Raw genomic sequence first — 144,179 nt, 5'->3', positions numbered from 1 at the left:
TTCTTACTGCCCACTTTTCTGCATCCTTTTGGGGTAGTGGTCTCCTCTTCCCCTGTCAGTCCAAACAGGAGGTCCACCGGCAGACGGGGGTGGCGGCCATAGAGTAAGTAGAATGGTGAGTACCCTGTGGCTTCGTGTTTTGTGCAGTTATATGCATGGATTACCTGCGGCAAGTGCTCTCTCCATCTGCTTTTCTCTTTTTCTTTTAGGGTTCGAAGTAGCTGGAGGAGGGTCCTGTTAAACCTTTCGGCTGGGTTACCCTGGGGGTGATAGGGTGTGGTCCTAGAGTGTCCCACCCCTGAAAGCTGCTGCAGGGTCTTGAACAGGCTGTTTTCAAATTCACGACCCTGGTCATGATGGAGCTTCCCTGGGTAACCAAACCGAGGAATGAAGTCACTGAATAGTTTTTCCTCCGCTGTCCTCCCGGATTTATTCCGGGTAGGATAGGCTTGGGCAAACCTCGTGAAATGGTCGACCACCACCAAGATGTACTCATACCCCCCCACACTGCGCTCTAGATGCATATAATCAATAGACACGAGTTCAAGGGGTGTTGTGGTGGTGATGGACTGCATAGGAGCCCTTACATGAGACACAGGCTTTTTCTGTTTGATACACGGGCATTTTCTTGTCACATAAGTTTCAATGTCTTTCTTCATATAGGGCCAGTAGAATCTGTCTCGAGCCAAGGACAGGACCCTCTCTGTTCCTACGTGGCCCATCTCATCATGTAGATACTTCAATGCCATGTGTCTATACTTTTCAGGTAAGATGAGTTGACGTCTCTGTACTGTCTTCCTGTACAGCAGTCCATTCTCTAAGTGAAGCCTCCCCCACTCATGCAGGAGCCTTTTCACTGGCCCTTTAGCGACACTACTGTGATTGTTTGGTAACTTGGTGCATGTTTTCTTCAAAGTAATTACTTCACCGATCACTGCGTCTTGCTGCTGGGCTTGCTCAAGCTCTTTTCGAGTTATGGTGAACCCAGACCCAAGTGTGTGAAACTCTGAGCTGTCCCGTGACAAGTTTAAAGACGCCACATATGCTACCTCCCCCTCTCTGGCAGCTTCACTACCCTCCCAAGTTGCTTTAACTGTGTCCCTGGGAACTTCCTCGGTGCATGCAGCTACATACTCTGACATATCAAGGGGCAGTCTAGAGAGGGTGTCAGCATCTATGTTGACTCTGCCTGGCCTATATCTGATCTCAAAGTTGAAATCTGCCAGTTCCCCCACCCACCTATGCCCCACAGCATTCAGTTTGGCAGTGCTCATTACATAGGTCAGGGGGTTGTTGTCGGTGTACACTGTAAAATGAGGGGCATAAAAAAGATAATCGCGAAAATTTTCACACACCGCCCACTTTAACGCGAGGAACTCTAGTTTCCCTGAGTGCATGTGGTAATTCTTTTCTGCTGGTGATAGCGTTCTTGACCCATAGGCAATGACCCTCAACCTCCCCTCCTGTCGTTGGTATAACACTGCCCCGAGACCTTTTGCAGATGCATCTGTGTGTAACACAAATGGCAGGTTGAAGTGGGGGTAGGCTAGTACAGGTGGGCTGGACAAGGTGTTTATGAGCTGCGTGAGGACTCCCTGATGTTCCTGGGTCCACTGGATCGGAGCTCTTGAGGACAGTTGCCCTCCTTTCCCCTTGTTGCTCTTTAGCTGAGACGATGCCATGTGATTTCCTTTCAGCTGTAGTAGGTCATACAATGGCTTTGCAATTCTGGCGAAGTCCTGAGCATAGGCTCTGTAGTAGCTTAGAAACCCTAGCAGCTTTCTGACTTCTCCTACAGTTTGGGGTTTTTTCTCCCTCAGGGCTTGAACAGCTGCTATATCTTTGGGGTCGATCCGCACTCCATCGGCCGAGACCAGCCTCCCCACATAGCGCACCTCCTCCTTGAACAACTCACATTTGGTAGGCCTGAGTTTGATGCCATGTTGCTGCAGAGCCCTCAGAACCCGCCTCAATCCGTCCACGTGCTCCTCGAAGGATTTTGCGTAGCAGAGCACATCATCCAGGTAGGGGATACAGCATTCATCCCTCAAGGAGTCCAGCACCTCCTCCATGCATCTCTGGAATGCAGCTGGAGCATTTGAGAGGCCGAAAGGGATGCGGACCCACTCATAAAGGCCCCAAGGGGTGATGAATGCTGTCAGATGTCTGGACCCCTCTGAGATGTAACCCTGGTGGTATGCTTTCCCTTGATCCAAGATAGAGAACCAGCGATAGCCTCCAAGCGTGTCCACAAGATCCTGAATCCGCGGGAGTGGGTGTCTGTCTGGCACAGTTTTACGGTTTAAGAGCCTGTAGTCAACGCAGAGCCTTAAGGTCCCATCTTTTTTTCGCACACACACCACCGGAGCCGAATAGGGTGACTTAGATTTGACGATCCATTTTTTTGCAAGCAAGTCCTGAATGTATTCTTTCACTTCCTTAAAAAGTGGTTTAGGGATGGTTGCGTATGAACGCTGCACGGGGATGTCATCGGTTACAGTGATTGTCATTTGCAGGTTTGGAATGCGGCCAATATCATCACTGTCACGTGCAAAAGCATTGGACTCCTCATACAACAGCTGCTTCACTATCGCCTGCTCTTCGTCACTCAAATGGCTGATATCAACTGGTGGGTGCCACAGTGAAGGTGAGTTGGTTTTGTCATTCTCAGTTGTTGATTTAGATGTGCTAATTTCATCTATCTGCACACTGGTTCTTTCATCTGTTCCTATTATTTTGTCAATTGGCTGTATGCTGCCTAGAGCAGTGCAGTTAGCCAGAAACACATCATGCTTATTTGAGTTCCCTACAGGGATTTCAACAAAGGGCTTCTCAGTGTGGTTCACTTCTACAAGACCATCACCCATGTCTAACTGTTCTAGCCGTGGATCATCAGTGCTAAGTTCAAAAAGGGCCAGGGGGTGAGAAAAACTAGCAGGGATCGGGCATTTAATGTAGGCAATTTGGCCTGCATGAACAATAATGTTTTGACGGCCTACTTTCACTGTCACTGGCTCAACTATTGTTGTGCTTTTCTCTGCCTGGATGAAGCTAACTACAGCCTCAACTTTCTCTGGCTCAATCTGCATGGCCCCTTTTAGGAGGTGGCATATTGCTGGTAATGTATCCAGTTCACCTCCATGCCCCAGGATTATATCCTGAATAACATTGAATCCCAGCAGTGGCCTAAGGAGGTTAACTTGGCTAACCAGGAATGGGACTTTAATGGAATTGTTTGGGTTGTCATTGCCAGGTAAGTTGACTATTACTTCCACCCACCCATCATAAGGTATTGTTTCCCCATTAGCAGCACAAACACTGAGGTCATAGTCTCCCACTAACTCACTTAAAGGATGGATGTCTTCGTGTGGTAAGAATTTCTGTTTCCAGTTTCTGTCTATAAGACTAACCTGGGCACCAGTGTCAAATAGAGCAGTAACTGCATACCCATTCATGTGGCATTTCAATAGACATTTCTTTCCAATCAATTGTGCTACTCTTTCAGATGTGGTTTTACCGCTGACCGGAGAGTTGGACATGGCCGCAGGATGATGGCTGGTTGTGGTCTGCTCTAGGCTGTCACCATTCACCTGAGATGGGACATGGGTGCTGGTCACAGGTCGTCCCTCTGCTGTGACCACCGCTGGTTTCCCGTCGGCTTACGTCTCTTCAAACACCCAACTGCCCGATGTCCTTCTTCACCACATGCAAAACAGTGATTGCAGTTTGGCAGATTTTTTTCACTGCAAGAGGGACAGCCACGTACTCTCCCCTTTCTCTGTGGTGGTCTTGTTGAAGAGCTTACACAATGACAGTGCTGTTGGGAGGAGTGCTGGGGTTGGGTATCAGTCTGTGTCTTTGATTGTTTCAGTGACTCGATCATTTGTGTTAATGCTTGTACTTGTGCACTCAGTTTTTGTACCTCCTCATCCTTGTTTTTAGAGTGAGAATCACTTCTGTCGTCACATGACTTCTCGGAGTTCACCTGGCCACTCTGAGCATAGATGACCTTGGTGCGTGTATTACGGCCCAGACGACGTCTCCTTTCACTCTCCTCACTGGTTGTTTTGATGACCTGTCGCAGCAACGCTTCATCTGTAACAGATGGGTCAGACAGCAGTGACTTTAATTCTCTCCTAATGTCCTCATGTCTTTCACTCAGTCCCTGATAAACTGTGTGCATGAACACGTTCTGTACTGTCTGTGCCTCATACTTGATTTCTGTTTCAGTCCGCTTTGAGGTGAGAATAACCTTTTGTTTCAGTCCCACCATTCTGTACAGGAACTCTTGTGGTGTTTCATGCTCCAGTTGTTTGCCTGTTATCAATTCTTGAAAGAGCTCAGTTGTGCTCTTCTCCCCCATGTGAGACCAGAGGAAACTTTTCAGCTCGGCTACTGTCATCTCATCTTTGCTGATCAACATATCTTTGAAATGACCTGGCTTGGTGATCCGTAGCACTGCTCTAATGACTTCACTTTCTGTATGCTGTTCTTTTAGCCCCTCATCTATTTGTTTGCAGATGTTACTGTAACTGATGTCTGCTGTGGTGTCACCTATCTGCCCACCATAGATTTTGAACTCTCTTTTGTGAAGTAAGGCTAAATCTCTGAAAGCTACCAGGCTATCACCCACATGTGAAGGCTGGTGTGCAAAACTTGGGTGTGGTGACTCAGTGACATATGTGTTGCCGGGTTGCTTAGAACCACCTACAGTTGTCTGCTGGGCACCAACATCTGAGGTAAGTGGAACATAATGGTCACTACTGGGATGGTGCTCAGGTGTTGTAATTTTTGCAGTGGCCCCATACAACAGTGTGCTAATATCTCTGTCAATATTCCTTGTATCAGCTGGAGTGGTTTGAACATTTACACCTGAGTGAGTATGTGCTCCTGTAAACACTGCCTCATCATCAACCGTTTCAACATTAGCGGTAGGCATTGCAATAATTTCATCGATGAAATCTTTCAAACTAAGTAGCTGGGACAATCCCTGGTCCTCTAAGTCCATTAGAGATGTGGAGGACATGTAGGAGCATACGTAATCAAAACATTTTTCTTCATCCTGCATGTCCAACTTATCTGGATCCAGCTGTTGTTGTGGTGGGATGTTCTCTGCCACATGGATGATCTGCTCAGCAGAAAGGCAGAGTAGTCCTTTTTTTATAGACCAAACTAGGTCTTTTCTCTCGCTAGAAGCCATAGTCCACGCTTGTCCAACGCTGGGAATGCGGCGCTCCCACTCTGGCTACACACAGACGTCCTGGGCCCGTGAAGTCCCTCTGCTCCGACAGCGAAGTCCCTCTGCTCTGACAATGTGGTTTCTGGTGGTCCACCGGTTCAATAATCACTGGATTGATGGCCCCTGTCGCTCCGGTGCCGTCAATCCCAGACGAGCCCCCATAAATTGTTGCAGGTCCCACGCACAGGACCCATCTATTTAAAGAAAAACCAGGACCAGAACATGTCAGGTTGTTGCTCTGTTTATCTCCTGTCGCAGAGTAACACTTTATTAACAACTTTTCCAGTGTTACCTATCATGAAAATATGCAAGTGTACAGAACGCCAGTCTCTTGGTTTCCATTTTACATGAGGGAAGTCACACATACAAACTACAAGGCCCCCAATCTACTATCACGGGACAATTCACCGATAGATATTCTCAAATCACACTCAGACTTCATCATAATACAATAAAACACAATTTCACAACTCTTGTGTATGTGGTTTTGCACAATACTAACCTATTTAAAGAAAAACCAGGACCAGAACATGTCAGGTTGTTGCTCTGTTTATCTCCTGTCGCAGAGTAACCCGGAAGCCGACAAGAGCAACTAGGAAGGTCCCGAGTGGCTACATGTTGCTCTACTGCCTCCTACTGGCACTGTCTGGTCAAGCAGTGAATCTCCACTGACTAATTATAGTTCTTTATAAACTTGAACTTAATTTTACAGCATGAGCTGGATTACAGTGTTCTCCTGAACATATATAAACCACAAACATGTGACCACATATTTGTGTGTGTCACAAAAACATCTCTGTCACATGAATCCAACACTTCAATAATGGACGGGAACTGATGTCCCCCGTCCACTTTACGTTTTATCAGTTGCCCGAACACAGTCACTTCAGCGGCCTCCAAACGAAGTCCATAATGCCGACTCGGAGCGCGCAATGCATCCAGCTGGCAAAATGCAGGTGATGCAGGCAGCAGGGAGGAGGAAGCCTTCATTATTCCATAAGAGTCACTCTGAAAACGGTTGTTCAGTTCGACCAGCTGTCTGTCAAGGATCATAATCCACAAAGACTGCAAATCAGAATCACTCCTGATGGGTGCGCCCCTGCCCACTGTAGAGGCCACATGCGAGTCAGCAAACTTGGCAGGCAGCTTTCTGTTCCGTGCGCCTGCTACATCCCAGTTCTGAACATCGTTTTTCTTCATGATGTCATCAGTCAGCCTGATTATTCGCTCAAATTCCCCGTCTGAGTTACTCCTGAAAGTAGCATAAGTTTCTTTGAGGCCGTCAATCATGTGGATGCAGTCAGTCACTGACACAGATGGGGACTGTAGGCTTTTTGTAGCAAAATCACTTGCACTGAACAGCTTAGAAGACGCAACAAGAAGAAATATGAATCTTTTCGTCTGTAGTTGTTGCAGGAGAGACTGTGCGTCTATTTTAGTCTGGCCTGACCCATCCGCAAACTCACTCAGTGTTTCTAATATGACATCATACAACGTTAAAACTCTACTCACAGACTCTGATTTTGAACTCCACCTAATATCTGTGGAGCGCACAAGCTCCAGACGGGCTGCGTCGGGACGAAGTTCTTCTTGGATTTGTAGAAATCGTGCATGTCTGTTGGCTCCGGTCATGAAATGATGAAGTGAATTCACAACATCAAAAAAAGTGGCCACAGTAGGAGACGCTTTTGAAGCTGTCGAAAGCACCAGGTTCAGGCGGTGGGAGTGGCAGTGTACATACACTGCATGAGGAAAAGTTTTTTTGAGCTGCACCTGCACCCCGGATTTATCACCGGACATAACTGCCGCTCCGTCAAAACTGAAACCCACACACAATTCAGGATCCAGCTGCAGTGGTTCAAGTACTTCCAAAATCTTTTTGGTGATGCCAGATGATGTCATGTCATCTGTTGCGACAAATCCGACAGCTCTCTCTCTCAGGTTACCGTTATACACATACCTTACGCAGACAGCAACGAGCTCTTTCTTTGATAGGTCCTTATATTCGTCAGCTAAAATGGCATAGTACGTGTCTGTCTCTGCATGCAGCTCCGCTTTGATTTTTCGGAGGAGTAGTGATGCTGCAGTTTCAAGGAGATCGTTCTGAATGTCAGGGCTCATCATTTTTGCGTTATTTGGAAGCTCATCAAAGCGCTTTTTTATGTCAGGGTCATAATCACAAATCAGTGTGAACAACTCTAGAAAATTTCCTTTGTTTAGGCTTTCTGCGTCCTCCTTGTGACCACGCAGTGCAATGCCTTGTTTTGCGCAAAACAGCAAAATATCAATGACAACTTTCACGTGTGCCCGGTTTCTTTCAATAGAGTCTATTAAACGCTCTTGTTTGTCTTTTGTCACCTGATGTATAATGTCACAGTTTCCAGCTCGTTGTATCTCAATGTAACCTTTGTGTCGGGCCACAGCAGAAGCATGAGCTTTACTTGATTCATGCTTTACACAAAACTGACCCAGATGACCCCAGTCTCTCATTCCCGTTTTTCCGAATCTGTCCTCCTTTACTTCTGTACTGAAGTGGCGACAGGACTGGCAAAAAACTGCATCCAATTTAATGCTGTACTCCAACCAACTATATCGGGCATACCATTTAGCAGAAAAAGTCCTCCTCTTTCCACTGACAGCTTCCGTGGCTGGGAAAGCTTGCAGTTTAGGCTGGCATGCAGGCTCGTCCACTGTGGAAAGATCTGTGATCCCCGAGGCAGCTGTATTGGGGTCGTCTGGCACTGTAACGTTAGCTGCATCATTCCCCATGGTGTGTGTGGCCTCACTAGCCTGTGTCGGAGGCGTCCTGGGCCTGCTTGTAGATGGAGAGGGAGAAACATCCTCCTCAGTTGTCGAACTTGTGTCCTGCTGGACGTCAAGTCGCGGTTTTTTGAAATAATTTATCAGGGAACTCTGTTTCATCGCTGTAGCAGCAGTTAGCGCTCCCGCAGTGCTTGCTGGGCGAGGGGTTCACAGTCAGGTCAGTACGTTGCCAGGTGCAGGTGTCGCAACACATCGTCTGACGGCAATTTTTTTTGGGTGTGCCAGCTGCCTCTGTGGGTGGCACCGGCACACCCTAGCACACCCGTGGCTACGCCAGTGAGTTGGTTGTTTGTTTTAATCTGACATTGTTGATCAGAGAATTGGGGATCAATTAGCAGCCATTGACGTCAGTGTAGGTGCAGTGAAAGAGAGAGAGAGAGAGAGAGAGAGAGAGAGAGAGAGAGAGAGTATTTGTTTTGTTTCATTGATTCTTGATGCTTTGGCAACATAGTTCTTGTGACATTCATGCCATGTCAGATAAACGTGGGATTCTTGTCAGAAGGATGACAAGAATCGGCAACATATAACACATGCCAATAGAGATAATTTGAATTTGAGAGAGAGCGAGAGAGCGAGAGAGCGAGAGAGCGAGAGAGAGAGAGAGGGAGTGGTTGAGTGAATTAAGGTGCTGCACAGCTCTTACAATGAAATCATGTTTTATAAATTTAAATCAATTTTTTTAAAAGTTAATAACAAACCTGTGTGTGGTCGAGGAGCTCAGTGGTGTGGACGGTCCTTCAGTAGAGGGCGGTTCTGCTCTGGTTCTGTCCTACAGGTGGTGTCCCAGCACAGAGACAAGTGTCCTATCAGGTGAAGGTGGTGGAGGACGTGATGGAGCTGGAGTTTCTCATTTCAGTTATTTGTTGTTGTTTCTCTCTCGTCTTCTCCTCAGCTGTCAATGGACTGGAGCTGGTTGTTGTCAGACTTGGAGATGAAGTCACTCTGCCCTGTGGAAACATCAGTGATTATCAGGGTAAATGTAACGATACAAACTGGACCGTTGACTTAATGTCCTCATCTGTAGACCTGGTTGTACTGGGTCAGACTCAGTCAGACAGACTGAGAACCACAGAGAACTGTTCTCTGGTTCTGAAGAAAGTCTCATATGAGGACGTTGGCCGGTACGGCTGCATACAGGTCGACACATCAGGACGACAACAAGGTCTACTCTCTGTGGTTGATCTGGCTGTTGTCACCAGTGAGTATTTCAATCAAACTGTATGTTAGAACAAAACACTGAATCATCTCAGTCATTTTGATTATTACAGTGATGAAGCTCATTTCTCTCTCTTGTCTCCATCAGTGACTGAAGAGAAGGTCGATGAGAACGTGACATTAACCTGCTCTGTATCTGCATTGGGAGCCTGTAAAGTGAGGTGGCTGTTTGGAGGTAACCCTATTGGTAAAGATCACGAGGACTCGAAGACATCACAGTCTGGCTGCTCAGCCACTGTCAGCTTTTCAAAAACTCATTTCATATCAAACTCCTTCAATGACTTCCTGAAATGTGAAGTGATGAGCGGCTCCTCTAGGAACAAACACCAGTTCTCCTTCAGCCCTCGGTCGTCGGGTGAGAAACGGAGAGAACATGAAGATCTGTTCCTGATCTCACCAATTTATGTTGAACTCATGTGCAGCTTCATGTCTTTGATTGGTTCAGTTTGTTGTTGTTGATGTGAAGAACTGGTCTCTGCTCTCGTCTCCTCCACAGCTGCTTCAGGTGGTTCTGCTCTGACCTTCATCATGTTGCTGATGCGTGTGGCTGAACTCCTCCTCCTCACTGTGATCACTGTTCTCCTCATCAGAGCTGCAGGTGAGAACATCCACTCCCACACCAGTTCAGCCTCACTCACTCAAACTGGGAGTTTACTGCTGACCTGAGACTCTGTGCTCCATTTTCCAGTGAAGCAGAGAGCAGCTGAGAGAAGCCCAGCAGGGAGGCGTTCAGGTGCAGCAGCCACTCAGGTAAAGAGCAGATCAGACAGGAAGCCGTGGTGCCTTCAGGTTCAGCTGGGAGGGAATCTGGGAGTCTGTTTGGTCTCTGCTGTCAAACTCAGCTCCACTGTGTTGTGTTGTTGTTCACAGGTGCAACGTGTTGAAGAGGGAGATGAAGATGAAGGTCCAGTCGACTATGAAAACTCTGTCAGACTCCACTGAATGTTGAGTTTGTCTTTGAATGAGCTTCCAGCCTGAACAGAGACTCTGTATTAGAAGTGAAAACTGTATAATGTGCTGATCACACATAGTCTAGTACGAAGAGGGGGGTATCATGCACCCCCCGGAAATATACTTCTAACCAGTGTTTCTAGATTGGAAAAAATGTGTAGAAAATGATGAGCTATGTTAAAAAGTTGTCAGAATGTCCCATGTATCATTTTTATGCAAATTAGTGCCGCCATTATCGAAAAAACCTAATTTCACTATATCTCAGCCAATACTGCAGATATCTGAACAAATAAGGTGTCTAGACTAGGGGTGTCACGATTCTCCAAATCCTCGATTCGATTCGATTCTCGATTTTTTTTCTTTTTCTTACAGCACAGACGCCTATGCTATTTTCAGACTAGTCTAGTCTACGATCATTGGTTTTATTCATCAAATTTTGTACAGTAAATCTTATTTCAAAAGATGGGATACATATAGGCTAAGTGATGCAATTTCCATAATGTATCACATTAGGCACTAATGGTCACATTTAAATAATTTCTTTACAATATAAAAGTAACATGCCCCCAAAAATCATGATCCAGGGGCCAAAATTGCCCCCAAGGTTTTGAAACAAATATATTTATATCTGTACATTATCATAATTTTATTTTCATTAATTTACCGTCGTGTCTCATTATTCTCCTGATGTCGGCTTAATGTAATGTAAACGAGATTGCGCTGATACGCGAGAGTCATGTGACAGACAGCGGGGCAGAGCTGCAGCTGCAGCGCTGCGATGGTCCTGATCAGACTGGCGGTGGTCCACAGTCAATCAGTCCCGGAACCTCCACCGTCACAGATCCCCAGAAAGCCCCCGCAAATAATACATCGACAAAAAGTGGCAAGTTGCAGCTTTTCGTCGGCTTATTATTTGCGGGGGTTTTTTTTTTTTATCTTATAACGTCTCTGCAACATGCGGCTCTCAGTGCTGATCGGTGTTGTGTAGTTAGAGCTGTGTCTCCCTCCTGTTCCCCAGGTAGGAGGGGGGCAATAGCCCACCCAGGGCTGGGTGATAAAACGCTATAAATTGTGAAATAACTTTTCTTAGATAGAAATATGAGACGTGGTCGATAGATTTCATTCATCCATGTTTTGGCAAATAGCCAATGATATTGAGAGTTGCGCCGTGCCGAACCAATCACGTGGCTGGAATAGAGCCAGTCAACATGTGCATTTGTTTGGGTTCCTTTTTTTTTTTTTTTTTTCCTTTTTTTAGAATGATTGCACAACATTGTTGTTTTTAATGTCTGTTTGTTTCTTAGTGTTTTTATTGAGCCTGTCAAAGACGAATTTCTGTCACTCGTGACAGACAATAAAGTTTATCTATCTATCTATCTATCTATCTACAGGCGTGCACATCAGCTGACACCGCCGGTAAAAAAAAAAAAAAAAAGAGAGAGCGAGGGAGAGAGAGAGAGAGAGAGAGAGAGAATGAGTGAGTGTTGTCTCGAAATAAAAAGTAAAGGAAAACTCGGACCAGTGACTGACAAGACGCCGGTGCGCAATGGGGACAACAGGCAGTTGTAGCTTTGCGGACGGGGGGGGGGGGGGGGGGGATCGTCGATCCTCTCTTTGACTTCGATGCTCGAGATCGTGACGTCATTTCGATCGATTTCGATAAAAAATCGAAATCGTGACACCCCTAGTCTAGACCCATGTTTTGGGGGTCAGAGATCACAATAAAACTATTCATAAAGTGATCACATGTTGGTGGCATGCTTGTAAGCAAACCTACCCCTTTTACCAATTACAAGACGCCAATATTGGAGATACCAAATAAGGTGTCTAGACAGAGGTTGTTGTGTGTTTAACCAAGGTTTATTTGGATCAAACATCACAATAGAACTCTTCTTGATGTGACCACTCTTCTCTTCCCCATGCCAGATAAACAGTCAAGTAAATGGTTCTCCACTATGCATCACTCATCATCGTTTTCACTGAAATCATCAGAGTTAAACTCATCCTCTCCTTCCTCTTTCTCCTCCTCTTCCTGTTCATGCTCCCCAGTGTCATGGGGATCAACCAGTGAAGTTGGTAGGATAGGACCACAGGACCACACCGGTTTCAACACTCCTTCATCAGTCTTCATCCATCCCTGCCCCTCATCACAGGGTTTTGGTTTTTCCAGAATAGGTTCATCAGCTCGCTAGTACAAGGCGACACGGTAGTTCACACGTCAGGCATGTGGCTTCAGAGCAGAGTGGCATAGAGGAAGGTGAGCCAGGTCAACCTTAGACTTGCAACTGAGTTTCTTGTCCTCCCCCACCATGTTGCGTAGCAACTTGGCACGGACAACATCCACTGAAGACTCACAACTCTGTCCAGACATCAGACAGGTGAATTGCTCCAACTGCCTCAGCATCTCAGGCTTGACACTCTAGCAGTCACTGAGTTGACTGAATACGTGAAATTGGGGATTCTTCTTCAAGGGCCCCACCTTCGGGGGGACGACCGGGTCGTCGAGTGGCGCAGTGGGTTAAGCAGGCGCCCCATATATTGAGGCTATAGTCCTCGTGCAGGCGGCCCTGGTTTGAATCCCACATCGGAAGGCCCTTTCCTGCGTGTCATTCCCCCCCTCTCTGCCTCCCTATTTCCTGTCTCTCTCAACTGTACTGTCAAATAAAGGCATGAAAAAGCCAAAAATATATACATGGCACTGGTACAGTCTTCTCCACTGATATGAACACATAGAACCCAAGAAGAGTGGTGTGGTGGTCTTCTCCCAGGGATTCTGCAAGCTCACAGATGTTGAGAAGTTGTTGGTGTTGGGTTAAAGAAGCTTCCTGGATCTTCACACTGTAGGGGTCTGATGAAGTCAGCTTTAGCAGCCTTGCCCACAGCTTCTGCTCGTACTGTAACACGTCCATCTCAACATCAGTGGGGACAGATGCACCGGAAGCCAGGCAGTAGTAGTATTGCAGAATCCCTGGGAGAAGACTACCGCACCACTCTTCTTGGGTTCTATGTGTTCAGTGGAGAAGACTGTACCAGTGCCATCAAAGGGAGAAGGAAGGCGGGGCCCTTGAAGAAGAATCCCCGATTTCACGTATTCAGTCAACTCAGTGACTGCTAGAGTGTCAAGCCTGAGATGCTGAGGCAGTTGGAGCAATTCACCTGTCTGATGTCTGGACAGAGTTGTGAGTCTTCAGTGGATGTTGTCCGTGCCAAGTTGCTACGCAACATGGTGGGGGAGGACAAGAACTCAGTTGCAAGTCTAAGGTTGACCTGGTTGGCCTTCCTCCATGCCACTCTGCTCTGAAGCCACATGCCTGACGTGTGAACTACCGTGTCGCCTTGTACTAGCGAGCTGATGAACCTATTCTGGAAAAACCAAAACCCTGTGATGAGGGGCAGGGATGGATGAAGACTGATGAAGGAGTGTTGAAACCGGTGTGGTCCTGTGGTCCTATCCTACCACCTTCACTGGTTGATCCCCATGACACTGGAGAGCATGAACAGGAAGAGGAGGAGAAAGAGGAAGGAGAGGATGAGTTTAACTTTGAAGATTTCAGTGAAAACGATGATGAGTGATGCATAGTGGAGAACCATTTACTTGACTGTTTATCTGGCATGGGAAAGAGAAGAGTGGTCACATCAAGAAGAGTTCTATTATGATGTTTGATCCAAATAAACCTTGGTTAAACACACAACAACCTCTGTCTAGACACCTTATTTGGTATCTCCAATATTGGCGTCTTGTAATTGGTAAAAGGGGTAGGTTTGCTTACAAGCATGCCACCAACATGTGATCACTTTATGAATAGTTTTATTGTGATCTCTGACCCCCAAAACATGGGTCTAGACACCTTATTTGTTCAGATATCTGCAGTATTGGCTGAGATATAGTGAAATTAGGTTTTTTCGATAATGGCGGCACTAATTTGCATAAAAATGATACATGGGACATTCTGACAACTTTTTAACATAGCTCATAATTTTCTACACATTTTTTCCAATCTAGAAACACTGGTTAGAAGTATATTTCCGGGGGGTGCATGATACCCCCCTCTTCGTACTAGACTACTCTATGTTCTTGGTTTTTGGCGTTTGTGTTTCTTCGATTTGAGTCTTCTTATTTTTGTCTGTATTTTTAGTCAGAGACCATATATATATATATTTTTAATATATCTTTTGGGGCTTTTTTTTGCCTTTATGTGATAAAAAATGTATGTTTGTATGATAATGTTCTGTTGGACTGCCAGAGACCTTCTGTGTCATTGCTTTTTTTCATAATAAATTACTTTTGTTGCACATTTCCTGTGGTTTTTTGTATCTGTAACTGACTGTGACACTTTCATCATTTACTTTTTCTGTCTCCATCTCAAATTTATTGCTCAAATTCACTTTGTAGGAAGAAATTATTTTGGGGGAAATGAGGCGGAGTCCCTCAGGGCTGGATTCTGGGTACTCTTCTTTTCAAACTCCAGCTCCAAACCTCCAGAAACTCCCAGGAGTCCAGTCAGTAAAACACTGAGAGCTTTGCTGCTCCTGTTCACACACACATGTTGAAATACTTCCCCTTTAACTCTCTGAAGAAAATGAGCTGTAACCACAAAGCCACAATTTAGAAAAAAACAAACAAATCATCCTCATCTCTGTAGTTTCCCACCATCACTGTCCTGTAGCTTCAGCTGCAGGTGTCTCAGTCTGGTGGACGGCCTGTTTGACCCACTGCTGCATTTACATCACATGACAAACATTCACAACAAGTCTTCACTCAGTTGTGTTCAGGGACGATAACAGTTGCACAACTACATGTGCGACTCCTTTTCCTCACCTTGGTCTTTTTACTGTGATGTAAATGTGGTTGTGATGTTTTTGTGCAACTTTTTTTTTTTGGCGGGGAGGGGTTTTTAGCCTTCAGCAAGGACTGCAGCCGCTGCACATTGGGGCGCCTACTCCACCCAGTGACCTATACGGCGCCCCTGTGCAACTCTACTTTTAGTCTGTGGTCTTCTTGCCCTGACTCTGACCTTCGTTGCCATGTCAACCGTTTCTGTTTCTGATCGTCATGACGTCACTGTTCACACCTCCTCCTCCCTCCTCAGTTCTCAGGACACAAAGGAGGAACCAAAATGACCAAGTCGAACACGTGTTGCAAACTGACCGTGAGAATAGACAAAGTGTGAACCGCAGCTGTTGCCATAGTAACATCTGTGACATCAATCTCTTTAATCCGACTGATTCTGATGTTGTTGATCAGAAATTTGGGGATCATCAATGAGCGGCCGGTGCCTTCGGTGTCAGTCAGTGGAGTTTCTGTCGTCGACCCTTTTGGGTTCATTGATGAATCCACAGGTGAAGAGTTCAGTGGCTCCGCCCACATGATGACAAACACTCTTTAAGGAAGTGGCGAGAGAGAGAGAGAGACAGAGAGAATTAGGAAGTAATATACAACAACAGGAAGAGCTAACACAGCCTCACTCAGACTCTGAGAGGAGAAACTCAGACATGATGGCTGAACTCCGGTGGATTCAAACGTGTTTTTCTCTGATCCTGGGGCTTCAGGTCACAGGTAAGAAAACATGACATCACTACTTCACATCGCTGCTGCTACATCGTTACATCTGGTTAGTTTGGTGTCTCGGCTCCAGGCTCATCACTCTCTGAATAGGATTTCATCAGATGCACAGGGAAGTGATGAGGATGTAGCTTAACCCCCTGCAGCCTGCAGGTGGATGATGGGGAGGTGGGGGGCTGAGGTGACAGTAAGCAGGGCAGCAGGGTCACTGGCATCAAAGAGGAAGATGGGTAAACTCTGCAGTTTAAATAGTGCACCAGATTGAGAGTGTTTGTTTGACTGAGTGAAACTTGTCATGTGAGTAAAACAATATGTGACTCCTCTTCCTCACCTTCATCTTTTCAGTACATTGTAAACGTGGTTGTGAAGTTTTGTTTTTGTGCAACTGTATTTGTGGTCTGTGGTCTTCTTGTTCCCTCTCTGACACTCGTTGCCATGTCAACCTTTTTTTTTCTGATGGTCATGCGGTCACTGTTCACACCTCCTCCTCCTCAGTTCTCAGAAAACAGAGGAGGAACCAAAATGACCAAAGATCTGATCTGTGTCCTGATAAACTGTGTGAAGACAGGAAGAGCTGCATTGTCCAGTTTCAGTCAGATGAAGGCGAATACAAGCAGAAGAAAATCTGTTTCCGATCACATGATCTGGGTGTTTTAGTCGGATCTGGAGAAGTCCAGTCTCAGTCGGACAAACACGTTGCATGAACTTCAGTCATCCAGTTATAGACGGATTAAGGCCATAACTCATTTATTTCAACTGTCATGTCAATGTACTGTTGTGCTGTAAACAGTATTTCTTTCACTGTCCTGTTTTGCACTGTCTTGGAGGTTGGTGGAATAAACTGAACAGAAGCTGAGTTCTTCTGACTGGACCAACATTGTTGATGAAGTTGTGATGAAGAAACAACGACAACAAGCTAATTTTTTTCTCTCGTCTTCTTCACAGCAGTGACTGGACAACGTTTGTCCTTCTCCGTCATCACTGTCAGAGCTGGAGATGACGTAACTTTGTCCTGTGAAAACCTGATAGATGGTCAACATGAGTGTGACGGCACTGACTGGTTCTTTAGTGGTTCAAGATACACATACCTGGTTCAACGTGGGAAGATTGTTGAAGAAGACGACTCTACATCAGACAGACTGAGTGTCACAGAGAACTGTTCTCTGGTTCTAAAGAAGATCTCAGCTGGAGACGCCGGTCGCTTCGACTGTCTACAGATCAGATCAGGAACAGTTGATCACTCCACTCAGGTTCATCTGTCTGTTGTCACCAGTGAGTATTTACACTGAATCATCTCAGTCATTCTGATTATTACAGTGATGAAGCTCATTTCTCTCTCATTGTCTCCATCAGTGACTGAACAGAAGGTCGGTGAGAACGTGACATTAAACTGCTCTGTGTCTTCATATGGAGGCTGTAGAGACAAAGTGAGGTGGCTGTTTGGAGGTAACCCTATTGGTAAAGATCATGGAGGGTTGAAGACATCACAGTCTAACTGCTCAGCCACTGTCAGCTTTCTACAAACTCATTTCATATCAAATTACTTCAATGACTTCCTGAAATGTGAAGTGATGAGCGGCTCCTCTGAGAACAAACAGCGGTTCCCCTTCAGCCCTCGGTCGTCGGGTGAGAAACAGAGAGAACATGAAGATCTGTTGCTGATCTCACCAATTTATGTTGAACTCATGTGCAGCTTCCTGGTCTTTGATTGGTTCAGTTTGTTGTTGTTGATGTGAAGAACTGGTCTCTGCTCTCGTCTCCTCCACAGCTGCTTCAGGTGGTTCTGCTCTGACCTTCATCATGTTGCTGATGCGTGTGGCTGAACTCCTCCTCCTCACTGTGATCACTGTTCTCCTCATCAGAGCTGCAGGTGAGAACATCCACTCCCACACCAGTTCAGCCTCACTCACTCAAACTGGGAGTTTACTGCTGACCTGAGACTCTGTGCTCCATTTTCCAGTGAAGCAGAGAGCAGCTGAGAGAAGCCCAGCAGGGAGGCGTTCAGGTGCAGCAGCCACTCAGGTAAAGAGCAGATCAGACAGGAAGCCGTGGTGCCTTCAGGTTCAGCTGGGAGGGAATCTGGGAGTCTGTTTGGTCTCTGCTGTCAAACTCAGCTCCACTGTGTTGTGTTGTTGTTCACAGGTGCAGCGTGTTGAAGAGGAAGATGAAGATGAAGGTCCAGTCGACTATGAAAACTCTGTCAGACTCCACTGAATGTTGAGTTTGTCTTTGAATGAGCTTCCAGCCTGAACAGAGACTCTGTATTAGAAGTGAAAACTGTATAATGTGCTGATCACACAGTGTCTGGTCTCAGTGCACTGTGCATGTTTCAGTGGAGCTTCACTGTATTTGCTGTAGATGTTGATCTTCTTCTTTAAACTCTGTGAAACTGGATCAGTCAGGACACAGACACTGATGCTCTTCTTGTTTTACTCTGCAAACTTATAAACTCTCTGTCATATCTTCTGTTTGTTCTCCTGTTTAGTTTGAGTTTCTATCTTATTTTGAAAGTCACGTTGTCTTCTTCCTGCCCCGTTGTGTCTAGCTTTGTCTTTGTCTCCCACATCTGAGTCTTGTTTGTAATTCATTTCTGTCTTTTTACTCTGTGTCTTCCCTCCTGTCCCTCCCAGTTCACCTCTTGAACCTCCTGTCGTTCACCCTCTGTGTTCTTGGTTTTTGGCGTTTGTGTTTCTTCGATTTGAGTTTTCTTATTTTTGTCTGTATTTTTAGTCAGAGACCAAATCTTTATTATTTTTTTAAATATATTTTTTTTGGGGGGGGGGTTTGCCTTTATTTGATAAAAAATGTATGTTTGTATGATAATTTTCTGTTGGACTGCCAGAGACCTTCTGTGTCATTGCTTTTTTTCATAATAAATTACTTTTGTTGCACATTTCCTTTGGTTTTTTGTATCTGTAACTGACTGTGACACTTTCATCATTTACTTTTTCTGTCTCCATCTCAAATGTATTGCTCAAATTCACTTTGTAGGAAGGAATTATTTTGGGGAAAATGAGGCGGAGTCCCTCAGGGCTGGATTCTGGGTCCTCTTCTTTTCAAACTCCAGCTCCAAACCTCCAGAAACTCCCAGGAGTCCAGACAGTAAAACACTGAGCGCTTTGCTGCTCCTGTTCACACACACATGTTGAAATACTTCCCCTTTAATTCTCTGAACAAAATGAGCTGTAACCACAAAGCCACAATTTAGAAAAAAACAAACAAATCATCCTCATCTCTGTAGTTTTGTCCCTACGTCACCACATTCATGCACATCACTTAGCTGCACACACAGAGAGGACCGCCCCTTTATGCCGTTCTCTCTCCTCATTGGATAAAGGTTGTAGGATACAAGGAAAGTTTTCTCCTCGGCTTACAGCAGAGCAGAGTGACTGACAGACCCGTGTTTCAGACCAAACACTCTATAGAAGTGATTGCTGTCGGAAGATACAACTATTTAAGACAAACATTCCGCTTACTTCTGCTTTAATGCTCTGAGGTTGAGAGTTGCCTGCCCCACGATGGCCGCCGTGTGGCTACGCTGTGTCATTGGGCAGCAGCGGTGGGTGAGTCATCTAGTCTGAGAGGGGTCTGGCTGCAGACCTCCACTGACAGGGCGCTTCCTTGCAGACCTCCACTGTGAGGCCACCTGCACTGTGGGGACGAAAGTTGATTCGAAGCTTTTCAAAATAAAAGCGAATAAACCGGAAGCATGTATTTGTGAAGTTGTTGTTTTTTTGTGGTCAATAATGGACAAACGCAGGGCTTAATATATGAATAAAATTAAAACTAAATTGGCTATACCGTGTGTGTGTGTGTGTGTGTGTGTGTGTAACGGAGTTTTGACGGGTTCGACAATTCTCCGCTGTTTTCCTGCCTCCTCCCAGTCGTATGCGTTTGTTTCCAACCAAGCCTTTTTAATCGGTGGATCAATGGATGGACATGTTAGGATGGGTGTATTTGTGTAGTCTTATCTGTCATAAATAGGGCTGCAACTAACGATTATTTTGATAATCGATTAATCTGTCGATTATTTCTTCAATTAATCGATTAATCGGATAAAAAAAAGGCACAAATTTGATTTACATTGTAGGGAAGAGAAGAACGAGAGGAGGAGTTGTTTCTCAGTTTGATCCAGCATGTCACTGGTATCATTTCTTTCTTTCTCCCTAACTTTATTCAAAAACAGAATGTTTTTCCAAATGGACAATATTAGCGCAAAAGAATTGCACAAATACGTTTTTTTTAAAGTTAGTTGAACGGCCCAGAGCTGTTAAACTAATACTACATTTAAAAAAAATTATAGACCAAATTCATTAGGGCACTGCCTGATTTGCTTACAAGTGGAAGTCTGCAGCATGTTTACATCCAGAGGAAAATTCTGATCAACCCTGAAAGTTGATAATTCACCGGATCAACCGACAACAACCTGACGTTACTCTGACAGTTTTCAGTTTGGCTCACAGCCCGCTTCCCCGACCGGTCCACGTAATCACACCGTGATAAACATCAGTCACCGCGGGGGGACAGGCTGCACCCTCCGGCCGGTCACACACACACACAGCAGCGATCTGATGTAAACATCGGTATTAACTGTAATAGCGCCCATCACCATAAAATAAAACGGGTAAATGATCATCAAATCTCTAATCTGAGTCCTCCACACACCGAGCTCTGAGCATGGGAACAGCTGATCAAACCTCAAAGAAATATTTCTTACCTTTACTCCAGGTGTCCAAATCAGTCAGCAGCAGCAGTCATCAAACTCCAACAGTTTTATAATCCATATTATTCCCGTTTGCATCGCGTTCGTCGCGGCCATGCGTGCTTCATTCATTTGCAAAGTGTGAAAAAAAAGAAAAAAAGTTTTAGCTAACGTTAGCTTTAACGTTGAGCTAACTGGAGTAGTTTCCCGTTGTCGGAGGGTTTTAACAGCTGACGTCCTGATGTTAGCTTAGCTACCGTTAGCTGTTCCTGTCAGCTGAGCCACTGATGCTTTCTAGACACCGTGATTCCCCCAAACTGAATAAATACTACACATAGCAACACAAAACACACACACAGAAATAGTAATGTTTCTTCAATCATTTCAGATTTGTCTAAACGGTGATAGGGCGTGAAAAATATTATATAGGCTATAGCTAAACTCTCGTTCGTTACTATTGATCTCATTCAAATTAGCCTACGTGCTGGTTTTCTACCCGGAAGTAGAATGTAAACAACAAGGTGATTCGGTCAATTATTAACAAAAACATTCCGCTTACTTCTGCTTTAAAATTTAATCTAAATTCAACTGTGCTTTGGATAAAACAAAAACATAAACGTCATTAAAAAAAAAATCTCACCTGTGTGTTAAAGCAGAAGTAAGTGATATATTTGTGTTAATATAAGTCTTAAATAGTTTTATCTTCCGACAGCAATCACTTACATAGAGTGTTTGGACTGAAACACGGGTCTGTCAGTCACTCTGCTCTGCTCTGAGCCGAGGAGAAAACATTTATGTATCCTACAGTTTTTATCCAATGAGGAGAGAGAACGGCATGCAGGGCTGTGTGTGCAGCCAAGGGACGCCGTGAATGTGGCGACGTAGCGACGAGGACTGTTATGGTGTGTAGCATCCCCGGCTAAATGATGGTCGGACTCTCAAACTGATGGTTCACAATGTTTTATTCCTTGGACCGTATTCAATGTAAACACACCGTAAGAGCTATGAAAAGAAGAAAACAAAATACAGTTACCTTTACTCTTACTTGATATTACCTTTAACTGCCTTTATCACAAACAATCATGTAAGTTGACTCTCTTTTTATCTAATAAACTTATTGTAGACTCACAGGTTTTACTCCATGAATTTAAATATATATTTTAACTGCTACGATTAATATTACAGTCATGAGGGAAAATTCACATTTTAACTGAAAGACAACCTCCCATAGAGTGCAATATAAAACAATATTTGACATGGAATTAGCATTTTTAACCGTTCGTTTTTAACCCAATAAACAGTTTTTAACCTTAGCAGACCGCATATAAAACAGACAAAATACATCCTGTTGCATTACTAAAACAACCTACGAGTTAGCTTATAGCTTCATCTCACTTCAATACAGACCGACACGGCAGCTTCGCCGATGCTAATAGTAGCTACCGCTAACCACAATACGCTTTATGCATGAAAATATCCACGGCAACCAAACTCGAGCCGGACATAAATATAGCACGAAATGGTAACAAAACAAACCTTGTGCCCCTTATTAGCCAGGTGCTAGGGCGTTTCATGTGGGTTAGACACACTTTGCTTGCTTTTAGCATTGAAGACATTCCTTTAGCCTTGCAGACATACTTTTCCTTCTGCCGGTAAACTCCGAAGCACCGGATGTGTACGAGGTCTCAGCGAGACGCTTTCAAAATAAAAGCCCTGAATATCCGTCTGCTTAATATATAAAAAATAAAAGCCTGGCTTTAAAGAATGTTACTAAGTAAACATAAAAACACATTTATAAAAATACTATGCTCATATTAAAGGTCATTTACACTCCCACCAAATCATTACTGGTTTTTCATCCCCTTATTAGATGTAAAGCATGAATGATTTCTAAACCATGTGACCTTTAACCTTTAGTGCTTGAGTCAAAAATGTCCATAAACTCTTCATACTGTAAAGGATAGGTTGTGGAGTGAAGGGGTTGATTAAACAGTCTCTAGGAGCAGGATCAGCTTCTGCACTGGACGTTCAACGATGGATGGCTTGCCAGAACGCTGTCCCTCCTTTCCCATCTTCTGATCTCCAACACGAATCTTCACTCTCCTCACTAGTCCATCTTTATCAGTCACTGTCTTTACAACTTTAGCCAATTTCCACTCGTTGCGAGGTTGATCTTCTGTCTTTTCCATCACAATGTCACCGACTTTGAGGTTTCTCCTTGGGGTATGCCAGCGTTGTCTGGTGGCGATGTTGTACACATACTCTCTTCTCCACCGGCCCCAGAACTGCTCTGCAAGGTACTGAACACGGCGCCACCTCTTACGAGCATACATATCCTCTCTGATGAATCTGCCAGGAGGTGGTAAGGCTGCAGTGGGTTTCATGGTGAGTAGGTGATTGGGCGTTAGCGGCTCTGGACTATCTGGATCATTTAAGTTGTCAACAGTGAGTGGACGACTGTTCACAATAGCTGCTGCCTCATAAAAGAATGTCCGTAGAGAGGCATCGTCCAGCCTGCCTGATGAGGGTGAAAGAGTTAAACGAAGAACATTCCTCACCGTTCGGATCTGTCTCTCCCATACGCCTCCAGCATGGCTTGCATGCGGAGCGTTCATGCTGAAGTCACACTGTTTCTCAGCCAAAAACGTAGTCAGACGATCAGCATCCAATTGCTTGAGAGCTTCATTCAGTTCATTTTTAGCTCCAACGAAGTTCGTTCCTTGGTCACATTTTATGTCACGTACTGCTCCTCTTATTGCAATGAAACAACGAAGTCCATTTATGAAGGCATCTGTCGACATGTCGTCTAACATTTCAATGTGGATAGCTCGACAGCAAAGGCAGGTGAAAAGCAGTCCGTATCTCTTTTGTACCTTGCGTCCTTGTTTGGTGAAAAACGGACCGAAACAGTCCATTCCACAATAGGTGAAAGGTGGTGATGGATCCACACGCTCAGACGGCAAATCTGCCATTCGCTGCTCCTCTGTAAATCTTCTGAGTTTTCGACATGTAACACATTGATGCAGATGCGTTGCCACAGCTCTGTTGATTCCTGGAATCCAGAATCCATTTGATCTGATCTCATTAATAGTCAAACCTTTTCCTTGATGTTGGACTTTGTCGTGACAGTGAGCAATTATTGCCTTGGTGATGGGATGACTCTTTGGTATGATCACTGGATGCTTCAGTGAGGTAGGGAGTGATGCATTTTTCAGTCTTCCTCCCACCTTGAGGAGTCCATCCTGATCAAGAAAAGCATCCATCTGAAACAGTTTACTCTGAGAGGGAAGTTGAGTTACCTTACTGAGCAACTTTAACTCTTCTGGATACGCGTGTCTCTGTAAGTCTCTTATGATGATGCAGCGTGCGTCTTCTCGTTCTTGGACGGTGCTGTGGTCTGTTGACTTATCATGTCTGACACGACGAATGAGACGAGCGACAGCCTGAGTTGCTTTTGACCACGAAGAAAACTTTGACAGGCGGTCTGAGAGACTCAGCTGTTCCCGTGTCTGTGTGTTTAGAGTCTGAATCCTCTTGACTTCAGGATCTCCAATCTGTATTTCTGCGCTAACATCTGTAGCTAGAGGTATCTCTTTCTCCCATAGAAACTGAGGTCCTTTGAACCAGCTTGATGTGAGAATCTCACTTACGCTTGATCCCCTAGATGCGATGTCTGCGGGGTTATCAGGTTTTTTCGAGTGATACACTCCGTGGTGAGGAATGTACCACTTCTCTCCTTCCTTCCCTTGATCCTGAACTTCCTCTGCCTCACCCTTTTCAATGATTTCATTCATAAACTTCACATAATGTTCTTTGTACTTGTCATCCTTCGCCAGCTTTCTTTTAAGGTGACTGAGCCGTACCATCGCCAGTTGTTTGTTGTCAGGGAGATAGGGTCTCTCTTTAAAGGGGAGTGGCATCTCGTAATGTCCATGAATGTTCCTCTTGATCCCTTCCTTTAACACATGCAGGAAGCGGATGTCATCCTGAGACACAGTCTTTCCGTCCTTATTGGCATCTTTAAAGTCAGACTCGAGAACCCTGAGTGCCTCAGCTGGGGTCACTGGAGGAAGCTCTCTGACTGAAACTCTGTGACACATGTTGGTGATGCTTGGTGAGTTGTGGTGAGGTGAACAGCCTACGATACTCCACCCCAAATCCGTCTGAACTGCATATGGTTCGCTATCTCCTCCAAGGATTACCTGCCGTGGTGCCAGTGCCCTTGAGCAATTGTAGCCGATCAGCAGACCGACTTCACATTTCAGCTGTGGTGGGATTTCATCTGCTATTTTGATGAGATGATTCCAGTTCCGTGCCGTGTCACAGGTAGGAATGTGTGTTCGATTCACTGGTATACAGTCCTTGGTGTAAGCAGGGGGGAGATCAATGTGGATAGCAGAGCAGTAACCTCTCACTCTCAAACCTGACACTCTTTGACTATGCATTAATGCATCCTTTCCTGTCATGGTTGTTAGTTTCAGTCTTACAGGATGAGTTTCAGTCTGTAAACTATTGCTGACTTCTTGGTCAATGAAGACTGTATCGCTTTGGGTATCAAGCAGCGCATAAACAAGTCTTTCCATACCTGGATTGCTGACAGAAGAAACCCACACTGGCACTATCATTGAAGTGTTGGTAGATGGCTCCTTAGTTGCCACACTGAGAGCCAATGTGGTTGCTGTTTCCTCTGTGTTACTTTGATTTGAGACTGACGTGGGCTTGGCCTTGGTGTAGGTGTCATCATGGAGAAGCGTAGGATGTCTTGCTTTACATTTGTCGCATGAATGTCTATTGCGGCAGTCCTTGGCGTTATGGCCCGTCCTCAAGCAGCCATAGCAAAGCTTCTTTTCTTTCACATATTTCCGTCGTTCCTCCAGAGCTTTCCCTTTAAACTCAGGACAGCGATGAAGTTGATGTTTACTGTCTTGGCAAAACACACATGGTGGCTTTAAACCTGTTCTTAACTGTCCTTGTGTGTCATTCTCTGTAACTGTCTGTGTGTGATAAACACTGGATTTACATTTCTTTTCTTTCAGATGACGTGATGAGTTAGCCTCTGATGAGTGGAGAGCGTGGAATGAAGTAATAGGATTACATGCAATTTCTGCCTCCGTTACAATGAAGAAGACAAACTCCTGGAAGCTGGGAAACTCCTGGTCAACTCTCATGACTTGAGTGACCTTGCGGTTCCACTGTGATGCTGCCCAATCAGGTAGCTTTTGGACCAATTTCTGGTTTTCTTCACAATCGTTCAAAATGTTCAGACCTTTAACGTAAGGCATGGCTTCCAGACATGAGTGTAAGAAATCAGCGAATGCTCTAAGTCCCTCAGCATCTCTTGGATGGACCTTTGGCCAGTTTGTTAGTTTTTCCCTGAATGCTTTTTGTATAACAAACGGCTGACCATACCTGTGGTTGAGACGGTTCCATCCATCTTTGTAGGCTTCATCATCATTTCTATAAAATATGCCATCAAGTGTCTTTCGAGCTGGACCTCCTACATATTTTTTCAAATAATGTAATTTGTCAGCTGAAGCAATGTTCTTTTTGTCTATGAGGGATGTGAAGGAAGCCTTCCACTCAATGAACTGGATAGGGTCACCAGTAAATACAGACGGTTCTGGCATTGGGAGCCTGTTCAGAGCTATGCTATCTTGGACTGCCTGAGCCAGATAACTTACATCTGTCCTTGCAGGTGATGCTGTCATTGTGATATCAGTGGGCTGCTGTATGAGAGCTGAAGGAGGAGGATACACAAACTGATGTTCTCTCGTTCTCATCTGATCTACAGAATGAACACTTGCTTCCTGCATTACTTCTTGATCATAAGTTGTGAACCTAGCTCGTGCAGCTTTAATGTCCTTCTCTGCCTTTAATCTTTCCAACTCACGTTCTAAGACTTGCATCTTTTCTTTTTGTTTCTCCTCCTTCAATAACACTTCATACTCTGCTTCCTTTGCTGCTAATTCTGCTGCAGCGTCTGCTCTTTTTGCTGCTATGACAGAGTGTTGACTGGAACCTTTACTTGAGTGTTGACTTGGAGGTGAAGCTGTGGATCCGTAGATGGAGCGAGCGTAGTCTCTGTTAAGAAGCTCATGAAGACGTTGCCTTACAGCTTCACTATCAAATTCTCCATCTATGCCTGATATCCTTTCAAGAGCAATTTTAACAATGTCCCTTGTAACTGCCTCACAGGCATCAATACGACGTCTTGTCTCATTAGATGGAGTGAGGTGAGCTCTGATGTCTATGTACAGGTTTATAACACAGTTTTTTCCTTCTTCTAGTGTGTCTATGAGAGTTGCAATGTCACTTTCAGGAATGTTTAACTTTAACTGTTCTCTAGCCTTACGTGCCTGGATCTTCCATTGTTCATAAATGTGAGTCAACCTTTTCTCCTTTTTGTGGGCCACCTCCTCATGAAATGCAAGCATCTTTTCCGTGGGATTCCGTAGGCGACCAGAGCGACGGAGATCCTCCTCTTCAGTATCCTTATCCTTCATCTGTTCGGAGTCTCTGTCGTCTGGAGGCGTCTTTACTGATGCTTCCATGTTGTGAGCAGGTACCACAATCCTTGACCATCACATCAGGTCCCTCTACAGTTGTCCTTGGTCAGCGGCGTGATGTGACGGATGAGGTGAAGCTCTTACTGTAGCATCCCCGGCTAAATGATGGTCGGACTCTCAAACTGATGGTTCACAATGTTTTATTCCTTGGACCGTATTCAATGTAAACACACCGTAAGAGCTATGAAAAGAAGAAAACAAAATACAGTTACCTTTACTCTTACTTGATATTACCTTTAACTGCCTTTATCACAAACAATCATGTAAGTTGACTCTCTTTTTATCTAATAAACTTATTGTAGACTCACAGGTTTTACTCCATGAATTTAAATATATATTTTAACTGCTACGATTAATATTACAGTCATGAGGGAAAATTCACATTTTAACTGAAAGACAACCTCCCATAGAGTGCAATATAAAACAATATTTGACATGGAATTAGCATTTTTAACCGTTCGTTTTTAACCCAATAAACAGTTTTTAACCTTAGCAGACCGCATATAAAACAGACAAAATACATCCTGTTGCATTACTAAAACAACCTACGAGTTAGCTTATAGCTTCATCTCACTTCAATACAGACCGACACGGCAGCTTGGCCGATGCTAATAGTAGCTACCGCTAACCACAATACGCTTTATGCATGAAAATATCCACGGCAACCAAACTCGAGCCGGACATAAATATAGCACGAAATGGTAACAAAACAAACCTTGTGCCCCTTATTAGCCAGGTGCTAGGGCGTTTCATGTGGGTTAGACACACTTTGCTTGCTTTTAGCATTGAAGACATTCCTTTAGCCTTGCAGACATACTTTTCCTTCTGCCGGTAAACTCCGAAGCACCGGATGTGTACGAGGTCTCAGCGAGACGCTTTCAAAATAAAAGCCCTGAATATCCGTCTGCTTAATATATAAAAAATAAAAGCCTGGCTTTAAAGAATGTTACTAAGTAAACATAAAAACACATTTATAAAAATACTATGCTCATATTAAAGGTCATTTACATGGTGCGTTCAAGGAAACTCGTATTTTTCCGACCGTGAAGTCGTACCAGTTAGATCTGGTACGAGTTCACGGGTCAGAAGTTACGAGTGGCCGTTATAGTGACTTTCACCGGTAAAACAGGTCGGAAAAACACGAGTGGGTTGCCTGGAACGCTACAAAGTCGTAAGTTGTGACTTGAAGCTGTAATTTACGATTTCAAAAGCCTGCCTGGAACGCAGCATTAGCGAAAACGACCGGACCACTTACTTCTGCTTTAACTGAACTCCTGCAGACTGTAGTTCCTCCCCTCCACCAGGGGGCGCTGCTCGCTCTGTTTTGACCTTCTGAGCCTCCGTCCGTCTGGGTGAAAGGACACGAGCAGCAGCAGCAGCAGCAGTCAGGATGACAACACTACGACCGTTCACCTGCGATGATCTCTTTAAATTCAACAACATGTGAGTTAAATCTGTGTCCGTTCTCCCACCGAGGACTAGTTTAACGTATTTCTGCTGTTGTCTGCGCGGCGGAGGGATCTGCAGCCCGTCAGTTAGCAGCGCTGGCAAGCTGAGCCTCATCACAGCCCTGCCGAGCTCCACATGAACAACGTCTAGTTCTGCGATTTCACGCTTATTTATAAACAAAATAAAACTTTAACACACGATATTTTAATCAGATATGAACTGTAACATCTTCCGTCAAACATCGGCTCAGTTATAACCAGTTAAAAAGCCTGTTGTGTCCGCAGAAGGAGGAAAATGTTGGTTAGCTCGGCGGCTAGCTACAACAGGCTAACTCCAGGCTTCCGCCATTTAAACCTGTTATTAATGTGTAAATGTGTAATTTTATAGGGAAAGTAACGGGTTTTAATCCGTTACACGTGAGCCGAATTTACCCAGAATACATAACGAATGTAATTTATATAAAAAATAATCAATTTATATGAATCCTCATTAATAACTGTCACTTTAAAACAAAAAATCTCAAATTGTTGAGTTGAGTTTGGTCACAGGTTGTAACTAATCTCTGGTTTGACACAGCAGCTCACTGTGCAATAGAAATTACAACTCAACATAAACACAGCAGATAGACAAGACCCAAGAAAAGATGATAGAATAAAAAAATAAGAAAATCACAGAAAACAAATAAATAAAGAAGGTGTTGAATAGACATTAAGACCAAAAAGGTGTCGGCTGAAGCCACATTAGAGATTGGTACAGCATTTTTAGTGAGTTTATTGTTAGGATATTTTTATTTATTATATTTATATATTTAATTTATACAAAATTTTAGTGGTTTTTAATATTTTTTCGTTTAAAAAACTTAAATGTGGCTTCCAGCACAAGCTTGTGATCGATAACAACTCTGAGGAAGATGGGAACTATTTTATTAAGAAATATGCTGGTTTGAAATTATTAATTGCAAATAGATATAGTTAGTGGTTTGGCTATAGATAATATAATGTTTTTTATTCATATCAAATTGTTATAGTCAGCTGACTTTTTGTTCTCTCTCTTTTCCATTTATGAAACTAATGTGTGTCTCCTCTCTGTCCAACAGAAACCTGGACCCTCTGACAGAAACTGTATCCTTCAATCATGCTGGTTAATAATAATAAAAATAATATATGATGTGGTTTACGATTTACACTTATCAAAAAAAGTCAACAGTCAATCATTTCTCTCCTTAAATAAAACCAATTGCTGTTGAATTTTATATTAATGGAAAGCCTCGTTATGGGATTTTGGCACCTTTTTTGGGGGGCACTACCCACACGTTTAGCGGTGTTGCTCATTCCATGAATGCACGATCCTTACAAGTTGTAGCTCATTGTAAAGGCGACTAATCAGGCTTTCCAACGATGTAAAATACAACACCAATTGGTTTTATTAAAGGGGAGAAATGATTGACTGAAAAGATGTTTCTGAACTTTTTTTGAGGAGTGTACGTCTGCTTCATCACATTGCACCTGTCCTAGTCTGTCCTCCACCTCCATACATCATGTGATTCTGTTGTGTTGTTGCTTTTCTTTGACCTTTGACCCTCAGTATGGGATCCCCTTCTACCTGCAGTACCTGGCTCACTGGCCCGAGTACTTCATCGTTGCAGAGGCTCCAGGCGGTGAACTGATGGGCTACAGTGAGTTCCTCCCTCCGTCTGCTCTCGCTCTGGAAAACACAGTTATGAGATTAATTAAAAATCAAGTAAAATTTTTTTTTTTTTTCATATTTTAAAGTTTAACAGTTTGCATGTTGGTCAGAAACTTTGACATTGATGAAATTTCACTCAAATTAAAATTCTCTTTCATTGTTATAGATCACGACAATATAAAAAAAAGATGTAGAAAAAAAATTAAAAACAAGACATTATAAAAGCCAAATTAGTTGATACTTAAAGTGAAAATAAGTAAATCCAAATTTCTTCAGGGAACAACAGACATTAAAATTTTTTCATTTTTAAATGTTTACGTTTAAGTTTATTTCATGGACTTGAAAAGAAGAAAGTCAATGCAACCAAATACAGTAAAATATAACAAAACCTTGATTTATAGAAAAATAAATAACCCTTTTTATATTAATTAATCATTACGCAACATTAACTAGATGTGATACCATAAACTAAAATTAAAAGTAGGTTTATGGTAGAATGAATTAGTGTAGTGACTATAATAAAACATATTTACTACAGATTAACTGAAGCTCATTTCTCTGTTAATCTGGTCCTTGTCTCTCGTCAGCGCCACCTGGTGGTCGGTTGATACAACGGCGCCTGAACCAATCAGTCCACATCCTCTCCTCCAATCAGCGTTTCACATTTTAAACATCAAAAATCTATCAAAAATCTCTTATAAATGTGAGAATTTTATCACGAAGATAAAAAGAAAAACTCAGAATTTCAAATTAAAAGTTGCCTCCTGCTGTTCGTTCTTCCCCTGTTGTGGCGTAATAAAGTAGACCCTCCTGTGTGAATCTCACCTCTCAGCAGCCTCATCCGTTCTCTTGCAGTCATGGGGAAGGCGGAGGGATCCGTGGCCCGCGAGGAGTGGCACGGCCACGTCACCGCTCTGTCCGTCGCCCCCGAGTTCAGGAGACTCGGCCTCGCCGCCAAGCTGATGGAGATGCTGGAGGAGATCTCAGAGAGGTGGGCACATCACCCACACTAGAAAGAGTGCACACATCACACCGATTTTAGCAGAACTCCATCGGCTCCCAGTCCATTCTAGAATTCATTTTAACATTTTTTGTTCTTACTTTTAGGGCTTTACATGGCCAAGCCCCCTCTTACATTTCAGAGTTACTCAAATTTTATATCCCCACACGCTCCCTCAGATCCTCTGGGCAAAGCCTGCTTGTCATCACCCACACGCATTTTAAATCCAGAGGGGACAGGGCCTTCCAAGCTGTTGCCCCCAGACTTTGGAACGCCCCGGCCACTGTCCTTACGCACTTTAAAGGGATAGTATCATTTTTTTAAAGTGGGGTTGTATGATCTCCAAATAGCCCCTAAGTACTTTAATTGCAGTAGAAGACTCTCTGCACTCCTCCCGTTAGCAACGCCAGCCCATAATAGCCCTGCCCAGAGATTTACAACATACATTGTTGTGAACAGACCCAAAGAAACGGCCTATTTTCACGGCCTAAAAGAGGTTTTACCTGAAAAAAAAATACACAGTTCCATTGTTCGCTATAATTTGAGTTATACCGTTTTTATTTGGACCTAACCAACTCACGTATCCCTCCGCCCAGGGTTAGCGCCCGCCGATCAGCAGTTGGTTAGGTCCAAATAAAAACTGAGTTTTTCCTGCACTTTGAGGGGCTGGAAAAAATTATATTATAGTGAACAATGGAACTGTGTATTTTTTTTTCAGGTAAAACCTCTTTTAGGCCACGAAAATAGGCCGTTTCTTTGGGACTGTTCACAACACTGTATGTTGTAAATCTCTGGGCAGGGCTATTATGGGCTGGCGTTGCTAACGGGAGGAGTGCAGAGAGTCTTCTACTGCAATTAAAGTACTTAGGGGCTATTTGTAGATCATACAACCCCACTTTAAGAAAATGCTACTATCCCTTTAAACTCCATTGAGTCTTTTAAGAAGGATCCGAAAACTCTGCTGTTCCGACAAGCTTTTATGTAGGGGGTGGGTTTTCTGGGGTTTTGTCTTAATTTTTGTTTTATATTGTGAGGTTTCTATGTTTCTTTGCTCCTCTGTATTTTAAAGTATATTTTTGGGGCTTTTTCATGCCTTTTTTTATTATTAGATAGGACAGTTCAGAGTGTGACAGGAAATGGGAGGCAGGGGGGGGGGGGGTTCGCGGGTCTCGAACCGGGGCCGCCTGGAGCGAGGACTATAGCAGGGTTCCTACAGCTTAAGCCAAGTTAAATTTAAGACTTTTTAAGACTTTTTTTAAAGCCACTTGAAATGAAATTTAAGACCGACTTCACAATAAACACAAATGCAGAAAAAAGAAAAAAAAAACACCACATCAATTACACAGGGTTAGGGACAATTTTACCCACATTCCTATGTGATCCAAGGTAAAGTGACTGCTACATGAACATTGGATTGTGTCTCTTTCCAGCTGTCCTTTCAAAATAAATGCAGAAAAAGTCAGGAAAAAAAAAAAAAACACTGACTCGGGAGCTGATGGCGGTGAGAAATTTAGCATTGACGGCCGCCACTAACTTCTCTATGTTGGAATGTTACCAATTATTTTGAGATTTGAGACTAATTACAACCATAAAATACCACTTACCATGTGTTAACATTTTTAAGACCTTTGAAAAACTGATTTAAGACATCTTAATGTCAATTAAGGCCTTGTTTTTAGATTAATGAATTCAATGCCTTTAAAGACTTTTTAAGGATCCATGAACCCTGCTATAGCCTCTACACATGGGGCGGTGCTCTACCAACTGAGCTAAACACCGCCCCGCTCCTCCGTATTTTAATTGTGTATTCCTGTTTTACGAAAAGTGCTATACAAATAAAATTTACTTACTTACACACGTCCTCATCATCATCATTACCGGTCTCGTCCTGCAGGAAAGGCGGCTTCTTCGTGGACCTGTTCGTACGCGTGTCCAACCAGGTGGCGGTGAACATGTACAAGCGTCTGGGCTACAGCGTCTACAGGACGGTCATCGAGTATTACTCCGCCAGCAACGGAGAACCGGACGAAGACGCCTACGGTGAGCAACAGCTGCAACAACCAACACAACCGACACATTCATCACATCAGCAGCACGTTCACCACCTGTGTTTTCAGTTTAAAGCACTGATAAAGAAACAAACCTAACCATCATATCACATCGCAGCAGGAAGTGAATCACTCACTCTGAATAAATATTTAAAAAAAGCTTAAAACAGCTTTTTTTAAATGTATGATCAGCGATGAGAATAAAGGTGTTATAAATAAACAGCGCTACTTTTTTCAGTTACCAGTAATCAAAAGTTACCGTTTCCACCGGTTATAACGCTGTTACTTGACTCAAGAAGTCCCGACACAAAATAATAATAAAACACCTGTTAAAGTTTAGCTATGCTATATACACTTTTTTTTTTTTAGTCCATCATCTGTTCAGGAAAAAAAGAAGTTTATCTGGAACTAACCAACTCACTCAGTATCCCTCCACACTGACAGGATTTGAGCATTTTATAGAAAAGTATTACTATAGTTACTTTCCCTGGTGATTAGTTACTTATATAAAGTAGTAACTTGGATGCTTTTTAAGGGAAAAGCAACTGAAAACAGAAAAATACCTTTGTAAAAATAACGTGTCCAACACTGATTATGAGTATTTTACTCCACTGAACCCCACTTTACTCTCCCACAATGCACTGCACAAAGGAAGTGTAGGACATGTCCACAACTGGAAAACAAAACTTCACCACAATATCTGAAAAAATTATTAAAGTATTTACTTATTGGATGTAAATTTTGTTGTCTATATTTATTAAAATAGTTCTGCATTAAGATATGATGTTCATTTATTGGTAACTGTAATAAGAGTTGACAGGAAACAGTTCATTTGGAGGTGAAACTCATAAATGTGAACTTTCTTGTGTTGATAATTAACATCAACTTGGACATTGTTTCTGTTTCATTATTGAATATTTTAGTTTATTATTAAATGCCTCCTTCAGAAACAGAAGATATTTTAGTTTAATTTGCCCTTAAATCACATTTTTATTGTCTCGGCTGCTTTTTTCCAACAGGTTGTTTTTTTTTACTGTCGGCCTGAAGGTGGCGCTGTTCAGACAGAAACTGAATCTGAATCATCCATGTTTCACAGTTTGACATTTCCTCTGTTTTTCCTTTTTCTCTCATCAGACATGAGGAAAGCTCTGTCCAGAGACACGGAGAAGAAGTCCATCATCCCGCTGCCTCACCCCGTCAGACCCGAGGACATCGAATAACAGTAGACTGTGGCTCTCTGCCCCCCCGACCCCCTGCTGCCCGGTGATAATTACCTGTACATAACGGATTAAAACTGCTGCTTCGTCACAGTCAGAGAGCCACGGTCTGGATTTAAAGGGATAGTTCAACATTTTGGCAAGACAGACACGAGTTGTTTTAGAGGGAAATGCAGAGACTGTTGATGAAAAACTGTCCCTGAAGGCAACACGCATCAGCAATTTTGCATGAATTTCCCTCTAAAACAACTCTGTGTGGTAACGTTGTGTTATTATCTCATAGCGTGGTGAATGTGCAGGTCACAACTTGTCCACCAGAGCGTTGTGGAGTTGTTGGATTGTGCATTTGATGAGTTTGAAACCAAGAAATCCCATAATGAGCCTCCGTAGCGTAGCTCTGAGCAGCTCACGGCTCTGCTCCGCCGTTCTAAAAATATCTTGCACTGACAATTAAAGGTAACAAACCTACTGCTATGACTATAGGGATTATGGCAATGGGCCAATTTGCCGAAATGTTTAACTATCCCTTTAATAATAATAATCTCTCCCACCAGTTGAGATTCAGTTCCTGTAAATTCAGATAATTTATGGTGAAAAAAACGAACACAGAACACAACGAGTCGGTTTTGAATCGATGTGGAGTTGTAATAAATGGCACAGAAAACATGGTCGTACAATAATAAAGTCTGGTCGTCAACTTGCTCCTGTCGTTTTTCTTTATAAAAAAAAAAAACACAAAACAAAACAAAAAAAGGAAATAAACACAGTGTTCCTGAGAGTCTACTCTTTATCTTCTTCACTGCTCCTGCTCTCTTTCTCCTTTTTCTTCTCTCCATCTTCCTCCTTCTCCTTCTCCTTCTCCTCTTCCTCCTCGCTGTCGCTCTCGCTGCTGCTGCTCTCATCGTCATCTCGGTCGTCGTGCGTCTTCTCCTCCTTCTCCTGCTCAGTCTCTTTGTTTCTTTCCGACTCGTCCTCCGGCTGCTTTTCAGCTGCAGGTTGTTGCGAAGAAGAAGATGATGAGGAAGATGAAGATGATGCTGCAGCCTCTTCCTCCTCCTCTTCCCCCTCCTCTTCCTCGTTGTCCTGGCTCTTCTCGGCCTCCTCGTCCTCCTCGTCGTCGTCGACCTGCTGCTGCCTCTTCCACATCTTGGCCATGGCGAGCAGCTTGAGGTTGGGCTGGTTGGCCGCGTCCTCGGGGAAGATGTAGTCGTAGTATTCCTCCCAGCCGGCGTCCGACTGGCCGGAGTCACAGAGAGAACGTGATTAGCACAGCGCCACGGCAACAGCACTTTCATTAGCAGCTCACCGGTGGCTTTTTTCTCCCATTACAGTTCATTAATTAACTAAACTGAACATTTTGGTCCAAACATCAGCGACTCAATGTTTATCTTAAAAATAATTATCCAGACTGAGAAGAAAAACTTAAAAACTACATTAATTAGTGAAGCTAATTGGTGAATTTAACAACTAATCAGTATAATTTTGAAGTATTTTTGATCTGAGAAGCAGAAAATCCTGGAGAAAGTTTAAACATTTCTGCTTGATGAAAAACTAAAATGATCATAACGGTTGTTTAATTACCGTTGATTCTCAAATAAAAGCTCAGAGCTTTGGTTTGCTGCAACTGCCCAACATGGGACAAGCTTTTAATTGATTCTAAACAAATGTTTTTGCTCGGCAAAGATGAGAAAATACTATGAAATGACTGTTTAAAATACAAGAGTAGGATTAGAAGTCGGGTCGTGTTTTGATTTTCTGTCCGTTTGAGAAACTGTAGCAGGAATGAAGCAGCTTAGAAAGGGCTCAAACAGGCGATCGTTTTGTACATTCACAAGAACTTAAACAGAAAACAAAAAAACAGACCCGACTTCTAACTGAGACTCTGAGGCTTTTACGCAAGTATGGAAAGGTATAGAATTTGATTTTATACATTTCCAGGTCTGGAAAAGTATAGAAAATGGAAACTATTGTATGGAAATATATTTATCTTAATACTTATCTGGGTTATTCTGAAGTTATTTGGGTTAATTATTTTGTATGCGCTCTTGTACCGAGCTACAATCTCCTGGAAATTGCATAATGACATACACATTCAGAATAATGAAAACAAATGATTACTTTTTTATATAATGCACAACAATTTACTCAAATATTACAAATTATTTGATTTTTTTTTTAAATTAGGGTCCGGAGAAAGTATGGAATTTGGAAATTTCAAATGTGTAGGAAGCCTGTGAAACAACTATTTGAGTATTTACTGCATATTTACACCGACTGCAACCAGCTGATTGTATGGATGTTCTCCACTCTGCCCCTAAGTGGAGGCATTTTACCCCTAAAATCTGAGACAGTGCAAGTAAATTTAGCATCTACTTGCACACGTGCAACCAGTAAATTTGCTGTTTTATAGGTGAAACAGAGAAGAGACGACTCAAAGACTGTGTAATCTGTCATTTCATGTGTCATGAATGAAACGGAAATGTGAATATTGGCTTAGAAAGTCGATTTAGAGCTTTGTGACTGTGTGTTTTCTTGGTGAAATGTTATAATAATGTATAAATAACAGAAGATAATGAAGATAAAGAAGGAGGAGACGCTCTGCAGCAGTTCTTACCCCGTCCTCGGCCGTCAGCTTCCTCCTCTTCTTCACCTTCTCCGGCAGCAGCTTCCTGACTCTGTCCCTGCTGCTGTCGGAGCCAAACTCCTTCTCGTAGTCTCTCCAGGACTCGAGCAGCATCAGCCGCTCCTCCTTCTCCTCGCAGCTCCTCATGCCCTTGTTGGCCTCCTCGTAGATCTGACGGCACTTCTGCAGCCGCTCGGGGCTCTCGATGGACAGCTCGAACTTGGCGTAGCTGATCCAAACCTGCAGAGAAGACGGAGACGATGGTGATGATGATGATGAAACATGATAAATCTGCATGTTGTGGCTCTAAACGCCGGATTAAAGCAGCTTCTCACCTTGACGTGCTGCGTGCGCTGCAGCAGCCGCTTGTAAAGGTTCCTGGTGTTCCCAAACTCCTCCTGCTCGATCTCAAAGTCGATGTAGGACTTCCACAGAACCTGAAACACAGAGACACGGGTCGTTAAGGACCGTAAATCCTCCTCCAATAGCAGCTCAGCTCTGGGCTTTTATCTGCTTCTTTTATTTAGAGACAGGCTTCGTCTACATGGGAGAGGCTTTGATTTAATTTAGAACAAATCTTCTGCTCAGCAAAGATGAAACTGGTTCTGTTGTTCCCGTTTAACAGAGTCAGAGCAGAAGGAAAGAGTCAGATCCAGAGAAGCTTCATTTACTAGTTTAAACTATAATAAATGTGTGGCTCCGCCCACAGACTGTTTATAGGCTCCGCCCCTTTCCTTGGGTCAATCAGAGTCTCAACGGACCGAACAACGCGACCGGACGCACCGGGTTCAGGTTTAAAACATTTAGTAACTCATGTCGGGTCGGACCGCGGGCTACCTTTATTTCCTTCACTTTTTAAGTTGCTGTTGTTGTTTTTTTCTTTTAATTATTCTGTTAAAACGTCACAGAGATCAAAGTGTCTCATAAAAACTCCAAATATCGAGTTTACAATAGTTTCTGCTTGAAAACGACTAAAAAAAGGCAAAAACTTGATTTTCTTTTGATCAACTAATCAATGAATGTGACTTGTTCAGCTCTGTTTCACAGTTTATGGACGGCTAAAGAAGAAAATGTAGAGAAAACTGCAGCAGTTAATGAAACTTTTATGACTTCTAATTAACAATATATAAATAAATCGATTTAAAAAAAGAATTAACGCCTGTGAGTCTGAGAATTTATGGTACAAAAAGAATAAAAAAATGAAAGAAAACTTTGATTCTTCATGTTTGTACCGTCTTTAGAAAACAGAATTAGAAACAGAAACAGAAGAGCGGTCGTCACCTCTGGCATGTCGAGCCGTGGTTGTCCGATGGCGAGCTCGAAGATGGCGCGGGCTCGTTCCACGTCTCCCAGGATGGTCTCCAGCTCGGCGAACTTGATCCAGGTGGTGCAGTTCTCGGGGCTGAACTCCAGGTATTTCTCGTAGAGTTTCCTGCAGCGGTCGAACTCTCGCAGCTGCAGCTCCAGCTCGATGTAGCCCTTCAGCAGCTTGTTCTTCGGACATTTACCGATGGCCGAGCCCTGAAGAGGAGGAGGAGGAGAGACGCCAGCGTGGTGAGCGGAGCAGAGAGATGAAGAGGAACGATTGTTGTTGTTGTAGTTGTGTTACTTCTGTCTGAATCTCACCATGACCCTCCGAGCTCCCTGCAGATTCTTCTGTCGGATCTCAAACTGAGCGTAGAGCAGCCAGATCTTAGCGAACGTGAACTGAGACAGAAACATGACATAGGGTTAGTACAGTCTGGGAGCAGCAGCAGCATCAAACATTATTATCTTAAAGGGATAGTTCAACATTTTAGCAAATTGGCCCATTGCCATAATCCCTATAGTCATAGCAGTAGGTTCGTTACGTTTAATTGTCGGTGCAAGCTATTTTTAGAACAGCGGAGCAGAGCCGTGAGCTGCTCAGAGCTACGCTACGGAGGCTCATTATGGGATTTCTTGGTTTCCCTCATCAAACTCATCAAATACACAATCCAACAACTCCACAACGCTCTGGTGGACAAGTTGTGACCTGCACATTCACCACGCTATGAGATAATAACACAACGTTACCAGACAGAGTTGTTTTAGAGGGAAATACAATACATGTAAAACCACCGATGCGTGTTGCCTTCAGGGACAGTCTCTGTATTTACCTCTAAAACACAACTTGTCCACCAGAGCGTTGTGGAGTTGTTGGATTGTGTATTTGATGAGTTTGATGAGGGAAACCAAGAAATCCCATAATGAGCCTCCGTAGCGTAGCTCTGAGCAGCTCACGGCTCTGCTCCGCCGTTCTAAAAATAGCTTGCACGAACCTACTGCTATGACTATAGGGATTATGGCAATGGACCAATGTGCCAAAATGTTGATCTACCCCTTTAATAGATAAAAAATTGTATGATAGAATAAAAATAAATCACCTTTTTATGAGGGATGAGGTCCAGACAGGCCTGGTACACCTGCCTGGTTCTCTCAGGGTCCTGAAGAAGAAAGAAGAGGAACGTTTTTAACATTATGAGCTGGTTATTTATTTGTTTTTTTGTAACAAACCTTATTGTGAGCCAACCAACCCACTATTTATCTGTTTAAACATTTTAAAAATTCAAGAATTTAGTTGATTACACAAACCATGTACAAATAACAGATAGAAGCTAAGAGGAACATTACTATTTGACAAACCAAAGACTCACATTTAAAAAAAAACACAACCCAGGTTGACCAATGTGCTGTACAACACACAAGTAAAACATATAATAACAATAAAACTAAATAGGATACAGGTAATGTGCAGTAAAAACATGTAATAAAACAATGAAACAGAAGTCACTTTATATTAACCTAAACTAAAATGCCACGGGAAAAATATGTGTTTTTCATAAAGACTTAAAATGCAAAATGTTTGTGGAGTCTTAATCTGCAGAGGGAGGTTGATCCACAATTTTTCAGAACTCAAAATTTGAGTTAAACATCTGGAACAACTGTCCTGAAAATTTTAAATTATGCTGCACACCTGCTTTATAAAAAAAATATGTAATTTCTCAATATGGAAAATTAAGTTTATTGATCTTCTACAGTTAATTTTAGATTTTCCCGGTTTGCATTTTCTTTATTTTGTTGAGATGTAAGTTTACAGATACGATTAATTTCTATTTATTTATTTTTTTTGCTTTATTCTTTTTGCATTTTCAGTGTGTGAACCCACCTTGACCTCCAGCTCTTCGTACAGGCCGTAGTTGATCCACAGGTAGATGTATCTTCTCCAGTGCCTCTTCTCCTGGATGGGCGGCATGTTGGCGATGGCTCTCTCGTAAACCTCCCTCACCGTGTCGGGGTCGGCGTCGCTCTCCACCAGACGCAGGTAGTCGAACCAGGCGTCGTAGTTGTGTGGGTTGGCCTGAGGACCAACGGGGAAACATTAGTCACAGGGTTTATTATGCAGCATCTCCATATTTATATATTACACATATATTAGTATACCTTATCTTTATCTATTCATTTTTATTTTATTTTATTTTATTCCATTTATACGGAAGAGCATTAGGGCCAACAACTGAGTTTTTTTTTAAGATTCTGAGATTAAAAAGTCAGAATTTCTGGGAAAAAACTCATAATTTCGGAGGAAGAAGTCAGAATTTCTAAGTTTTTATCTCAGAAATTCTGACTTTTTATCTCATGAATTAGTAGGTTATAAGTTCTTATGAGCTCTTCTGTACATTTACCTATTTTATCTTTAGTTTTTATCCACTCTCTAGTGTGCAAAGTTGCAAAGTACAAATTGTCAAGTGTTAGACAGTATTTCTTGTGTGTATGTCTATGTGTGTAAATGTTTTAATTAATATTTCTATTTTTTTTTTATCATTAAAGCACTCTGAGCTTCTTCCTATATGAAAAGTGCTCTACAAATAAAGTTTGATTTGAATTAAAGTTTTGTTTGCTTTATTAAAGTAAAGATTTGAATTAAAGTTTGAATTGCACAGGAGTATTGCACATATCATTTCACTGCAATGATCTTGTATTATTGTATGTGACAAATAAATTCTCTTGATTCTCTTTTTTTTTTTTTTTTTACATTAAAGCACTCTGAGCTGCTTCCTGTATGAAAAATGCTCTACAAATAAAGTTTGATTGATGACGTTAGGAAGTAGAGGATTTAAATCGGTGCCACTCTGTTAGATTATTATCATCCAAGTCAAAAACACATCGTATAACAACATTAAATATGTAAATACGTAAGTTTACATTCACGTTTGCTGTGTAGTTTTTAATTTTTTTGGTGTTTATGTTACGTTTATACCTTGACTTCCTCCTCGTACTGGAACCTCCGTTTGCTGACGATCACGTCCTCGATTCCCCTCCGGTCTCCAAACTTCTTCTCGAACATGGTGTAGTTCTTGAACAGCTCCTGCGCCTGGTGTTTGGGGATTCTGTCCAGGGCGTATTTATAGATCACCCGCACGCGTTCAAACTGTAAAAAGAGGCGTAACAATCACAGTCAACGAGGTTTAATAGCTCTCTTATTCCTATTTTATATATTCACAGAAGAAAAGTAGTCTGTCACAAACCTCTTTCTGCGTCTCCTCAAACCGGGCGAAGGCCACAAACAGGTTCTCGTCGACATATTCCTCGCCGAAGAACTCCACCGCCCTCTCGTACACCTTCCTGCTCAGAGCTACGTAGCCGTGCTTCTCCTCGAAGCGAGCGTACTTGATCCAGTTCTTCACTTCAGGGTGGACGATGACGAGTGCAGCGGAGTTAAGGAGGTTTTAACATAAAACACACAAACAATCATCCAACGGCACTTTGATTTACACGTTTAGGCTGTTTGACGGCAGCAAAGTTTAGTTTGGTTTCCCCCTGTGCTCTGTATGAGAAAATGTTGTGAACGGTAAAAAGACACGATGTTTAGTTCTGTAATAGAAACATCTTAAACATTTTTTCTTGTCAGTTAGATAGATTATTATTTAAAGGGATAGTTCAACATTTTGACGAATTGGTAATCCCTATAGTTTTAGGAGTAGGTTTGTTACCTTTAATTGTCGGTGCAAGCTATTTTTAGAACGGTGGAGCAGAGCCGTGAGCTGCTCAGAGCTACGCTACGGAGGCTCATGGGATTTCTTGGTTTCCCTCATCAAACTCATCAAATACACAATCCAACAACTCCACAACGCTCTGGTGGACAAGTTGTGACCTGCACATTCACCACGCTATGAGATAATAACACAACGTTACCACACAGAGTTGTTTTAGAGGGAAATTCATGCAAAACCACTGATGCGTGTTGCCTTCGGGGACAGTTTTTCATCAACAGTCTCTGCATTTCCCTCTACAACAACTCTGTGTGGTAACGTTGTGTTATTATCTCATAGTAGGGCTGGGCGATATGGACCAAAAGTCATATCCCGATATATTTTGTCTGAATATCGATATACGATATATATCCCGATATTTTTCCGCAAAGTGAGAGCAAATGTTCAGTCAAAGTTAAAGCCAAATATGACAAGTCACAGGTAGTTTTATTGAAACCGGCTATTTCACTGAACAGTTGCAAAATCAAATGAATAAATAACAGGTTTCTTCATCTGGTTCATGAATAAATGTTCAGTTGCTCAAATAACAAAATATAAACATAAATACTGCCTGACAAGAGTACCTTTCTTGAAATCAAAGTAATGGAGTAATGGATTTTAGAAGGTGTGATTCCATAAGGCCTCTTCTAAGATCAATGTTAAAAGTTGGCTGGAAATTTGAAAATATTGTCATTATCATGTATAATTTAAGACATTTCTGTAACATAAACACCAGCTATAGCAGAGTCTTATAGAAAGGCACTCTTGAAATAAAAAAAAAACTATCAATTGTCTGCACTAAAAACTAACAACCAACAACTGCCTTGTGTCTCTGTTATTTCTCAGAGATTTTTTTTTTAACCTGGAGTCACGTGACGTGCCCCACGTCTTTTTCCGGTCAGTCGTCATGGAAACGTCACGTGACACTCACGGATCCACGGTTTGGACCAGAGTGAAAACAAATGTGTGTAAACCATGGATGTATTATATTATCATAGATCCATGGGGTAAACGCGAACCTTACGAGCTGTATCTGGTGACAGCACCGCGGCTCACAGAGGTCTGGAGCTCTGACGCTGCTGCAGGGGACGACGTGCTAATGGCTAACGGCTAATAACAGCTAACGGCTAACAGCGGTGCTACAGCAGCTGACTGAGCCTCTAGAGCCGCGGCTCGGCTCGTTAACGGCAACGAGGTCGACGTGGACTCGGTGCGTTCCTCTCGGTCAGCTGGTGAAGCAGCGGTCTGATAAGCATGAATAAAATAGTTAGAGGAGGGGCGGAGCGGAGCGCGGCGAGCAGTGCAGGGAGCTCCAGATCAGCAGCCTGAATGGAGCAAGGATCACAGCGCAAATTTGAACTATATCGATATATGCGATATGGTCAAATTCCATATCCCATTAAAAAATATATCGATATATTTTTTATATCGATATATCGCCCAGCCCTATCTCATAGCGTGGTGAATGTGCAGGTCACAACTTGTCCACCAGAGCGTTGTGGAGTTGTTGGATTGTGTATGTGATGAGGGAAACCAAGAAATCCCATGAGCCTCCGTAGCGTAGCTCTGAAAATAGCTTGAACCGACAATTTAAGGTAACAAACCTACTCCTGAAACTATAGGGATTATGTTGAAATGATGTTGAACTGTTGAAATATCCCTTAAAGGGCGCATATGAGTAAATCAGAGAATTGTACAGCTGTTGCGGTAGGTATAAATGATATTTTGTAGCGCTCCCTTGAAGAGCAGGGGAGTCTGTATATGTTACTGAATGTGCTCTTAAATCTGTCCAGTGTTTAATGAATGGGATGGGTGGTATTATCCATGATCCTATGGAATTGAGTTGAGTTCATGTTTGAAACAGATATTACATAATTCCCTGTTTTGGTCTAAAACTAAAACTTCGCCCTGGCTGCCTCAGCTCTTCTCTCTTCTCAACAACAACAAAAGGATATATTTCTCATAAATGGTGCGAGCTTTGTCGACCTCCTTGTAGCGCAGCTCAAAGTTGATGTAGGAGTGCCAGGCCTGCTCGTCGGGCTCCCACTCCATCCAGCGCTCGAACGCCTGCCTGCAGCCGGCCACGTTCCCCAGCATCTCCTCCATGTAGGTGTACTTGTACCTGAAGGAAGCACAGACGGACCGTCAGCCAATAAGAAACTAAACAGGATGATGAACTGTAGGAGAAAACCACAACCTGAGAGATCTGAACGGTCATGTCAACAGGCCAGACTCACACCGAGCTTCACAGAGCTTCAGCCATAGTGAATAAACTACAATATTCATCCTTCTGCATTTTCTAATGTAAACAGCTGATCACGCTTCCTAGCAACAGAGTCCAATAGAAAACACATGGGCTCTGTGTGTCTTACATATAATAACAATCAGGTGAATTAAAGGCAGTTTTTGTTACCAGAACTGGTTGACGCGGGGCAGGATGGTGATGGCTCTGTCCCAGATGTTGCGGGCGTGGTTCACCTGGCGGCTCTTCATCTCCATCTCGGCGTACTTCAGCCACAGCGTGATGTTCCGGTGGTCGACGTCCAGCGCTCGCTCGTAGATGGAGCGAGCCCTGAAACCAGAGGAAGCAGCGATGAGGGGAAAAATGTAGCAGAACCTCGTGTTAGCTTTACTAAAATTACCCAAAATATAAAAATATATGGACCTTAAACATGAGAAAGATCAGGATTTGAATAAACTAATGAAGTCATTTTTCACATCATCCTGTCCCATTCATGCTTTGGAGAAGTTGTACGGTAGTTTATTTTGAACATTCAACCAGTTTGTTTCTATATTTATTCTTTTCTCTCACCCCCAGAAGTCTGATTTAAAGATGTGCAATCTATGGTTCTAACTTATCTATGAAATAATCTCTTACATGCTTAGAAATTAAGACAAATGTATCAGAACAACGCAAAAACATGTTGTGGTTGTTTTTAAACCACACCTACAACAGCTTTCTTTTCCCGTTGGGCATATCTTTGAAAAAGAAATCCTTAGTGGGGTCTGAAAAAGTCAAATAGAGCTCTGGTAGCTGATGTCACCATGTGATTAACAACTTTCCAGGACAACGCAAGATTTTCCAGGATATTTGAACCTTTTTCTCAATTTCCATGTGTTTTCCATGACTGGATAATTGGTCAACCATTTTCTAGGTTTTCCAGGTTTTCCAGGACGCGTGGGAACCCTAAAAGAAGTAAAAACAAGTGGCACAGTACCTCTGGATCTCCTTCAGGCTTTCCTCCCATTGTGCGTATTTAATCCAGTTACTGATGACCGTTCGGTTTTTCCTGATGTTGTCCTCAAACCCCTGAAAGAACAGACAGACACACACAAGAGTTTCAGTCTCTGGTCGCAGCATGCAGACATTTCACCAGTTGTTACGCAGTTGCAGTGCACCACCACCACCACCACCACCACCACGTACCTTCCTCTTCTTGAGTTTGTAGTCGTTCAGCTCCTCCTGATCGGTGATCTTCTGCTTCGGCGGCGGTGGCAGAAGTTCAAGCTCCCTCTCTTTGGCTTCTCTCAGCAGCTGCTCAGCGGTGATCTGAACCTCTGCAGGAGCTTTGTTCTTCACCTGAGAGTAACACAAGACAAGACATTTTATTAATATGATGCTGCTCCGGCTGTGAGCATGACGACTTTATCACTTCTGGTCTGTCAAAACAAGCTGATTGGGAAGGACAACTGATTTTGTGTTGATGTTTTCAATTATTTTCTGGTCATTTAATTAATAATTCACTTAAGATGATGCAACTACTGCTAGTTTTGTACATGGTTAACCTTATTATCTGTTGTTTGCACACTTTAGTTTTTGTTGGCACTATTTTTTCTGTGTTTTTTCATTGTGCTGGCTGCAACTGGAACCAAAATTTCCCTATAAAGTTTCCATCCATCCATCCATCTATCTATCTATCTGTTATGAACATTTTGTACTAGAAGAGGGGGTTTCTTTTATGTTGTAAGATGGAGGGGAGACATATGAGTGTGTTCCTGGATGATTTAAGTTTATACTTTGTAGTTTTGCATCAAGTTTTTCCAAACAAGACTTTTTAGAAGGTTCTTTTTCATGACATACTTAATCATATAGCATTGAAGTAGAAACAAATGCACGTGCCATTGCAATATAATATTCAATTTGGTGTGTTATTTTTGTTTATAGGTGTTGTTGTCACCTCTGCCAAGGTATACAAAGTTGCTATGTACCCAAATATAGGCTTTAAACTCACCTAAACTTTAATACAAATAATAAATAACCATTGATCACTTCATCTACTATTACTAGTGTTTTACTGTATGGATGAAAACCCGTGTGACTTTGAAGAGTTTAGTTATATAGAATAGAATAGAAAATACTTTATTAATAACTAAAGGGAAATTCAGATCGTCCAGCAACAATGATATAGTATAAAATTATATAAAAAGTAAATGTGTATAACCTAACAAAACATTTTGATGGCAGCAGGATTTAAGGATTTCCTGAATCTTTCAGTACTGCATGTCTGAGAGATGGTCAGGAGGAGATATATGGTGCCAAAGCAAAAGCTGTGACGAAATAACAGTTAGGCTAACACTTCAGGTACAAAAACTGACATATCTGTTATAACATGTTTTTAAAAAATATGAAAAACTAAGTTAAGCCTAAAGAAATCCTCTAAAAGAGCAGCATGCACAGTTAGCTGAGAAGGAAAGTAGCTTTAACGGTTATTACAACCCTCCTATACATGTATTTTATTTAATGTTATCGTTCAGCTTCATACATGCATCATATTTGAACATAAAACACAACATGAGTGTTTCCTGAACAAGTTTGTTTCCTCTTAAACTTTACTTCGGTCCGTTAGCATTAGCTTAGCTTAGCCGCCGTCAACTCATGGCTCTTGTCTTCTGTCGTGTTTTGTTTTGTTTTTGTTCCTTTACCTTCGCCACCTTCGGTATCCGCTGTTTGCCTGCCGCGGTTGACGCCATCTTGCCGGCCCGGTTTTTACAAAAAGACACCAAAAATATGTTCTAAACGTCTCAACAACGACAAATAAAGAAACTGTTAACAGGCGAAGGAAACGTTTCTGTCTCACTTTGCGCCAGCCGCCATTACGTTACCCAGAAGGCTTTGCGAGAGCCATGGCAGCGTCGACTTCCGGCGCGTGGACGCAAGCGTTCTGTTACTATGGAAACGGGGTTTGAGCCAACTACCAGCAGTTAGCAACTGTTTATCGATGCTACAGGACATTTTATTTAACTTTAACCCACTTTAAATAGAAAGTTAAAGCTAAAACACTTGGTTTTGTACGTCGATAAGAAACCCGCGGAAGGTAAGAACTGTTAAACGTTTAAAAAGTGTCTCTCTAGTTTTTGTTTTACGTCTAGTCGTCGTCGTCGTTGTTTTCAACTGTCATCTTTATAATTTCGGGCATAATACACACAACACACAGCAGATAGTATATATCTCTATATATGCATATTTATATTTATATACAAACATCATACACATTTACACATAAAGTTAATTAAAGTTAAATTAAATGATGTATCTCAAAATCAAAATAAACATAACAGGTCACAAGGGAATATGATAAAGGAGATTAAGTCGAAACCTAAACAACGCAAAAATAACTAATTTCTTTCCTTACACTGAGGGTCAAGAACACTTCTACAACTTGCTATCAGACTATATGATACATATAAATATATAAATAGAATCAATAAATGGCTGCCAGATTATAAAGAACCCTCTTTCCTGATCTTTTAGTAAAAGTCTTATTTTCTCCAGCTCTAACACATAACATCTGTCATAAGATTTGAATAAGTTGGTGCTGCGTTTTGTTTCAAGTTGAGTAAAATCAGTCTTCGTGCAAGTATACAGGCTGACAAACAAAACCGTGTCGTTCTCGTTGTTTTTAATGTGACGTTGTTGTGTCTCTCTGTTTTCCGGTGAAGATGAAGACCATAATTTCAGACTGCGGTCAAGAGGAAACTGTGTCCGTGAGGAGAAGTGAATCAGCGGATGCTCAGGGGATCGACAGCCTCATCAGCCCCTCTGCCCTGGAGGTGTTTGGACGAGTCAATGTTATTCAGCTCCTGTAAGAAAAAACAAAACACTGTTAGCACTTTGCTCGCATCCAGAAAGCAGCAAAATATCTCAGAAGAGCTGTCAAACTAATATCAAGAGGCTGTCCCTTAATAAGCTTTGAGAACCACAATAATAAGTTGTATTTGAGTATTTATTGAACTTACTAATAATTACTTAACTCTGGATCAGTTAAACTGGATTAATTTAACTGTATATATGGCATATTTTTGCTATACACATACTACTATAGCCTACATGAATATACTCATTTGATTATTCTTCATCATGTTCATTTATTTAAGTCACTTTAATTCAATCAATCAATCAATCAATCAATCGATCAATCAATATTTATTTGTATAGCCCTTTAAAACAGGGCGGCCAAAGTGCTTTTACAATAAAATGACAAATATGTTAAAAATATATAGCAAAACTTAAACAACAGTTAAAAACAAAGAATAATTGGTGATGAGATGATCATAGCACCTTTGTATCTCTGTCCATCTTTATTTTCCTCTGCTCTCCGGGGCCGTGCAGAGAGAAAGCCAACCTGGCTGTGACCCTGGCCAGTGAAAAGGACGACATCCTGGCCCACGCCGCCTTCTTCGACCACCCTGCTGGAGGTTTGGTGGACCAGGCTCACTGGGAACCCTTCCTGCAGAAACACTTCAGCGCCAAAAACTGCACGGTGTGTTATCATCCACAAGATAATAATGCATTGTTAGAGTTTGATTAATGGATTTAATGGTTATCAGTTCTTTTCTTTTCTCTCTCTCTGTCTGCAGCCACTGAACACACTCTTCCTCCACCTGTTTGTGGCGCAGCCGGATTTTGCCACAGCAAGTGCAAATGAGATAATGAGGTATATAAAAAAAATGTGTGATTTATTTCTACATGGCGGCTTTTTTGCAGGATTCATATCTGAAGTCTTCATTTTCCAAATTCCTCACATTTCACCACATAAGTTTATTTATTTGTTTCATTCATTGAGAGAAAAAAAGAAAAGAAAAACAGTTTAATACAAAAAAAATAATGCAATTCCTGAATGAAAGGGGGCAGAACGTATGTTGTCAACCACTTTTTTCAAGAAACCCTTTCACAAATTAGATGATATATGTTTAAAAACAAAGAAGGAAAAGAAAAAACAGAATAAAATGAATTAAAATAATGGCTGCAGAGCCATCTACGCATCATCCTAGTAAATTCTTAGGTCTGAAACATGTCGCCATGCAACTTTTTTTTTTTTAAGAGATAAGAAGTCATACGCAGAATAAAAAACAACCTGAAATGTTGTTATGGACCAAGTTAGCTCAGATTTATATTTCATATACAGAGGTTTATTTCACCCAAAACATGTCACAATCAGAACTCTTAAAAGAGTCAACCAGACAAAACTTTATCAAACAATACCTGAAGGAGGGAGACATGTATAAGATATCTATCTATACTTGCTGATGAGGCCATTGGAAATAAAAAAGGGGGGAAACAACACAGACACAGTAAATCAGACCCCCCCACCCCCCCATGCTGGTACAGCCATTGGTCTGGTCCATTTCTTGGGCCTGTGAATTTAAACTGGCTCCGCCCTCAGGCTCCTGTTTGGACCAAACCAGGAAGTACTAGGCCTGGAGCTGCAAACATGGAGCCTCAACAATGTGAAACTAATGAAATCATTCAACCTGCCTCTGGAGGTGTATGTGGAGTCATGTGTTGAGCCTGGATGACTCCACCATCACCATCTTTTCTGTTTCACTTGGCTGTGGGGGTATATGTGATTCACCGTGTGGTGTTGTAGCAGTGATATGAGGCTGAAATGTAAAATGAACAGGGTCCAGTCAGGTGTTTTTGGGTTAGAAGCTGTGACAAAGTATAGATCCATAAAGGTGCATACAGCTAATGTGTTGTTTCTCTTCTTCAGGGCGGCTTTTAACGCGGTGGCAGAGCTGGAACACATCTGCCTGCTCAGCCCGGACGTCGAAAACTTAGGTGAAGAGCTGCTTCAAACTCACTGTGAACTTCAGCTTTAATCCTCTGAGACCCACGTGTGTGACCTGTGTGTGTGTGTGTGTGTGTGACCTGTGTGTGTGTGTGTGTGTGTGTGTTTAGAGCCAGTGCTGGTTGGCTTGTTTGAGCCGTTGCGGTGGCTGGCCGACCCGGAGCCACAGTGTGCAGCGTTGATCTGCCACAGAGCAGAGCACTGTCCACGGATGCTGGTCCGTCCTGCCAGGTGACTCCACACGACCCCCCTCGACCCCCCCACCGACACAGCATCTGGCTAGAAAACACTCACAGCTGTGTGTGTGTGCGTGTGAACATCTGCCTTCTGGTCTGTGTTGCAAATTGGCTTTCAGCTGAATTTGATGTACATGGATCTTCTGTAGCTGTAACTTGGTTAAAAAAATATGTTAAATGTTATTTCTAGGCACAGAACTCATAATCACTTCATATATTTATTTATTTAGCCTTTATTTAACCAGTTTAGTCCCACTGATATAAAAAAAGATCTCTTTTACAAGGGAGACCTGGTCAAGTGGGCAGCACCATAGTTACATTAAAAACAATAAACAGGTTAAACAACATTAAAACTTGCTCACAAAGCACCTGCACACAGACCAGGTAGACTGCAAAGATTTCACCAGAACTTTAAACTCATCCAATGTAACAAGGGCTTGAAGTTGGAATTGAATTGGTACAAATAAAATTTGTAAATTGTAAGCCCCATGTGGTTAAAAGAGACAGTGGAGGCCGACAGGTAAATATATTGCCATGTGCAATCATTTGTAGTTTATATTGTAGTTTATTTATTAGGTGCCAGAAAGTTAAATGCTTTTAACGCCCGGTTCAGTTCGTACATTTGAGACGACAAATTGCAGAGTAACCGAAGATCGTAGATTGTGTCGTCCATGTTTCCTTGTTAAAAAACAAACAGGAGGGAGCGTTAATTTATTACCCAGGATGGTTTAGTAAATAAACACACACTGATGACTGAGGCGTCATCGGGGACATGAGGACGTCCACTTCACTGGGTTAGATCTTGTCCCCACATCCAGAAGACTTGGAGAAACACAACCAGAGCCCAATAAGTCACAGTGCCCCTTTTTCTCTTTTTGTGTATTTCAGGGTTGACGATCACGATGACATCATGCGCATATTTAAACAACGCACAGCGCTGTCGTCGGTGATCGATCGGCCGTACTTCCTGGCAGAGGTCATAGAGGCTCAGAATGAAACCAACCACGCTGCTGTCTGCGAGGTTTGTTACTCTGCTTTTATTTTATTTTATTTTAAGGGTTTATTCTGGCTGAGCGGTGCTGAGAGGAACCGTAATCCACAGCAGCTGTTGAAACGATAAAACTCCGTGCGCTCTCTCTCTCTCTCATGTGACTGATGTGATTTGTTCCCAGTCATTTCTGATCCACTCTTCCAGTCTGAAAGGTGATGTAATAGCCGCTCTGTGCTGTGTGACCGGTTGTCAGAAACCCTGCTGGGGTCCGTTCCCTCGGGACCAGGGAGACGACAGACCCCCAAACCCCCCCTCCACACCCCCCCACACCCCTCCCCTCCACCCTGCCAGTCGGGCTGACATGTGTTCGCGGCAGCATATGGCAGATACGAGCTGATACTTGGCCAAGACATGCTCTCACTGAACATATTGTGTCCAGACATCTGAAGCATTTTGGGCTTTTTGTCTGAATATGTTCAGCGCTCAGAGAACAAACAGTCCAACATCGCCCAGGAGGGTTTGGTCTATTCCCTCCGCTCAGGGCCCTCAACTGCTGTTATATGGAATTTACATTAGAAGTAAATATAATTGTACTTCTGGAGAGAAGTGTCTGCTAGTGCTTTATGTGTCAAAGAGTGTGATTTCTGTAAACCCAGTGCCACATAAATAATCTATCAAGATGTATTAATACCTTTTTAAAACCATTTAAACGTGTGTGGGCGCCGCTTTGAGTCAGATCTTTCAAGCTTTCTATGGACAGACATTTGTCTCTTTATTATTTAATCAAATAGAAAAGATTTTCAACCAAAAAAGAGAGCAAAAGAGAATAAGTGGCAATCAAAAAATAAATAAATGAGAGTGAAACAGAATAGGTTGCAATTGCAAAAAAAAAAAAAATGTTTTGAAAGCATATTTCTTCAACTTCAATCAAAACTAATGTTTGTAAGTAAAACCATGTGATCATTTTGTTCATAAATCAGTCCTCTTTGCTTGCGTGTTAAAAAGTTTGGGGGCGCTACTTTTTTCAGTAACAGTAATCCAAAAAGTTACTGTTTACTGACAATAAAATGGGCCGTTACATGACTCAAGAAGTCCTGTCACAAAATAATAAAACACCTGTTAAAATGTAGTACGTTATATACGTTTTTTTTTGTTTTTTTCTCCCAGTCCATCAAAAGCATCAAAAGAACGAACCAACTCACTCATATCAGTATCCCTGCCTGTGTGGAGGGATACTGAGTGAGTTGGTTAGTTCCAGATAAACGAGAGGTTAGTGGGGCAAGTCCAAGTAATTTGACATATTTGAGCATTTTATAAAAAATTAACACAATAGTTACTTTTATATGTAGAAATTCAGTTACTAACGCCGTTAATTCTAGGTTTTTAAAAGCAATGTGCCCAACACTGGCCCCTAACTTGAAATTTTAGGAGCACAAACAGAAAATTTAGGGGCACAAATCGACTTGTAAAGCAAATGTTCACGTTTCCTTTTCATTCATGATCCTCACACACCTCAGCCTGACACCTGTACAGGTTCACTAGGTATTGTACTGTTTAAACTGTTTATGCGTCACACTAACTACTGAGTTTAAAGTGGAAACTTTACAGCTGTTCACTGAGGAGAGTCAAAGTGAAGATGTGCTAGATTGCAGAGTGTTTTTTTCTCCACAGACCGGCGGCGTCGCTGTCGGCTTCATCAGTGTTTCGTCCGATGTGGATGTGGAGCGGCTGGGCGACAGCTTCCAGCTCAGTGAGTTCAACGGTTTGTACAAACCTGATCGTTCTGATGAAGAGGAGGAACGGAGACGAACTCGAAGCTCCGGCTCACAGCAGCAGGTAACTGATCACAGCACAGCACCTCTGTTAAAGGGATAGTTCAACATTTTGGCAAATTGGCCCATTGCCATAATCGCTATAGTCATAGCAGTAGGTTCGTTACCTTTAATTGTAGGTGTAAGCTATTTTTAGTACAGCGGAGCGCAGCAGCTGGCTGCTCAGAGCTACGCTATGGAGGCTAAGGGAATTTCTTGGTTTCCCTCATCAAACTCATCAAATACAAAATCCCAAAACTCCACAGCGCTTTTGTAGACAAGTTGTGAGCTGCACAACCACCACGCTATGAGATAATGACGGAACGATACGAAACGGAGCCGTTTTCGAGGTAAATTCATACAAAACCGCTGATGCGCGTTGCGTTCAGGGACAGTTTTTCAGCAAGCAGTCTCTGTATTTACCCTGTATTTACCTCGAAAACGGCTCCGTTTCGTATCGTTCCGTCATTATCTCATAGCGTGGTGGTTGTGCAGGTCACAACTTGTCTACAAAAGCGCTGTGGAGTTTTGGGATGTTGAATTTGATGAGTTTAATGAGGGAAACCAAGAAATTCCATTAGCCTCCATAGCGTAGCTCTGAGCAGCCAGCTGCTGCGCTCCGCCGTACTGAAAATAGCTTACACCTACAATTAAAGGTAATGAACCTACTGCTATGACTATAGCGATTATGGCAATGGGCCAATTTGCCAAAATGTTGAACTATCCCTTTAAATAAAAAAAAATTGTATTTGATCCCTCACAAAGAAATGGACGGTCTCTAGTTTTTATGGTGAATTTACATTTGATCAAGTGAAATGAGGACAAAAATCAGCAGGGGATCAAATACTAATTTTCCTCACTGTATAATAAAGAGCCTGAACCACCACCACTTCCTTCTTCTAAACTTCCTGTCTAATCCATCAAACCACAAAAGGAAACAAAGCAGAAGTAAAACCAAAAGCCACACAACTACACACACACTTTCTCTCACTTATAACACACAATACATAAGTACATGCAAAAAGGCAACTGAAGCTCTGTCTTACTCAACAATTTGTAGTATCATGGACTTCTTAGTGTTGGCTGGTAACTGGGAAGTGATCATTCTGGGATGCAGAGTGAACACCCTACCTAACAGAGCACTTCACTTTTCCATGTTTTATTATGCCCTGATTTCCAGTGATTTCTATTTATTTATTTGAATCTTATACGGTGCCTTATTTCTTATATTTATTACACAATCGTTGTCTGTGCACAAGGTATTTATACTGATGTGTGTTTCTATGTCGTTTTGTGTTTCTATGTTTATGTTTTAATGCTTTTTTTTTTTCCTATGTGATCCTATGAGCTGCAATAAATAAAACTGAACTGAACTGTCGCTCCCTTCAACAGGAAACCGGAGGTGGAGGGTCTTCAGACAAACCCAATGCTTTCTCTATCGAGTTCTTCATCATCGACAAGAATTACGAGACGAGGTAAAGTTCCTAAATTTACATGATCAATCTATGATGAGTGTTTTTTAAAATGTTTTCAACAAAACAAACTGTCTACATTAATCCACCGCTGAAAATAGTCCAGAATAGATACACCGTGAACTGTTTGTTAAAAAACTTGTCAGTCACCTCAAACTGCTGAAAAGACACATTGTTAGTTTTTTTGTCTTTGTTGATTTAAAAAAAGTCCTTTAAACAGAAATAGCAGCTCTGCTCTTTAGTCTGATGCTTTTTTTTTTAGTTTACATCCGTTTTTCTTCTCCCCTCTGGTTCTTCTCATTAACATATGGAGATAAACATGGGACCTGCTGGAGCCTGCTGCTGCAATTTGCATTTATTAATGTTATGTTATGTTAATGTATTAATGATTTCTTTTGTTTATTTCCAATCACAGTGGGGAGAGAACATTTTTAGGAAATTAAAATCTTGCAATTTAAATGGGGTTTTAAATACGACCCTGCTCAGTAAACATTTTCTGACTGGTAACATCATAATGGAAACACTGCAGTAGAAATATCTGCAGAATATGGCAAGAAAATATAAGAAAAGATGCTTTTTAAAAAGAAAAGGAAGAAACCCACTTTTTAATGGAGGTATATTTCAAAAGTTTTCAGTTTCCCTCAGTTTGGTGATTTTTTATTTTTTCCGTCGGTGCTCCTGCAGCTCCGGTGGCAGCCGTCCAGCCTCACATCAGTCATATGCCGTGTTAAAGCAGGGAGAGTGACTGTTAGTTGGCCCCCGCTGCGCTGCTCTCGCCGCCGCCACACCTCCCAGCTGTTACTGAATATGGAGTCGATTCGCTTCCCGCCGAGAGTGAGCATGTTATTAATGAGAGCTGCGCTTAAAGCGACAGCGCGGCGAAGGCGAGAAAGTCGAGCTGGAAGCGGAGGGGCAGATTGGTCGGCCAGTTGTTTCCGCCACAGTGATCACGGCGGCTTGGCTCCCGTTCTGAAACTGGCACAGAAACACTCTCACTTCCCTTCTTCCTCTTCTTCTTCCTCTTCTCTTACAGATCAGTGGACTTTCTCCCATATTTATTCAAACTTTTCCCGGTGAGTATCATCTCTGCATGTTAGGTTTTAAGACTCCAAGACAATAAGTGCAAACACTGTGTCTGTAAACTGTAAAAACCTGGATTCTCATAGACATTCTTTATTTTTTATTACTTTCTACATTTTAGATTCATAAATAATTCGTTTTTTTTTCACCGAAAGTTCCACAAACTTTCTTTTCAGGAGCTAAAAGCCCAGTGTCATCTGTGTTTCCATCGGGGGCCTAAAGTCCCGTGGAGATTATGTAAATCATTACTACAGTAAATGTAGCCTATAGTCTTAAAATTAGACATACAAGAACAAAGATTTCATCTCAAACACATATTATTTTGATGATGCATGGTGAAAAACAATGATCTAGAAGCAGTGTTGGGCAAATTACTCTGGAAAAGTATTTGAAATACTATTACTCCTTTTAAAAGGAGCCTAATCAAGTTATTGTTCTGATTACTTTATTTCAGAAGTATTTAATTACTATAGATTAACTACTATACTTACATTATGAGCCAGGTTACTCATTTCCCTCAACAAAATAAAACAAAAACACAGACCAACCTGTAGCAGGACAGCGGAGCGGGCTGAGACATCAAAACTATGAGGGAACACGTATGGAGTTATGTAGTAAACACGGAAGTGTTAATAAAAACCACAGAGTGAAGGTAAAACAGCTCGGCTCCTCTGTGAACTCCTTCAACACCATTGGAAAACCAAAACCATTCCAGGTGACGACCTCATGAAGCTGATGACTGAATCAAGAGTGAGCAAAAAGCTGTCATCAAATCAAAAGATGGAACTCGTAAAAAATATAAAAAGCCGAAGAGGAGTGCTGCCTGGAACTATAGGTTTCTGTTGTTAAGACGGTGCTCTTTGGTGAAGGGCTGGGTCAGTAGAATAAAGGGAAAATACCAAGGCACTCATCTTGAATAAAGATATTAAAATGCCTTTATTCCATTAAGGGCCAAACATAGTAAAAGACAGGCTAACCCTCTCAGCCGAAACGCGTCAAAGCGTCTTTTTTACTACTTTTGGCCCTTGATGCAATAAAGGCATTTTAATATTTGTATTCAAGATGAGGGCCTTGGTATTTTCTCTCTTCTTTTTTTCTTCAAAAAATATAAGATATAAAACATATTCTGCCTTGTTTAACACTTTTGTGTTTACTACATAACCCCATATGTTTTCCTTCATAGTTTTGATGTCGTCAGTTTGAATCTACAATGTAGAAAGTTATGAAAAAATAAAGAGAAACCATTGAATGTGTCCAAACTTTTGGCTGGTGTTGTAAGACGGGATGTGATTCTTTATAAGGTGTTAATGTATAATGTTTGTTTCAAAACTGTGACGTATTGAGTCTCTGCTCAGTGTTTTTGTCTCTCTCTCTCTCTGTGCGTCAGGACCTGGACTTCTGCATCATCACCGTCCCGACTCTTTCCCCTGAGTTTCCTCTGCTGCAGAGTTTCCTGCGCGTGCCGGCCCGTCCCTCCAGCCTGCTGCTCCGAGAGCTCTACGTTTTCCGCCGTGAAGGACTGAGGTGGGTCTGTTCCCTGTCATCCCCCCCGTCTGGCCCCCCACACACATTTACATGAGACGAGACTGAGCTGTCATTCCTCAGACGTCCACCAGATGCCCTCGGCCTCTCCTCCTGACCTTCCACTCACATCTTTACCCCCAGTTTCCCCAAAACCCTTCAACCTGCCAACCTGCCTCCACCTGCTCTCTGCCACATCAGAATATGTAACGACGCTGATTGATTCAGATGCAGCGTTCCTCAGGTTGCATTGTGTTTCCTCAGGCCGGTGGAGGTGAGGCCGGCGGTGGCTGCAGACCGACCGGCCGTCGCCGCTCTGGTCAAAGGCCTGAGACGACAGGAGGCGCTGCTGCAGGACCTGGACTGGTACAACAGGAGGCGCTGTGGCCCGGTCAGTCAACAATAACACTCCTACAGATATACACACACAACACATCTGGTTGCTCCTGATGCTGATGCCACTCAGCTCCTCCTCCATACAGACCAATAATTATCATTCTTATATCGTTTATATATTGAATCACTTCATGTTCTTCTGAGTTGACATATTTTTTCACTTTGAGCTCAGAACAGTTTTGCCTTAAAGGGACAACGAGGAGTTTCTATTTGGTTATAAAAAAGTCTCACGTTAATGTGGATGAATCTACGCTACCCACACTTGTTAATGGGCCCATTTTTGATAAATATATCGTTTTGTCTCTATCGTTATTTTGTTAGTTTAATTCTTTCATTACTTTCGGTTTCGCGGACGGCAGACGCTCATGAGAATAACGCCGCCGTATTGCCGTTTATGGTCCGGACTACGACGGTAACTGAACCTCTTTGAACCTCTGACTTTAATTCTTGATGAATGAAAACATGAGTCTGTCTTGCACCGGTCGAAGAATTCTACGGTGTGCGCGGAGGCTCATAAATGTAGTGTGAAAACGCTTCGCTTTTCCAAAACTCCTCGTTGTCCCTTTAAAGCAGAAGTAAGTGATCCGGTGGTTGTGTCTAACTTCCTGTCAGCAGATGGAGTTAGCAGTCCCCGCCCTCGTCCCTACGTCACCACATTCACGCGCATCCCTTGGCTGCACACACAGAGAGGACCGCCCCTTTATGCCGTTCTCTCTCCTCATTGGATAAAGGTTGTAGGATACAAGGAAAGTTTTCTCCTCGGCTTACAGCAGAGCAGAGTGACTGACAGACCCGTGTTTCAGACCAAACACTCTATAGAAGTGATTGCTGTCGGAAGATAGAACTATTTAAGACTTATATTAACACAAACATTCCGCTTACTTCTGCTTTAATTTAGTATTTAATAACATAAAATAGATAGAACACAGTAAGAGACTTTAAAGCTCCAGCTGCGCTATCAGGATGTTTAAAGAAATCTTTTGTAGACACTTGACTGAGAGCTGAGGAGAATAGTTTCAGGGTAGAATTGGCCTATAGTATAATACAATTTTAAAAGAAACATAAGTCGAACATCACAGATGAGGTGTAAAAAAAATGTTTTAATGATCCAAATGCAATTTTATGAACATGAAAACTAACACAGTCTAATACGACAGTGTTTCATCATGAGGGTTTCACTGTAGATTCAGCTGATCACAACAGGGAACTCGGTGTTATTTATGCAGGTTTAACGTTGTCCTGCAGTCTCCTACAAATATAACTATTATTTTCTTTCTATTTGTTTTCTCTTGTTTGCACGTGCACTAAAACTCACCGCTGCCAAATGAACACGGACCACCACACTGTGTCTCATAGTAAGAAGAATTTTAACTGTCAAAATGTGAGAAAATATCGGGGGCTGTAATTCTAATTACGGCCCTTTTTTTAACCTAAAACTGAAATGATGATTGTTTTGGACGGCGGCGTGCGACTCGAGCTGCTGTAATGATTGTCTTGGACTAAAGAGGAATATCGCACTTTTGCCAGGGAACAGATTGGTGAGAATTCAGCTGAACGGATTTTTTTTCCCTCTCTGACTGACACCCCAGCTGTCACTGCTGCGGCTCCAGCACCGATAATTACTTCTCAAAATGAGAGTGCAGCCGCTTCATGTGTATTCATGGCGCCGGTCTGACTGAGAAGGTGCATTCACACACACACACACGACACACACACACTCACTCAACATGGAAATGTCTTGTCTTGTTTGTCTTGTGTCCCGTCTCGGTCCAGGACTCGGTGCCGCTGCAGGCCTTCGTGGCCCAGGTGGACGGTCGGGTCGTCGGTGTCGTCATCATCAGAGACGAGCAGGTACGTTTGAGTCCGTGTCCTCGGGTGAACCTGGACGCAGCGGGAAAAAAATGTCCGCACTGCAGAGATAAAGATATTTTTACATACTTTTACATAATGATTCAAAGTTTCAACAATACACTCTTCCCATAATGTTTGACACATTTATTCAGTGCCTGTTTGGGTGTTAAAATGATAAATCAACAGTTTTGATAAATAATATCTATTTTTGGTCATTATTTGAGCAAAAAAGTACAAAACAATCCTAGATTTTCTCTTTTTTCATATCCAGAACGAGCATTCCTACATTCAGTTTTTAAAATGTAATATACTAGTTTTATAAATCCAGTAAGATCACATTTACACCTTTTTAATTCGGTAAATTAATCTAATAGAAATTAAATAAAAGTGTCAAACATGTGCATTAGTCTATAGACATTTCTGTGTAATTCAGTCTGACTATATTTTGGCAAACTTTTTTGAGTGAGGAGTCTTACTTATATAAACATTTCAATTCGATTCAAACAACTTTATTATTCCCACAAGGGGCAATTAGTTTTGAGCAGCAGGTTGTCGTGGTTCATATAGCCTACACATGGCCCACAATAAATAGTCAATACATCACATCAGACAACATGGAGCTTAGTATGGATAATAGATATAAGAGCTTACTGTGTAATTAAAACACATTGCTTTAAGAATTAAGAAATAAAGAAAAAAGAATAAATGATGAAGAATGAAGAATTTAAAAGTCTGAGTGCAGAGTGGGCAAATGATTTGGAGAAGTTGGTGAAGACACAAATATCTTTACACAGTTCACTCACTAAATGTAATTTGATATAATTTTGCTATGATGCCAGTGTTAATGTCAACTTTATTTCTATCACATTTCATATGATGAGTATAGACTCAATGGGCTTCAGGATAAAAGCAAGATGGCAATACATGTAAAGTGCATAAACAGAAGCCAATATGTAAAAATGCTGTTGTGATAACTGTTTGTAGTTCAACAGGGAGTTAAATTTAAAGAAAATGAAACAAAGTAAATGTAAAGTCCATATATTTGTGTGTGTGTGTGTGTGTGTGTGTGTGTCAGGACGTGGAGTTCCTCCGCGCCCACTACAACCTGGAGAACTTCATCTACTTCAGTCACCACGGCTACGAGGAGCACGCTCAGCTCCGCCACTTCGCCCTGCGCTCCTCCTTCCAGCTCTGCACCAGACACTTGTTCCGGGAGGTGCTGCGACTCGCCCACAGGTCCTGTCTGCACCAGCGGCTCCGCCCCCCCGGACGCAGCAGCCAGGAGGTGGGTGCACCGCCGGGACCTTCAGGCCCTCGCTGGCCCTCCATCACCGGGGCCACACCCCCCCCCCTCCTTCCAGCCAGCAGCGTGCATGTCTGCTCAGATGCGGATTGTCATTAGTGTAATGATCCTCAGTGCCTACACTGTAAAAAATATCACATGAAGTCAGATCCACTCATCAGACACGAGGTGGAAGGTTTTCCTCTCTCACAGATCGTATGAGAATAAACAGGAAGCTCCGTTTTAATTTACTAATAATGATGATAACATTTGAATATTCAAAACCAACCCTGACCTGATAGAAAACTTACTTTAAGTTCTGGTTAAAATTGATATTGGACTATAAAAGATTCATTTAATATTGCGGCCATGAAAAACAGCAAATCTCTACTGTAAGAGCCATAATTTATGAATGAATTAAAGTTAAGTTCTATAGTTTTAGTAGGTTTTTGAATTTCATAGCATCATCATGTATTATATGTTTAAAAAGCTCCTTTAATTTGACCAATTAAATGACGTCACTGACAGCTTAAGAGCTGCGACTTAGAAAGGGAGAACATTGTTTTTCTACAGAATGACGTGATGGATGGAATTGAATTTTCTTTTACTAAACTTTCATTTTTGAAACAAGGCAAGGCAAGGCAATTTTATTTGTATAGGCCGTTTTTACAAACAGTTTGTCTCAAAGGGCTTTACATGGCATACAACATCCTCTGTCCTTAGACCCTCACATCCACTGAGGATAAACAGATACATCTCTTTTTTTTATTTTGGTAAAGAACACCTAACGACAACCTGAACGAAAGCCACAATCTCTACAGAGTGTTCTGCCAAACCCTGGCTGATCTGATCTGATATCAGTTAATATGAAGTCCTTCAGGTTGAGGTGGAGCCACAACGGAGCACAGCTTTGAATCACGTCCAAAGTAATCTGTTTTAAAATTAAATGAAAATAAGAGTTCAGATCAGAAGAAACTGATCAGTAGCAGACAAGCAGTTATATAAACTCTATTTATCTATACATGAGCCTGACAGAGGGATTTGTCCATGTGAGCCGCTGCAGCTTTAAGCCGGGGCTCTTCTTGCAGAGTGCGGCCCTCAGCGGGCGCCGGTCCCCGGGGTTCGGGGCAGCAGGTGCCGACAGCGCTGCCAGCTCCACCTCTCCACGCCATAATAAGACATTTCCTCACCGCGTAGAGGCCTCTTCCACTTCCTCTGCTAATTACCTTCCACAAACGAGCAGCAGGACTGGAAGAGGACGGGTTTTTCCTTTTTTTTTTCTCTTTCCAAATAGAATAATGGCAGAAGAAGAGGAAGAGGAAGAAGATCCGGGTGACGTTTCCTTTTCCATAATCGGCAGTGTGAACTCTGCATCATCATCTAACCTTTTCACCAGAGCTCATTATCACCTCGCCTCCAGAGCCAACCCCCCCCCTCCTCCTGTTTAACCTCCAAGGGGATTTTCTCTGACTCTAACTCTCTGCCCTCTTTTCCTTCTTCTCCTTCTCCTTCTCCTTCTCCTGCTTCAGAATTCCTGCGTCCACCATCTGGATTGGGTGCTCAGCTGTGCGGTTCCCGTGCGCCCGCGACGCCAGATCATCTACCCACTGGAGGAGCTTGGCAGCAATGCCCCGTCCAGGCGGATCACTGAGGACCAGGTGGGCCCGGCAGCAGCTGGCCGGCGGGGGAGCAGCCTGCCAGGGAATGTAGATGAGCTGATGGAGGGAGAGGGAAAGGGAGAGGGAGGGTGGAGGAGGGGGAGGGGGGGCTGGTGGTGGTGGTGGTGTTTTGGCGGCCACCAGGCGGAGCTGTTTCAAAGGGAGAGACAGAGGGACAGAGGACGGTTCAGGGGAGAGAGAAAGTCCAGCACAGAGGCAGAGGAAGCTCAGTATGATGGAATGAACAAACCAAACACATCACATTTACACATTCTACATTTTGAATATTTATCTGAAGTTTAGCATCAGTCCACTCCTCACACATATTTATTCATATAATACATTTAAGTTTAATGAAAATTAAAGTTTAAGGCCGAGACCAAACCAATACCTTCACTGTATCCAGTACCAGTTCTCATAATAATCACGTGTCTTGATATTTACATTATTCCTCCTCAGCTAAAAAGAAAAGATGATTTGATCTAAAATCTAAACCATATTTAAAGGGACTACGAGGAGTTTTGGAAAATTAAGTGTTTTCACACTACATTTCCCATGATTTTTCCTACATTTTTCCTGTTAAAAGGGTTTTCTATGGAGTTTTTCCTCAGTCGATGAGGGTCTAAGGGCAGAGGATGTTGTTATGATGCCATGTAAAGCCCTTTGAGACAAATTGTTTGTAAAAACGGGCTATACAAATAAAATTGCCTTGCCTCGCCTTGCCATGAGCCTCCGCGCGCACGGTAAAATTCTTGGACCGGCGCAAGACAAACAAAAGCGAAAACATTTGCAAAGAATGTTTTCATTGATTAAGAATCAAAGTCAGAGATTGGAAGACGATCAGATACCGCCGTAGTTCAGACCATAAACGATGCCAACTAGTGATCCAGCGGTTTTATTCCCATGACCCGCCGGGCAGCGTCCAGGAAACTGAAAGTAGGAAATGCTGGGCGAGTCGACCACTAAATAATAATATCAAAATACCAATAAAGACAAAACTATATATTTATCGAAAATGGGCCCATTAACAAGTGGTAACGTAGATTCATCCACATTAATATGAGACTCTTTTAAAACCAAATACAAACTCCTCATTGTCCCTTTAATGTAAACAAAGTTTGTACTGAACAGAAAAAGACAGCACAGAACCTGCTGAAGTCTCCTCCCACTGTTCACACTGGTGACACCAAGTTATTCAGGTGGTTTAATACAAGCAGATACTTTGTTACAACTATTTGAATTATCTGGAACTTATTGAATTACATCACAGAAACCAAAGAGACAGTGGTTAAAAAAACAGATGTTACTGCAGCTGTGGTCTTGACCGAGACCTTGAATTTTCAGTCTCAAGTACAACAACACTAGTATTTACATCAAAATATTTGTATCTTTATCACATATATCCATTCAAATCTCAACTAGAAAGTAAAGTTACATTTCATTTGGTTTCAACAACATTTGGCTGCATAACATTTAATTTCAGTGTAAGGACACTCAGCTCCACTCAAACCTGCGGAGGACGTTTTACTACATAATATATTTCTGAGCTTTACAAACACATTTCATCGACGCGACGGACGAGAGTTGAAAGTGAAGCCGAAGCCGCTGAAAGAAGTAGAGGAAAGTCCAAATGTCAAGTATTTTCATTAGACTAAGGTTCAGGGAGAGAAACTGAGATTAAGGTTCAAGCTGTGAAAGGAGATGAAGAGTCTGCTGAAGGTGCAGAAAGGAGTTACTGTGCTTCTTCAAGTGTTGGTGATGAAAGGAGTTTGTGTCAGTTCAAGTGTCGAGGTGTGAGTTTCCCCCCCGTATCCCTGACGTCTCCGTCCTCCTGGTTAGATACCAGATAATACAGCTGAGAGAGGCTCAGAGGGTCAGAGCGATTATAAGTGCTTAAACACTGACATTGTGTGTGTAAACTCTGTGTAGTGTGATTATAAAGCAGCTCTAGGTTCTATATTAATACTGTGAAAGTATCAAAGCCTCAGTCCACAGAGAAATGCACACAGCCTGTATTCAGAAACTGAGTCTTAAAACCAGCCGTCAGGACTTCCTGTCACTTTGTGATGTCACAACAAAGCCCCGCCCCCTCACCACCTGGACCAACCATCCAACAACTTGCGGGATTTGGTTTCTCTGAGTGTTTTTTATTGGATCACTCAGAAAAGGGAGATGTAGAACTAGTCTGAGATGTTTTTAGACACTGCCCGTCCCAAAAAAAAAACTGTCACATACTCTTTGGACCGTAGCTTAGCTTTAAATACGGCACACATTTGCTGTGGCATCGTTTCGATAAACTTCTGCAGTGTCACAACGATCTTGTTTTTTTTTAGATTTGATTTCACCGAACGTTTAAGTGGTCGCCGATCGAGATCAGATGATGGTTCCCCACTCTCCTTCCTGTTTATCATAACGCGTTGGACAGTTCTTAACCCAATTTTAGTCTCAGTAATCTCCTTAGATGTTTTATTTGCTTGATGCCAATAATTTGACTCTTCTGAGACAGATCAACATCTTCTCCACGACCACAGGATGCGTCTTCTAACATGATTATTTAAGAAATGAGACTGCATCGGTTATGGTTAAATAAGTTGTTGCCAGCTGAAACATAATCATCCGTGCAGTAATTATCCAATGGGAGGCTCTGACCCATAAGCTTGGTTAAATCCAGATCGTGACTTTTTTTTTTTTTCTTTTTGGACGAGCAGTGTATTTTCTTCTCTTTTTTTACACTTCAGGTAAAAACCCAGGAACAATGTAAAACATGGAGCTTTTTAAATCAACAGGTGTAGTGATGCAGCGGTGAATCATGAGTCACAGCTGTGATTCATCTCCGTGTCCTGCACTTCAGATATTTACCACATGTTAACGACAGCGCTCCTTAGAGCCGAGGTGTCACCAGTGAACACTCACATGTTCATTTCACTCCATCTACCCCCTCTCCTCCTCTCTTCCTCCTCCTCCCCCCCTCCCTCCTCCCTCTTGCCTCACCTCGGTAACATGGCCGTCCTGCTTTCCAGGCTGCGGTGCAGATAAGAGCCTTGTTGCCTCCCAGCTTTGTCTCTGTGCCTCCTGATGGCAGCCTTGGGAAGATTAATCTAATTTAAAGCACCTGTTCCCTCTCTGTCAATACAGGATCATATTAAACAGAGCCGCCGTCATTGTGTGTGTGTGTGTGTGTGTGTGTGTGTGTGTGTGTGTGTGTGTGTGTGTGTGTGGGAAAGGTGAGGCATCTCCAGCCTGATAAGAGCTGCTGCACCTGCTCCTCAGCAGCACACGATGCAGATGAGACGGGAGCTTTGTTTCTCCCGGTGACCTCATCACCACCATCATCCCTGTTAATTCCTGCAGTATTCAGATGGATGCACGGCACGCAGGCATGTAACGCGTTTAACATGCAACAATAACAACAAGTGTCGGGTCGCTTGCATGAAAAATTCATAATCACGCCTCATAAATGTCAATGTGCGGCGCCGGCGCGCGACACAAAGATTCAAGATCAGTGTCGATCTGATCTGATTACGGTTCGATAACTCGATGAAGCAGCAACATTTTCATGTAAATATCTGTATTTGTTTATCTCTGCCGCTGCCGTCACAGCTGTGGCTCAGTCCAGATGTTCTGCACCGCTAAACAAAACAAATGGCCTTTGGTAGGATATCTGGTAACCCTTTAATTTACAGGCCGTCAATGATAATGTCAAGAAATAGCCACGGAATAACGGCCAATTATAGTAATGTCGTGTTTTTCATAAAGGCAAAAGATTACACATGTTTTTCATGCTTTGACTTTTTCGAAAAGTCCTTGAAATTGATCAATGTTTCTGGGCTATTTCTCGACATTATGACGCAATTACTTGTTATTTCTTGGCTATTATGTGACATTATCACGTAATTATCGGCCTGTAAATTAAAGTGTCACCAAATATTTTTGATAATAACAATTTAAAAAGGTTTCAAAGTTTTTTTTAAAATTCAGGTCCAAAGCTCTAATGTATCAGCTGTTTTTGTGTCGGCGGCCGCTACACTTGTTCTCATGTGTTCATACATTTATTACACAACAGGCTCCTTTTATTTCCCTGCCACAGTGAAGCCCTGAGCCAGGACGTCTGTGTGTGTGTGTGTGTGTGACAGATGTCGGACATGCAGGCTCTCATGGAAATTATTAGAATATTACACAAAGGTTAATTCCACCCTCGGGTTTCCCCTCCTTTTTTTTTTTTTTTTTCTCCTTCGCTCGGTGCTGTTTTGATCCAGCAAGGTGCATTGTGGGGCCAATCTGCCTAATTATAGATGATGAAGGAGCCATTAGCTGCCTCAGATCGCTGGGCGAGGACCGGGCGGTGGAGGAATCGTGTAGAGGGGGGAGGGAGGGGGGTGGGGGAGAACGGCGTGTTCTCGTGATTCCTGCGGGACTCTTTTGTAATTGTTGTGGAAAAGTGTTCCTTAACTGTCAGGTCACATGCCCCCCCCCCCCGCGTGTCTCCATGTCATTACCATGTGAAGCTGCTGTTACCGTGTGTTACAACTGACTGTAGAGCAAACACTGGGTTAATGGGACACTGATGATGATTTTTTTTTTACAATTTGGACTAAAGAAAAGACCTAAAATGTGTTTAAAAAAGGAACAATGCAGGATTTCCACCTTACCTCATCTCCACGTGTCCTTTAGCTCCAGCTCCAGAGTCCTAGTGCTGGTTGAATCAGTGACTAGTAACTAGTTCCAGGGAGAATGGAGCGTCTCTTGGCTGAAAACCAACCTTGTAAGATCAGAGCCTCCGACCCGGTGTCCCAGCTCTCGTCTCTGCGGCACCGCCACACAAATATTTGTTCTGAGGCTGAAGAAAATTACTTCCTTGTCAATGTGTATGTTCAAATTAGGGCCAATGGCGTGAATTAGTGGACATATTGTTGAGAAAATGATGGAAAAAAATCATTTTTTTTAGAAAAAAGTGATACAAATTTTCAAAAAAAAAAAATAATTCTCAAAAAAGTGGCAACATTTTCAAAAAGTTTTTAAAAAATTCTAGAAGAAACTAGTAAAATTTCTTTAAAAAGGTTTAAAGAAATTTCTAAAGAAAGTGGTAAAATTTCTCCAAAAATGTTTTAAAGAAAAATCTCAAAATATTGGGTACATTTAAAAAAAAATAATAATAATAATAATAAAAGTAAAAAAAATAAATAAAAAAAAAGTCGTAAAATTTCAATAAAAAGTTGGGGACCCCCTTGACCTCTCTCAAGGACCCCTGGAGGTCCCCGGACCTCACTTTGAGAACCATTGAAATCACTGACTTGTAACTAGTTCCAGGGAGAATGGAGCGTCTCTTGGCTGAAAACCAACCTTGTAAGATCAGAGCCTCCGACCCGGTGTCCCAGCTCTCGTCTCCATGGCGACACCGCCACACAAACGTACTGTAACGCGCTAACCCGTAACCCGTAATCTCTTGTTGATGACAGATAAGACTACACAGATATACACATGGTAACATGGTAGATGATGATAAATAACATTATCCACCGCTCCATGGATTGATTTCTCACCGGCTTCGTTGAAAACAAATGATGCACATGGAGGAGAGGAGGGTTAGAGACACAGAGGAGGAGACACCACACCTGGAGAGTTCAGTTTTAACATTCTTACAATTTGGCCTAAAGACTCTCTGATTTTTAAGAAAATACCTAAAATTTGTTCAAAATGTATTTGTTGTAGCCGTGTCAGTCACTGGATCTGGTTGGAAGGAGCTTTAAAAGCACATAATATTTGATATGTGACATGAGACAGGATGAGGGAAGGCAAATAAAGTTTGTCTCAAAGAACTGTACACAATAACATCATAACATCTGACCCCGACATCGACTGAGGAAGAACTCCCAAAAAAAACCTTTAAAGGCAGACGTGACATAGATGTTGTAGAGAGACAAGAGAACATGGAATAACATGGAATAAGGGATAAATGGGGAGTGTTTAGTCAAGGAAGAGCTGATGGAGGCAGCTTCTGGTGGTGCAGAGGGGATGCAGCTCTCTGCCTTGTACTCATGACAGACTTTAACAGATTAACCAGACTGATCGACCAATGGGAGGCAGAGCTGCATACAAATGAAAATATACATTTCAACTTATAAAAAAACAAAAAACTCAGGATTGGGCTTGAAAATAAACTTGACTGAGGCTCTCATGTCCCGTTGCCTCTGTACTGAATGTTTATTGTGCAATTGAAAGAAGGACGACATCTTAAAAAGAGTGGATACATTTGAAAAGATGTAAAACTTCTCTTCAGTGACTTGAGTGGTCTTTTGGAAAATCAGAATTTTCCAACCATCCATAAAAAGGGTGGTTGCATGTTGGATTCCTATAATTTTCGCTCTGCACATTTTATTTATTTCATTTTATTTTATTTTATTTTTTCAAAATGTGAGATTTGGCACCAACCTGGTTTTAAATGTTAGATACGATAAAGGTTTTTGGCTGAGAGGGTTGGCGACTAAGTGCCTCGATGAAAGCTGCTGCCGCTTCCTGCTTTATCCTATAAAAATTCAAATGTGGGGTGGAAAAATTATCCCGGTCATTATGTAACGCTTTTAGCGGGTTAATAACGACGTGCGTTTCTGTGATTATTTCATTCTCAGAAAAAGGATTTCTGACCCTCTTTTTTTGGTCTCGTCCCCCCCTCAGGCGCCGTTCGCTCTGAGCCTCATCAGCAGGAAGTTAACCATGGAGCCGAAGGTCACCGTCAACGCCAGGATCGTGGTGGTGGGGGCGTCGGACACGGGTCTGTCCTTCCTGGAGGTTCTGTGCTGCTGGTGAGTCGACTCTCTGTCTCAGTAGATTGTGTAACAGCAGCAGCAGCAGCGACTGATAATGTCACTGCAGCGTTTTGGACAGATTAACCTGTTAGGAAGCCCCGGGGCAGAAATTTGCTGTCAGGCCCCATTAACCCCCCCTCCCCCTTCCCCTTCTCCTCTCTCTCACACACACACACCTCACCATCTGTGCATTGTGTATGTAGCCTGCCGTGGTCGTCGCCAAGTTCCCCACACACACACACACACACACACACACGACAGATTTGTTATTCACCCAAAAACAAACCAGTGGGATTTAAAGGGATAGTTCACCCAAAATTTCACTCATGATCTCCTCCCCCTCATGTGGACTAAGGGCTGGGAGAAGTTTCAGAGTCCTCCGTGGCTTCTCTGAGTTACAGGGGGTCTCGGCGTAGCAGTGCATGTCCATATGACGGTTGCAAATGGATACCGACTGTCTTCGTAACAAAAAGACACAAAACAAAAAACATCCAAATACCTCCATGCTGCTCGTATGTAATGTCCGTCTTGTATTGAAGCCCCGAAACGCGAAATTGTCCCGGTTCGTCAAATTTGGACGAACTGGGAAGAGGAGCTTCTGCTAAAACAAGTTTGAAATATAGACTTATTTAATTTTTTTCGGGACAATTTCTCATGTCGGGGCTTCAATACAAGACGGACATTACATACGAGCAGCATGGAGGTATTTGGATGTTTTTTTGGTGTGTCTTTTTGTTACGAAGACAGTTGGTATCCATTTGCAACCGTTATATGGACATGTACTGCTACGCCGAGACCCCCTGTAACTCAGAGAAGCCACGGAGGACTCTGAAACTTCTCCCAGCCCTTGTTAGTCCACATGAGGGGGAGGAGATAATGAGTGAAATTTAAATTTTGGGTGAACTATCCTACTACACTGAGTTTGGTGTAATTTGATTCACAGAACGAGGCCGAGGAGGATGATGATGATGATGATGATGATGATGATGATGATGATGATGATGCTGGTGTTTCCGCTGAGAAGTAATCCAAAAACAAACAGTGAATTAATCCAACTAACCACCACCGCTCTGATCCTGCTCAGCTCTCCTGCAGATAGTTTCCACCGTTGGCTGGACGACAGCAGCAGCAGCGTCTCCAATGTCTGTATCTGACTGAGTGACTGACTGAGTGATCATAGTTGACGCCGTCGGTCGGCCGAGTGCCAAGTGGCGGTTTCTGTCTCCAAATGACGACCAAGCGAAAGTGTTGCCAAGATCTCAGCTCAGTCTGTGTGTTGTGTCAGTGCGGATGTTGTTGTCAGACATGAGGAGAGCGTTTTGGACGTTAACATGTTGTGTTTGTGTTTCAGTCGCCATTTTTTTTATAGATATTGGAAAATTATTGATGAGATCAGTTTTTATTGGAAATCCATGTGTATAAAAACATGGAAAAACTGCTTTAAAGGGATAGTTCAATATTATGGCAAATTGGCCCATTGCCATAATCCCTATAGTCATAGCAGTAGGTTCGTTACCTTTAATTGTCGGTGCAAGCTGTTTTTAGAACGGTGGAGCAGAGCCGTGAGCTGCTCAGAGCTACGCTACGGAGGCTCATGGGATTTCTTGGTTTCCCTCATCAAACTCATCAAATACACAATCCAACAACAGGTTTAAACAGGTTTTTGGATATGTATTTAGCAACTGGTGAATATATCAAAGTGAAAAGACGATTGACTGGTGACCTGGAGGTTGATTATTGAGAAGTGGAGAAGGGGCTTCCTGCTTCATTGTTAGGATTTTGTTTTTCGTATCTGTTTTGTTTTGCTACTTCTTTTATTTTCATATGTTAGAAATAAAATCTTCATTCATCCATTGAGCACGAAGTGTTGTAGCCATCAGCTAGACATCAGGTTTCTGACCTAGTCCCTCATGCTCCCCTCCTACTGCCCCAAATATTAACCACTGCACCCAAATCTGGATTAATCCGCTGCTGAAAATAGTCCCCAACAAAATCCACTGTGTCCCCACTGTTTTTAAACATGAAGGAGCCAACCGGCTTTAGACTGAGTGACGGAGCAGGGGAGAGTTTTTAAGAGACGGACCGACATTTAGTTATTATTGACGACGAAGAGGAGAAGAGTCGCACACAAACTTCTAGTCTATCACAGCAGATTCACTCTGGTCTGAAGCACTGAGTGTTTTTAGGTTTATCTCCGTGAGCCAGTCAACACAGATGAGTCGGTTCACGCCACATGTGTGTGAAACCACAACAGAGTCTGATTCAGGAGGTAGAACAGCAGCCGCCAGCTGTTGTAATGAAAAGTGTTCACATGACGCCGTTTATCGCTGTGGAGAAATCCTCTTCCTCCTCCTCCACGCTGTCCTCAGAAACCCTGAGCCCCGAGGAGAGCCGTCCCCTCGCCGACGCTCCTCTTTCATTTCTTTTATCGGCTTTTTTTTTTTTTTTTTTTTTCCAGGAATCCAATCTCTCTGGAAATGTCACTTGACTCCGGGTCGGACGTCTCCAACGTGTTTGCCTTGCTCCTCGCTTTGTGAGATTAACTGCTCCGGCAAATAATAAGAAGCGCCGGGCTGCTGATTCAGAGCCGGCCGATAGCTGCCAGGCAACCAGGGAGGAGGAGGAGGAGGAGGAGGAGGGGGTGGAGGAGGTTGTTGTTGTTAGAGGTGTGCCAAAAAATCGATTCACATAAGAATCGCAATTCTCATTTAATACGATTCAGAATCGATATAAAATGTCCCAAAATTGGCTGTCGGCCTCCATTTCCTTAGAATTTAAAAGGCAGCATGTTTAACTGCAATATTTTTTTTTAAATAAAGAGGCACTTTTAATTTTGTTACTCAAGCAATATGTGATATTGCTTTTATGCAACAGTTTCAACAATTCCATCTAAGCATGGATAAATGTTTAAAACTCAATAAATGTGAAAAAGACACTTCAGTCATTCTGTCTTGTAAAGCAGACTGGAGTAGATCATGAGGATCCTTTGCACACCGATAGACTGAAGCAGAAATCATTAGGAATCAAATCGTTTTGAATCGAAAATCGATTTTGAATTGAATCGTAGCCCCAAAAATCAGAATCAAAATGAGATAGTAAAAGATTCCCACCCCTAGTTGTTGTGTGTGTGAGATGTCACAGCTCACAGGGCTGCTGGAGCTGGAGCTGCACTGCAAAAACTCATAATCTTTCCAAGAATATTTGTCTTATTTCTTGTCAAAATGTCTCATTTCTAGTCAAAACTAATCCCTTTCCACTTTTCCAAGACTCATCACCTAAAAATTTACTTGTTTTTAGATAATTTTCACTTGTTTCAAACAATTCTTTACTTGAAATAAGTAGAAAAATCTGCCAGTGAAAGCAAGGTTTTTGTGCTTGTAATAAAGAAAAAGTTGCTCCACTATCAGATTTTTCTACTTATTTCAAGTGAAAATATGCTTGAAAGAAGTAAAAAAAAAAGTGTCTAAAAACAAGCTACTTTTTAATGTGATGAGTCTTATGTAATGAGATTTGTTTTGACTATAAATAAGACTATAAATATTCTTGGTAAGATTTTGAGTTTTTGCAGTGTGGAGCTGGAGCTGGAGCTGGACCTGGCTCTGGCACGCCACCGGGTCCAGGGCCGAGTCCAGGGCCGTGTGCACGCAGCTGTCTGAGGCCCTGGCATTCAGGAGGGCCAGCGTTGCCCCCCCCCATCCCCCTACCAACCCCCCTCCCCTTTAATTAGCCTCTCCAGTGTTTCCCCTGTCAGGGATCTGCTGCAGCGATCTGTGTTTGCTGTCACTAATGAGTTGACTAATGAGACAGTTAGTGTCTGCTGAACTAATGGCGAGGCGGCGGCGGCGCATTGAGAGGGTGAGTGATGGGTCAGTTTCGGCCTGCTGGGGGCTGGGGGGGCTTCATGGTGGGGGGGGGCCTTATCAGCACTGCCCAAACCTCCAACCCCCCCTCTCCTCCTCCTCTTCCACACCTTCTCCTCCCCAAACACAGCTTTCCATGTGCTCATTGAATCCAGCCCAGCAACCCCCCCCCCTCCCCCCTCCCCAACTCCATTACTGAGTGGGTCGGGGTCAGACAGATAAAGCGCTGTGCGGCGGCGCAGCCCTCTGCTCGCCGCGGTCAGGCTGCAGGGTCAGCGCGGCCGTCTGTCACCGGCTGATAACGGAGCAAATCCAGAGCCGCCGATTCAGTCGCATCCAGACGCCGATAATTGGCCTTAATGCCTCAGTGCTGCAACATAAAACCACCAGCAGCTCCTGGCTCAGAGGCACGGGGGGGAAAGTTTGACTGCTCTCATTGTCCTCGTATCCATCATTATTGTCTTTATTATCATTATTGTTAACATATTCATGTGAAAATCAAAGATCAAATCCTGACGACACAAAACTGAAGAGTCAAACCGATTTAATCTGTAAACACTTGAGATATCAATGTATTTATGTCCCTGGAGTATAGATTTTAAAGAATTAATTAATTCATGCTATAAAACAAATCAAAACAGTATTGTTTTTCATTTTATAGCAAATAATCAATTAATAAAACATCAACATTATACATTTTTTGATATTTATGAAAAATGTTCAACATGATCAAATGCTCAAACATCACGGCCCAAAGGCCAAAACCACCAGACCATCAGAGGGTCCAATCCAACACCAAGTGTGAAAATTACATAGAAGACAGAAGAGGCATAATGTTGTAAAATGTCAGGTTTTTCATAATGTTTCGTAGAAGGATAGTTGATTAACTGTAAACTTCTCGTACGTCTTTGCACTAAAACAAATGGAAAAGTTTAGACTTCTCATTATTTGTAGGTTATCATGCTTTTATTTGACTGGTCCGGATCACTGGAGATCTAATATGTGGCCTCTGGATTAAAAAGAGTTTGACAGCACCTGCTGTAGAGTCAGGCTGGATGATGTGAACCTTCTGCACAGTGATATTGTTTAGTTTGTATAACTTGTAACACATTTAATCTGTTCAACTAACGAAGGTTTTATAAGCAACATGAATCCAAAGACTAAAATACCAGAGACATGAAGTTGACCAGGTCTCTAGTTTCTATCATGAACACACACGCACACACCCGTCCAGTCATAATTATACCTGGTGTGTGTGTGTCCGTGTGTGTGTGTGTGTGTGTGTGTGTGTGTGTGCGGTAGGGCAGCAGCAGTGTGTTGCTGTGTGCTGCTGTAGATCTGAGCCGGTGGCGTTAATTTAGCAGGAAGCTCAGATAAGAACAGTGCAGGAGGTGATCGGAGGCTCGGCTGTGATAAAAGCAAGGTACACACACACAGACACACACACACACACGCTGCTATTCAGCAAACAGGAGCTGGAGCTGCAGCTTATCAGCTGTGTGATGTCCTGAAGGCCACCACAAAGGAGGAGGACATTTACATCACAACAGACGGCAGTAAAAACACATCAGAGTGACACACACACACACACACACACACACACACACACACACACACACACACACACATGCTTCAGTTTGGTTTAGTGGGCTGGAGAAATTCCTCCTGACTGGATATAAAACAGAAATGGACAGAGATTTGACCAGGTCATAACATACTAAAGTCTCTGAAACAAAATATGTTCAACTATTATATTATACTAGTATCCAGTTACTGTGAAAACTCTGTGTCAGTACTACAACATAATTCTCAATCACTTTATTTATCTCCATTGGGGCAATTGGCCGTGCAGCAATGGGGAGCTAAAAGAACATAACAGTGTAACAGACATAGAACATATACAACACAATAATATTACACAACAACCAACAGCATAAATACATAGATACAAATAAATAAATACTGATACACACCGTGTAAAAGCTGTAACTGTTATATAACTGTTAAAATAGGAAATGTCACACTTCCCTCTCGAGGCGGTAGAAGACAAACAATCAACCACAGATCGGCGCTTTCACCAAACTCACCGGAACTGAAAGAGAAATAAAGGAAACACACACCGAGGCCTCAAAACCAAAACCAAGCTCACGTCCTGTCATATTATAGAGGGTGAATAAATCATTTTAATGGTCAAGAGCAGTTGATCACGAACACGGACGATCAGCAGATTATTTTTAACAGGCAATTTTTTCTCTGAACAGATGAGAAACAATGAATTATTGTCTTTTTAATCAATCTTCACCATGGATTGTATGTTTTAGTTTACATTCAACGTTATATTTCAACATTCCTTCCACTTTTGTGCTCAATATCGCTGTCACAACCATTACAACCATGAGATAACAGTGTGTACCGATGATTGATGATTATTGATGATTATTCATGCACATTTTTTGTGCCCAGCCCACATGGGCTTACAAGACACTAAGCATTTAAATACAGTACATACATTCAAGAATAGCTATGGCGTGTCGTTACAGAGAAAAAGAGAATTACAAAACAAAAACAAACAGAGCACAACAGATCAGAAACAAACAAACAGGCTTCCAGGATACAGAACAGCAAGCAGCAGACCATGATTTTATGTGGGATATAATCCTTCCTGTCTTAAAGGGATAGTAGCATTTTTTTAAAGTGGGGTTGTATGATCTACAAATAGCCCCTAAGTACTTTAATTGCAGTAGAAGACTCTCTGCACTCCTCCCGTTAGCAACGCCAGCCCATAATAGCCCTGCCCAGAGATTTACAACATACAGTGTTGTGAATGGACCCAAAGAAACGGCCTATTTTCACGGCCTAAAAGAGGTTTTACCTGAAAAAAATTACACAGTTCCATTGTTCGCTATAATATAATTTTTTCCAGCCCTTCAAAGTGCAGGAAAAACTCAGTTTTTATTTGACCTAACCAACTCACGTATCCCTCCGCCCAGGGTTAGCGCCCGCCGATCAGCAGTTGGTTAGGTCCAAATAAAAACGGTGTTTTTCCTGCACTTTGAGGGGCTGGAAAAAATTATATTATAGCGAACAATGGAACTGTGTATTTTTTTTCAGGTAAAACCTCTTTCAGGCCGTGAAAATAGGCTGTTTCTTTGGGACTGTTCACAACACTGTATGTTGTAAATCTCTGGGCAGGGCTATTATGGGCTGGCGTTGCTAACGGGAGGAGTGCAGAGAGTCTTCTACTGCAATTTAAGTACTTAGGGGCTATTTGTAGATCATACAACCCCACTTAAAAAAAAATGCTACTATCCCTTTAATTTCCAAGCTCTATCAATTAATCTAGTTTTAAAAAAACCAACACAGCATATCATGTTCAGACATCCAGAATAAGTCTGGGTTCTTCATCTGGGCTTTCTCATGCAGGGAATAATGTCTCAATTTATCATGCAGAGGACAATGAAACAGAAAATGCAACTCATCTTCAACAGTGCCAAGTGAGACTATACTGTAGGTCTGTGTGGGTGGATCTGCTCCGTCTCTCTCTGCACCTCAGCTCTGACAAACATCCAACACCGGTGGATGTGGAGAAGAAATGTGTCTTTCAAGGACACGCGTCACGTCAGCTTCTGGTTCAGGTCCTTCCCCATTGGGGGTCAGCCCTATGTTCCCACAGCCCAATGATCCCACAGCCCTATGTTGCCTCATTTCTAAGAATTTTTTTTTCACTGAAAATTTTGAAAATTAGGCCCTATGTTCCCACAGTCCTATGTTGCCTCATTTCTAAGATTTTTCTTATTTCTAAGAATTTTCTCCAAATGAAACTCTAAGTCAAGTCATTTTTATTTTTATACCGCATTTAAAGGGATGATTCAGAGTAATTTCAACCTAGGGTCCTTTGCACCATGACCTCGAGCCAAACGCCCCCCCCCCCACCCCCCACCCCCCGGGAGCATGCCTATGTTCCCACCGCCCTATGTTTCCACAGCCCTATGTTTCCACAGCCTTATGTTCCCTAATTTCTAAGGTTTTTTTTTTTTCTTTCCAAAATTAGGCCCCATGTTCCCACATTTCCTTTATCATCAATTTGCATCAGATTTTATCCCCATTTCTCCCAATTTGGTCGTCAATTACACCCAACCTATTATCCAGTAGCAGTTGACTACAGATGTAATGTAGCTTTCAGGTAAATCTGGGAACACAGGGCCCTGGGAACATAGGGCTGACCCCCCCCCCCTTCAGAAGCTTGTTTTCCCTTGCTCGAACAGTGGTTGAGTTACCGCTATTAACCCTATGTTGGAGTAGCGGTGTTCCCTCTCATTGTTTTGTCCGTGTGAAGAGACGACTTCCTGTGTGAGAAGCTCATCCTTGATCCTGCTGAGCTCCTCGCTGCTGCAGCTGCAACACCGACAAACAGCTTTTTGTTTCACACGTTAACTCGAGTTTCTTTACGCTTAGTTTTCCTCCTGACCTCCCGCTGACGTCAGGTGGAGCTCGGTAAAAGCTGTCGTTCATGAGCGGCTGCTGCAGAATTTACACTCCTACCTTGTTTCTCTCTGACTCATGCTGTTATTCCTGTGTTGTTTGTTCCCCTGCAGCCCCCACCTCAGGTTCACCAACCTCACCCTCGTCTCAACTCACGGTTACCCCGGCGACTACGACCACGAGGACGTTGGATTCCTGTCCACAAGGTGAGTGAGTGTTAGACATCCACCCACCATCGATTTAGAGATTGTTTGGCCCAGTGAACGTCCTTGAGAGGGTTCAAGAGGCTCCACAACTTTTTCTCTAAATTTTTACCACTTTTTTACTGAAATATTTTTTTTTTTCCAGAAATTTCTCTAAATTTTTCCAAAACTTTGCACCATTGACCCAAATTTGAATGTACATGGACTAAAAAAGTAACTTTTTTAGAAAAGATTTCCACCTTAAAGGGATAGTTCAACATTTTGGCAAATTATCCCATTGCCATAATCCCTATAGTCATAGCAGTAGGTTCGTTACCTTTAATTGTCGGTGCAAGCTATTTTTAGAACGGCGGAGCAGAGCCGTGAGCTGCTCAGAGCTACGCTACGGAGGCTCATGGGATCAAACTCATCAAATACACAATCCAACAACTCTACAACGCTCTGGTGGACAAGTTGTGACCTGTACATTCACCACGCTATGAGATAATAACGGAATGTCAATCCAATAATTGTCCAGATGTTTTTCTTTAAACCACTTACTGTCCACCTCCATCTGCTGATCTACGATCCATCCCATAGCTGCTGATTAATTTGAGTCTAAAATGATGATGAAGTATGTGTGTGTTGCTGCTGCAGAGAACGACATAGTTTTGACTCCATGACACTGTTGAATAAATATAGAAATTTAATTTATTCCAATAACAATTAACATGAAGAAAACCAGTTTGAGCTGAGTATCTGTGTGTGTCTGTGTGTGTGTGTCTCTGTGTGTCTGTGTGTGTGTCTGTGTGTGTCCCTCAGCCATGCCTACAGCAGCAGAGACTTGGCCCGGCTCCCTCTTCACTCCTGCGTCAGCGTCGTCACCGGGAAGATGGTCGGCATCAACAGGAAGTCCAAACACCTGCGGGTGTCCGGTGGGAAGAAGGTTCCCTACGACCACCTCTTCCTCTGCACAGGCCTGCAGTACCAGGTCAGACCTTCAGCATACAGCTCACACAATGATGATAATAATAATCATAATCATTCTGATAGGAAATTCTAACGTCACTGTTTACATGGACACAAAATAATGGCAAGACAAGGCAATTTTATTTGTATAGCCCATTTTTAGAACTTCACACAGCATCATAACAACATCCTCTGACCTTAGACTGAGGGAAAACTCCCCAAAAGTGAAAAAATTGGAGAAACCTCAGGGTGAAAAGTGATCCTATTAAAACGTGTGTGTGTACATTCATCAAACAGTGAATCAGAATAAATTCACTGTGACATGTGCAGAGAAGTTTTGCCGGTCAGATTAGTTGAAAACAGTAGATGAAGAGCCAGAGACGATTTTCCATTCATTCCTGTTTTATTACATTATTTGTGTCCATGTAAACAAGGCTGCACAAAACTACTTAAAATAAGACTCCTCACATAAAAAAGCAGCTTGTTTTTAGACACTTTTTACTTCTTTCAAGCAGATTTTCACTTAAAATAATCTGATAGTGGAGCAAGTTTTTCTTTCTTATTACAAGCACAAAACAACTTGCTTTCTCTGGCAGATTTTTCTACTTATTTCAAGTGAAAATTAGTTTGAAACAAGTGAAAATTATCTAAAAACAAGTAAATTTTTAGGTGATAAGTCTTATTTTAAGTGGAAAGAGAATAGTTTTGACTAGAAATGAGACATTTTGACAAGAAATAAGACAAATATTCTTGGAAAGATTTTGAGTTTTTGCAGTGAAAACAGTCTGTGACCAGTCAAAAACCTTCATGATCTCCTATACAGTACCTCAGCTCAGGAATGCAACATGTTTCCTCCCCGTGGTCCTGTAGGTGCCCTGTCCCTCCGGTTTGGACCTGAACCAGCCAATCACGAACCAGCAGCTGCAGCAGCCGCCGCCGTCGGCTCAGCGCAGGTTCACCGGGCCCGTCCCCTCCAACCTCCTCACCCTCAACGACCTCCACGACTGTGTGGCTGCTCGCCGCTGGCTCTGCTCCAACTTTGTGGAGCTGGAGGGTAAGTGAGCACCTCCTCCTCCTCCTCCTCCTACTCCTCCACATACACACACATAGAGACAGAGAGAGAGAGAGGGGGAGAACCTAAAATTAATCTGCAGTAGTATGTCATTACTCAGCCAGTCAGCGCTGAAGTGCCCCGGTATAATTAGCAGCTAATTAGCTGCGGAGAAATCTTTCATCTCTGTGAATCAGGTTGGCCTCTTCCATCCACTTTCCATTATCATATCACTTTCTGAGAGCCAGGCTTTTCAGAGCAGCAAAAAAAAAACACACACACACACACACACACACACACAGTGTCATTAAGCAAAATTAATCTGCTCTCTGAAGGAATTGTGCAGTGATCTAGAGTGAGGCTTTTATACATACTAATTAGTTGATCCCCAGTCATAAAAGGAACACCATTAATAAATGCAAATTGCGATGGCAGACTCCGACAGATACCGTGTTTATTTCCATATTTTAATAAGAGCAGGAGCAGAAAACAGAAAGTGCATTTAGATTTTAGCGTCAAGACTTTTTTTTCTTTACTCATTGACAAACATCATGTGTCTCTGTGTCCAGCTCAAAGCTTTTTCTTTCTACTGGAGATGCAACTCGTTTGGGGAAAAAAAAGCTCACAGGAAGCGACATTAATGCACATAATACGATTTGATTAAATAAAAATAAACAGTCCACCTCCGGAGGTTTTTTTTTTTTTACAAGGCTGCACCACTTGTGTCCTGACTTCCCTTCCCGTCCCTGGACACATCACAAAAGCAACATTTTTTTCCTTTGGTTCACTCCAGTCGTCGTCGTCATGGGGAAAAGGAGGAATAAAAGGAGGAAGTGAGCAGTGGGTTATAGATTTATTGATCAGAGCAGAGAGGAGAAGCTCTGGTGGCCTTGGTGCTGCTGTTGTTCAGCACCACGGACAGAGACGCTGAGCAGCAGCTGTGTGGAGGTGAATCTGCTTCTCTCAGCTCTTCGAGTTTAGAGTTTATTTATTTATTTAGCACACATTTAAATTCAATGGTGCACGGAGGGAACGAAGCCAGTTGGCTTGTACATAAGTTCCACCCCTAAAACAAATTACGACAAGACAAATTTCTATGGCTAACAAATAAACATAGAAAAAAAGGAGATAAAGTGCAAACATAATCAATGTTATATGAGCAAAATGAACAGAAATTAGAAAAAAATAAAGAGATAAAGTGCAAAGTGATTCAGTAACAAATAGAGACAATAAAGATAAGGTACAAAAAATTCATTAATTGAAATCATAAAAAGACACAGTAAGGATGTGGAATCTTCCCTGAATCTTCCTGTCCTTTAATCTGCTTATTTCTAATATTTTTTACCTTATTATTTTGGTTAACACCCCTTAAAAAGATATATTGTTTGTAGAATTCATTCATTTACATTTTCATTTCCCCACATGTGACAAGCATCCGGTCCCAAAGCATGATCAACTTTTCCACAAGATATTTCCATTCTCCATATTTAAAGCAGTACTTAAGAACTTTCAATTTTGGTTGAGTTTGGCGGCGCCAGTGGCCCAAAGCGGTAGTGTTTTGCCTGAAGGAAGACTCCATCTCCCATGAGCACCAGCGCGTAGCTGGTAAACATCCCGATCTCCTGGTGCATGGAAATTAACAGAAGACGTCCAAACAAAGTTTCTGTTACCAGCGGATCTTTTCACAGTAAACACACACACACAATCCGACAGAAAGGTGCCGCATTGCTGCTCCCTCCTCGTCGTGACTCGTGAAAGTGAAACTTAAGTGAGAGCCGGGTTCCTACCATGCTCCTCAAAGCTGCTTTGTGCCAGTGAAGGCGATACAGACCATAATGATACAGACCCCCTCAGGCCATGACAGAGGTGTCATTCAACCTGTTGTAAGTTGATGTACCATCACAAAAGTTATGAAAATATTATATGAAGGTTGAAAAGTTCCTTAGTGTTGGTTTAATTCCATTCCCAACTTTTAGCCTCAAGTTATCATTGATTTTATTTAGTTTGTCAGTGTTCACACTTCATTGATCCCCCGATGAAGCCGATAAAGCCCTTTCCATTAATGTAACATTTCATTCCTTCATAACTTCCAGCGCGACTTTTACTCACACGTCCGCTGAGGCCGATTTCTGTGTCCATGTCCATAAAAGTCCAGCGTTTGCTCCGATGCGCTGGACCATCCACACATCCACAGGCTGCGTTGTTTTCACACCAAATGTGGCGGCTTTATAACCGACAACCGCCATCCTTCTACTTCTGGACTCTCTCTATCTATCTAGCCTGTCCAGCCTCTACCACCTGGTCTTTTTACTAAACGTAACCAACTCCTTTCTTCATTGCCTAATCCCAACCAGTGCAAAATCTTTTGGGGAAAAAATATGCTATTAAAGGAATTGTCAGAAAGGCAGGATGTTTAAAAAAAAGAAAAAAATACCGTCATTCCGACCATAGGAGGCAAGAATTGTCAGAATGACGGGATGTTTAATAGACAATTAAGTGTTGCCATTTAGACAATTAGAGGCCTATGTCGGAATGGCGGTTGCCCCCCGTCTAAAGAGTTATGCTACAGTTCAATAATATTAAAGGAAATAAAGAAATTCTTTCAAGACGGATGAAAGCAAAAACATTTGCCAAGAATGTTTTCATTGATCAACTAGCGATCCGGCGGCGTTATTCCCATGACCTGACAGGCAGCATCCGGGAAACCAGGAAATGCTGGGCGAGTCGACCACTAAATAATAATATCAAATAACTATAAAGACAAAACGATATATTTATCTAAAATGGACCCATTAACAAGTTGGTAACGTAGATTCATCCACATTAATATGAGACTCTTTTATAACCCAAATCAAACTCCTCGTGGCCTCTTTAACGATAATAATAATCAAACAAAATATGATTATAAATATATCGTTATTTAGAAAATACAGATAAACTAAAGTAAAACTCTTTATCAGGGAGAATGAACATCTGTCCCCGTCCACACGGCGACATGAGCATTGAGTTCATGGGTAAAATGATGTGTTTTATAACCAACAACAAAGAAAACACAGTGAACACGATGAATCTGAGTTTGTGTTTGTCTTTAAACTGAATGTATGCTCTACTCTCCGTCTTTACACAGGAGCTCATGTGTGTTTGTGTTTGCATTAAACTCACAGAGGACATCTTTTTAAAACATAACGTCCTCCAAAGGCTTTGCACTATCGCACAGGAAATATTGGCAAATCATTCCTACGATGCCGCTGGGCTGCTTTTTTCAAAATAGTATCTTTGTATTTTTTTTCTGTTGAGAGAAATCGATGCTCCATGGTCACTCCTCACTTTCTCTGATTCTCTGAAATGTATGGTTTGGACCGTTGTCGTCATCATTTCATTAAAGTAACATTGCGGAGTTTTTCGGCCTTAAAATAATGTTTCCAGACTCATTGCAATGGTAGAAAAATGGTTAATAGGATGAATGATGCTGCCACTGCAGACTGAGCCGGGTCGCTCCTCCTCTTCTCCTCCTCCACTCCTCCTCCTCTCCTCCTCTCCTCCACCTCTGTTCCTTCTTCCTCCTCCTCCTCCCTCCCCCCTTCTTCTCCTTCTTTGCCTCTTCTACTTCTTCTTCTCCTCCTCTTCCTCCTCTCTCTCCTCTTCCTCCTCCTCCTCCTCCTCCTCCTCCCTCTCCTCTTCTCTCCTCCTCCTCTTTCTCCTCCTCTTCCTCCCTTTCCCCTTCTTCTCCTTCTTTCCCTCCTCCTCCTCTTCTCCTTCTTCTTCTCGTCCTCGCTCTCCTCCTTCCCATCCTCCTCTTCTCCTCCTCCTCCCTCCTCTGAAATGTGTGTTTTGGACCATCGTCGTCATCATTTCATTAAAAAGAGAAACATCTGTATAGAAGAGAATGAAGCAGAAGTTTTTACAGATGTGAAACGTGGTCCTGTTCCACATCTGTCAGAGAGCAGCAGCTGTGTGAGCGTCGCTTCCTCCACCTCCTCCTCTCCTCCTCTTCTCTCCTCCTCCTCTCCTCCTCCTTCTCTTCCTCTTCTCCTCCTCCCTCTCCTCTTCCTCCTCCTCCTCCTCCTCCCTCTCTTCCTCCTCCTCTCCTCCTCCTCCTCCCTTCCCCCTTCTTCTCCCTCTTTCTCTCTTCTACTTCTTCCTCCTCCTCCCTCTCCTCTTTTTCCTCCTCTTCCTCCTCCCCCTCCTCCCTTCCCCCTTCTTCTCCTTCTTTCCCTCTTCTACTTCTTCTTCTCCTCCTCCTTCTCCTCCTCTTCCTCCTCCCCCTCCTCCTCCTTCTCTTCCTCTTCTCCTCCTCCTCCTCCTCCTTCTCTTCCTCTTCTCCTCCTCCTCCTCCTCCCTCCCCTCTTCCTCCTCCTCCTCCTCCTCCTCTTCTCCTTCTTTCTCTCCTCCTCCTTCTCTCTTCCCCTTCTTCTTCTTCTCCTTCTCTTCCTCCTCCTCCTCTTCCTCCTCCCTTCCCCCTTCTTCTCCTTCTTTCCCTCTTCTACTTCTTCTTCTCCTTCTCCTTCTCCTCCTCTTCCTCCTCCCTCTCCTCTTTTTCCTCCTCCTCTTCCTCTTCCTCCTCCTCCCTTCCCCCTTCTTCTCCTTATTTCCCTCCTCCTCTTCCTCCTCCTCTCCTCCTCCTCCTCCCTTCCCCCTTCTTCTCCTTATTTCCCTCCTCCTCTTCCTCCTCCTCTCCTCCTCCTCCTCCCTTCCCCCTTCTTCTCCTTCTTTCCCTCTTCTACTTCTTCTTCTCCTCCTCTTCCTCCTCCTCCTCTTCCTCCTCCCCCTCCTCCTCCTCCTCCTCTTCTCCTTCTCCCTCTTCCCTCCTTTCTACAGATGTGAACCGTGGTCCTGCAGCAGCAGCTGGAGGTTTTCTCTGAGTCGAGGAGACGAGGACTCTCTCTCAGCGATGAATGAGGAGGTTTTAAATGCTGCAGATGCTTGGTGACGCCATGACAACCAGATGCCATCTCTCTCTCCTCTGTCGTCCAGGTAACGCCGTCGTCTACGGTAACGGCATCGACGTCTACACGGCGGCGGCGGCTCTGCTCGGCCTCGGCGTCCGCGGCGCTCGGATCCACCTGGTGCTGCCGCCGCCCGACCCCGGCGCCTCCTCCTCCTCCTCCTCCTGTTGCCTCGGCGACCGGGCGGTGCAGGAGGCGGCGGCGGCGGCGCTGCACGAGGCCCAGGTTCGAGTCCACCGCGGCTGCCGGCTCCTCGCCATGAACCACGGCCACCAGGAGATCGAACCTCTGACCTCGCTGTCGTTCAGCACCGAGCAGGAGATGCTGCTCCTGCACTGTGACGTAGGTGCTGGTTGTTCTTCTCCTTCTCCTCCTCCTCCTCTTCTTTTTCTTCATCTTCTCCTCCTCCTTCTCTTCTCCTCCTCCACCTCTTCTCTCCTCCTCTTCTCCTTCTTCTCTTCCCTCTTCCTCCTCTTCTCCTCCTCCTCCCTCTCCTCTTCTCTCCTCCTCTTCTCCTCCTCTCCTCCTCCTCTTCTCCTCATCTTCCTCCTCCTCCTCCCTCTTCTTCTTTTCCTCCACCTCCTCTTCTCCCTCTTTCCCTCCTTCCTCTTCTTCTCCTCCTCCTCCCTCACCCCTTTTTCTCCTCCTCCTCCTCCTCTTCTCCTCCTCCTCCTCTTCTCTTCCTCCTCCTCCTCCTCTTCTCTTCCTCCTCCTCTCCTCCTCTTCTACTCCCTCTCCTCCTCCTTCTCTTCTTTCTCCCCCTCCTCCTCTTCTTCCCCTCCTCCTCTTCCCTCACCCCTTTTTCTCCTCCTCCTCCTCCACCTCCTCTTCTCCTCCTCCTCTTTCTCCTCCTCCTCCCTCTCCCCTTCTCCTTCTTCCTCTCCTCCTCCTCTCCTCCTCCTCCTCCTCCTCTTCCTCCTCCCGCCCTCCTCCTCCACCTCTCCTCCTTCTTCCTTCTCCCTCTCCTCTTCTCTCCGCCTCTTCTCCTTCTTTCCCTCATCTTCCTCCTTCTCCTCCTCCCCTTCTCCTTCTTTTCCTCCTTCTCCTTCTTCCCCTCATCTTCCTACCTCCTCCTCTTCTCTTTCTTCCTCCACCTCCTCCCTCTTTTCCTCTCCTCCTCCTCCAGTCAGTTATTACTCCCCTACAGAATAAAGCTCTGCTGCTGCTGGAGGATCTGAACTCTCATCATCCTGAGCTCAGCAGCCTGAGCAGCGTGTAGCTGTAGTAGCTGTGTCTGTATCTGTGTCTGTGTCTGTGTCTGTATCTGTATCTGCGGCTGTCGCTGCTGCTTCTGCTTCTGGCTGCAGGTTTCGTTTCCCTCCTGGAAGCCGTCCGTGTTTGTCAAACCACAAAATGATGTTGGTGCGTTTCCCACTTCCATTGTTTCAGACAGTGGAGGATTCTGCTTCTCTCTGTCTCTCTGAGTCTGTTTGGCAGCGGAGACGCTGTGTTTACCGCCTCCAAAACCTCCACAGAATCTGACTTTACAAATGTTGTTTGAGGAGAGAAATGGATTCAACACATTTGCTCCTCATTTGGCCTCAGTGAGAGACAAACTTTACAGAGTTACATCCTGCTCTGTTGTTGAGGTGTGATGCTGATTCTCATCGTCGCTCTGACCATTAAAAAACAGACATCACATAGCAGGATCGGTGGTTCGATCTCCAGCTCCTCTGGTCAACAGCAGCCTCGAGTTGACAATTGGCATCATCATTATCTTCACTTTCTTTTCTAGTTGCATCTGTTAATAATGATAATAATAATTGTACATTTTATTGATAACACGCTTTTACAAGTGCTCAAAGATGCTTTCATTTGCAAAATTATAATAAAAAAAAATTTCAAAAAGAGAGACAAAAGAGAAATAAAAAAAATAACTCATAGAAGAACAGAAACTAGACACACTTAAAGCAGATATCAGCTTCACGGCCGTTTCGGCTAATGCTGCGTTCAAGGCAGGCTTTTGAAACCGTAAGTTACAGCTTCAAGTCACAACTACGACTTGGTAGCGTTCCAGGTAACCCGTAGCTCGTGTTTTTACCATCCTGTTGTCTGTGAAAGTTCCCTATAACGGCCACTCGTAACTTCCGACCCGTGAACTCGTACCAGATCGAACTGGTATGACTTCACAGGAAGGAAAAACACAAAGTACGAGTTTCTTTGAACGCACCATGAGTTAGCAGCCCCCGCCAATTGGCCGTCAATTGGTCCTCGTGCTACGTCACCACATTCACGCGCATCCCTTGGCTGCACACACAGCCCTTCATGCCGTTCTCTCTCCTCATTGGATAACACTTGTATCCCACAAGGAAAATTTTCTCCTCGGGTTACAGCAGAGCAGAGTGACGGAGAGACTCGTGTTTAGGCTGAAATACTTCATGTAAGTGATTGCTGACGGAAAATAGGACTATTTAGGACTTATATTAACAAAAACATTCCACTGATATCTGCTTTAATTACACATTAAAAGCCAGTTTAATTCCAGGGGAGCTTCTTATTATTATTCTTTTGTTGTTCATGTTTCCTGTTGAACAGTCTTGACTCAAAACCAGACAAACTGATTAACTTTTAATGAGTCAGTCGGTCCTTTTATTCCCTAGATTCAGTCTCTTCAAGGTCAAACTGAAAATGTCTGTAGTAAAATAACTGGTTCCACACAGAGAAACAAAATGAGCAGAATATTTACAACAAAAAACTGAGTCAGACTGTTGTTTTAACTCGTTGATGGATGGATTTGTTACTTTTTTATTGACATCCTTTAAAGGATAATTTCCGTTTTTTACAACCTGGACCTTATTTCCAGCATAAAATACGATCATTTACTCACCCAGATAACTTTGGTGTAATTTGGAGTCGTTTTGATGAAATTAGCCCCAGTGGAGCGGCACGTATGTCCGTATAATGCGAGAACACGGGGCACGCAATGCAGCCTCTAAATAACACATTATCCGCCGCAAAACTCGTTCATTTCACCAATATTTAGTTATGATACACTAGTGCTATTCCCCTCTGAGTCCGTTGTGGCATGTTATCAACATCCTGCACCTGTAGGTTGACCTACTGACCTCTGACCTGGATGATGTCATCTCCGACCGCTGCCCGGCTCATTCTGATAATAATCATTCTGCTTCGGCATTCGGGTCCATTTTTATCTCAACTAGCCGGAGCTTTAGTGAGTCCAGGTTGAGGAGAGGAAGCCTGTGGAAGCTGAACTTCATCCAGCTGCTCATTTTGTTCTGACAAGTCAGAAACTCGCAGAAATGAACCGTAGCATTAGCGGTAGCAAGTTAGCCGCGCCGCACCGCGGTCGGAGATGACATCATCCAGGTCGGAGGTTAGTAGTCAACCTACAGACCCCGGATGTTGATAACATGCCACCACGGGCTCGGAGGGGAATATCACTAGTGTATCATAACAAAATATTGGTGAAATGAACGAGTTTTGCGGCAGATAATGTGTTATTTAGAGGCTGCATTGCGTGCCCCGAGTACTCGCATTATATGGATATACGCGCCGCTCCACTGGGGCTAATTTCGTCAAAACGACTCCAAAGTTGTCTGGGTGAGTAAATGATCGTATTTTATGCTAGAAATAAGGTCCAGGTTGTAAAAAACTGAAATTATCCTTTAATATTTAAACACATGTAAAACAAACAGAAGAGGCAGAAGACGAGTGATTTTCCTGATCCAACCTTTGACATCTAACATTTCTTCGCTCTGCTTCCAGGTGTTCATCAACCTCTCCAACAGAGGAGTCGACTACGACGCCTTCAGGAGCATCAACGGCTCCCACCTGGCCTTCGACAGCAGGCTGGTCATCGACGCCTCCTTCCAGACCAGCGACCCGGCCGTGTGCGCCGCCGGCCCGCTCACCAAGTTCTCCCGCTGCTACCACACGGACGAGTGGTCGCACGCACACTTCAACTCCAAGGAGGTGGGTCGGGAGCTGGCGGCCGCCGTGCTGCCGCTCTTCGACCCCACGCTGGAACAACCCGCCGAGGAGACGCGACGGGAATCGGATCGTCTGGTCCCGCTGTACAAACGGGCCAAGATCCAAGGTCAGGATACTGCAACTCCTTCCATTAAAGGGATAGTTCAACGTTTTTAGAAAATTGCCATAATTCCTATAGTCATAGCAGTAGGTTCGTTACCTTTAATTGTCGGTGCATGCTGTTTTTAGAACGGCGGAGCAGAGCCGTGAGCTGCTCAGAGCTACGCTACGGAGGCTCATTATGGTATTTCTTGGTTTCCCTCATCAAACTCATCAAATACACAATCCAACAACTCCACAACGCTCTGGTGGACAAGTTGTGACCTGCACATTCACCACGCTATGAGATAATAACACAACGTTACCAGAGTTGTTTTAGAGGGAAATACAGAGACTGTTGATGAAAAACTGTCCCTGAAGGCAACGCGCATCAGCGGTTTTGCATGAATTTCCCTCTAAAACAACTCTGTGTGGTAACGTTGTGTTATTATCTCATAGCGTGGTGAATGTGCAGCTCACAACTTGTCCACCAGAGCGTTGTGGAGTTGTTGGATTGTGTATTTGATGAGTTTGATGAGGGAAACCAAGAAATCCCATGAGCCTCCGTAGCGTAGCTCTGAGCAGCTCACGGCTCTGCTCCGCCGTTCTAAAAATAGCTTGCACCGACAATTAAAGGTAACAAACCTACTGCTAAGTAGCCTATTTATAAATAAGCCTTGTTAGTGCAGAGACGCAGACTTCACATCAGCTGAACTAGTCACCAGACACAACAAGCTCTTTTTTTGCACTATGATGAACTAAATATTGAGGTATTGTTGAAGTTTTGGAAAGATTTTGGTTCTTTCAGGCTTTGTTGTTAGTTCCAGTTCCCATGAGCCTCGTCTGCTGTTTTTTGTTTTGTTTTTTTTGTACAGAGAAGAAGTTGGTTGTTCATTTATTGTATTTTTTTTATTTTATTTTTTTAAATCAAAGAACAGCATGTCTTCTCCACAGCTGTGATTCATCCAGATCGATCCAGTTTCACGTCCACCCAGCTGTGCGTCACACACCACAGCAGCGTCGTCTATAACGGAGCTCGTTCCCACTTCACCTCCACCTCTTTGGTTCCATTCAGCGTGAAGGAGCTTCATCATAAACACAGGATTCCTTCACATTCAGCAGCAGCAGCTCATGCGTCCATATATATATCCTCAGGGTTTATCAGTTGTCCTTCCTCCCGTCCGTCCCCGTCTCTGTCGGCCTTTTTATCTGAGAGAATTCGTGCTGTCCATAGTTTTTTTTTTTTTTTTTTTTCATTAAGCTTTTGTGAAACATTTTTCCAATCTTTCACCCGCCCACCCACCGCCGACGTTATTGTGGCAGACACTCAAACCGCAGCGCGCCGTGACAATGCCGCATTGTGCTGCCGTGTATTCAGAGCGACCAAGGCCGGTCCAGGCTGTTTTTTGTGTTTTTTTTTTTATATAAACACAACAGCCACTCTGCTTCGCCCTTCTCTCCCAGATGAACCACACGTGAACTTTTCAGAGCAGAGATGTCGTATCGCTGCATTGAGTTTATTGCCTCGGCCCTGCTCTCCTCTGTGGGTGGATGCTCACTCTGGAAATGTGCGTTACTATTCATCTGCTCTTGTCCCAGCTTTTTTTTTTCTCTCTCTGTTGCTAAGTGCGAGTTTCAGCTCTGGAACAGATCATGTAGGAATATTTTTTCTTTTCCTCAGGTAAAAAACACAGTGATTATTGTTGTTTTTCCACTACATTTTTCACATTTCCTGTCATTATTGTTGAGTTGGCTGCAGATAATGATCATATTTCCGCTCTTTTTTTTGCGCCTCTTTCATCTTCTTAGGGTTCAATCTAAAGATATTTCATTTATTTACAGAGATATCAACCAGAGAGAAGCAGCTAATCCTCACGTTTCTCAACTCAGTGGTGATTGTTGGAGATAAATTCTGTGTTTATCAAGTGAAACAACCAGACAGGCTTGGTGCATCTCAATAAATTAGAATATCATGGAAAGGCTGTTTCCAGTAGGCTTTTTTAAAAATGCTTTTTTAAATTTTTTAAGATACTGAATTTTAGGTCTTGATGATTACAATTAAAAGAAATTAGAGATAATAGACTGTAAAGGCTCTCTATAATGTATTAGTTTCACTTTTTGAACTGAATTACTGACATTAATAAACGTTTCCATGATATTCTAATTCACTGAGATGAACCTGTATTTCTGACTCAGCAGCTTAAGACTCGACTCATAACTGATCTCCATGTGTTTCTGTCTCTCCTCAGGTGGGAAGCTGCCTGGTGGATTTAACTACCTGCACGTCACCAAACCGACTGCAACCAACCTGTCGCCCAATGCAGTCAAACCTGTGAGTTATGACTTTTAAACATAGAAGTCGTCTTTGTTTTGTTTTTTCTGCTTTATTTACAGACTGAATTTATGTTTTTTTGCTCACTGTCAGGTGCACATATTTACCAAGTAAATCATAGGAGCTTTTACCTATTAGTGCCGTTAATTATAGTGAATCAAAGTCATATGAACTGTGTTATTTTCCTCTGTATGCAAAAAGAAAGAAAAGTGTCACAGAGAAAATGAGTTGCATTAGAAAGTTTTTTTTTCCCAGTTTGTGGTTGAGCTCACTATAACTCACTACACAGTCCCTCCAGGAAAATGTGATAATTATGCAACCGCATAATCCAACGTATAATCAGCCCAAGTTATGCAGGAAGTTGCCACATAAATTGTTTATTTCTGTGCAAAAAGCTTAAAATATGCAGGTTTTGCATGATTTCATTATCTCTGCATTTCCTTAGTGAAATAAGACGCATGTATCTTTGCAGAAAATGTAAACATGTTGCATACAGGAGCAGTAATTTCCCCTTGTTGTTAGTCTCATTTGCCAACTGAAATAAGCACAAAAGATGACGCAAAACAGTTTCTCAATGGACTCCGTGTAACTGCGTGTTGAAACACAGGCGGAAATCAATGTTGGACGTGGTGTTTGCGTGTTTGTGTGTGTGTGTGTGAACACATAAAACAACCCAAAGGACACAAAACTGAGAACAGGGTGTTAGGAGAATCACTCTTTCTTTTTCCTCAAATCACATTTTTTTTGCGAGCTCCCGCAGTTTTAGCAAATTCCGGCAAGTTCCTCGCACTAAATTGCAAAACTACCCATCGCATGCCGTCACATTTTTTTAAGGAAAACCCGCCACATAATCAGGATTTTTGCCGAAACAATCTCAAAATGATTCTGTTTTCTTCTGACAACATGTTGCACACAACAGAGGGAGTGAAGTGAATGAGTGAAGTGATGTTGAACACAACCCCAGTCAACGTTCACTCCGATATCTGAGGAACTTCCCTCAGGGCGCCTTCACAAGAGCAGGACGGACACGGACACGGACACAGACGGACGACAACATGACAAGTCGACGCCTCCGGACTCGAGTGTCGCCGGGCGCAAGAGGCACAAACACAGAGCTGAGACCTAAATTAGATTTTTATTCAGCTGCTCTCCGTCTGCACAGCCTCAACAAGTCCCACTGGAGATCAGTGTGGACGGGGCCGAGGGTGAAAACACACGATGCAGAAACGTCTCCTGAACCTGCAGCCGAACACTCAGAGGTCACAGGACTGAAACCAGAACCTCCACACTCACACTCAGACTCACAGCGACACTTTTCACCAAACAGGAAGTGACACGTTCAGACACACACAGCTCAGTGGATGTGTCCAGTTTCCAGACACACAGCTCAGATGTTATCGCTGCGTCACAGAGGTCTGGCTTCGTTCTCACGCCGGACACATTTTCTTGAATCAAACACTTAAGGCCTTTGCACACTGGGTCCGTTTTTTTCGTCCGAATTTGCCGCACGTCAAAAACTAAATTCGACCTCATGTTGTGTCGATCATGTTTACACACCGACTCCCAAACTTTCGTCCGTCATAAAGGTTTTCGGAACAGGTTCGATTTAATGCGTTTGTCGCATCCGTGAAGAGTCTTTTTGACCAATCACATCAGCATTTCGAGGCTGGAGAGGTCGTCTTCTGTTTACTGTGTGAGCTAATAATCAATATCTATCAAACTGGACCACTGACATCCTAAAATAAACTGTTGAAGTGATCATGATAGTTGCTGCACGTTAACAAGCAGCAGGCCGATCCCCTCACTGTTGGCTTCTCTCAGGATGGACACAATATTGAGAGAACCACAAAGTGCATCACTGTGTGACGATTTTTGTCTCCCTCTCCGAAATTTGGAACACAAAATAAAAACGCATGTGAATAAAACACAACGGACTCGGTGTGCAAGGAGCCTGCGCGTTATGTTTTTTGTCGGATGACGGTTACGAAAAACGCATGTGAAAAAAACTGACTCAGTGTGCAAAGACCTTTAGTTAACGACTTGTTCTTCTTATTCCGCTCACATGAACGGAGCTGAACGTTCTGACCGTCTCTGACTCTGGTCTTCTTCCTCTGTGAACAGCTGCAGGACCAGGGGATGGTGACGGGCCGGGTGGAGACGGGGAACTACTTCTGCGTGCACCTGGACGGCTCGGACCTGGTGGAGACGCTCACCTGCCTCTCGCTGAAGCCGCTCCCCGTCTCCAACTACCTGACGCTGTACGGGAAGCCGCAGCAGCTGCTGGGCCAGCTGTCCACCCGCTACCACCAGGGCCTGGTCCACGACCTGTACAGGTGAGAGGACAAGACCACACACCTGGTTACACATCACAATATTATCATTATAACCTTTATTTAAGCAGGTTTGTCCCATTGAGATTAAAGAGACCTGGCCAAGAATGGCAGCACATACAGTTAAAAACAAACAGTTTCAACACATGGTCACATTAAACACAGACATAAAAGATACAAATAACTATAGAATTTACAAAATTGGTTAAAAATCAAAACATTTGCACTCAAATAAAATGTTTGCACTCATAATGGGATGTATCGTGGACTTAAATACATTCAGAGATACCAGATTATGGAGAACGGAGACTCTCTGCTCTGTTATTCAAGATTAAAAGAGATGATAAATAAGATGGAGTCATCTCAATAACAGCCTTGTAAATCAAGACATACCACTGGCTGAGCCGGAGCACACACACAGGAACGCACACAGGAACACACAGACTTTAAAAAGGGGGAAATGTACATCTTGATCTGTTTTGTTTGTTTTGCACATAAAAAGTCAGTAATACGATATTGGACAGAGCAGACATGCAAGGACGTCCAAAAACCCCTCAAGGGGACTGACAGGAGGACTTCCCTAAATAAGCATTAAGATGGACATTTACTGTACATTCACACACACAGACACACACATCAAGCAGTTACATCAAACTTCATAGTAATGTCATGTTTTCCATCAAGGCAAAAGATCACACACTCACTTTTCATACAGAATCTTTCTCCACCAAGTCGTTGCAATCAATCGTGATTTCTTGGCTACATTTCTCAACATTACTGTGAAATTGAGTTTTATTTCTGGCCTATTTCTAGACATTATCACGTAATTAGCGGCCTGTAAATTAAAGGGTTACCATACTTTTCTATGAAAGTAACATTATGCAAATAGTTAAATTAATAGCTATGTATGGACAGCATTTCACAGAGTTATGAATAGTTTTTTTAGTGTAGATGACTGGCTCACCTACCTTACTGCAGCGTTGGAGAGTCAGAGCGTCGTTATAAACAGTTGGTGGCGTTTTGCAGACAGAGAAATCTACTCTGTTTCCTGTTATCAATAGGGATGATGATGATTAATAAATGATTACATGCATGAATACATCTAAATGACATCTGTTTATCCTGAGACACAGAATAAATCTCAAACTGCAGTGAGACGTGTTTCTTCATCAGAGGAGGAAAAAAAAAAAGCAAAGTATTTTGGGAGGTAAACAAACTGAAATGAGCAGTTTGGTGAAACACCAAATGTCTGTTTTTAGTCTGTTGCTGCTTCACCAAATCACAGTTTTCTTGTCCGTTATTGTGTTTTTCTGTCCGCAGCAGCGTTATAATTAGATTTATGCAGTTTGTGTCTCTGATTGTGTGAGAACACACGTTGCTGGTGGTGAAGTTTTTTAAGTTTTTCATGTGCACAGCAGAAGTTATGTTTCCATCCAAACGTTTTTATGAACTCTTATGGAAACAGTAAAATTCAATTAAATGCCAGTGAATATGGACAAAAAGTTTGTCATGTCGATCTCAACTGATTTTCTCTTGATCCATAAAAGGCTTATTATGGGATAAACACTGATGGAAACTGTTCTTTTCAGGATTAATGTGAATTGTGGTCGCGTTTTACGTCAGTTTTGTTCAGTTCAGTTGGCACATGAGCACTATTATAACTTGTGCAATATTTACCATTTGTTTGCTTAAAAGCTAACTTAACTTGGCTGTCATTCATAATCACTCAGTGGTTTCCAAGGCAACAACTCCTGACAGTGGCTCATCAGTAGGGGTGTCACGATTCTCCAAATCCTCGATTCGATTTGATTTTCGATTTTAGGGTCACGATTCGATTCTCGATTTTTTTTCTTTTTCTTACAGCACAGAGGCCTATGCTATTTTCAGACTAGTCTAGTCTACGATCATTGGTTTTATTCATCAGATTTTGTACAGTAAATCTTATTTCAAAAGATGGGCTACATATAAGTGATGCAATTTCCATAATGTATCACATTAGGCACTAATGGTCAAATTTAAATAATTTATTTACAATATAAAGGTAACATGCACCCAAAAATCATGATCCAGGGGACAAAATTGCCCCCAAGGTTTTGAAACAAATATATTTATATCTGTACATTATCATAATTTTATTTTCATTAATTTACCGTCGTTATTCTCCTGATGTCGGCTTAATGTAATGTAAACGAGATTGCGCTGATACGGAGAGTCATGTGACAGACAGCGGGGCAGAGCTGCAGCTGCAGCGCTGCGATGGTCCTGATCAGACTGGTGGTGGTCCACAGTCAATCAGTCCCGGATCCTCCACCGTCACCAGATCCCCCGAAAGCCCCCGCAAATAATACATCGACAAAAAGTGGCAAGTTGCAGCTTTTCGTCGGCTTATTATTTGCGGGTTGTTGTTTGTTGTTTGTTTTTTTTAGTCACTGCAACATGCGGCTCTCAGTGCTTGTCGGTGTTGTGTAGTTAGAGCTGCGTCTCCCTCCTGTTTCCCAGGTAGGAGGGACAGTAGCCCACCAGGGCTGGTGATGAAACGCTATAAATGGTGAAATAACTTTTCTTCGATAGAAATATGAGACGTGGTCGATAGGTTTCATTCATCCATGTTTTGGCAAATAGCCAATGATATTGAGAGTTGCGCCGTGCCGAACCAATCATGTGGCTGGAATAGAGCCGGTCAACATGTGCATGTGTTTGGGTTGCTGCAGACGTGCACAGCAGCTGACACCGCCGGTAAAAAAAAAAAAGAGAGAGAGAGACAGACGGAGAGAGAGACAGAGAGAGAGAGAGTGTTGTCTCGAAATAAAAAGTAAAGGAGAACTCGGACCAGTGACTGAAAAGACGCGTGGTGCGCAATGGGGACAACAGGCAGTTGTAGCTTTGCGGGGGGGGGGGGGGAGGATCGTCGATCCTCTCTTTGACTTCGATGCTCGAGATCGTGACGTAATTTCGATCGATTTCGATAAAAAATCGAAATCGTGACACCCATACTCATCAGTCATTACACGTTTGGCTTGTTGCGCATTCCGTTTGTGCGATTCAGTGCAAAAATGAATGGAAACGCCTTAAAATGCAAGAAATGTATTTGATGCATCAATTTGATCCCAAAACCACCTGTGACATCATTAAACATGTGTTTTAGTGGATATAAAGCTTGTTAAGCCAGCGTTACTCAACCAGGGGCACTGGGACCCCTTAGTGGTACTCGGTGCAATTGCAAGGGGTATTTAAAACGATAAAATATAATTTTATTGAGCAACCTTTTGACACTTTTTATTTTACTAAAATAGTGACCGCAGCCATCATTTTTGCTTGAAATGCATTACGTCGTCACTACAAATTCAACACTGAGTGGACAATCTCCTTAAATTTAACTTTTATTCTGAAATATCGCATAGGAGGATGGTGTGCAATGCAATGTTCTGTGCACAGCAACTTTTAAAAATAAACTTTAGTAGTAAATAGGTTTCTCTTCAAGTCTATTTTGGGGCGGTGGATTTCTTGCTCAACATTTTCGCTTGAGTGGCAGCCAGGCACGGCTCAGCGTGCTCAAGCGTGCGTACAAGAGTATGTCAAGTCCTGAGCATGCGGAGAATCAACCTGTTTCAAGGTTTACATGACGCTTTAGAAAAACCATTGGTTTATATGAAGTATTTTCAATCGGTTTTGTTTCCTAAACCTATTTGAAACTATTTAAAACTGTCCATGTAAACCATCCACCTATTGAAATAGCATATTTACCTTAAGGGCCATTAATAAATGTGTGATGATGCAATTAAAAAGGCTTGGAAATTGGTTTGGGACTTGGAAACTATGCAGGGGGTCCGGCGCCCCAGAGGAGACTGAGAGCCGCTGCTTTAATCCATCCTCAGATAAAGTGATTGACAAGTGGATGGAGACACAGTTGGAGAGTGAAGCTGTTTAATCAGAGGACACGAGGACGAGTGACCAGCTCAGATTTAGTCCTGAGCTTCCTTTGTCCTCACGTCCTCTGTGTGTTTGCTGCTCTGACTTCACTGTGTCAGAGTGTGTGTGTGTGTGTGTGTGTCAGAGTGTGTGTGTGTTAGTCAAACAGCAGGTGACCTGCTTCTGAGGTTTCAACACAAATGACCCCCAGACATGGACGTCTATTGTCCCCCCCACACCCCCCCCCTCCTCCTCCGCCTCCTAATCTGTTTATGCAGCTCCCCAATCTGTCTTTGTGGCCGGTTGCAGGACGAGACAAAGCCGGAGCGGCGGCCGAGTCCTCGCTGCGCTGACTCGTAAAGTCATTGTGGAGGCTGATGGAGCATCATGAGCCGTTAAAGTAATTGATTGACCGTGTGGCGGCTGCGGGGTTATTCAGCCGGGGCAGTTAGAGTGGTGGCCTCTCCCTATGTGTGTGTGTGTGTGTGTTGCTTCAAGGCTGAGTTGTTGGTTAAAGGGTCAGTTCATCCACATCATTGAGATTTCCTCTCTGGGTGTGGGATCCTGCTGAGTGAGGCGACCGCAGGTTAAAGGGCCCCGACCGCGGCGGCAGCGAAGGAGGAAGTGGTCCGAGTTGTAGAAGTAAAAGTAGGTGAAGGCAAAGAAAAAAAAGAGAAAAAAAAGTGGGACATGAGTGACAGACGATGGACACTTCATCTACAGTCGGGGCCCCTGCAAATCTCCCACAGGGGTCACGAGCTGATTAATGTCAGAGGGACGAAGAGAAAACAAAGTCCAGCTGCTTTTATTTTGAAATACTGGCCTCAAAAAGTTGCACAAATGAAGCCGTGACAAAGAAATTACTCAGAGCCCCCAAAAAACAAACAAAACAAAAGTTTTTTTTTTCTTTTTTATAGTTTTCATCAAACATTTAACTTAAATGTATAATGTGTAGGAATTCCCCCCATCTAGCGGTGCGGTTGCATATCTGAACGTATTCTTGATGTTGCATTCACCTGAAATGGGGCAGACGTCAGACAGACAACAGACGCTGCATGTAACAGGATAAACAAGTGGTCCGCCAGCACGAGGCAAAACAATACAGGCCTGACAATATGTTGTCATGGTGATGTGGTATTGTTTTACCGTCTTTCTCTGGTGGAGTAAAATGACATCCGGTTGGTTTGCCGACGGCCGTCTGCCTGACTGCACCTGAATGCAACACCAGTGCCTCCGTCCTTCCTCACACTACACAGTGGTGACAGTTTTAACAGGCCGAGCCCACAGCTCCGCTCAGTTTCCATGGTTACCTACGGTCACGATGCAACATGGCCGCCTCGGTTCGGTGCGGCGCCCACTTATGTATTTGTAACGACTTGTAACAACTCATTCTAAGGAACCAGAAAGCTTTCATTTGTATGCGGCTGTGATTCACCTTCAGTGAAATACGTATTTATGAAAGACAGATTTGATTTTTGCTAAGAAAAAGCCAAATTAGTTACATACTGGGGATTTAAATAAACTATTTAAAAAAAAACATGAGGCAAAGAAGGAAGTAAATGCACCCGTAATACATTTCCTGTCAACTTCAGTCACTGCTCTGATGTTAGACACCTAAAAACTCAAGTTTACACACATACACCTGGGTGGGTGGATGGATGGATGGATGGATGGATGGATGGATGGATGGATGGATGGATGGATGGATGGATGGATGGATGGATGGATGGATGGATGGATGGATGGATGGATGGATGGATGGATGGATGGAAAATCAGGTGTGGTCAACTGCTCACAGAAGAACCAGTCACACACACATACGATAAAAACAGATTATAAATACAGTATCTAAAAATAAATAACATCATCATCAACGTGTTCACCTCTGAAGTGTGTGTGTGTCGTCCTCCTGCAGCTTCTTCAGTCAGAGCAGCTGTCTGGCCGTGTATCACGACCGCTTCTCCGACTTTGAGCAGGAGCTGCAGCAGATCACCGCCTCCTGGTCCAAGGTGTGTGTGTCTGTGTTTGTGTGTGTTTCACTTTAACCCAAACATCAAAACCAGATTTTCTCAAACTGTGCACGAGGAGCTGACGATACCGGACGCTGTGTGTTTCTGTGTGTTTGGTTCAGGCGGGAGCGCGGCGACGCCAGCAGCAGCAGCAGCAGCAGCAGCAGGAGGACAAGGCGGCGGCAGGGCTAGAGGACGGAGAGGACACGCTGGACACTGAGACGGCGGCGGCTGTGAGGAGCAGCGCCGTGAAGTTCCTGAGCTACAACAGGAACCTGCTGCCCATGTTCGCCAGCCCAGGTCAGCTGAGTTAAACCAGCTCACACCTGTTCACTCTGCTCAGTAAACTGTTCAACACAAACAACTCAGGCCCTGTCTCCAATCGCTGCTGATTCCACATCCTCTCCAAACATGAACTATGCAGGATTTTCACCTTAACTCTACTCTATTTGTACCTTAAAGGGACATTGTGTAACTTCTCCTGTTATCTATTCACAAAAATCGATTATTTGGTTCAAAAGTCTGTTTTTCATTAACCAGTAATCCCCCCCATCAACAAAGTGAAGTGTTCCTTTCAGCTCTGAATTAGCCGTTATCATTCATATCTACATGGAGCGGGTAAGCTCGGTGCTGCTGCCATGTGGTGTCGCCATGTTTTTACGTTCAGTGGCAGCGTGACGGTAGGAAACCACGGAAACTCAGCGGAGACACCGGAGCTGTCGGCTCAGGTGGAGGTGGCGTCTGTGAAAAGTCACCGCGGTAACGCAGTGAGGAGGAATGGAGCGTTACACTGATGCTGCATTCACCTGCAGTCGGGCAGACGGCCGTCGGTAACAAACCAGATGTCATTTTAGTCACAGAAGTCCAGAGAAAGACGGTAAAACCACACCGCTTGTTTACATAGAGGCTTGTTTATGCCGTTACGTGCAGCTGTCGTCCGTCTGCCGTCTGCCCAATTTCAGGTGAATGCAGCATGAAAAATACGATTGAGTTGCTTGCGATATACAACCGCAACGCTAGATGGGAGGAATTCCTACACAATGTACCTTAATGAAGCAGCTCCAGAGTCCTAGTTCTGGTTAAATCAATGACTAGTAACTAGTTCCAGGGAGAATGGAGGCTCCTTGTAAGATCAGAGCCTCCGACCCGGTGTCCCAGCTCTCGTCTCCATGGCGACACCGCCACACAAACGTAACGCGCCCCGTAACCCGTAATCTCTTGTTTATGACAGATAAGACTACACAGATTTCATTCAGACAGGTTTCATTGTTTATGCAAAATTATGTTTCACGTGTCACAAAATACTTTTTTAGTCCTCATAAAATGACCTCATATCAAGGTGTTAAGATGATGATAGATAGATAGATAGATAGATAGATAGATAGATAGATAGATAGATAGATAGATAGATAGATAGATAGATAGATAGATAGATAGATAGATAGATAGATAGATAGAGTATTCTATCTATATATCTGTCATCGTCGTCTTAACACCTTGATATGAGGTCATTTTATTTTGAAAGTGCGTGCTGTCGTGCTGTCGACCAGTGGGATTGTGGGTCAGAAACCGGACCACAGTCATGCAAGCAGGAAGTTTGGTTGTTCTTCTTGTGTTTATTTATTTCTGTTCCTCATCAGCAGTGAACTCTTTTTTTTTTTTTACTTTTATAGTTTTCACAACGTCTTATTATGATTTCATGATGTCGTTGACGGCGATAAGACGGGAAATAAATAAAACACCATCAGCAGGTGGCGTTGTGTTTGGTCTGACCAACATCCTCAGGTGATGTGATGTCACATGAGTCTCCATGGGGGCGTGGTCTCTCTCTCTCGCTCCTACCTGAACCTTCAGCTTACCTGTAGGCGGTTGAGTTGCATTGTGGGTAACGTAGGCAGTGCAGGTTTTAGAACGAGTCGAATGTTTTGTTAATTTTGATTCTTGTTGTAAACCGTAGCATCCGGTTATTTCTCATTATCAAATTTTTTTTTTTACATTCATAAATTCTTTGTTCTTATAATTTGAAATTTTTCCTCATTCATGCCCCTCCCCCCCTATTCCCTCTTCACCCCGGCTCAGCTTGTACAGACATTTAAATCACATTAAAACATCAAATTAATTCAATTTTTTCTTCCCTAATCATTAAAGATCTGGTTTTTTGATGTTAATCTGAGTTTGGAAAGTTTCATCAACAAAAGAGTTTGTTTTTTTGTTTTTTTCTTCTTTTTCTGGCGCGTGTTGTTTTTATTTCCACCTCCAACAATGTGCCAACTGTAACGGAGTCTGACCTCTCCCCTCGGTGACTCTGCAGCACCGTGACCAATCACACGGCCCGCAGAGCTGCAGGAGATGAAAGTGGATGTGTGGCTTTTTGGAAGAGGAGGGAGGGAGAGAGGGAGGAGAGGGGGAGGGGAAGGGTGTCACTCTACAGCTGTATGCTAATGAGGCTGAACTGAAGTCTGTCGGGAAAATAACCGCACACACTCACACAACCAACATATGTCCTGCAAACAACCCGCAGGCTGAAAACACACACACACACACACTCACACACTCACATTTCACTGGTGTCGAGTTGTTCATGGATCATCCGTCCCCAAAAATCTGCATGAAGACGCTTTTTTATAAACCTGCTGTAATGTTTCTGACCGAGTCCACCAGGATGGAATGAGATTTTTTTCATTTTTTCATCTCAAAACATCTCACTATAATGTTCTTTATATTCTCTTATCGCTGCTTTGTGGTGCTGAGAATTATAATTTTACAAAACTCCGCTCATTTTATATTTTACACCACAGTTCTGTGATACTACGTCATGTTTAATATTCTCCATTTTCAATTTTTAGTGTTCTTTATGATATTTAATGATGGTTCCTTTAATCCCCTGTACAGTATTTATCACAGTTACAGTTGTATTACACTACATTAAAGGCTCCATCTGCAGGAACCTGTTATAGTTGGATTTTTATTTATTTTTAAAAACATATTTTCATAAAGTAACCACTCCTGTAAGTTATGAGTAATTTTCTATCAATAAATACAGACAGAAATGTTTAGTTTCCTGGACAACAAGACACAGAGAGGAAGTGGCTGCACAAAAAAAATCCTTTGAGAAAATATTTTTAAACAAGTAAATTTTTGTTTTTTTTTAATAAAAAAAAGACTTCAGAGGAGATTTTAAGACAAAAGGAAACGGAGGAAATCTAAATTTAGAACATGAAGATGTGAATCAACATGTCAGTAACACGGAGGTGATGACTGGTGAGAGCACAGGAATGATTATTGATCATTGATCAGCTCAGTTCAAACCGAAGCTGCAGCTCCACAGTCTCATCAACCTGCTGCTGACTTCCCGTCATGCCTCACGGTGGGACCGGCCGACCGGGTCAGATCGAGACGTGCAGGAATTGGGTTTGATGCTTTTCTTTCTTTCTTTTCTTTCTTTCTTTTTTTTTTTTTTTTTATCCCGGAGCTAATCTCGGTTTGGCCCATTTGAGGGACAGAGCGAGCGCACTGATTACGCACAGCACGCGCCGATGGTATCTAGGGGCCAGATTGCTTCTGGGGGCCCCCACCACCACCTCCTCCTCCTCCACTACGAGCCTACTCCCTTTTTTTTCTCTCTCAACTGTGCAATTTCCTTTTCAATCACGGCGGGTCTACAGCTTGCTGCCATTGTGATGCAAAGCAGGAAACCCTCCTCGCGCCATTAATTATGTATGCGTAAAATGACGGATTCATATGTCCGGAGTTAACTGTCACGCCAGCAGCGCACATGCTGCTACTGCAGGGCCGCGGTGCGTTCAAGGCCCTGTGTGCTTTTGTGTTTTTTTGTTTTTGTTTTGTTTTACTCTTTTAGTTTTATTTTATTGGTCTTGTTTCCTCTAACCCTATAGCGCGTGCCGTGCGTCTGTTTGGAGGATTTGTGTGAATGTTTTAGGCAGGGCCGTTGTATAGGGGAGAAAGGTGATGATAACTCTAGGGGCCCACAAAAAACCCCAGTAGTCTTTAATCTTTGTATGACTGAATTATTCTGCATAAGACCCCGACTAACACTCATAGTAATGCTGCATTAGCATCAAAACAAAATAGGCTAAATAAAAAACGATAATACATATGAAGAGTTCATTTGCAAAAGCAGATAACTTCATTTTTTTTTTTCAATTACCATTTACACCAGGTGATATCAGTCAAACCAAAGTTGAGTGGCTTTGACCGAGGAGATGAGACATAACAAAACAGATGTAGCTCAAAAAAATAAAGCTTTATTGACAACAACAACACTATGCAAAGAATAATTCAAAAGCATCAACTCATTTTTTTCAAAATGGCGTTTATCTGCTTTTGCAAATGAACTCTTCATATGTAGTTTAAGAAAAAAAAGTGGAAAAGTCAGGGGGCAGGGGCCCACTTCAGTATTCTTTCAGGGGGGGCAGAATTCCTAGCAACGGCCCTGAGTCTGAGTTCAATGTTCACTTTTTATTTTATTTCTGAATCTTAATTTTATTTAGTTTTTTCGTTTTTTAATGCTTCTGAACTTCTCTCCGGTTTATATTCCTTCTCCTCCTCCTTCTCTTCCCTTTCTGTTATTTAACGTGGTGTCGTTACTTTGGACGGACGTCTCCTTTCTGGACAAACCAGAGAAACACCCCCCCACCCACCCCCAAACACACACACTCCAACACACACACAACCACCACATAAAGCCGATCGAGGCACGTGTAGATTTCTATACAAACTCATCAGACCGTAAAAGCAGGAGGCTCCTGGCGTGTGCCCGGGTCGAGACGAGGAGGAGGAGGAGGAGGAGAGAGAGAGAGAGAGAGAGAGAGTGGAGTGTGTGTGGAGGAGAGAAGGAGGGAGGGAGGGGGGTGAATACAATAAAACCCTCAGGTACATCTGCTTTGCAATCTGCAAATCCTCCCTCCCTCCTCTCCTCCTCCACCAGCCTCTCCATCCATCCATCCTCCCACACCCACTCCCCACCAAATCCACAGGGGACCTCCTCGGCTCCTTCCTTCTGATTGGTCGGGGGATGAGGCAACGAAAAAGGGGGCACGGGAACAATGTCATCATGTCGCCTTAAAAAGAAAAGAGTGCAGCTATGTTGTGGTGAAAGCACCTCGGGAGGAGGAGAACACAGGATCAATAGCAAGAAGCAGGAGGAGGAAACAAACAAAAAGAGAAAAGGAAAAGGACGCATCAGATGTTTTTTGTGGACGCGAGCGGCTGAAAGTGGATTTGTTGGATTTGTTCTCCAGCAGCAGCTCCGTCCTCCTCCTCATCCTCCTCATCCTCAGTGCCTTCAGCTCCAGTTCCGTGCAGCAGCTCCAACAACAACATGCCGAGAGGATTTCTAGTGAAACGGAACAAGAAAACCAACCCGGTGTCTTACCGGGTTCGGTGTGAGGAGGAGGCTGAGGAGGCTGAAGCTCCGTCGCTGCCTCTTCTTCCTCTTCCTCATCTTCCCTCTCTTCCTCCTCTTCCTCCTCTCTCCTCCTCCTCCATCCCGGCGCCGACGCCCAGCTGCGGGTTGCTGCTGGCGGCCACCGCGGCCACAGCTCCGGAGCAGCAGCAGGACGCCCGATCCAGACCGGTTCAGTTCGGGAACTACTACCAGGCGCTGTGCAGCCCCACGCGCCCCGTGAGCCACGAGGAGCAGCACGAGCGCTCCTCCGTGTACCTGGAGAGACGCTTCAACCTCGGATCTCCGGTGTCCGCGGAGTCTTTCCCCACAGCAGCAACAGCCCTGGACCAACACCACCACCACCTCCTCTTTGCTCCCGTGGACCTGAAGATCGCATCCAGCACCGGCAGCCGCACCGACACCACCAACAGCACCAGCACCGGGACCGGGACTCGGACCGGGACCAATAAGCGACCGGCCGCCGCCGACATGACGGAGCGCAAAGCCGCAAAACCTCCGTCCAAGAAAACCAAAGCGATCCGGAAACTGCACTTTGAGGATGATGTCACCACGTCTCCGGTGCTGGGGCTCAAGATCAAAGAGGCTCCGCTGGTAGACCAACAGAATAGAGACAACAACAATAACAACAACAACAGCAACAATGAGTTCGTGTGCCAGCTGTGCCGGGAAGCCTACGCGGACCCGTTCGCTCTGGCGCAGCACAAGTGCTCCCGGATCGTGCGCGTCGAGTACCGGTGTCCCGAGTGCGACAAGGTGTTCAGCTGCCCGGCCAACCTGGCGTCGCACCGCCGCTGGCACAAGCCGCGGCCGCAGCAGCAGCAACAACAACAACAACAACAACAACAACAAAACCTACAGGAGAGCGACAATAATAATAATACTAAGGTGGAGGCGAAGGATTGTAGCAGCGACAGGGACAGGGACACACCCAGCCCCGGATTGTCTGAGTCCGGCTCGGAGGAAGGAGGAGGAGGAGGAGGAGGAGGAGGAGGAGGAGGAGGAGGTCTGTACGACTGTCACCACTGTGGGAAGAAGTTTAAGCGTCAAGCCTATCTAAGGAAACATGTGGCGTCGCAGCACGGATCTCCGAAGCCGCAGCAGCAGCAGCAGAAGGAGGAAGAGAAAGAGGAGGAGGAGGATGCTCCGCCGCTGCAGCCGCCGTCTTCAGTCTGCGATCAAAGCGCGGCCCCGCTGAACCTGAGCGCGTCCACAACGTCCACGTCGTCGTGCCACCACCTGTGCCCGGTGTGCGGGGAGAGCTTCACCAGCAGAGGCAGCCAGGAGCGGCACATCCGCCTGCTGCACTCCTCGCAGGTCTACTCCTGCAAGTACTGCCCCGCCGTCTTCTACAGCTCCCCGGGCCTCACCAGACACATCAACAAGTGCCACCCGTCCGAGAACCGGCAGGTGATCCTGCTGCAGATGCCGCTGCGCCCCGCGTGCTGAGCTGAGCCCATCCCATCACATCCGGTCTGATCTGGACTCTGAGAGGATTCAGAGTTACACTGCAACACGTTCCTGCTAGTTTCACTGTGACTGACTTGACTTGACTTCAGTGTTGATGAGTGAGTTATTCACACACTGCAAAAACTCAAATATCTTACCGAGAATATTTGTCTGATTTCTAGTCAAAACAGATCTCAATACACTCAAAATAAGACTCATCACATTTAAAAAGTAGCTTGTTTTTGACACTTTTTACTTCTTTCAAGCATATTTTTACTTGAAATAAGTAGAAAAAGTCTGATAGTGGAGCAAGTTTTTCATCCGATCCGGACTCTGTCTGTCCCACTCTGAGAGGATTCAGAGTTACACTGCAACACGTTCCTGCTGGTTTCACTGTGACTGATTTGACTTGACTTCAGTGTTGATGAGTGAGTTTAGTTATTCACACACTGCAAAAACACAAATATCTTACCCAGAATATTTGTCTTATTTTCTAGTCAAAATGTCATTTCTAGTCAAAACAAATCTCATTACACTCAAAATCAGGGCTGTTGCTAGGAATTCTGGGCCCCCTGAAAGTATACTAAAGTGGGCCCCTGCCCCCTGACTTTTCCACTTTTTTCCATAGACTACGTATGTATTATCATTTCTTATTTAGCTTACTTTGTTTTGATGCTAATGCAGCATTACTATGAGCATTAATCAGGGTCTTATGCTGAATAATTCAGTCATACAAAGATTAGACTACTGGGGTTTTATGGGCCCCACTGGGCGCTGGGCCCCTAGAATTATCATCACCTTTCTCCCCTATACAACGGCCCTGCTCAAAATAAGACTCATCACATTTTAAAAGTAGCTTGTTTTTAGACACTTTTTTTTTTTTTACTTCTTTCAAGCATATTTATACTTGAAATAAGTAGAAAAATCTGATAGTGGAGCAAGTTTTTCTTCCTTATTACAAGCACAAAAAACTTCCTCTCACTGGCAGATTTTTCTACTTATTGCAAGTGAAAATGTGTTTGAAACAAGTGACAATCATCTAAAACAAGTAGATTTCTAGGTAATGAGTCTTATTTTAAGTGGAAAAAGATTAGTTTTAAATAGAAATGAGACATTTTGACAAGAAATAAGACAAATGTTCTTGGAAAGATTTGGAGTTTTTGCAGTGCAAAGATTTCAACTACTTTTCTTCTTTTTTTTACTCCCCACGGTCAAATGAAAGGTCACTGGGGCCTGATTTTTGGCAATGAACGTTTATCTTTGGCTAAACTCTGGATGTCCCGAATTTCAGAATGAAAGTCCAATTTTTTGGAGCCATAATGAATTTTTTACCACACCCATGACCCTTCGCTGGACAAAAATGTCCAATGGGTTTTTTCAATGTTAAACTTTTAACTAACTAACAGATATCACCATGAAACTTCCCAATTTATCACTCACATTAAGACAAATATTTTTTGTATTACAAGTTTTGTCAAATTCTATGTTTAAATATGTAAATGAGGCAATATCTAATGAAATATGCGCTAATTTCCAGAACTGAAATCTGAACAATGGATAAAGCAAAATCCCAAATTCCTGCTTTATTTTGTTGACATATTATATAGTCAGAAGTTTTCACCAAGGGAATTTTGGATATCTAAATTTTGTCCAGGGGTCATGGATGTGGTACAAATTGAAGGATCATCCGATGGTTAAAGAATCTGACATCCTGAAGTTTAACTAATTTCTCAGCTGGAGTGTTTCCTTTGTGTTCCTGGGATGTTCATCTGACGAGGAAATAATAAAAAAAAAGAAGCACAAAATCAAAAGGAGGGAGAAAAAAACTACAGGTGATTTTTTTGCAGTGTAACTTAACAATGTAACGACTCACATGCACCCATTACCGGTCAATCAAGCAGTGCCTTGCTCAAGAACACTTCAGCAGCTTCTGGGTGTGTGTGTGTACATGTATGTGAGTGTGTGTGTGTGTGTTTGAACCTATAATCCACCCCTCAACCCCCCTTTTAAAGGATCTCTGACATCATGTTCGGAAAAAAAAAAAAAAGCGTTTAGACTGTTGATTTATTTTTCTAGCATCTCTGCACAAGTGCTATTAGCTTCTAGACCTAAGAGAGAGGGGGACGACCTGTAGCCGGTAACACACACCTGAGTTCACCTGAACGCACCGGAGTTCAACCTGAACGCACCAGAGTTCAGGTGAGCAGACCTGAGTTCAGGTGAGCAGACCTTACTTATCTCGTCACTGATTAGCTTTAACCTATAATAGCTTGTGGATCCGTGGATCAGTAGCTGTCGCCTGAAAATAAAACAAAAACAGAGAGTGAAACCTTAGCGTAGCCGGTAAATGCCTTTTTGGATTATTAGAAACTCCTGCTGTAAAACTGCCTTAAACTCAACTGATCTGATTGTTTTTGATCTGTTTCTTGTTTTTTATTGATCACTTATTATTATTATTGATCACTGGCTGGGTACGAGACGAAGCCTTCTTCTGTATTACCGCTATACAGTATATCTGACTCGTTTTGTTTTCTTCTCTATTTATTTATGTATTTATTAAATTATTTGTGTAAATTATTATTGTTCTGTGTTGTCGAGCCTGTGATCCGTCTGCTGTGTTTTTGTTTTTTTTCCACAATGTAGCCAAATTGTTATTTTTTATGTTCTTTAACTTATTATATGGAAACAGTGTGAGGACGGTGTGTTCAAGTGACATTATAGCAATCAATGCGTGTTTTGTTTTTTTCAAATCAGCCGCTCTTGAATAATAACTGAATGCAATCATGATTTTTTTTTAATTTATTTATTTATATTTAAGTTAATTTAATTTAATTTAATGTTTTTTTTTTCATGTTGTCTTTTTTTTTCCTTGTTACCGTTAGCTCTTATATACTGCTTTGGATGTTTCTGCAGTATTTTTGCTAAATGTCCAAAAAAAATAAAAACCAAACTAAGAAACAAGTTTGTTTTTGTGTCTTTGTGTCTGATTATAAAAAAAAAAAATAAAAAAACTAATTCCCAGTGATGGTTAAACAAAGGTAAATCTGACCTGAAGAGCAGCCAGGGCCGTAACTTCACATTTATAAACACCGGGGCCCAACGCCCCCCCACCCCGAAGCTTTATTCTGAAAGTCTAAATTCACTCAAATATAAAATTGAGGTGTTGGTGCTTCAGAATTTCCACATTCTCCTTGTTTGTTTAGTAAAGTAAAGAATCTGAATATTTCCTCCAACGTCACTGTCTTCGATCCTCCTCAGGTCCGTAAAGTCCCAGAAACCTCGGTGTCCTGAACGCACCAGCAGCAGCAGCAGCAAAGTGTGAAGGTATTTACACCAACGACTCTACGGCCCAGATGTTTCTGATATAAAACTGAACCAGCCTGTCTCCTCAACATTTGACGTCATGTCACCAAAACAGTTGTGACACAATAAAACGTGTTTATGATTAAAAATAAAAGCTGATAATGTGTTTTTATATCATGAAAAAACCAAAATCAGAAAACGCTTTTCACCGTTACCAGAGACAGTATGAGGATCAGAGAACTTGTTCTGGCTTTAACTGTTACACAATGTGTGTGTGTGGCTGGTGTGTGTAACTGTGTATAACAGAGGTCAGAGGTCAGCTGCAGGTCAACAGGCACAAAACATTTCTGCATCTGAAAGACATTCCTGAAGGTCCACTCCTCTTCCTCCTCCTCCTGCTCCTGCAAAGAAAATTAGAATTAGAATCTTTTAGATCTTTCAGATTTCAGTTTTTTTTAATTAATACACAAAAAAATATAAATGTGATACAAGACTGTTTTGTTGGGACATTATTTTAAAAAAAAACATCCAATTTTAACGGACAAATTTTCATCTTTTACACAGTGATACAGTTTACAAAGAGGATGAGTCTTAGTTTAATTATATGAACATACTGATAATAATAATTGCCGGTACATAGAACAATATTAGATTATAGTCACTCTGAGAATGTGCTTCATTTCTGTGCATTTGGCTCCATGACAACAACTAAACACATTAAACAATAATACATGTTTATCATATTGCTACATGGCTAACATTAGCATTAGCAGCTCGTTATTTAAAGGGATATTTCAACATTTTGGCAAATTGGCCCATTGCCATAATTCCTATAGTCTTATGAGTAGATTCGTTACCTTTAATTGTCGGTGCAAGCTATTTTTAGAACGGCGGAGCAGAGCCGTGAGCTCTGCACGTTTATAATTCGTAGAAATACCATGAGGCTCCGTTGCGTTAGCTGAGCAGCTCATGTCTCTGATGCTAACAAAACCTACAACTGGCTTTATAGTAAGGGCAACATATGAAAATCTGGGAACTAAATCCTTACCAAGAAATTTCTTCACAATTGTCTTTAGGAACGTGCGTAGTATGATGTCTTAAAATGTTGAAATTCAACTCCCGTGGGAAACCCCCTAAAAAACGACTCAAAGTTGGGGTACCCGTAACTGGATTTTTGAACATTCCGAAATGTTAAATTTGGCCTTAAGTAACTTGTGAGGGGTCAAACTAGGGGTTTTTCATGATTCTGAGTTGATCGCAAACATTAGTTTTACACCCAAAACACTCCTTGGTGGAGAAAAAAACAGCCACACCCACTTTTCTTGTTCATCGGAAACCCTACTACCACCAATAGAATGTTGGTGCAGAGAAGCCATTCCATTCATTATCATTGCAGAGGTTGTGTTACATAATACTACTAAATACTCAATATAATATAACTTTTATTCTACCCTTTTTTCTATAGGACATTATACAGACCCTCCAGGATTTTATGATGTCACGATTGCAACTATTAATGCAAATTCAATCATGAATTCTTTGGCCTTGCCACTGCAACTTTTCAGCAAATTTGCTATCATAGACCGCTGTGGCTAGCTGTTTTCAGCTGTGGCCACAGTGTTTCCATTTTCCATTTCCATTTTATTTGCATGTCTGTGTTTTTATTAGTTATTATAGATAGATAGATATTATATATTACTAGTTATTGTTTTCATATAACATTACGTTTTATGCGGATCGGGAGCGAGAGAGAAGGAAAGAAATCAGATGCACACCAGATTTCACATACCAGTAAAAACGGAAACATAGCCTAACCTATAATGACTTATAATGCAGTTATAGCACTGTATAACTATAGTTATAAACACTCATAAATGATCATAATGCTTTATAACAACAATAATCATAACACACTATAAAGCATTTTATCATGACTTATAAGGTCAGGTATTATAATACGTTATAATTGTTAGTAACTCGTTGACAATGACCACATCGATAATGCATTATAAATATAGTTATAATGTGTTAGAATTGGCTTATAAACATGTATAACTATCATAATAAACACTCATAAATGATCATAAGGCTTTATAACAATAAGCATAACACATCATAGATCATTATAACTCTATTATAATACTTGACCTTAAGCCATTATAAAATGCTCTATAATGTGTTATGCTAAATGTTATAAAGCCTTATGAGTATTTATAATGATGGTTATACACTTTTATAAGACAATTATATTAACACATCATAACTATATTTATAATGTATTATCGATATGGGCATTGTCAGCGAGTTACTAACAATTATAACGTATTATACCTAAGTCACAATAAAATGCTTTATAGTGTGTTATGATTATTGTTATAAAGTATTATGATCATTTATGAATGTTTATAATTGTAGTTATACAGTGCTATAACCACATTATAACTCATAAGTATGGTTATAATGCATTATAGAGATAGGCATCAAAGTGTTACCAAAATGGTTATTAGTTGGCTAACAGTAATTAATATGGTTAGTAAGCCAACTCCAATGTGCGACTGAATCTGATGACCATCTGACCATTTTATTTTCCTAAATGCTAGCTGACTGCTCCATTAGCTATCAAACTAGGAAAACATGGTATAGGCCTATTGTCATCACGAGGATTTTTGCAGTTAGGTTTAGGCGGTGATCTACTATACTTAATAGAATACATTAGAGATACAATAAGCTATTCCTGTGCATGACAGAGGTTTTCTTTAATGTCACAAAAAACTTTGACTATTACTACTGAATACTTAATATAACTATATTCTACCTTTTTCCATTGTTGGACATTAATCTAGCACACACGTCAATCTCATGTCAAAAACCTGGGGGCCAGATCTGTCCTGCGATACACTTTTATATGGCCTTCAAGAAAAATATTATGTTAATAATGGCCCACCAATATAGCATTCACATTACTCACATTACAAATCCCATAATACACTACAACAGCTACCATACGGTCATGACCAAGCAATAGGCCCAAGCTGGAATGAACAAGTTTGTGACACACTGCAACATCTTTTTCCATTCTTCAAAAACGACCTCCTAGAGCCTGGATGCTCTATGGAGATTGATGCTCAGTGTGTGTGCAGATTAACATTACCATGTTTGCAATCAATGTAGCACCACTGTGTATTTTTTGTGCTTTTCCTATCTTCATTTTGAACAAACTTGTTTCAGTTGTTGCTGGTATGTGAAATCTGGTGCATGTCCACTCTGTCTTTTCTCTCTCGCCGCTTGCTACCGATCTGCATAATAAATGACATTTATAATAACTTTTTTAATACATTTAGCAACACCACAAAATCCTGGAGGGTCTGTATAATGTCCTATAGAAAAAAGGGTAGAATAAAAGTTATATTATATTGAGTATTTAGTAGTATTATGTAACACAACCTCTGCAATGATAATGAATGGAATGGCTTCTCTGCACCAACATTCTATTGGTGGTAGTAGGGTTTCCGATGAACAAGAAAAGTGGGTGTGGCTGTTTTTTTCTCCACCAAGGAGTGTTTTGGCCATAAAACTAATGTTTGCGATCAACTCGGAATCATGAAAAACCCCTAGTTTGACCCCTCACAAGTTACTTAAGGCCAAATTTAAAATTTCGGAATGTTCAAAAATCCAGTTACGGGTACCCCAACTTTGAGTCGTTTTTTAGGGGGTTTCCCACGGGAGTTGAATTTCAACATTTTAAGACATCATACTACGCACGTTCCTAAAGACAATTGTGAAGAAATTTCTTGGTAAGGATTTAGTTCCCAGATTGGTCAAATATCTGCTAAAATGCCCTTACTATTAGGAGAACCACCAACAGTTTATTGTTGACCAGCAAACTTCATATTCCATAAATTATAAACGTTTATTTTTCCACATCTAAAGTTTTCTAAACATGAAACATATTTAATTCCATCACAAAAGTCAATAAATCAGTTGATTCACACTAAAAACTATTTATGAGCTAATTAAATCTGCATCACATGATTATTAAATGCACCAATTAATGATTCCATTTAATCATTTCGTGCTGAATAAATTAAATGTTTTAATGGATTCACAATAAGGATAGATGAAGTTTTTTTTTTTGAGAAAAAGCTTTTGAATTATTAAATGGCTTTTTACATTTATTTATTCCATTTACCATCGTCTCACATCTCACTGTTTATTAGTCTGAAGCTGCAGCGGTGGATTGGACTTGTCCCTGTTTGTCAATAGTTTTCCAAAACTGAATAATTCAAATGCAACTTTTTTTTTTAAATTAAAACATTCATAAATTAGTTAAAAATGAATCACAATCAGCAGATGTTGAAATTAACTTTTTTTTTCTTTTCTTTTTTTCTTTTTTTTAAATTTTCCGCCCATCACAGTTTAACTTTATTGTCCAGATGTAGAGGAAATGAACACTTCACTTCCCTGTCAATCAGCTCCATGGAAATCACTAGGGGTGGGGGAAAAAATCGATTCATGTAAGAATCGAGATTCTTATTCTCTAAGATTCTGAATCGATTCATAATCTTCAAAAATCGATTTTTTATTAATTTTCCTCCGTCTCAATACGCGCCCTCACAGCGCCGTACACAGCGCTGCAGCACGCCATGGCGCTAAAAGACGCTCGTTAACCGCCTACAAACGTTAACTGATCTGATTTAAATGCTCTATTGAATGTCTGTGACTAGGCTTGTGCCCATCAGCAACCCGACCCTCTATTGAGGAGAGAGGACGATCGCTGTTTTTTTTTTTTTTTTCGCCGTTAAACACACACGCGCTCCAGCTGAGCAGCCACATCCACTGCGCTCTGGATCAGCTGATGGGTGCTCAGGTGACGTTAGATCTTCACTTTTTTAAACTCATACAAAGTGCAGCCAAACAGCAGGCTGAAGAGAGAAGACCATCAGCAGCAGCAGCTCCTCTGACTGCTCTCTGTGGCGCTGCAGAGTCAGACAGGCTGCAGGTCAGCTGGCGTGAGAGCAGAGTGCCGTCTTTTTTTTTTTTTTTTGGCAGCGCCTTTGTTACAGGTGATACATGTCTATGTGCATGTGCATGAGAACTGATTTTGAATCGAATAGAGACACCCAAATATTCACGTCCCTTCAGTCCAGGCTTTTGAAAAGAGAGTAGCCTATAAAATCAGCTTCATGTAGCAGTTTACTTTAAAATGGTTCAAATATATTGCTGCTGAATAAATCTGAAACATGTGATCTGCATTTTTGGGGGGGAAATTTGGCTTCTGATATAATAGTCTGTAGACATCATCATCATTCAACTTTTTCACATGGTCTGGTGTTAATAAAGCAAACTAAAAATCGCAAAAATAAAATCAAGAATCGGTTGAATCGAATCGATTTTTGAATCGAATCGGTTGAATCGAAAATCGATTTTGAATCGAATCGTGACCCTAAAAATCGGAATCGAATCGAATCGTGAGCCACCCAAAGATTCACATCCCTAGAAATCACATTCATACACAGTTTGGTGAATTGTTTTTATTTTTTATTTTATTTTTTTATTGATTATTTCCCAACTGGACTGAAACCTTTTTGTCTCATCATATCACCACCCCACTCCTCTCCCTCCCTCTCCCTCTCCCCAGCACAAACACACATTCACACTGGCACTTTCTCCCCTCTGTAGCTTTTACCACACACACACACTTAGGCGCACACACAAAGGCAGCCCATCAGTCTGTGTCTCTCTCCTCTGTGTGGCTCTGACAGGTGTAGGCCAGCTGGGGAGCAGACTGCAGATAAGAGCTGCAGATAACACACACACACACACACTTTCACTCTAAGAAACAAATAAAGTGGACGTGTTGTGAGGAGAAAGCAGCAGCAGCAGCAGCTGTCAGATCTGTAGAAGTTTAACCTGAACATGTTTCTGAGTCTTGAACACATGAATAGTTTGATTCTTCGTTGTGATTTAAAGTCAAACTAAAACATCAGAACAGACATGTCACATGAATCCTCACACATTCCCACTCATTAAAGCAGAAGTGAGTGATCCGGTCGTTTTCGCTAATGCTGCGTTCCAGGCAGGCTTTTGAAATCGTAAATTACAGCTTCAAGTCACAACTTACGACTTTGTAGCGTTCCAGGCAACCCACTCGTGTTTTTCCGACCTGTTTTACCGGTGAAAGTCACTATAACGGCCACTCGTAACTTCTGACCCGTGAACTCGTACCAGATCGAACTGGTACCACTTCACGGTCGGAAAAATACGAGTTTCCTTGAACGCACCATAACAGTCCTCGTCGCTACGTCACCACATTCACGGCGTTCCTTGGCTGCACACACAGCCCTGCATGCCGTTCTCTCTCCTCATTGGATAAAAACTGTAGGATACGATAAATGTTTTCTCTTCGGCTCAGAGCAGAGCAGAGGGACTGAGAGACCCGTGTTTCAGTCCAAACACTCTATGTAAGTGATTGCTGTCGGAAGATATAACTATTTAAGACTTATATTAACACAAATATATCACTCACTTCTGCTTTAACTAAAAGACAATGAAACCTTTATCATTAGTTTTTTAACATTCTTGGATCTAATACACATTGAAGGGGGAACTAATCAGCTCTTTCTTAATAAAGATGGAAATAAAAGATAATTCATTCAGTTTAAAGGTTTATTGTTGTTTAAATGACTCATTTCTCCAAGAATCAGAAGAAAATTACACTTAATTACTGAGTTACTGGACAGAAAAAGCCATATCATATTATATAGTGCAATAAAAATCGGAGCATTTTGCCCCTGGGGGATACAGACATTTGGCAGGCTGTGGGGGGGAGGGGCATTAAGTATCTGAACTTAATATCATGAGAAAGTCTTCAGGGGGGATCGGTCAAGTACCCAGGTCATGTGACTTTATGGCAGCATTCAAAACTAAATTGATACTTTTATGTCAAACTCCAAAATGGCCACCTACGTGGACAGAGACACTAGACATAAATAAAGTGTTTTGGTTTTTCTTGTTAATTACATTATGGGGGGATTTGTTTTTGAAATTATTGCTCTTTAAGGATAATTTTATGTATTCTTGTTGAAAAATAATGAATACCATTAACACAACTTTGATAAACAGGCATTGAATGTCTGTATCCTGGGGGATACGTTGTCCAGACAGGGGTATGTAAACTGGCATAATCACTCTCAGATATCCTTATGTTTGGAAGCCTAAACTCTACAAATAATCAATAATATAAAGGTGTTAAAGATTGAAAATGGAATATTACTACTAGAATACCACCATCTATTGATCAAGACAGGCAACAAATAATTAGAAAAGGGAGCGAACAGTAAAAGAGGGAGGATGATCAGGTCATGATTAGAGTAGTATAGTGAATTCTTATGTAAAAGATCCAGTGATAGATACAGCATCTGTCTGCAACAAAACATGATGTGTTGTGGGGCAGTGTTTAGCTCAGTGTTGAGGTTTTAGTCCTAATTGCAGGCGACCCCGGTTTGAATCCTGCGCCAAGTGGTCCTATCCTCCACACATACACTCACACACACACAGAGCCACAGAGAGTGGCTTATTAATTGCTTATAATATGTTTTAAAAGTTCATAAATGAAATATTTGATAAATTGGTAAATGGCAAATTTATACCCTAAACGGGCAGTGTATCTCGGGAGATACAAACTCTAAAATGAAAAATAAAGGTCATATTTGGGAAAAAATCATAAAATTGTGTTATTCTACCCTAGAAACATTAGAAACTAACATTTTTTTATTTTTCCAAAATTTTTATATATGCTTGCCCATTTAAGGGTTAAAGGTTTATTGTTGTTTAAATGACTCATTTCTCCAAGAATCAGAAGAAAATTACACTTAATTACTGAGTTACTGGACAGAAAAAGCCATATCATATTATATAGTGCAATAAAAATCGGAGCATTTTGCCCCTAGAGTTTGAGACAGTGCAAGTACATTTTTCATCTACTTCAGTAAATCAGTAAATTTGCGTGTTTTTTTCTTGTTATTATTAAATTTTAAGTTCGGGTAGGGCTGCACGGTATACGCGGTATATGCGGTAGACGGTAGAAAATTTGGCCCACGGTAGAGATTTGCGCTCTACCGTCCTATCGTCGATGACGTCATCGCACCTGCCTCAAAGCTGTAAAGCTTCAGTTGGTAAGTTGACGAAAGTGTAAGTACCTCGTAGCTAGAGAGAAGACGTACTGTATCCATAGCAACCAGAGACTCACATCTCGTTCACCATGAAACACACTCTTCTTGTGTGTGTGCCTCGGATTTTGAGTAGAAAGAGATCATTTGCAAGATGTGTGGAGAGACAATGACAGCAAACAAAGGTAACATGAGCAATTTATTTTACCATTTATGGCATTGTTATTTGTGTTTGTTTGCACTATTTGCACCATAAAGTGCTTTGAGATCTTTCTGCACAATAAATGCTCTAAAAATTACATTATTGCTTTTTTTGTTTTTTGTTTTTTAACCTTTGCTAAGGGACTACAAAACCCATTCAGAAACACGTCCATTATAATTTTTACACTTACATTTATACCGCGATATATACTGTTACCATGAAGGGATTCAATTCATACCGTGATATGAATTTTAGGTCATACCGCCCAGCCCTAATTTTGGGGTTACTGAGCTATTAATGGGAAACATCCGAAAAAAAAACGGCAACATTAAATACCATTTTATTCATTCAGAAAAACTAATTTACATTTACAGGGCTCCAGACTAACTTAACTGTGCTTCATGTTCATGTGCAGAGGAAACACTGAGGTGTCGTCACATCACCGCCGTGATGCCGAGGAGAAGAAAACCAGACCTCATGTTGGTTCATGTGAAGCTGCAGCAGGTTGGTTCATGTGAAGCTGCAGCAGGTTGGTTCATGTGAAGCAGGTTTGGTTCTGATGACTCTCACTGTCGCTGTGTTTCTTCCTGCTGCTGCTGCTGCTGCTGTTGCTTCTTCGTCACGTCACACGACTTGTTATCGGACATGAAAGCGACACGACGTGATTGAATTTGTCCGGTTTACTCAGACGTCCACTGCTCGCTAATGCTGTTAGGAAGGCACAGGGAGTAAGGTTACACCCTGCGTGTGTTTGTGTTTACCTGCAGACTGTGCACAGACACACAAAGGACAAACAACGCCAACTGTCCTTTGTTTCGATTTAGATAAAAATGTGTTGTGTTGTTGCTCATGACTACAAATCCCATCAGCCCGGTCACTTCCATCCATCCATCCATCCATCCATCCATCCACTATTCAACCCTTCTAACAATCCATCCATCAATTTATCCGTTCAGTCCATCCACTGTTTGGTTTGTACAACTGTTCGTCCATCCATCAATTCATTAAAGCCTTGGGCCATCGGTAATCAATACATCCATCAGCGTTTCATCAGTCATCAGTCCATCAATCCATTAATGCATCCACCCATCGCTAAGTCCGTCTATCATCACTTCATCTTTCCATCCATCCATCCAACAAACAAATCATCAGTTCATCCATCCAACCAATAAACATCCATCAATCAACCAATCAGCCAATTAAACAACCAATCAATCAATCCCATCCATCAACCCATGACCGCCCATCTCTTTATTCCTATCTCTATCAATGCCCATTCCCTTACCCAACATGCATTTACCCAGTCACTCTCATATTCACCCAAACAATCATCAATTAGTTCATCACCCATTCATATATATACTATGTCTTTCCAATATTAATAAACTAATTCATCTTGTCCCCTGTGGAGGAAACGTGTTGTTTTGTTCATCTTCCAGGTGTTTAATTGATTCATAATCAATAAATAATAAAGATAATACAGATATTTTTGACTGAACAAACATCAAACTCCTTCTTCTCTGAAGTTCTTCTTTGTTTGATGGTGTGTAGGAGGGGAGTTACGTCACACCTCAGACTTTACTCTCACCTCTTGCATCACCTTGTATCTTTCCACCTCCTCCTCTGCCCTGCCTTCCATTACTCCCTCCCTCCCTCCCTCCCTCCCTCCTTCCCCCTCTCAGCTGCCGCCTCCCTGCACGCATCTCCTCTTATCTCCAACACACTCCAACAAAAGAGCAAACCAAAAAAAAACACACAAAAAGAAATAAAAAGCAGCAGCTCTCAGAGTAAACACGGCGGCGCTGCCTCGCTGCGTAGGGGCCGAGCTAAGTCAAACAAAAACCTCGGGGGCATTTTTCCGGGCCGGCAGGTGTTGGTGTCAGAGGCAGGAGAGCGTGGAGTCGAGAGTCAACAAGTGGAGAGAGACAAACAGTGAGACGCTGACCGACCGACACACTCAGAGCACAGGGACACACTGTTTCTAAAGTGAAGATTAAACCTGGAGAGTGTTTGTTCAATAAATCAGAGTCACTCCATCTTCACCGTCGTCCTGGAGTCTCCACACAGAGCCGCAGAGTGGACGGCACGTTTTCACACTCAGACGGTTTCCATTCATTTAATCTACCCTCATGGAGGCTGCACATGGACTCAGCTGGACAGAGACGTTAGATCATTGAAGGTATAGGATACACATAAATACCCAGTGGAGGAGACGAGGACCAATGAGATGCTTCAGACCAGATGGAGCAGTAGAAACAAAGAAAACAAAACCTTCTGAAGCACTTTAATTAACACAATGTCACCTAAATGAAATCAAAACGGCGCCACCTGGCGGCCAGACCTCTGTTTGTAGCTGGATTATAACTGAACACACTCAGTACGTTTACATGCAAAGCTAAAACGATTTGAGCGTCTCGTCGAAGTCAAGTCTGTCCTTGTCCCAGTTTACATGCAACAGGGAAAATCGAGTAAAAAAATGGAAATAAATAACTTACAGTTCTCAACTTCAGTTCCTGACAGGACGCGCCGGTCAGTCTGTGGTGAGTTTCGGGCTCAAAATAAGGCTGTAGCCTATACAAATGACTCGGATCATTGTTGGTGCAAGCTGTTTTTAGATCGGCGGGGTAGAGACGCGAGCTGCACGGTACTACTTTTGTATTTCCCTCATCAAACTAAATAACAACTCCCAAACACTCTGCTGGACAAGTTGTGACCTGCACATTCACCACACACTAAAATAATCACATATGATTATATAACATTACAACACATGAAGCAAATACTCAGAACTACTGGCGCTGTTGAAATCCCTCCGCCCAGCAGCCATGTCTGGAATGTAGTTCCGGTTGCATTTGCCTCTAAAACAACTCTGTCTCTAATGTTACATGATTATCTCATAGCGTGGTGAATGTGCAGGTCACAACTTGTCCACCAGAGCATTTTGGAGTTGTTGGATTGTGTATTTGATGAGTTTGATGAGGGAAATGCAAAGGTACCGTGCAGCTAGCATCTCTGCCCAACGGACAGTACGTCGATCAGTGTAAGAAATCTGAACAGACTGTGCTGGTCTGTTTGGACCTCTGACGTCATCTCCAAGGTCACGGTGTGCTGATGGCAGCTGATGGGTTTTACAGAGCAGGATACAGCTGGCTGTGGCTGTGATACCCATCTCCCCTCTGATTAGCAGGGCTCAAGTAAAAACCTTAATCGCCTTGTTGACTTGAAAGGCTCTCAAAGTGGGAAAGCTAATTAACTCTACCCAGCAGCAACACAGGCCGAGAGCACGACTAACCTCTGGGGCTTTCTTTTCTATTATTATTATTTGTATCATCCTTAGTATTTGTAAAAAATTAAAATAAAAAAAGCACTCTATTTGGTTTGTAGAGTATAAGATTGAATAATTAATACACATTTAAGAGATACAGTGTGAAATATTATTGGAAAAGTTCAGGAGAACAACGTCTCCTACAACCGAAAAACACACAAACATAAATGAGCAGCAGCTGCAGTTTAATGAGCAGGATGGAAATCTGATGAATGATAAACAATAATACAATAACAGAATCAGAGTCAGACAGATCAATATTGATTAGAGATGAAGTATTGTGACAGTGACAGTGATGCGTTCATGGCCCTTTTCCATTACACAGTTACAGCTCAACTCAACTCGACTCGGTTTAGGTCCTTTTCTTGTACAACTGAGTCCTTCCTTTGGTTGAGTTCAGCACGTGTAGCAACGGCGTCGGAGTGGAGGCGTCATCCAGCGCATGTATTGTGTTACGTCATATAATTGAGACAGCGACAAGAAATGGTAAATGGTCTGTATTTATATAGCGCTTTTACTATACCTGAACAATACCCAATGCGCTTTACAGTACATCACATTCACCCATTCACACACTGATGGCGGAAGCTGCCATGCAAGGCGCATCAGGAGCAAGGTGGTTAAGGTGTCTTGCCCAAGGATCATTGGACGACCCGCTCTACCACCTGAGCCACTGCCGCCCACAGTCAAAACCAATCTGAGTGTTTGGAGCTGTTCAGACTGAGACGCATCTGTCCAAATGCGATTTGAAACTACCTCCCGAAGGTGGTTTCGATCCGGTTTGCAAAATTTGGATTTCATTGGATATGTGAGAAAAACTAAGGAGATTAGAGGTTTTGTGGAAACATTTTTTTTAGATGATTCCACAAAAAGTAAAATAAACAGATCTGAAGTATTAAAGACATGACACAAACGACTGAAAACCAACTGGAGATGCCAGCGTACGGTCCAGAGGACCATCAGCAAGTTTGACTTTTAGATTTGATTCTTCAGTTGGTTGGACACAGTGGAGATGAAACCCAGACATTACAGTGAGCTCAGCGACCTCAGACTGAGACTAAACCTCCTTCAGCTCTTCAGTGAATCAGCTGAAGCTTTTTCAGCGTTCTGTCTTTTTCCTTTTTTTTTTATCTGTGCAAACGTGAAACTATTTACTCAGTATTATCGGTTCTGGCTCAGTGTAGAAAGTCATTACAACAGGGTGTGTGTATCGGCAGGTTTGAGATGATGTGTGTGTGTGTATTTGTCTGTTTGTGTGTGTGTGTTAGAGGGAGAGCAGCTTTCTGCGTCTGCTGTGGTTGAAAAAACACGTCTGTTCTGTAATTCCTAAAAATCTGCAAAACATCAGTGTGTTCTGTTCTGTAAGCTTTTGTTCAGAGGGCTGAGGTGATGGGTGGGGCAGGGGGATGGTGTGTGTGTGTATGTGTGTGTGGGGGGGGGGCAGCTGATTTGAGGGCCCTGGCAAACACAAAGGGGCCAGGACCTCCTCCACACATGCCCGACACAATGCCCCGGCCCTAATGCTTGTAAATCTATTCACACATCCAGAGGCCAAAGATAATAACAAGCTGTTCAGAATGAATTCCTAATGAGGACTCGGAAGCCCCTCTCCACTGGAAACCGGCTCCTGGTTCACTAGAAATCCTGCTCCACAGTCGACCGTGAAACAAACGCGCCTGTTTAGCAGCGACGCACAGACGGACGGGCTCTCAGATGAACCAGTGGCACTGGAGAAACAAGCTGAGCGATGATCACAGAGATTTAAAATGTTTTTGATCCACAACTACAAAATATTTGGAATTTAAAATCCCACACTATCTGTCGATGCCGTGCACCCTGTTGACCGTCAATACTGTTGCATATGCAAGTGTCAGAGCTGCATCGCTCAGGATTAAATATTCATTTTAAATCTTGTATCAAATTTTTTTTTTTTAACCGGAAACATCAAGGTGTTCCACTGTCAGTCCACAACTTGTCACACAACAATTCATTCTAGGATGCACGATTCACATTTCTTGTGAACAACTGAATGCAACAACATAGAGGTTCCTGTTGTGTCCACATGGCCCTGTTCCCCGTTTAGAGGTGGCGTTTGAAAAGAAGAGACCCCAGAATCCAGCCCTGAGGGACTCCGCCTAATTTTTTCTTAAAATATTTTCTTCTCACAAAGTGAATTTGAACAAGAAATTATAGCAGTGGGTCAAACAGGCCGTCCGCCAGACTGTGACATCTGCAGCTGAAACTACAGGACAGTGATGGTGGAAAACAACAGAGATGATGATGATGTGTTGGTGCTTTTTTGTGGCTTCGTGGTTTTTGCAGCTCAGAGTTTGTTCTGAGAATTAGAGAGGAAGTATTTCAACATGTGTGCTGTTTATATTTGGGGGTGTGGTTTGAAAAGAAGAGGCCCCAGGATCCAGCCCTGAGGGACTCCATTTGAGCCAGAAATCTGACCTGGAGACGGAAAAGTGAATTGAATGAAATGAATGCTTTATTGTCATTTTTACACAGACAGTGAAGAATGAGAGTTTATATGTTTGTGCAGTAAAACAAGAAGAGCATCAGCGTCTGTGTCCTAACTGATCCAGTTTCACAGAGTTTAAAGAAGAAGATCAACATCTACAGCAAAGACAGTGAAGCTCCACTGAAACATGCACAGTGCACTGAGACCAGACACTGTGTGATCAGCACATTATACAGTTTTCACTTCTAATACAGAGTCTCTGTTCAGGCTGGAAGCTCATTCAAAGACAAACTAAACATTCAGTGGAGTCTGACAGAGTTTTCATAGTCGACTGGACCTTCATCTTCCTCTTCAACACGCTGCACCTGTGAACAACAACACAACACAGTGGAGCTGAGTTTGACAGCAGAGACCAAACAGACTCCCAGATTCCCTCCCAGCTGAACCTGAAGGCACCACGGCTTCCTGTCTGATCTGCTCTTTACCTGAGTGGCTGCTGCACCTGAACGCCTCCCTGCTGGGCTTCTCTCAGCTGCTCTCTGCTTCACTGGAAAATGGAGCACAGAGTCTCAGGTCAGCAGTAAACTCCCAGTTTGAGTGAGTGAGGCTGAACTGGTGTGGGAGTGGATGTTCTCACCTGCAGCTCTGATGAGGAGAACAGTGATCACAGTGAGGAGGAGGAGTTCAGCCACACGCATCAGCAACATGATGAAGGTCAGAGCAGAACCACCTGAAGCAGCTGTGGAGGAGACGAGAGCAGAGACCAGTTCTTCACATCAACAACAACAAACTGAACCAATCAAAGACATGAAGCTGCACATGAGTTCAACATAAAACTGCAGTTTGTCAGATCAAGAACAGATCTAAATTGTTCTCTCTGTTTCTCACCCGACGACCGAGGGCTGAAGGGGAACTGGTGTTTTTTCTCAGAGAAGCCCCCCGTCACTTCACATTTCAGGAAGTCATTGAAGTAATTTGATATGAAATGAGTTTGTAGAAAGCTGACAGTGGCTGAGCAGCCAGACTGTGATGTCTTCAACCCTCCATGATCTTCACCTACAGGGTTACCTCCAAACAGCCACCTCACTTTGTCTTTACAGTCATTCCGTGCAGACACAGAGCAGGTTAATATCACATTCTCATCGACCTTCTCTTCAGTCACTGATGGAGACAACAAGAGAGAAATGAGCTTCATCACTGTAATAATCAGAATGACTGAGATGACTCAGTGTTTTGTTCTAACTCATAGTTTGATTGAAATACTCACTGGTGACAACAGACAGATCAACCACAGAGAGTAGACCTTGTTGTCGTCCTGGTGTGTCGTCCTGTGTGCAGCCGTACCGACCAACATCCTCATATGAGACGTTCTTCAGAACCAGAGAACAGTTCTCAGTGAGTCTCAGTCTGTCTGACTGAGTCTGACCCAGTACAACCAGGTCTACAGATGACTCTATCGACTCAATGAAGGCCCAGTTTGTACCGTTACATTTACCCTGATGATCACTGATGTTTCCACAGGGCAGAGTGGCTTCATCTCCATCTCTGACAACAACAAGCTCCAGTCCATCTGAGGACAAGACGAGAGAGAAACATCAACAAATAACTGAAATATGAAAATCCAGCTCCATCACGTCCTCCACCACCTTCACCTGATAGGACACTTGTCTCTGTGCTGGGACACCACCTGTAGCACAGAACCAGAGCACAACCGCCCTCTACTGAAGGACCGTCAACACTACTGAGCTCCTCTACCACACAAGCGGTGGGAGCACCCAGGCTCTGCAATAAGCTTCCTACCCACATAAAAACTGCTGAAGATGTCTTGCAATTTAGGTCTTAGCTCAAGATCTACCTATTCTCTTTGGCCTTCAACGCGGGTTAATACAGGAAACTCTTGTTATGTATGCTGTGAAACTGTTCTTTTGTGTATGCATGCAACTACAGCAACTTAAACTTGAACTTGATTCTGTGAAGACTAGGCACGTGTAATGTCATGTCGTCAACAACCTTCTGTTCAGTCACTGATAGAGACAAGAGAGAAATGAGCTTCATCACTGTAATAATCAGAATGACTGATATAGGAGCCACATACGTTTATTTGTCTGTCTTTTGAGGTTTATGTCAGGTCTCCACGGGTGGCAGTATAGCGTTTCCTTTATCATCACGGGGCAGGAAGTCAGGTGACGCATGGGGTGGAGGATCACGCGGTTTTTACCGCTCGCCACGCTCACTCCTTTGTTTTCCAGCCACAGCACTTTATTAGTTTCTTTTGCATTAATTCAGTAATATTTTGTTGTAACTTTTTTGTTTATTAAACGGGAACCTCACCCAACCTGGACCAGCGCATTGGACAGTGTTTATTGAGCGCGTCAAAAACAGTCTCCCACTCCCATGCAGAGTGACTACAAGAGGGCAGGATAGTCGCTATAACTGAGATGATTCAGTGTTTTTTTTCTAACTCATAGTTTGATGGAAATACTCACTGGTGACAACTGACAGAAAAAACGCAGAGAGTGGACCTTGTTGTCGTCCTGATGAGTCGACCTGTGTGCAGCCGTACAGACCAGCGTCCTCATGTGAGACGTTCTTCAGAACCAGAGAACAGTTCTCTGTGAGTCTCACTCTGTCTGACTGAGTCTGACCCAGTACAACCAGGTCTACAGATGAGGACAATATTGATTTAAAGAAGGCCCAGCTTGTACCATTACATTTAACCTGATGATCACTGATGTTTCCACCGGGCAGAGTGGCTTCATCTCCTTCTCTGACAACAACCAGCTCCAGTCCAGTGACAGCTGAGGAGAAGACGAGAGAGAAACAACAACAAATAACTGAAATGAGAAAATCCAGCTCCATCACGTCCTCCACCACATTCACCTGATAGGACACTTGTCTCTGTGCTGGGACACCACCTGTAGGACAGAACCAGAGCACAACCGCCCTCTACTGAAGGACCGTCCACACCACTGAGCTCCTCTACCGCAGGTTTGTTATTAACTTAAAGGAATAGTTCACCAAAAAATGAAATTCAGTCATTATTGGCTCACCCTCATGCTGATGAATACTGAGTTTTATATGACAGTCAATGGGGCCCGACACAAAGACGTCCATGAAACTACAAAAAAAACATTTTATATTCCTCCACACTCCTTGTCCACTGCAATCCAAGTGTCCTGAAGGGAGATAGTCCAGAGTTTACTGGGAACAACGTCATTTAGGACATTTTTACAGCCTAAACAGTCCTGTATTGAATTTGCCTGGGGCGCCCTCTCACGTTCACACTACGCACACGGACGTGACTGGACTTGCCTAAATGAGTCATTTTGGGTAAACTCTGGACTATATCCCTTCAGGACACTTGGATCGCAGTGGACGAGCAGTGTGGAGAAATATTAAATGGTTTTTTGTAGTTTTATGGACGTTTTTGTGTCGGGCCCTATTACTCTCATATAAAAAGGTTTTCGTTGGACTACGAACCGGCCTCCCGGGTCTCCAGATCCACTTTGAGGAATAAAAAACTACTCCGGAGTATTCATCAGCATGAGGGTGAGTCAATAATGACTGAATTTCATTTTTTGGTGAACTATTCCTAACTTGATTTCATTGTGACCTGTGCAGCACATTCAATCTCTCTCTCTCTCCCTCTGTCACACACACACACATGCCCGTCTTTTAAAGGAAGTTAGCTCATCAATGATCAATATTCGACGTTTTAAATCAGACATGAACAGGTGAACTCAGAGCTGATCACTGTGATGGATAACGGAAGATACAGGTTAACAGGAACTAAAAAAAAGCTGACACTGGCTCTTCATCAGTTCAGATTATCAGCATTAGTTATTGATCACTGCAGCTGTCTGATGTGTAAACATGTGATGAGGTCGTTAACAGAGAACAGGAAACTGTTTCCTCACCTGGGACCTGAAGCAGCAGCATCACAATCAAAGACGTTTGAATCCACCTGAGTTCAGCCATGGTGCGTTTGTGTGTCCGTCTCTTCATCAGTTTGTGAACTGTCGCCTGACGGAGGAAATCACTCAGTATCATCGGTGGTGAAGAAAGAACCACTTCCCTAAAGTGTGTTTGTCATCATGTGCCTTCGTGCCCTTTGTTGCATGTCATTTCCCTTCTCTTTGCTTCTCAATTTCCTGTCTCTCTACTGTCCAATCAATTTAAGGCAAAAAACCCCTCTCCGCCAAAAAAAATAAAGTTGCACAAAAACACCACTTCACAACCACATTGACATCACAGTAAAAAGACCAGGGTGAGGAAAAGGAGTCGCGCATGTAGTTGTGCAACTGTTGTCGTCCCTGAACACAACTGAGTGAAGAGTTGTTGTGAATGTTTGTCATGTGATGTAAATGCAGCAGTGGGTCAAACAGGCCGTCCACCAGACTGAGACACCTGCAGCTGGAGCTACAGGACAGTGAAGGTGGGAAACTACAGAGATGAGGATGATTTGTTTGTTTTTTTCTAAATTGTGGCTTTGTGGTTACAGCTCATTTTGTTCAGAGAATTAAAGGTGAAGTATTTCAACATGTGTGTGTGAACAGGAGCAGCAAAGCTGTGTTTTATTGTCTGGACTCCTGGGAGATTCTGGAGGTTTGGAGGTGGAGTTTGAAAAGAAGAGGACCCAGAATCCAGCCCTGAGGGACTCCGCCTCATTTTCCCCAAAATAATTTCTTCCTACAAAGTGAACTGGAGCGATAAATTTGAGATGGAGACATTCATTCATCATTCATTTTCTATACCGCTTATCCTGCACTAGGGTCATGGTTGAGCTGGAGCCTATCTCAGCTGACTTGGGGCGAGAGGTGGGGTTCACCCTGCACAGGTCGCCAGTCAAACATTCACACTCTCATTCACACCTATGGACAATTTAAAGTCGCCAATTCACCTAACCTAAGGAAGTAAAGAGTACCCGGAGAGAACCCACGCATGCACGGGTAGAACATGCAAACTCCACACAGAAGGGCCCCAGCCGGCTGGCGGGTTTGAACCCAGAAGCCTCTGGCTATGAGGTGACAGTGCTAACCACTGCACCACCATGCCGCACAAGAGATGGAGACAGAAAAAGTAAATGATGAAAGTGTCACAGTCAGTTACACATAACCAAAAACCACAGAATGTGCAACAAAAGTAATTTATTACGAAAAAAAAAAAGCAATAACACTGAAGAGCTCTGGCAGTCCAACAGAAAATGATCATACAAAAGATCAATGGGCGGGAAAACAGGACGTCATGGAAAGGAACAAAAATGGTCTCTGACCAAAAATGCAGACAAAAATAAGAAGATTCAAATCGAAGAAACACAATCTCCAAAAACCAAGAACCCACACGAACACAGAGGGTGAACGGAGTGAAGACAGAGTAAAAAGACAGAAATTAATTACAAACAAGACACAGATTTGGGAGACAGCGACAAAGCTAGACACAACAGTGCAGGTAGAAGGAGACTTTTAAAATAAAGTAGAAACTCAAACTAAACAGAGGATATGACAGAGAGTTTATAAGTTTGTGCAGTGAAACAAGAAGAGCATCAGCGTCTGTGTCCTGACTGATCCAGTTTCACATTTCATTTCATTTAATTTCTTTATTTATTGAATTGGGACAGTGCACATTCATCAACACTGACGCATTAAGCATCAGTGTAAATGTGCCGGACTTAGCACAACTGCTAAATTTCAGCCGCACATAGTTTAAAGAAGAAGATCAACATCTACGGCAAAGACAGTGAAGCTCCACTGAAACATGCACAGTGCACTGAGACCAGACACTGTGTGATCAGCACATTATACAGTTTTCACTTCTAATACAGAGTCTCTGTTCAGGCTGGAAGCTCATTCAAAGACAAACTCAACATTCAGTGGAGTCTGACAGAGTTTTCATAGTCGACTGGACCTTCATCTTCATCTTCCTCTTCAACACGCTGCACCTGTGAACAACAACACAACACAGTGGAGCTGAGTTTGACAGCAGAGACCAAACAGACTCCCAGATTCCCTCCCAGCTGAACCTGAAGGCACCACGGCTTCCTGTCTGATCTGCTCTTTACCTGAGTGGCTGCTGCACCTGAACGCCTCCCTGCTGGGCTTCTCTCAGCTGCTCTCTGCTTCACTGGAAAATGGAGCACAGAGTCTCAGGTCAGCAGTAAACTCCCAGTTTGAGTGAGTGAGGCTGAACTGGTGTGGGAGTGGATGTTCTCACCTGCAGCTCTGATGAGGAGAACAGTGATCACAGTGAGGAGGAGGAGTTCAGCCACACGCATCAGCAACATGATGAAGGTCAGAGCAGAACCACCTGAAGCAGCTGTGGAGGAGACGAGAGCATCAATACAACAACATCACTACACAGGACAGCAGGGTGAGCAGGTAGAGTGTTTTTATTTGATGTTTTGCTGTGGTATGATGTTATGCAACAAAAACCGAGAGAGCCATGACTCAAGTATTAGATTGATATATACACAGGTCAGGTTTCCTGTGTTGAGTGAGTCTAGTGGGTCCGGTAGATGACGAGCCACCCAGTGATCAGCAGGAACTCAGATCTACGATCCTACAACTTGATTTACCCTCTGCCGTGTGGTAGCACTGGACTGGTACCAGCTCCAAAACACACACACCACGCTTAGAGTGCACTCTCACTTAATACACTTTAATCAATCAGACCCTCATCTGATTTGGACCAGAACTTGATTTCACACAAATACTCCCTCTGGTCAACCGACACTGATCTGGAGACTGATCAAGGGCCCAGTTTGTTATTTTTCATACTGTGTTTTATTGTTATGGTGCCGTCCGTCTTCGGTGCGTCTCACTCTGCGACTCTCCAAATAAAATAAATTATGAAAAGTTGCCAATGGGAACATCAAGACAACCATGTTGGAATTAACTGAAGACAAAAGAATGGCCTTGTTTTGTGCTGCAGACTTGATTTTGGATGCATCGTTGAAGGTAAGACCACCTGAATGTTTTTTATTCTTATTATTTGTTTAGATTGTATATGAGGTTATTTTTTCTGCATGCCGTTGCGAGCAGCAGTCTCAGCTTGTCAAACGTCTTTTTACTCTGGTTTTGATAGTAAACTAACGTAGTGATACGTTCTATGAACTTCATAGGCAAGTCAAGTGTTGATTTGAGATGCTAAATTGATCAAACGCGGTAGACTGGCTGAGGGAATAAAATAAATATGACCACTCCCACTGCCATTAAAGACAAAACTGAACTATTTTATTGAAGAGAAGACGCGGGCACCAGTCGGGTTCTGGCTGAGATTTCTGATGAGCTGTTGAAGGTGAGCGTCGTCGGTTTGAAACAGAACTATGTTGTTGAAGCGTTGTGATGCAGTTTTTGTGTTGTCTAAGACTTAGGCCCGTTGACCTTTTTGTTAATGCTCTGTTTTGTTTGTGTTTGCCATGTCTTCCTCTCAACAAACTACCTTGTTTTTACTCACCTGGGTTTTTGTAGTCTGCATCTGGGCCCTGTATTTTTCCCCGAACCATGTTTTCTTTGTCTCCAGATGCTGAACTTTTCTTTCCTGTTATAGGGAAAGAAATCCCTAAAATGAGCGACTGCAGTTTGTGAGATCAAGAACAGATCTTCATGTTCTCTCTGTTTCTCACCTGACGACCGAGGACTGAAGGAGAACTGGTGTTTGTTCCTAGAGGAGCCGCTCGTCACTTCACATTTGAAGTAATTTGATATGAAATGAGTGTTTAAAAAGCTGACGGTGGCTGAGCAGCCAGACTGTGATGTCTTCAAGTCTCTGTGATCTTTATCCACAGCTTTACCTTTAAACAGCCACCTCACTTTGCCTCTACAATCTCCATATGCAGATACAGAGCAGGTTAATGTCACATTCTCATCGACCTTCTGTTCGGTCACTGATGGAGACAAGAGAGAAATGAGCTTCATCACTGTAATAATCAGAATGACTGAGATGATTCAGTGTTTTGTTCTAGAACACAGTTTGATGGAAATACTCACTGGTGACAACTGACATAGCAACCTGAGAGAGTGGACCTTGTTGTTGTCCTGATATGTTGATCTGTGTGCAGCTGTACAGACCAGCGTCCTCATATGAGACATTCTTCAGAACCAGAGAACAGTTCTCTGTGAGTCTCAGTCTGTCTGACTGAGTCTGACCCAGTACAACCAGGTCTACAGATGAGTATGATGACTCTAAGAAGATCCAGTTGGTACCATTACATTTAACCTGTTGATCACTGATGTTTCCACAGGGCAGAGTGACTTCATCTCCATCTCTGACAACAACCAGCTCCTGTCCAGTGACAGCTGAGGACAAGACGAGAGAGAAACAACAACAAATAACTGAAATGTGAAAATCCAGCTCCATCACGTCCTCCACCACCTTCACCTGATAGGACACTTGTCTCTGTGCTGGGACACCACCTGTAGGACAGAACCAGCTGCAGGTCAACCGGACCTTCATGTTGCAGAGCCGGCCCACTCTGAGCTGTGCAGCACATTGACTCATTCAGTGCCAAAAACAAGTTTCTAAGAGTTTTTGTTTTTTTCACTGTTTACGCTTAAGGGCGCCCTTCCCCACCTTGTGACAAATTTCGGTGTTCCTGTGATGAAAGGAAGCCATGTGATCTCGAGTGCTACATGTGACCACAAGAAACTGTATCTATCTGACTGTAGCAGCCAACCGCGGCTTACACTCCGTACACCGGCCATGAACGGACCGAACCGGCCGTGAAAGGACGGCCAGAAGCCCTCTGATCGCGTCATCACGTAACCATAGAAAACAAGTGCCTCATCAAACCTAAGAACCCTGGTTGAACCCTTTGTTTTCATGTAGCTAATCAAAGTCTTACGTATTCACAATATCAAAACAAATTGGCTCTCCGACAACATGAGCGCACCATGTCCTGTATCAAAGGCAAAGCCGAATTTTTTCTTTGATCCACCATCCCACTAATAAAAAAAAGATTAGCCTCTTTAGGTCATTTGAGAGAGAGACAGTCAGACAGAGAGAATCATCGCAAAGTCAAAAATAGTTGAAAAATAAAAGGTTCAAAAGAGAGTTCTACTTGAAAATGTCTCCTTCACTTTCCTTCTTCTGTCCTCCACAGTATGCCTATTTGGCAAACATACTGTGTATTGTATTTTTCTGAACATTTATCGTATACATTTTGTGTAAAGTGACCCTGCGATTCTTATTATTGTAATGAATTTTGTAAAGTGTATCGAGACCATGTTGCACCATGGTGATTTTACACTTTAAATAAACTAAACTAAACTTTAAACCTATTTTTCTCAGAATTATCCTCCCAGAATGCTGAATTTGGAGAAAACATGCTGTATTCAAATGATGATAACTAAAAAGTGGGACATTTCTTTCCCTGGTCAAAGTAGAGAGCCTCCCCTTTCATTTGAGATATTTCATGTCATTTTAGTCATAGCAGAACATATTCTGTGGCTGTTTGAAAAGTAGTAGAAATCCTCAAAAGTGCTGGCACTGGCTGTACACAGAGGGAAAAAACTCTGGCAGTGAATGAGTTAATTAATTATCTCTCTCTCTCTCTCTCTCTCTCTCTCTCTCTCTCTCTCTCTCTCTCTCTCTCTCTCTCTCTCTCTCTCTCTCTCTCTCTCTCACTTCATCAATTCAGATTATCAGCATTAGTTATTGATCGCTGCAGCTGTCTGATGTGTAAACATGTGATGAGGTCATTAACAGAGAACAGGAAACTGTTTCCTCACCTGGGACCTGAAGCAGCAGCGTCACAATCAAAGACGTTTGAATCCACCTGAGTTCAGCCATGGTGCGTTTGTGTGTCCGTCTCTTCATCAGTTTATGAACTGTCGTCTGACGGAGGAAAACACTCAGTATCATCGGTGGTGAAGAACGAGCCACTTCCTCAAAGTGTGTTCGTCATCATGTGGGCTGAGCAAAGGAACTCTTCATCTGTGGATTCATCGACAACCCAAAGGGGACGACGACGGAAACTTTACTGACGATGGTATCAGCTGTGTTTCATGCTGTGTCTGATCTCACAGTCAGTTTGTGACGCGTTTGACTTAAAGTTAAGAAGAAAAGAGGGCATTTTTGTTCCCCCTTTGTTTTCTGAGAACTGAGCAGGGAGGAGGAGGTGTGAACAGTGACCACATGAACATCAGAAACAGAAACAGTTGGCAGCAAGTGTTAAGAGTCAAGGCATGACGACCACAGACCACAAACACAATTTCACAACCACGTTTACATTGTCTTAAAAAGACGAAGGTGAGGAAGAGGAGTTGTGCAACTGTTGTTGTCCCTGAACACAACTGAGTGAAGAGTTGTTGTGAATGTTTGTCATGTAACGTAAATGCAGAAGTGGGTCAAACAGACTGTCCACCAGACTGTGACACCTGCAGCTGAAGCTACAGGACAGTGACGGTGAAAAACAACAGGTTTGGAGGTGGAGCTTGAAAAGAAGAGGCCCCAGAATCCAGCCCTGAGGGACTCCGCCTCATTTTTCTCAATATTTTCTTCATACAAATTGAATTTGAGCAAGAATTTAGGGATGGAGACACTAAAGGGAAATTAATTAAACAAATGCTTTATTTTCTTTGTACAATGGCGATTGAATAATGAGACTTTATAAGTTTGCAGAGTAAAACAAGAAGAGCATCAGCGTCTGTGTCCTGATTGAACTAGTTTCACAGAGTTTAAAGAAGAAGATCAACATCTACAGCAAAGACAGTGAAGCTCCACTGAAACATGCACAGTGCACTGAGACCAGACACTGTGTGATCAGCACATTATACAGTTTTCACTTCTGATACAGAGTCTCTGTTCAGGCTGGAAGCTCATTCAAAGACAAACTCAACATTCAGTGGAGTCTGACAGAGTTTTCATAGTCGACTGGACCTTCATCTTCATCTCCCTCTTCAACACGCTGCACCTGTGAACAACAACACAACACAGTGGAGCTGAGTTTGACAGCAGAGACCAAACAGACTCCCAGATTCCCTCCCAGCTGAACCTGAAGGCACCACGGCTTCCTGTCTGATCTGCTCTTTACCTGAGTGGCTGCTGCACCTGAACGCCTCCCTGCTGGGCTTCTCTCAGCTGCTCTCTGCTTCACTGGAAGACTTTACTGTGCGTTCACATCCAAAAGCGTCGGGAGCGTTTAGGCGGCCAGAAGTCATTCATTTTCAATGGAGACTGGCGTCTAGGGCTGGGTATTGTTGAGAATCTCACGATTCGATTCGATTTCGATTCATTAGGTCACGATTCGATTCGATATCGATTCGATTCGATATTGATTGAAATGCTTCGATATCGATTCAGTATCAAGCAGAAATACACAAATAAGAGTACCAGATTTTTTTTTTTTTTAATAATTATTTGTTTAGTTTCATGCCTTATGAACAGCCATAGTATAACTCATAGCATAACAAAATATGACACTGCTTTAACACTGAACTACAGTGCAGCTAAATTTAAATTAGGCTATGTGTTACTTTCCTCTTGGAAAATAACTCATAACATTTTGAGTAATAAAACAATACAAAACAATATTATTAATAATAGCCTACTGCACAACTGAAAATATTGTAGCGACCCCGCAGTAATGTTCTTGTTATGATGTTTAAGTTCTGTGATTTCTGACTGACTGTCAATGTGTATGGTACGGGCAGGTGGGATGAGAAACTGAGGGGCTGGGGTGAGTGTGAGGAAGACAGAGTCCTGTCTGTGTGTAGGTGAGTGAGTGAGGAGGAGCAGAGGAAGAAGTGAGAGCAGCTGTCAGATAAGTTTGTGTTATGTTGTTGACTTGTCGTCGGGTCTGACGCTACAATATCAATAACAACGTGTGCTTAACACAAGGGGGCAGTTGTCGGTCTGACGTTAGCTTTTTCGCGGCACGGAGAAAATCAGAAGATTGCTGAATCGATATTGAATTGCAGAGAAAAGAATTGCAATGCATTGCTGAATCGATATTTTTACCCAGCCCTACTGGCGTCGGGAGCGTCGACGCGCGAAGGAACGTCACCAGCGTCAAATTAGAAGTTGAGAGAAGTTCAACTTTATGCAAATGAGGAGCGTCGCAGCGGCGGCAGACCGGGAGTCTCACAGTGGGAGAAATTGAGAGCGTCTGAGTGGACACATCTTCCGCACTGCTTGAAAGTCCCGCCCCTTTTGGCCACCGGCCGCTGGAGTTGAACAGAGTGTTGAAAGCGTCTGCTGCCCATGCTGCTGACGCTCCCGACGCTTTTGGTGTGAACGCACCATTAGACTTTAGACCTTTATTGTCCCTCTAGGGAAATTCTTTTTCACATGACCATTTCTTAACCTTTCATTTGTCCATGTTTGTACTTGTACATTTTTATATTTTTTATATATATATACATACATACAGTATATATATATTTTTTTATTTTATATATATTTATATGTCTTTCTTTCTTTTATATTTCTTGACTACTTTGCTCTTTAACTTGTACACTTTGAGCTGGAGATGTTGTTGCAACAGGTCAGAGCAGAACCACCTGAAGCAGCTGTGGAGGAGACGAGAGCAGAGACCAGTTCTTCACATCAGATCCAACAAACTGAACCAATCAAACATCAAACTCAGGTCGGTCATCATTTGTACGTTTCCGTCAGAAATGAAAAGTCAGAGAAACGTCTACATCTGCAACTACAACCTCACAGGAAGAGTCCAGTGTTGTGATCTGATGTGTTTGTAAAGAGCAAAAAAAAACACACAACAATGATGTGAATCTACAAACACTGGATAAATGTGAAGTTTCCACCTGGTTCATCTGTTGCTCCGTCTCCACCTGGTCCAGCTGTTGCTCCGTCTCCACCTGGTTCAGCTGTTGCTCCGTCTCCACCTGGTCCAGCTGTTGCTCCGTCTCCCTTTGAATCCACTGAATGTGAATGAAGATAAAAGAGAAACAACAGAAGATGAGAAAAGGTGTTTAAGTTCTTTAAAGTTGTGCATCAGCAACATGATGAAGGTCAGAGCAGAACAATCTGAAGCAGCTGTGGAGGAGACGAGAGCAGAGACCAGTTCTTCTCATCAGATCCAACAAACTGAACCAATGAGAGAGAAATGAGCTTCATAATAATCAGAATGAGTGAGATGATTCAGTGTTTTGTTCTAACTCATGGAAATACTCACTGGTGACAACAGACAGATCAACCACAGAGCGTGGACGTTCTTTTCCTGATGTGTCGTCCTGTGTGCACATGTACAGACCAGCATCCTCACGTGAGACGTTCTTCAGAACCAGAGAACAGTTCTCTGTGAGTCTCAGTCTGTCTGACTGAGTCTGACCCTGTACAACCAGCTCTACAGATACGGAATATATTGACTCAGCGAAGATCCAGTCTGTATTCCTACATTTAACCTGATGATCACTGATGTTTCCACAGGGCAGAGTGACTTCATCTCCATCTCTGACAACAACCAGCTCCTGTCCATCTGAGGAGAAGACGAGAGAGAAACATAAACAAATATGTGAAATGAGAAAATGCAGCTCCATCACGTCCTCCACCACCTTCACCTGATAGGACACTTGTCTCTGTGCTGGGACACCACCTGTAGCTCGGGTTGCGGCAGACCACCGGCTTCTTTTTTCTTGCCGCAGTGCGGTCAAGAGTTAATGCTCGTGACGTGAGTCCGGGGCAGCAGGCTTTCAGAGGTTTGGTACATTTACAAGAACTAGCAGAAAATAGAAATAGACCCGGCCGCCGTCGTCTGTTTTGAGACTCAGCTTTTATTTGAGAATTTACGGTAGCCTACATATGACAGTATGGAGTCATCTTTTTTAAATAATGCTCACAGTCTCAGAGGGTGGGTGTACTAGAATATGCCTTTTCCTCGTCCATTCTTGAAAAAACAGTACGTTAAAACATACTAACTAGCGTTTACAAGCTACTGCGTTTCAGACGTTTTGCTTCCAGCTAAGCCCCGCCCACCCGGATGTTTACAATCTGTGAAGGGGTCTATAATAATAATAGGGCTACCTCTAAGCAGCCACCTCACCTTTACACTCATTCAGATTAGTTCTGTTGTCAAAACAAGCTTTATTCAGCTACGACTCCTCGCCAAAATCAAACCCTATCTGGTTTCAAAGGACTTAGCGAGTGTTATACAGGCTTTTATTAGGTCAAGACTAGACTACTGTAACTCTCTGTATGCTGGCCTTGGGCAGTCATCCCTCCACCGGCTTCAACTTGTCCAAAACTCAGCTGCCCGTCATTTAACTGGAAAGAGAAAAAGGGACCATATCACACCGGTGTTGGCCTCTCTACACTGGCTTCCTGTCAAATTTAGGATTGATTTTAAGATTTTATTGTTTGTTTTTAATATCTTAAATGGCCTAGCCCCACCCTATTTATGCAACCTTTTAAGCTTTCAAACTGCAGCTAGAGTAATGACATCATCAAATCAGCTTCTCCTGGAAGTTCCTAGAAAAAGATGCAAAAGTAAAGGTGACAGAGCTTTTGCGGTGGCAGCACTAAGGCTCTGGAATAAGCTTCCTACCCACATAAAAACTGGTGAAGATGTCTTGCAATTTAAGTCTTTGCTCAAGACCTATTCTCTTCGGCCTTCAACGCGGGTTACACTAATACGGGAAACTCAGTTATGTATGCTGTGGAACTGCTTTTTTGTGTATGCATGCAAAACTGGAGTCTGAATGTGTTTTGAAATTATGTGTCTGATATGACTTGTACAGCACTTTAGTCAACAACGGTTCTTTTTAAATGTGCCATATAAAAAAGCGTGAACTTGAACTTGATTCTGTGAAGACACAGAGCAGTGTAATGTCACGTCGTCTCAAACCTTCTGTTCAGTCACTGATGGAGACAACAAGAGAGAAATGAGCTTCATCACTGTAATAATCAGAATGACTGAGATGATTCAGTGTTTTGTTCTAACTCATAGTTTGATGGAAATACTCACTGGTGGTAACAAGCACACCAACCATAGAAAGTGGACCTTGTTCTGATGAGTCGACCTGTGTGCAGCTGTACAGACCAGTGTCCTCACGTGAGACGTTCTTCAGAACCAGAGAACAGTTCTCTGTGAGTCTCAGTCTGTCTGACTGAGTCTGACCCAGTACAACCAGGTCTACAGATGAAGAGAATATTGACTCAAAGAAGGCCCAGTTTGTACCGTTACATTTAACCTGTTGCTCTCTGATGTTTCCACAGGGCAGAGTGACTTCATCTCCATCTCTGACAACAACCAGCTCCTGTCCAGTGACAGCTGAGGAGAAGACGAGAGAGAAACAACAACAAATAACTGAAATGAGAAAATCCAGCTCCATCACGTCCTCCACCACCTTCACCTGATAGGACACTTGTCTCTGTGCTGGGACACCACCTGTAGGACAGAACCAGAGCAGAACCACCCTCTACTGAAGGACCGTCCACACCACTGAGCTCCTCTACCACAGGTTTGTTATTAACTTAAAGGAATAGTTCACCAAAAGATGAAATTCAGTCACTAGTGACTCACCCTCATGCTGATGAATACTGCAGAGTAGTTTTTTATTCCTCAAAGTGCATCTGACCTGGGAGGCCGGTTCGTAGTCCAACGAAAACTTTATAGAGTAATAGGCCCGACACAAAAACATCCATGAAACTACACAAAAACCATTTAATCTTCCTCCACACTGCTCGTCCACTGCAATCCAAGTGTCCTGAAGGGAGATAGTCCAGGCTTTGATCATGTTTATTGAGGATGTAAAGTCGGCGATTTTAACATTGGGGTCTATGGAGAATGCTGCTTTCTGACACCAGCCCCCAGAGGAAGCCGAGGGGATTGCAGTTTTTTGAACACGGAAGTGAGCTTCACTTCTCAGACCAACAACTACCCCCTTGGGGTGAGTCAATATTGACTGAATTTCATTTTTTGGTGAACTATTCCTTTAAAATAAAAGACAAAAATTATTGAAATTCATAAAACTTGATTTCATTGTGACCTGTGCAGCACATTCATTCACTCAACCCCTCCGTCTCTCTCTTTCCCTCTGTCACACACACACACACACACACACACACACACACACTGACCACACCCTGTCTTTTAAAGCAGGGGTTCTCAACTAGTCTCACTCTGGGACCCACATTTTCCCATGGTCATTAAGTCGCGACCCACTTTTATAGAATTCAAACCAAGATTTTTTTTTAAGCCTTTAAAAACTCATTTTGCTTTTTATTGAGCAAACTGCATTTCAGAGCACATGAATGAAACAGAGGAGGACCATGACAACTGCATGTATGGAAGTGAATAAAAAAATATGAAACTGCACAAAATGGAGACGAACAAAACGATATATTTGACTTCTAATGCATCTCTGCATTCAGAGCATGTTCACAAAAGTGAATAAATATCAAATTGCACAAAATAAAGACCCACAAAACAAAACAAGATTCACTGCATTCAGGCCACATTAATAAGAAACTGAGGAGGACCATTACAACTGCATGTGTTCATGTGACGCATGCCTTTCAATATAAGTTATTTTTCAAAATAAAAGACATGTTCAACATCAGATGTGCATTAAATATTATTTACTTTTTTGACCAGCTGTCCGCGACCCACTTTTGGGTCCCGACCCACCAGTTGAGAACCACTGTTTTAAAGGAGGTTGGCTCATCAATTATCAATATTCCACATTTTAAATCAGACATGAACAGGTGAACTGACCGACTGTGGTTCCTCTCTCTCAATATCATGTCAATTCAGATAATAAACATTAGTTATTGATCACTGCACCTGTCTGATGTGTAAACATGTGATGAGGTTGTTAACAGAGAACAGGAAACTGTTTCCTCACCTGGGACCTGAAGCAGCAGCGTCACAATCAAAGACGTTTGAATCCACCTGAGTTCAGCCATGGTGCGTTCATGTGTCCGTCTCTTCTTCAGTTTGTGAACTGTCGCCTGACGGAGGAAAACACTCAATAATATCATCTGTGGTGAAGAAAGAACCACAGTGGGTCAATGGCCCACCGGGCATTGCCCGGTATGCCCTATGGCCAGTCCAACCCCTCCTTCTCTCTCTCTCTCTCCCTCTGTCACACACACACACACTGACCACAGCCCGTCTTTTAAAGGAAGTTAGCTCATCAATGACCAATAATCCACATTTTAAATCAGACATGAACAGGTGAACTCAGAGCTGATCACTGTGATCGATAACTGAAGATGCAGGTTAAAAGGAACTTAAAAAAAGCTGACTGTGGTTTCTCTCTCTCTCTCTCTCTCTCTGTTCATCAATTCAGATAATAAACATTAGTTATTGATTGCTGCAGCTGTCTGATGTGTAAACATGTGATGAGGTCGTTAACAGAGAACAGGAAACTGTTTCCTCACCTGGGACCTGAAGCAGCAGCGTCACAATCAAAGACGTTTGAATCCACCTGAGTTCAGCCATGGTGCGTTTGTGTGTCCGTCTCTTCATCAGTTTGTGAACTGTCGCCTGACAGAGGAAATCACTCAGTATCATCGGTGGTGAAGAAAGAGCCACTTCCTCAAAACGTGTTTTCCATCATGTGCCTTTGTGCCCTTTGCTGCATGTCATTTCCCTTCTCTTTGCTTCCCCATTTGCTGTCTCTCTACTGTCCAATCAATTTAAGGAGTCGCACATGTAGTTGTGCAACTGTTGTCGTCCCTGAATGAACTGTTGTGAATGTTTGTCATGTGATGTAAATGCAGCAGTGGGTCAAACAGGCCGTCCACCAGACTGAGACACCTGCAGCTGAAGCTACAGGACAGTGATGGTGAGAAACTACAGAGATGATGATGATGATGATGATGATGATGATGATGATGATGATGATGATGATGATGATGATGATGATGATGATGATGATGATGATGATGATGATTTGTTTGTTTTTTTCTAAATCGTGGTTTTTTGGTTACAGCTCATTTTGTTCAGAGAACTAAAGGTGAAGTATTTCAACGTGTGTGTGAATAGGAGCAGCAAAGCTCTCAGTGTTTTACTGTCTGGACTCGTGGGAGATTCTGGAGGTTTGGAGGTGGAGTTTAAAAAGAAGAGGACCCAGAATCCAGCCCTGAGGGACTCCGCCTCATTTTCCCCAAAATAATTTCTTCCTACAAAGTGAACTGGAGCGATACATTTGAGATGGAGACAGAAATAGTAAATGATGAAAGTTTCACAGTCAGTTACACGTAACCAAAAACCACATAATGTGCAACAAAAGAAATTTGTTACGAAAAAAAAAGCAATAACACAGAAGGTCTCCGGCAGTCCAACAGAAAATGATCATACAAAAGATCAATGGGCGGGAAACCAGGTGGAGTCCTCTCTCTCTCTCTCTCTCTCTCTCTCTCTCTCTCTCTCTCTCTCTCTCTCTCTCTCTCTCTCTCTCTCTCTCTCTCTCGCCACTTTCTCAAAGTGTGTTTGTCATCATGTGGGCGGAGCAACTGAACTCTTTACTTGTGGATTCATCAATGACAGAAAACATCCACCACTCATTGATCCACAATTCTTTGATCAACAATATCAGAATCAAATAGGATTAAAGAAGCTGGAGTCACAAATGTTACCATGGCAACGGCTGTGGTTCACATCACAGTCACTTTGCAACATGCAATGTGTTCGACTTAATGAAAAAAAGAAAAAGAGACAAATTTAAACGTGTGAAGACACGTGTCTCTCTGCTGCAGCTCTTCCTCTCTTCACACCGTTTATCAAGACACAAATCAGTGTTCGGACATTTTGGTTCCTCTTTTGTTTTCTGAGAACTGAGGAGGGAGGAGGAGGTGTGAACAGTAACCACATGAACATCAGAAACAAGTGTTGACAAGGCAGCAAGTGTCCAGAGACTAAAAATAAAGTTGCATAAAAACAACCACGTTTACATCTTCCTAAAGAGATGAGGTGGAGTTCGAAAAGAAGAGGCCCCAGAATCCAGCCCTGAGGGACTCCACCTCATTTTTCTTCTTACAAAGTGAATTTGAGCATGGAATTAGAGCTGGAGACAGAAAATGGAATTGAATGAAACAAATGCTTTATTGTCTTTGTACAGTGGAGAGTGGTTACATCTTCAAAGCCAAACTCAAAATTTACTGAGACACTGTGTGATCAGCACATAATACAGTTTTCACTTCTAATACAGAGTCTCTGTTCAGGCTGGAAGCTCATTCAAAGACAAACTAAACATTTACACACACACACTGGACGAGTGAGGAACCAGTCTGAGTGGTGGAGGGATACGACCACCAGGAGGAGGCTCTAGTTCCTGGTGAGTTGATGTGGAAGTGGTGGATCAGTGGAGTCTGACAGAGTTTTCATAGTCGACTGGACCTTCATCTTCATCTTCCTCTTCAACATGCTGCACCTGTGAACAACAACACAACACAGTGGAGCTGAGTTTGACAGCAGAGACCAAACAGACTCCCAGATTCCCTCCCAGCTGAACCTGAAGGCACCACGGCTTCCTGTCTGATCTGCTCTTTACCTGAGTGGCTGCTGCACCTGAACGCCTCCCTGCTGGGCTTCTCTCAGCTGCTCTCTGCTTCACTGGAAAATGGAGCACAGAGTCTCAGGTCACCAGTAAACTCCCAGTTTGAGTGAGTGAGGCTGAACTGGTGTGGGAGTGGATGTTCTCACCTGCAGCTCTGATGAGGAGAACAGTGATCACAGTGAGGAGGAGGAGTTCAGCCACACGCATCAGCAACATGATGAAGGTCAGAGCAGAACCACCTGAAGCAGCTGTGGAGGAGACGAGAGCAGAGACCAGTTCTTCACATCAACAACAACAAACTGAATCAATCAAACGTCAAACTCGGGTCGGTCATCATCTGTACGTTTCCTTCAGAGATGAAAAGTCAGAGAAACGTCTACATCTGCACCTACAACCTCACAGGAAGAGTCCAGTGTTGTGATCTGATGTGTTTGTAAAGAGCAGGAAAACAACACAACAATGATGTGAATCTACAAATACTGGATCAATGTGAAGTCTCCACCTGGTCCAGCTGTTGTTCTTGGTCCAGCTGTTGCTCCGTCTCCCTTTGAATCCACTGAATGTGAATGAAGATAAAACAAACAACAGAAGATGAGAAAACATGTTAAAGTTGTGTAAAGTTGTGCATCAGCGACATGATGAAGGTCAGAGCAGAACAATCTGAAGCAGCTGTGGAGGAGACGAGAGCAGAGACCAGTTCTTCACATCAACAACAACAAACTGAACCAATGAGAGAGAAATGAGCTTCATCACTGTAATAATCAGAATGAGTGAGATGCTCCAGTGTAAATACTCACTGGTGACAACATACAGAGAAACCACAGTGACGTGATAAAGTTGTCCTGATTTGACCTGTTGACACTCGAAGCGCCCGGTGTCTCCAGCTGAGACCTTCTTTAGAACCAGAGAACAGTTCTCTGTGACACGCAGTCTGTCTGATCTAGGGTTGCCATCTTCAACAACCGTCCCACGTCTAACTAG

The 144,179-nt window shown here is 42.8% G+C and overlaps 6 protein-coding genes across 6 annotated transcripts; 3 read left to right on the top strand and 3 right to left on the bottom strand.

Moving 5' to 3' along the window:
- Positions 1 to 28,405: 28,405 nt before the first annotated feature.
- Positions 28,406 to 34,612, top strand: naa20 (N-alpha-acetyltransferase 20, NatB catalytic subunit). Its single transcript, XM_084000976.1, has 6 exons — positions 28,406 to 28,502; positions 29,605 to 29,629; positions 30,093 to 30,183; positions 31,050 to 31,185; positions 33,089 to 33,234; positions 34,377 to 34,612. The coding sequence occupies exons 1-6, from the start codon at positions 28,450 to 28,452 to the stop codon at positions 34,460 to 34,462; spliced, it is 537 nt and encodes a 178-aa protein (XP_083857102.1). The 5' UTR covers positions 28,406 to 28,449; the 3' UTR covers positions 34,463 to 34,612.
- Positions 34,613 to 35,238: 626 nt separating this feature from the next.
- On the bottom strand, positions 35,239 to 47,216 carry crnkl1 (crooked neck pre-mRNA splicing factor 1). The gene is made up of 14 exons (XM_084000960.1): positions 47,057 to 47,216; positions 45,561 to 45,713; positions 45,352 to 45,443; positions 44,547 to 44,705; positions 44,089 to 44,255; positions 41,630 to 41,808; positions 41,362 to 41,532; positions 40,270 to 40,461; positions 39,488 to 39,547; positions 38,709 to 38,789; positions 38,364 to 38,603; positions 37,418 to 37,519; positions 37,074 to 37,322; positions 35,239 to 35,695 (listed from the first exon to the last, which is right to left on the bottom strand). The coding sequence occupies exons 1-14, from the start codon at positions 47,102 to 47,104 to the stop codon at positions 35,240 to 35,242; spliced, it is 2,349 nt and encodes a 782-aa protein (XP_083857086.1). The 5' UTR covers positions 47,105 to 47,216; the 3' UTR covers position 35,239.
- An 857-nt stretch (positions 47,217 to 48,073) lies between these two features.
- cfap61 (cilia and flagella associated protein 61) lies at positions 48,074 to 99,716 on the top strand (the record flags this gene model as incomplete). The annotated part of the gene is given in 25 exon segments (XM_084000186.1): positions 48,074 to 48,216; positions 48,744 to 48,894; positions 48,992 to 49,068; positions 50,125 to 50,192; positions 50,313 to 50,433; positions 51,327 to 51,459; positions 53,101 to 53,265; positions 54,633 to 54,715; positions 55,746 to 55,785; positions 57,180 to 57,316; positions 57,578 to 57,680; positions 57,685 to 57,696; positions 59,483 to 59,560; positions 60,636 to 60,845; positions 62,372 to 62,500; positions 69,173 to 69,300; positions 77,759 to 77,851; positions 78,650 to 78,818; positions 79,667 to 79,850; positions 84,822 to 85,135; positions 88,520 to 88,850; positions 91,072 to 91,154; positions 93,276 to 93,487; positions 99,309 to 99,402; positions 99,525 to 99,716. Coding segments are annotated over 25 exon segments (3,450 nt in total).
- A 5,027-nt stretch (positions 99,717 to 104,743) lies between these two features.
- insm1a (insulinoma-associated 1a) lies at positions 104,744 to 106,276 on the top strand (the record flags this gene model as incomplete). The annotated part of the gene is given in 3 exon segments (XM_084000502.1): positions 104,744 to 104,848; positions 104,851 to 104,888; positions 104,890 to 106,276. Coding segments are annotated over 3 exon segments (1,530 nt in total).
- Positions 106,277 to 124,037: 17,761 nt separating this feature from the next.
- LOC311007098 (matrix-remodeling-associated protein 5-like) lies at positions 124,038 to 133,578 on the bottom strand (the record flags this gene model as incomplete). Its single annotated transcript, XM_084000185.1, has 7 exons — positions 133,464 to 133,578; positions 131,724 to 132,032; positions 125,006 to 125,308; positions 124,807 to 124,899; positions 124,376 to 124,477; positions 124,224 to 124,285; positions 124,038 to 124,103 (listed from the first exon to the last, which is right to left on the bottom strand). Exons 1-7 carry the CDS (start codon positions 133,549 to 133,551, stop codon positions 124,038 to 124,040), a joined length of 1,023 nt encoding a protein of 340 aa, XP_083856311.1. The 5' UTR covers positions 133,552 to 133,578.
- A 708-nt stretch (positions 133,579 to 134,286) lies between these two features.
- On the bottom strand, positions 134,287 to 140,689 carry LOC311007841 (contactin-1-like). Its single transcript, XM_084001198.1, has 5 exons — positions 140,541 to 140,689; positions 138,659 to 138,964; positions 136,871 to 137,173; positions 136,500 to 136,616; positions 134,287 to 134,647 (listed from the first exon to the last, which is right to left on the bottom strand). The coding sequence occupies exons 1-5, from the start codon at positions 140,674 to 140,676 to the stop codon at positions 134,634 to 134,636; spliced, it is 876 nt and encodes a 291-aa protein (XP_083857324.1). The 5' UTR covers positions 140,677 to 140,689; the 3' UTR covers positions 134,287 to 134,633.
- Positions 140,690 to 144,179: the final 3,490 nt, after the last annotated feature.

Source organism: Trachurus trachurus (genome assembly GCF_905171665.1).
Source record: "Trachurus trachurus genome assembly, chromosome: 24".
Classification (NCBI taxonomy): domain Eukaryota; kingdom Metazoa; phylum Chordata; class Actinopteri; order Carangiformes; family Carangidae; genus Trachurus; species Trachurus trachurus.
Note: the sequence above shows the minus strand (reverse complement) of the source record. Positions and strands in the feature narration are given on the sequence as shown.

Bases quoted from the DNA above. Each gene is read 5' to 3' on its own strand.
- LOC311007841 (XM_084001198.1), bottom strand. From the start codon at position 140,676: ATGATATTATTGAGTGTTTTCCTCCGTCAGGCGACAGTTCACAAACTG. The intron at 137,174-138,658 runs GTGAGTATTTCC...TCTTCTCCTCAG, and splicing joins TGGTGTGCTTGTTACCACCA to ATGGACAGGAGCTGGTTGTT. The intron at 136,617-136,870 runs GTGAGTATTTCC...ATTCACATTCAG, and splicing joins TGATCTGTCTGTTGTCACCA to TGGATTCAAAGGGAGACGGA.
- crnkl1 (XM_084000960.1), bottom strand. From the start codon at position 47,104: ATGGCGTCAACCGCGGCAGGCAAACAGCGGATACCGAAGGTGGCGAAG. The intron at 38,790-39,487 runs GTGATTTATTTT...TTTCTGTCTCAG, and splicing joins ACCTCATCCCTCATAAAAAG to TTCACGTTCGCTAAGATCTG. The intron at 37,323-37,417 runs GTGAGAAGCTGC...TCTTCTCTGCAG, and splicing joins AGCGCACGCAGCACGTCAAG to GTTTGGATCAGCTACGCCAA.
- naa20 (XM_084000976.1), top strand. From the start codon at position 28,450: ATGACAACACTACGACCGTTCACCTGCGATGATCTCTTTAAATTCAAC. The intron at 28,503-29,604 runs GTGAGTTAAATC...TCTGTCCAACAG, and splicing joins CTCTTTAAATTCAACAACAT to AAACCTGGACCCTCTGACAG. The intron at 33,235-34,376 runs GTGAGCAACAGC...TTCTCTCATCAG, and splicing joins ACCGGACGAAGACGCCTACG to ACATGAGGAAAGCTCTGTCC.